The following is a 137,971-nucleotide window of genomic DNA, read 5'->3' as shown; positions in this document are numbered from 1 at the left end:
CTAAATACTGTGCTAGAGAAGGGCTGTCAGCCTGGACCGTGTGGTGGGTGAAGGTGGGACTGTCCCATCCCAAAGGACACGCGTCAGCATCCATTGGCTCCTGCAGGAACAAGAGATGATGCAAACACTCACCTGGCAGTGCCACACACCTGCGGGCAGGGCCGGGCAGCCGAGAGCCACCCAGCTCCCAGTGCTCTGCACCTTCCCGCAGTGGCATGTGCAGGGATGGGAAGGGATGTGCAGGGATAGGAAGGGATGTGCAGGGGTGGGAAGGGATGTGCAGGGGTGGGAAGGGATGTGCAGGGGAGTGTAAGAGAGTGTAGGGGAGCGTAGGGATGCTGCCGCTGCTGCCCTGCGGCTCTGCCCGGCCCGCCCAGCTCCTCCAGCACATCCCAGCCTTGCTTCCACGTGCCTTTGTGTTGATCAGAGCGGCGTTTTCCCCCAGCGCGGGGCTGGCAGCGCATTCCTGCCTCGCTCCGCCACGCGTGAACCGGCGCTCACCCACTTGGGCTCCGTGAATAATTAATATCTGTGTCACCGTGCTTCCTCCCCCCGCGGCGCTGCCGATCGCTCCTCGGGGAGCGGGCGGTCCGGCCAAGGTCACAGCCGCGGGCGGCCCCGGCAGCCCGGGGGGCCCAGGTGTCATTGTCCCTGCGGCTGCTCCCGCCGGGTGGGGAGGCTCCGTCCCGGCAGGGCGGCACAAAGGGAGCGGCACCGCGGCGGGCCCGGCGCCGGGCGAGGCGGGCAGGGGACGCGGATGCAGGTGGCTGCCGGGGGGGCCGGTGACACCGCCCCACCTGCCCGGGCCCTCCGGAGCCCTGCGGCGGCACGCAAGGAGCAGCGCTCCTTCCTCAGAGCCGCTTTGTGTCCCGGTGCCATTCACCGGCGCCTTCCTCGTTGTTTCCCCACACTGAGGCCGGGGAGCATGGGGGAAAATTCGATTTTTTAAATAAAAATTCTAAACAGAACAAAAAGTTAAAACCCTTAAAACCCTGTGCTCTTACAAATCGCGCGCACATCCCCCTAGGAAAGGCGGCCGGGCACTCGCCCGCCGCCTCTGCCGGGGGCACGGCAGCTCCGGCCCGGCGCCCCTCACGCCCGCACAATGCCGCCCCCTCCCCGCCGCGCGCCGCCCCTCGGCCCGCCCCCGCCCGGCGCCGATTGGCTGCGCCGCGCCGTCAGGTAGGGCGGGCGCGGCGCCCATTGGGCGCGGCGGCGCGGGGCGGGGCGGGCGCGGCGCTGTCAGCCGGGGCGCGGCGCGGCGGGAGCCGCCGGAGGGGCGCAGGGCGCGGGCGCGGCATGGCTGGCTGAGGGCGGCGGGAGGAGCCGCCGCCGCCCGGCGCCGCTCCCGGCCGCGCTCGGTGCGTGTGCGAGCGCCCGCGTCAATGAGCGAGTGCATGGCGGAGCCCCGCGCCGCACCATGAGGCGCCGGCCGAGCACCGCGCTCGCCCTGCTGTGCCTCGCCGCCCTCCTGGCCGCCGCCACCGCCGCGCTGCCCGCCAGCGCCGCGCCGCCCGCCGAGCCCGGCAGCGGCAGCGGCGGCCCCGCTGAGAGCAGCCTGGGCACGGTGCCGCCCGCACGGCCCCGCGGCACCGCCGCGCCCGCACGGGGCAGCCCGGCGCCGCCGCCGCCGCCGGAGGAGGAGGAGGCGGTGGCGGAGGAGGAGGAAGAGGAGCAGCAGGAGGAGGAGGAGGCGGCTGCGGACAGCGGCCCCGCAGGTGAGCGGCCCGGCGGGTCCGCGGCGAGGCGGTGTCAGCGGGGCCACCGGCGGGGAGCGGGACGGGGCTGCGCCCCCTCCTCCGCTGGGCGGACAAAGGCGCGGCCGGGGACGGGCGGCGGCTGCCCGGGCCCCTCCGGCTGCGGCGACCCCCGTGCGGGGCGGGCCGAGGGAGCTCCGCGCTGCGGGACCCCCGAGCATCGCCCGGCCCGGCCTCCCCGCGGCTGTGCCGGCCCCGGGATGCGGTCCGGACGGGCAGCCGTGCCTAGCCGTGCCCTGCCGGGGCTGTTAGCGCTGCTTTTGGGCAGCAGCGGGGCAGGTGCTGGTCCAGGATACCCGGAGCGCCCTTCAGGCGGTGCTCCCTGGCGTGCACTGTGCTCCCGCTGGAGGAGACGCTGACAGGTCCTTCCCATCACCTGCATCCATACAGGGTCCAGCAGGGTGGATGCTGGACTCGGACATCCTCGATGGGACTTTGTAGGTCGTGTTGCTCCACAACCATCAAGCGTCCCTGGTGTCCTACCTCGACGTGCTAGCAGCAGAGAGAGAGCAGGGTTGGTGATGACTTGGGGTCACCAGAGCCCATGTTCTTAGCAGTGTCAGGAGGTGTATTTGCAGCTCAGTGGGTGCTGGGGTGCTCACATAGCATCTGATGGGTGTGCAAGGGCAGAAACGAGCCCAGCTTCATCTGTGCTGGAATGATGTGTCTCAGTACAGCCTGTGCGAGGCCTCATCCTGCCCCTGTGGGGGTCGGGGCTTGTACACAGCTGAGGAAGGTGCTATGGCAACAGGAATACATGGAATTATCAATGTAGGGTGTAAGGAGGAGAGAGGTGAAGGGTGGGTGGGTGGGCTGTGCTCTCAGTGAAGCTCCTTCTGGGTGTTAGCACACACTGACAGCACTGGTCAGTTGCTGGGAGGTGACACACTGATGCTCTTCAAAAGCTGAGACTTCAGTTTACCTATAGATTAAATAGGCAAAGCTGTGCTGGAGTCCAAGGATGAAGCTTTGTCCACTTATTTTACTGGAGAACTTGGCTTCACTCTGCAGCTCCAAAGCTTTATCTTCAGACACATGCAAATACTATAGCACTGATTCTTTCCTTTTTTATATTTATTTTCTCTCTTTGCCTGGAAGATGTTTAGCTTAAGTATGTTGAGCTTCCTCTGATGTGAAAGGGATGCAGTGTGTTCTGGTAGTGTTAGCTGTCTGAACAAGGGGATTAATCAACTTTTTTCATTTGGTTAGAAATAAAATCGACTGAAGATCTGGAGTCCCTTGTTTTTCAGACTTTAATTTGCTTTTTTCTGTTGAGGTTTCTCTCTTTGCTTTTTCTGGAAGAAACAGAATGGCTTAAGATTGGGAATTGCTGATAAAGGTAGGATGAGTTGAGTGTTCTAAAAGCAAAAGCAATTTCTTCTCTTGTGCCTGATCAGACAGAATGGACTGAGCAGCTCAGTGCAGCACGGCGTGACCCTCTGGATGCCAACCAGGGGATCCACATACACATCCCAAGCTTCCTCCAGCACATTTCCCTCTCTGACCCCTGTGTTGTGTTTGTTTCCATTGGTATCCACTAGTATCCATTGATTCTGGGTCTCCAACCCTGAGCTCCAATGGCTTCATCAAGAGCCTCCTGCTCCTGCAGGCAGAGGGACAAGTACATGAGGTTGGTTTAGCAGTGGCTTTGGGATGCTCCCAGGTTCCATGGAGGATGCTTACATAACACCCTCTATGTCTTCTGCCATTGGAGCTGTCAGGGGTGTGGAAGTCTGGGGAATTTTGTGTGTAATCCCTGTGCTCCCACGGGCTGCCCTCCCCCCTGTGCCTCAGTTCTCACTTGGGAAAAGGGAGCATCGAGGATGGGCACTCCCCACCACCACCCTGGGTGTGCTGAGTCTGTACTGTGGAGGCCAGCATCACCCTTTGAAGTTTCAACGTGCTAATTATTAATGGCTACAGCCACTTAATCACAGAATTGCTCTCTGGTGCCTTTTCACTGTGATGGTGATGGCCAGGGCAGGAGCACATGGGCAGACTGTCTTCTCCAAGAGGCCAGGCTGTCAGTCCTCAGCGTGACAGGTTGAGATGAGCCCTGGCTGAGGGGGAATTGCTGGTGTGCTCCGGAGCTGGGTGGGTTTTAGGGCACCTGAGGGTGGGTGAGACAGCATCAGGAGGAGATGCTGGGCTTGGCAGCATCCCCTGTGTGATGGGGGAGCCTGGGCTGGTGTTCGGGGTGGATGGTACAGCCGTGCTCTGTGTGGGAGCTGCTCTCCATGGGTTTTGTGGGGTTTTCTGTGCTGCCCCATCTGCTGTGAGTTGTGCAGAGGTTTGCTCTCAGAGGCTGTTAAGCACCAAAGCCCCAGCAAAGCCAGTGGACATAATGGGCTTAGCTGAAACCCTCCGCTTGCTTTAACTCAAGCATGTTTTCAACATCACTTTTCCAACTCAGTAGGTAATTAATGCATTATGTGCTCTGTTGCATTAAACAAATGGGCCTTTTCTCATGCACATTATTAGAAAGGCTTCCCTTAATGTTCATAGCATTATCACTGATAAGAGGTTGGTGTGAGAGGCCTCAGGGCCAGTGGTGTTCAGAGCTATCAATATTTCAATTCTGACTTTGGTGCATTTCTCATTTTGATTTAGGAAGCACTTCAGTTTTCCTCGAGCTGCCTGCTTGCTCTGTTCTTGTCCTCCTCCTTTTCCCAGTTTCATGATGTTTATTTTTCTTTCCGAGCCTGTGATCATGTTAAAATCCTGGATTTTGTTTCTAAGGGAAGTAAATTGCTAATCCTTATGTTTGTGGAGACAAGCTTAACGTATCCCCCGCCTTATCACCAGAGCCTTCAGCACCCACCATAGAGACTCTGCCTCTTCCTTTTATCCCCAGCAGTCCCATTTTAAGCAGGAGCTGGAGCTTTGCTGGGGAATCTGGCTTGGGAATGGCTGCTGCTGGGGTGGATGCTTGTGTTGGAGCATCCTGGTTGGACTTTCCCTGCCTAGGAAACAAAAAATCCTCAATTCCACACGGTTCTTAGGGCAGCGTTGAGTAACGTGGGTCTCTTTGAAGGACATTTTGTTGTGACTCTCTTCCAGCCCCATGCACAGCAGGTGGGTGGGCTGAAAAACCCAAATGTCCTTTCACAGCCTTGCTGTGCTGGGTCAGCAGGAGAGCAAGCACCCAAAGCCTGGGTATGGTGTCTTTACTTCTCTCCTCCCTGCTGTTTTGTCATGCCTCACCTGCCTACCTGGGTCACCAGCTCCCAGAGGTGACTTTGGGTCTGGCTCCTCACCTCTGCACCACGTAGGAGGGGACAATGAACGATTTCTGCTGCAGCCACAGGGCCGGAAATGCAGGTGGCTCGGAGCATTAACCACAGGAGGGTGTCACACAGAAATGTGTGAAAGCTGAGTCAGTGACTGATGGGTCCCCAGCTGCCACCTCGGGCTGGGGTGCTGCTGCTCGGATGGAGGAGGTGCAGCCAGAGCCCCTCAATGGGGGGTGGCTGCAGCTTTGTGTGGGATTAGCTGATGGGTTTAGCTTGTGAAGAGGAGCCTGGCAAATCCCTGGGGGCGTTGGGATGACCTGGGTAATTGGCTGGGCACAGGGGAGGTGGCAGGTTGAGGAGGGGACTGGTGAGCGCTGGCTTCAGCCAGCTGGAGAGGTGGAGGGTTTTGTTTTCGTGCAGGGCATGTGGAGAATGGGCTGCACAGACCTTTCTGGCAGGAGGTGTGGTGAGGGCAGGGTTGGGGGGTCCCCACAGCACTCACAGTGTTGTTGTAGAGGAAAGACTGGTCCAGGCCATGGAGCCATCAGCAGCCAGACCCTGCCACACTGGGGCTGTGCCCCTCGAGGGGTTGGGAGCTCTCAAATCCTGCTAGGACACAAACAGCCAAGCTGCTGAAGGTAGTTTCAGGATCTTGTGCCATCATCCCTTTTGCAGCTCTGGGTGATTCCTCCTCTTCTCTCATCCAGCCTTTAGATCCTTTGGAAGAAGTCTTCCCACCTGTGTATGGGTCCACCTGCCTGAGTGCCCCTGCTCTGCCTCTGGCCCTGTGGGGGACAAGCAGGAGGAGCCAGGGAGGGTGAGCTGGAGCTTTCCTCCTGCTCATTACTCGGGAAGGCAGCTTAAGCCTTCCTTGTTTGAGGGCTCAGGATTGGGTTCCATGTGGTTACAGAGATAACTTGTGTTCAAGGTGCTAGCAGGATTTAAATTTATTTAAAGAAATGGAAATGAAGGCATGGATGTGAAAGCTGAGGATAAGGAGGATGGTCTTGTTCCTCAGGATCAGCATGGGAGCAGCCAGGGCAGAGAGTGCCTTTTTTTCAATCAAATAATAAGTTTGTGTCTTTGAGCTTTAAATAAAGACACGTTGCCCAGAGCAGAAAATGTCACTCCCTTGCCTTCCTGCCTGCCTCCACGCTCCCATCTGAATCATTCTTGAATCAGATGCATCCAACTGTCCTCACTCAAGACTGAGATTCTGGGACTTAGCAATGCTCATGAAAATCAGGATATTTCTGGGAGGATCTGTAGAGCATTTGAGGGTCTTGTTTGATCGCTTCTGTCTGCTGGGATTTTGCTCTTTGTTTTTATTTTAAATGGTAGCTGAGATTCAGACATATCATCTCTGAGGTGCCACTTGGAAAATGGCACCACCTCTGTGAGGTGATGTTATTTACCTGGCTGCTGTTGGTCATAGCCAAACACCAGCCTGTGGGGAGGCTAAAGTACTGGAGCACTGAAGAAAGTAGTTTGAGGCTGCGTGGTGGCAGATGTCCCAGTCCCTTTGCTCCAGCCCCGCGAGGGTGGCTGGGACAGGTGGGACAGTGCTGGAGTGCCACCAGAAAAACTCTTGTGACACAGACTGGGGTTTGCACAGGGTGCAAAGGTTGTGCCTGTCCAGACAGCTGGGAAACGTGTGGGATGGGCTTCCTGGACAGTGCCTGGTTCTGCCCTTGGAGCACTGTCCTGGTGCTGCCTCTTCCCCCCGAGGTACCCTGACCTTGCCTGGCTGTGCCACAGGGGACAGGACTGCTGTGGTCAAGGAGTGATGGTGTCATGGGCTACACCGAGGTGTGACCCCATCCCTGAGGGGACTGTGGTCCTTGTGCCACTCCAGTGTGTCCCTGCAGGTGGCTGGGATCCTGGGATCTGCCCACCTGAGTGGCAGTGATGGTGGGCATCGAGCCTGTGGCAGTGATGGTGAGCAGAGTGAGGACAGGGGCATCCAGGACATGCCATGCCCCACGGCTGTGGGCACAGGAGCACAGAACAAGCTGTTCCTGAGGAGCTGAGGTCCTGGATGCAAAGTTCTGCTGAAGTCAGGGGAAAGACTCCGGAGGGTTCTGACAAGAGCCGTGTCAATACCCAGGGCTGAGGCTCTGCGAGCTGGTGACATTTGTGGAGCTAACACAGCTGACTGTCAGGGAGCTGCTGCCAATCTGAGGTGCTCGCTGGTGCTTCCAAGAAGCAGCCAAGCTCTTCGTGGTGGTGTGATGCATCTGCCAGCTTGGGGAATAAACCTGTGCCAAGGCCGGGTGCTGAAGGCTGGGATCCTTTTGCAGCCGTCTGCCTGGAAGGGAAGGCTCCTCCTGCTTTACCTCTGACAAGCACTTAAAAAAATCAAACAAAGAAATGATGAGGGGCTGGATTTTTGTACAGCACCTTGACTGCACCTGAGACTTCACTGAGCTCTTGGATGAGGATGGAGCAAGGGCTGGGACTTGCTGTAAAAGTCCTGGAAAGCTACAGGCTGTGCTGCCCTGGCAGGTGCTGCATGTCTGAGCTCAACAGACATGGGCTGCCTTGTGCAGCGAGGCATCGCTGGGTGGGAGTGGGCCCGGAGGGGCAGAGTCTGGCACCTTGTAATTGGTTGGGGATATTAATATATTTTATGAGCTAAAGGCTAGATTGCAATCCAGCCATCTGCCCTGCCTTGGGGAGTCGTGTGTCTCCAGCACCCCAGGAGAACAGAACCACTCGCAATTCAGTCTCATTAAACTGGCTAAAACCCAGATTTCTGCTTCACAGGAAATTATTTGCTTTTTAAAAAATTTATTTTGACTTTTGGGTTGTATCAGACTGAAATGGAATGGTTGTTCTTGCTTTGCATCTGCTCAAGGTTCCAGCGAGCTCAGTGAGCGTCCTGTGCCTTGAGGCTGCCCTGTGAGATTGTTGTGCCTGGGGCTAAATCCATCCCCAGTGAGGGGTTGGGGGCTGCTGGGTCCCTGCCAGGGGGAAACGCTCCCAAAATCACAGCAGGGCTTGTCTGGAAGGGTCTTTTATTGGATTAAAGCTTGTCAGTCTGGAAGCATTTCCAACAAGACATTCTAGACTTGGGAATAATTGAACCTCATTTGTCTGGCAGAACATTTCCCCCCCTATTCAATAGGAAACTTCCCGGTGGTGCTGGTGCTGGCTCGCTGCCGCTCCCGGAGCAGCAGGGCAGGCTGTCCCCTGTCCTGCCAGGGTCACTCACTGCCCCGCGGCTCCCATCCCTGCCTGGAGGGATGCGGGGAGAGCGGTCCAGCTCCTGCATCCCAGCTGCCTGCTGTCCTGGCAGCAGCTCGCCTGTCTCCTCTTGTTTTCTCCGGCGGTTTAATAAAGGCAGGGAGCAGGGAGGGGGCTGCTCGATCCGCCTGGTTTCCCGGGATTTCGCCTAGCTGCCTGTGAAGAATAGACCCTCCAAACACTGCCGGGGCTGGAGCTGCCTGCGGACCGATGGAGCCGCCCAAAGCGGCTCTTTTGTTGGAGGCTGAATTCCTCCTCTGCCCGGTGCTCATCTGGATCTTCCCATGCAAAATTCCCGTCGCCCTCTGTCACCCGAGGTGCAGCAGGGTCGGGATGCCAGCCCCCGGCTTTGGCAGCAGCTCTGCTCCAGCCCTTCAGGGCTTTTCCCCCCCGCCCCGACTCTGGAGGAGATTTTGGAGGTCTCTGCTCCTCATTCACACACACGGCTCCTATTTCAGTGAATGAGGAGCTTCCCCGGAGCTGCATGAACTAATGCAAAGCCTTAGTTTGGTCTTGTGCTGCTTAAAGCAGGATTTTTCTTTTTTTTTTTTCTTTTTTTTTTTATATTTCTGAACACCTGCTGTATGAATTAAATTTGCCTTGTAAATGTAACCGATTCAGAGTCTGAGCATGAGCGATGGGCGTTTGCTTTTTGCCTGGAAAAAGAAAAAAGCAAAAAAAACCTTGAAGGTTTTTTTTTTCTTCTGGCAACTTGGCTTTAAAGCAGAGAAGCCAAGGCACGTCTTTTTAAACCATTTTTAATTCAGTTGCCCCCTGTTCTTATAAATAAGCCCCCAGAAACATGACGAGGCAAGCATCCCTGCTATTTATAGCTCTGCTCCACATGCCTGTTTTAAAAATCGGGCAGCTAAATGGCTCTGCAGCCTTTCAGCAAAAGGCCTAATGACACAGGCATTTTCTATGCATGGATGGGTGGGTGTTTAAAGGCTGTTGGTGCTGAGCCTTCACCCTGCACAGGCAGGATGGTTTCTGCAGCAGGGAGTTTTTTCCTGGGCAAAGGGGAGCCCCTTGGCACTGCCCGAACCCTGGAGAAGGGGCTCTGGTGGGCTGCACCCTATTGCTCACCCCTTCTCCAGCCACTGGGGATGCTCCCAGCAGTGTCAGTCCTCCCACCCGTCCCCAATACCTTGGCCCTTCTTGGAGTTACCTGTAGACAAGATATATTGATATTTCCCGAGTGTTTGGGTATTTTTAAAATAATTTGTTGAGCCTGCATTAACCTTTCATTCTTTTTTTTTTTCTCCTCCTTTGTGGCATCACCTCGCTCTAATGACGAGGCTGCTGGTAACCTTTACCCGTTTAACTGGTCATGCCACTTCTCAGATGAATCTGCTTTATTCCTGGCAAATTACACAGCCACAGTTTTCAGGCAGCTTTACTCTATTTTGACTGACTGGCTGACTGTATTAACTGATAGTGCTGCTTGGGCTGCTTTGATCCTGTATTATTTATGGAAATGATGGCACATAACTCTGTGTAACTGATTAATGCTGCGTGTATTTTTAATATGCTAGTTCTCCTGTTTGATCTGTGCTAAATGATTATTCTCTGATGTGTTCCTGGGTTCATTTTGGCTCTTTATGAGAAGGAGATTGAAATGGACTGTTTGTTTTGTTGCCTTTTTTTTTTTTTTTTTTCTCCCAGTGGTCTCATCGTGGGCTGCTTTTTCAGCTTTCACAGGTCGTTTTCCCCAGCAGGGCTCTGCCTGCCACATGGAGCACTTACACTTTATTGCTATTAATTTGAGCACTTTGTTGGTGACATTACTCTAAATTCATCCCTGTGAATTTCCCTGAAAATTTCCCAGTTGTGGGAAATTTTGAGAAGTTACAAGGTGGAAAAACAACCTTTTAGGTGATGCTCAATCCTTCTGTGCAGTTGCTGAGTGAGACTGTGACTGTCACCAAATGGGACTCGGGTCCAGCAACACCTGAATGAGAAGAAAACCAGTCTAAAATGGCAGAGATGGAATTAATATTTCCTGTGCCCTGTCACAGGATGGCTGGGGCTGGTTGATATTAAGAAGATGACTTTAATTGCCAGGGATGTGTGTGCTCAACCCACAGCTTCCTCTCCTGCGGTGTGAGATGTGGTCATGGCTGGGGAGGGATCTGTGGGCGAAGCTGATGTTCCATCCCAGGAAATACCCACTGCACCCCACGGCATGTGCAGTGCTGCTGGTGCTGACGTGCTGGAGGGAGGCTGATGTCCTTCGTGCCTCCTCCAAAATCCACCCCCAGCACTAGATGTGGCTGACAGGGTGGCAACCAGGAGCTTGTTCCAGGAGAACCATCTGTGAGCTGGAGGATCAGCATTTCCCCTTCCCGGGGGCCTGGTGGAAGGGAAGGAAGTTGATGATTTTTTTTAATACATATTTTTTTTCTCCTGCCTTTTGTAATAACTGCTCCTTTTCATGGCACAGGCAAGGCTTGTCTCCAAAGCCCTGCCCTCACCCTGCACGTGGTCAGATCTACCTTCTCCCTGGGCACGCTGTGTTCCAGCAATAACAGGTTTGTGAGGATGCTTTCATGAGCACTGCTGTAAAGGTGCAAAAGCAATGCTCAAAACCTTCAAACGAAAGCTTTTCTTCCCCTCCTCTGAACAGTCCTTTTTGTCAAAATCAGCAAAATATACATCTTTCTGCAAAAGATCCCTTTTCCTTTAATGGGCTTTTCCATTGAAAACAGTTTAAACTTGACGTTCTGTTCCTTCCCTCCAAATTTTTCAAAGCTCCTTGGGCTATGAAAACTTCAATGATTCCATTTTCGTTCCCTCTATTAAAAAAAAAAAAAAAAAAAAAAAGTATAGGTATATGTATATATTACTTTTTTTTTTCTGCTAGCTAAAGGTCTTGCCTTTTATCCCTAAGCAAACATGATAGACTGGGTTTTGGGGTGTTCTTTCTCTGCCCCAAAATAGACATGCTCACTTGAGCAGTTATTTGGGGGAACAAAACCAGGATGACTGCACCATGTTGGGCTCTGGGGGAGCAGGCAGGATTTTGGGATAAGGCCCCTGCAAACCCAGCTGCCTCCCTAAAACACATCTCAGTGGCAGACGGGTGACTAATGGGGCAGAGGCACCCACACCTTCACCATTCCACAGGTTTGGAGCGTTCCTGGCTGGGGAAGGGACAGGGAGCTTGCACAATGCCCCAGCTGGCAGTGCCTGGGGGGCAGGAGGAGGTGTTGCCATGCACCCCTTCTCACCCCAAACTGCAGCCTGGCCTGTGGAGAGCTCGGCTGGCTGCAATAGGAACCCCAGGAGAGCCCAAGGAGGATGTGCTCCAGTGGTTTGTCCAAGCTGGAAGGTGGTTGGAGTTGAAATGGAGCACACTGACCTGTTGGCTCCTGCCTGGGCTGGCTGTTTGCTCACTTGCTGCCAACACAGGTGAAACCTTTGCTGGAGCCTCCCCAGCTTTGTGCTCTGCCCTTCCCTGCCATGGCCAGTGGGTTTTTTCCCAGTCCCAATACTTGAGGAAGGATCTGGGGGGGAATTTGCCATGTTTTCCAGCTCCTCATCTCACTTGGACGTGGGTGCTCCCATCAGTCCCCTCCCTGTGAACATCCATGCCACGTTGAGATCTGCCCTGTGGGGTTTTCTAGCAATGCCCCCCTGTTCCCAGGCAGGGCTGGGGGTTCCCCAGTTTGGGTCTGGGGAGCTGTTGGGGTGCCCCAGTTTGGGGCTGGGGAGCTGTCGTGGCATCGCCGTGGCTGGCTCAGCGTCCCCTGGGCCACAGGGCCAGCTGGCACAGGGAGCAGATGGGGAGGTGGAGCTGGGTGCTCAGCCAGGTTTCAGGCTATGATAAAGCAAAGTGACGTAAAAAACTAAATACCTGTTATTGGAGAAAGGCAAACAGAGCCTTCACCTGCCTCCAGCCTTGCTGCCTTCGAGGGCAGGCTGCACACCTGCCATGGAGCTCCCTGGAAAAGATGTTGTCTTATTAATGTGCTTGCTTTGTCTTGGCTGTGTTGTTGAGAAATCCAAGTTTGACTCCAGATAATGAATGATAAACATTTATCTGGTCTTAACTGTTTTATTCTGAGCATTTTCTTCCTCCTGGAAGTTTACAGTGAGTTGCTGACAGCGTGCCCTTTGACGTGGATTAGTGCTGACACCTGGCAGTTGGATCTTCCCATCCTTTTCACATCTTGGTTGTTGCTATTCAAGAGAGGCTTTTGTACGTGTCTAATCCATTTAAAATGAAAGGTAAACAACAAATGGACCAGTCTCTGAAGGGACAGTCAGTTACAGGGGTAACTGTGGAAGGCAGCGAGCTCTCTTTGGGATGGATGGAATGACAGGAGAGAGCCTTCTCCCCAGCACCTCAGTTTGGTGTCAAGGGATGTCTGGAGCAGTGGCTCTCCCTGATTTTTGGTTTACAGACCCCTTAAAAGCTTTCTAGGAGGTGTGTGCATGGTGAGTTCAAGTTCAGGGACTGGAGAATTAATGCTCTCCTCTCTGCTTCACCACCCATGGGTTTGTGGTCCCTCTGAGAGGATCCCCTGTGTCCACTCTCAGGATGTACATGAGCTTTGTACATGAACTTTGCCTCAGAGCTGGCATCTCTCCCGCCTGTATATCTGTAATTCTCGGTGATACATTTATATTTTCAGTAGGTGCAGTAAAAGTAGAGTCTCAGGGCTGTGTCAGGTACTGGCAGCTCCCTGGTTCAGTAGGATTTTGGAAGCCTCTTTGCAGGTGAGACTCAGATCCTCCTTTCACCTTGTTTCTTTCTGACAGCAGAGCTGGTGGAAGAGGAGGCACTGCTCCTCCTCCTGCAATGCCAAAACAGTCATTATGAAGGCCTCAAAAATGAGGAAATGGTCAAGATAGAAATGTCAACAAGCCTCTCCTAGCTGACCCATTGGCTGCAGAGGAAGCTCTGTGGTTTTCAGCATTTCTTTGGCTTGGGATCAGGCTTGGTTTTGCCAGCCCCAGAGTGAGTGTGCTGCTGTTGCCGAGGGTAATTCCCCTTGGCGATGCTGGAGGGCTCAGCTCTGGCTCTGCAAATCACTACTTTGCTTTCAGCATCTTGGCTCAGATTTGGTCTCAGCTCTGTGCCTGAACTCTGGGTGAGATGGGGAGTGCTGCACAGGGAGCCTGAAACCCTTTTGTCTCCCCCATCACACTTTTAAGGCTTTTGCCTATTTACAGAGGATTGGGGTGTTCTGTGGGACAGAGCTGTTGTCTGTTGTACTTCCCTGAATGACCTGGTATTTGTTGTGGAGGTTTCAGAGAATTGGCTTAGGCTTTAAGTTGCTGTTTGTTTGTGGTTGCTGGACTTGTGCTGTTTAATGGAAACATTTTCCTTTGCTAGGGGAGCTATTGCTGGAAATAAATACAGGTAATAAATACCTCGTGGCTGAGGCAGGAGCTGGGACTGCATGGAGCTGCAGTGTCCATGACAGTGACTAAGGAGAGGGGAATGGAAAGCTGAAAAGCTGATGTTCTGCCCTGACTGGAGTCATCCATGTGCTGCAGGGCTTGGGGCTCCGAGCAGAGGTGAGGGGGAGGCAGGGGCTGGCAGCTGCCCTCAAAGCCCCTCAGGTGGGCTCTGCTCCTGCTGCCTGTGCAGGGGGGGTTTTATGCTCTTTAAATTCATGCCATGGCTGCAGTTGCTGGAGGAAATTTTGGAGTACAGCTGAACTGCACCATGCTGCCTGCTCCCCTCAGCAGGTCCTCAGCAGATGATACTGGATCTGCTGCAGTCCCCTGTTTCCAGTGATAACTGATGACTTTCTCCATCCAGGTGTCTTTTTCCATGACGTGTCCTGACCCATATCAGTTCCCTCTTTCAAAGCTTGGCTTCTCCTCCATGGTTTTGCCAGCAAATTTTGTCTGGCTGCGTTATCTACGACCCAGTTTGGCAGGTGCTGGGTGAGAACAAAGGTGTGAAACAAGTTCTGAATGTGGGAATTTAAGTCACTCGCTGTGACCTGGAGGTAAAAGCATCACTGTGCAAAGTATAGCAGGGCAAGTGCAAGGCTGCATTATAAAATAAGGGAATAAAAAGTAAGGACCAGGAAACTTCTCTTCCCAGCTCAGATGACATTTTCCTTGCTCTGTCCCAGCAGCTCTCCCTGCTTGCAGCACGTTGTAACTTACAACTCCTTGTCTGGCAGGAGTTATGGTAACTCCAAACCAGCCCATAGCACTATGTCATCATAACCTTGAAACAGGACCCAAATGGCAAAACCTGCCCCAAACCAGTTGTGATTACTCATGCTCTGTGCTATCCCTTTCCCCCGCTGGGCTTTCTGCTATGGTAATTCCACTTATTAAGCAAGGAGACAAAACACCTTTATTAAACTTGGAACCAAGCTCGGGAGCAATGAGAGGAGCAGGACTCACTGTCAAAGCGTTTTCTTCTCTTGTCTCCCTTCCTCTGCATGGCCTCTAAAGTGAGGGAGTGAGGAACAAAGATACTTTGCTGTTTGTGATGAATAAAAGTCTGCATTTAAATATGTTTGTTTAGAGTAGAGAAGAATTAGGGATGTGTATTGGGAATGAATCCTGGGATTCGTTGGGGCTTTGCTTCATCTCCAAGCTTGAAAATGCAAAGAGCTGAGACGAACTGGGGTCGTAGCTCAGGCTCTGGAAAGCTTCTTTTTATTAACACTTTCAGTTAGTGTTTATTAACACTGTGGATAAAAGGTCCTTTGTTAACGGGCCTGTCCCTTTGCTGCTCGGCTGGAGGAGCTGAATCTTGAAAGGAGCTGCCCTGGGCACCTGCTGGAGTTACTGATGAAAGTTTTCATTCCAGATTTTCACTACAGGCTTAGACATAAAATAGCCTCAAACCCTCCAAAGCAAGTCTTCCTTCTCTTTCTCATAAAAAAAAAGGTAAAAAAAAGTTGTAAAAATGCCTCTTGCTGTCTGTGTGCCAAGCCATGAACGATGTGCTCCTTCCCTGCGTGGAGAGCATCTCACAGCAGTGTGACCCCCTCCTTGGTCCATCTTCTACCTCTTGTGGGTGTCCAGAGTCTCCCTCTGAGTGCATCTCTCGGCCTGGGGAATGATTTGAGCAGTTCCAAAATCACTCCTGCATGCTTGGAGAGAAACCTGGGCCCGATGCTTGTGCTGCCCCTAAAGGTGAAGAGCATCCCCAGAGGCTGTGAGTGCCCCAGGGCAGGGTGGGGGCCTGTGGCAGCCGTCCAGGAGCAGCTCCCGCTTCCAGGAGATGCAGAGCAGTCCTCTGCTGGGGGAGGATGCACTTCCAAGCGTTTTTATATTGAATTATGGGTTATGCTGCTGCTGTTGGCATCTCCTTGCTTTTGTTCTGTCTTCCCTCCCGGTGTAAGAGTGCTGTAAATGAGGGAGAAAGGAAGGATAACTTCTTACCACGTTCATCCCAGGTTGGGCTGAGCTTTGGTAGCTCTGCCCAAGGTCAGAGAGGCAAAGCTGCAGCTCCCTCCATACACCAGTGAGGACCTGCTTACACCGTGCCTACACCTGGTGTAAAGAAACAGAGTTACGACTTCACAACAAAAAAAGTGCTGTGTTTTGCAGTGAGATCAGCCATGTGTGTGTTTGCCACCTCCCTGGGAAACCTCCCAAGAGACCCCAGCCCTGCAGCTGGTGCATGATGTACCTGCATGGGGGAGGGAGGCTGGCACTGTCCTCACCACTCCCCCCCTTCAGCAGCTGATGTGTTACCACCTACTCTGTGATTCCTGTACTCAGCAAAAAATGGCTTTCCAGCTGCCTGGACTTGGCCATTCCCTTTTCTTCTCCCAGGCAGTGTGAGCCATGGCTGGGGATGACCAACCCTGCTCAGCAGCACCCACGGAGCTCTCGGGGTGGGTATTCCATGGGTGCTCAGCCCCAGGAGGAGCCTGGAGGTCACATCCATTCCTGCCAAAGCTGAAGCTGACACTGGGAGCATGAGCAGTTGATTGCAGTGGCTTGGGAGAGGAGGATCTGTTGTGTCTGCAGGCAAGGTGTGGAGGGGAGAAGGCTCTGGAAGGCTGCATGCCTTGCAGCAGTGGATTTTGGTTTGAAGTGGCTTTATGGTGTCAGGTAAATGTGCAGCTGCTGTCTCTGGGCAGATCCCTTCCTTGCAGGCTGGACAAAGTCCCTGCTCTGCTGCATCCCTGCGAGTGTGGGGTGGCTGGGGAGGCTGGGCTGTGCTGCTGCACCTGCTCCTGCCTGGGTTCTGCCGGCAGCAGCAGGAACAGAAAGTTTTGCTTCTCAGCAGTGAGCATGAGCAGCAAACCCAGCTGTTACTCAGACAAAAGCTTTGACCCTGCTGTCCCTGGTCTTGCCCAGAGGAGTCTCTGGGAGCCCTGCTGGGAAGGGTAGGATGTGATGAAGGGGTGTTACCCGAGCTCATCCCCCAGCTCGTCTCTGTTGTCCTGCTGGTTATTCACGCAGCACAGCTTTGCAGCCCAAACACAAACAGTTGGAAGGACGGTTCCTGCCCAGGGTTTTCTCCGAAGAGCCTTAAATCTCCCATAAATTAACGTGTTCATTCATTAGTTGCAACTCCCCAAAGCACCGAGCAAAGTTTGTGAGTTTAATTACTTTTTGCAGGAATCAGAGCACGCAGAGCCTTCAGCAGATGATTATAGTTCATATTATTCATGCAGCTCTTCATAATCCCTTTCTCTGCTGGGCCATGGTCGATAGAGACTAAAATTGGAATCTGCTCATAAATTCCCAGCCCCATCCCGCGTGAGGTGTCTTGATCTTCCAGTGAAAGCATTTTGCTGACAAAACAATTCGGTTTCCTGAGAGGTGCCACGCAAGTGTATCTGTCAGGAGGGTATGAGCTGCCAGGGTTCTGTGTGCTGCTGGGGAGGTGTTTGCCAAAGTTAGTTTTCACCCTGTTTATCTCTAAATCTGGCATTGGGCTGGCTGTGTCACACTCTGGGTGGTAAAAAATACAGAGATTTTCAAACAGAAACATAGAATATTTATATGGTTGCAGACGTTTGTGGAAATATTAGCGGGGAAAATTTAATCAACTAAAGTAGAACGCCAACAAAACTATTTTTAAATTAATTAAAAGGCTTGGATTCTTTTTTTTTTTTTAACTGTGGGGGTTTTAATCCTCAAGTATGTATTTGGTCTGTTTGAAGTTACTGTAGTTTCTTGTATCATAAACATTTTAGGGCCACATTCCTCTTTGTGCACAGTCTGCTTCGTAAGAGACCCTGGAGGGTTTGTCTGCCTGTGGAAAGTTATTGTTATATAGGAATGAATAATTCCTCAGCTGCAGCTGTGGAATCCCCCCTGCACAGCTTTTCTGCCCTATTACCTGGATCTCAATGATGCCAGGACCCCTCCTGCTTCTCCTGACATCTCCTTGTCCCATCCATGGGAGCTCCTCAGGTGTTGTGCTCCAGCAGAGCTGTGGGCTGGGGATCTCCCAGTGCAGGAGGAATACTGAGTTCATCAGAATCCATATTTTTCTTTTTTTTTTTCCCCTGATGTTTACAGGGCTTTATCCTTTGGTCTCCCAAGACAGCTTTACACCTGTGAGTCTGACTTTTGATGCAGGCTTACTGGGGAATGAGCAGGTTCAAAGCTCTCTGCGCAGGTTTCTGACTTGTTTAGCATCAAAAAGGAGGAAAAAGCAACAAAATTGCTCTGTGTGGAGGAGCTTTCAGGAACTCCTCAGAACCACATGCCTGCAGGTTGCATTGCAGGTGCAGGGAAGGAACAGAAATAAGCAGTCCCAGGGAGAGAGCAGCCTCTGCCTTTGGGGAGGGTCTCAGGGTCATGGCTTGCTCATAGCTGGGAGGCAGGAGGGCTGTGAGCTCTGGTGGGGAGTGATCTCCATCCTTTTGGAAAGGCAGGAGGCTGACACAGTTGAGGCTGAGCTGGAGTTTGGCTGAAGCCCCAGTGCTGTCTGCTTCAGGCTGATAAAAAGTGCTTGTGCAGCTGCTGGTGACCCCAGAGCTGGGACCTTGGCTTAGCGCTGCTTTCTAAGTGATAAGCGAGAGATTTAATCTGATACAATATTCCTCAACAGATGTGTTTCATCTTCTAATGACATTACAAATGATGTATATGAATTGTTGTCTTTTCCCCCTTGTTGACCTGTAAAAGCCTTTTATGGAACAACACAAGTGACTCTAACACTCTTAGCAGCATTAATGTGAACGAAGTTCTCCTCACCATCAGCACCTGACTCTGCAGAGCCTGGAGCTCGATGGAGGCTGTGAGTGCCCAGAATGTGGTGCACTCAGTAATAAAGTGAATGCAAAATAACAGAAGGCACTCCTATGTGTTTATAAATTTTTTGGGGGATAGGCAGAGATACTCTTCCTACCACTTTGGCTTTGCATTGTATCCTGAAGTGAGAGTAAATTACAGGTCTGAGCACTTCAGTGCACTTTCGTGATGCAAGAGTTGACTCTTATTTTGTGCCGAGTGCTGTCTGGATGGGAATGAGTCTTGAGACTTGGCAGAACTTCTCTCTTTGGGAAGCTACAGTGCAGCAGCTCCTCTCTGGTCTGTTCTTGCAGGAGCTCTTAGCCCATGGCAGATGTTCCCCAGCTCCCTGGGGGAGAGCTCAGCCAGGCTGTGCCCTCTCAGATCTGCTGCAGCTGTGGGGAAAGGCTGGAGGCCAAAGCATCCTTGCCCTGGGATAGCAGCTCCTGCACTCAGAGCATCAGTAGAGGTGATGGAGCTGAACCCAAATTCCAGTCCAGGGCTAGACTGGCCCACTTTGAGATGGTGCATCAGAGATGTGGAAGAGATGGGCTGGAGCTCAGGGAATTGCTTGACAAGGGCTGGGTCGGTTGGGACCTTCCCTTTGAGCAGCTGGCTCATGCCTGCTGTCACTAGCCCATGCTGGAACAGCACTGTCCTGAGCCTCATCCCATTGTGGGGGAGGTTTGGCACGTCAGTGCATTGTACTCAGGGGATGAAATGCCTTCCCACGGGGAAGGGAAAGAGCCTCTGGAGAGGCAAGGGGAAAGGCAGAGCAATGGTGTGCCTTTGGCTGTAATGAGGAGAAATTCCCAGTGCAAAGAGCAGTGTCTGACTCTTTAAGGGGGATTGGTGTGTTTGGGGGAGGAACTGGAGCTGCTGCCATCCCTGAGCAGGGCAAACAAGGAGAAAATAGAACTGCCAGGCTGGCTCAGGGCAAAACTTCAGCCACCCAAGAAAGGCCAGAAGAAGATGCCAAGAGGACAGGGCATGATCCTGACTTTTCTGGACAGAGTTTCAGGGCCTTTCCCATCAGGATGCTTCCTCCAGATCCCTGTGTTTAACAGCCACCATGGACCTGTCCTCTGTGAGCTTTTCCAGTCCTGCTTTGAAGCCATAGGTATTTCTGGCAGCCAGAACATCCCCTGACAATGAGTTCCACAATTTAATTACAAGGGGAAAGGAAATGACTTTGGATAGATTTTTAAACCTGCTGCCTGATCCCTTTATTCCTGTCTTGTCAGGAGTGGTGCCTGCAGAGGGATTGAGAAGGGGAAATGGAAGAGAAGGTAGGGCTTGAATTTGGAAATGAAGTCTGGGGAAGAGGGAACACTGCTGAATTAATATGAAAACAAAGCCTTTCCAGGGATGGGATGCTGTTCTGTGCAGTGGTTTAAATCCTTTGGGATATCTGGGGAGTATTTGGGAGGTGAGGTTCTTACTGGGCTGTGTTGGCTTCAGAGCTGCAGATGCCAACCTGGAGCTGCACCTCTGGCTCCCAAAAACCCAACAGTCCCTCCAGGTCAGAAATTACTTTGTTTTTTTTTTCCCTTCATCTAGTCTGGAGAGCAGAAAATGTCTGTCTCCTTGGGGATGCTTTTGCAGCAGGACAATAAATAGCATCTGTGGGCCTCCTCCGCTTGCTCTTACAGCTGCATGTTCTTATAATCAAAAATGTGCACCTTGGATTTTCCAGGCTGGCTCCCAGGGAGTAGGTGAGTTCATTCAGGATCTGCACTGGTTCAGGATGTCCCCAGCTAATGTGGTTTCACAGAGACCTTCGTGCCTTTCACAGTGTTGGCTTCTTTACCCTTTGTAAATATTTCACCTGCTTTCTAAATTATTCATTCATTAAGTGGCTTGGAAAGGAGGAGGAATCATGCTTATAAAACGTGTGAAAACTTAAAACACTGCAAAGCTGAAAGGATGTGAAAAAATAATTTGAGGAAGGATTTTTTTCATCAGAACAAGCCCTGTGTAAATACTGGGGGCGGATGGGAAATGAAGGGATGTGGGGTTTTGATGGATCTGGCACAGGCTGGGATGTTGCTGGGATTTGCAGAGTTGGGGTTTGCATTGGGATGGGATTTGGAGGCTGAGATCTTTATTAGGGGTGGACAGAGGAGCTGGCACAGAGTTTGAGGTGGCCACACTGAGGGGTCACAGGGCACCCTCAGACCTGGAGGTTCTTGGTTGTGTCAGTGCTATTTACAGCCATGGTGTGGCTCCAGTACAACATAAAACACCTCTTCTCCAGTTTATTGGGAACTTATGGCTTTTGCATACTAAAAATAAATTGATTTTAGGTTGGGGCTAACTGAAATTGGATGTTAAATCTGTCTCCACACAGCAGCATGCCCCTTGCTTCCCAAATGAGGAACCTTTCCTTCCTCTCCACCTTCCTCTAAGCAACAACCAGTGAAGGTGAAATATTGTTCCTGAACGGAGAGGTGTTTGGTTTTTATGGTGCCTCAATTCTTGGACCTCAAAACATCCTTATGCTGTTAATTAATTAAAGCCTGTCAGTCCCTTCCCGAGCAAAGGTGGCGGGTTTTGTCTGTGATAACCATGTGCTTTGAGCTGTAGTGTGGTGCTTTGTGGGGAACGAAGGGAACCTTGATGGTTTAGCAATGGGGAACAGGCAGAGACGAGCAGGGCTTGGAGGCCCTGGGGGGCAGGGGAACACCCTGAGATGGGGAAACTGAGGCAGAGCAAGGATGAGTCAGGACAGCAAACTGAGAAGAGTCAGAGCTTGGACCAGTGCCTCATCCCTGAGAGGTCTTTGCCCTTGGCTCCCTTGCTGATGGTGTTATCCCAGCCTCAACACAACCCTCCAAGCATGACTGTGCAGTCTGGAATGGGACATCCTGGGGTTCATCCACCCTCTTCATTCCTTTGCCTTCACAAAAGCTCTCAGTGAGGTGTTTTTGAAGGTTATCTTCAAAAGCAAAACATCAGCCTGAGAAAACTGAATAAAGGCTCCTAAAACCCAGGCTCTGGCCAGAAGCCAGGACAGTGTTCCCTCATTTTCCTCTGTAGTGCTCATCCTCTTTGCTGTGTTCCTGGAGCCCAGGGCAGATGTTTGTGATCAGTTCCTGTTCTGGCTCAGGACCGTTCGTGCCTTCTGCCACCCGGCTGCTGTGGGGACAACAAAATGTCCTTTAAATTAGCCCTCAGGTTTTCACAGCCTGGTGCATCCTTGTGTAGCCCTTGACCCTGATGGAGTTCAGATTTCAGTGCTGCTGTCTGAGTCTCCTCCGCTGCCCATCCCACACAGCTCCAGGGTGTTTTGGGGCTGCATCCACGTGTGGGCAGGGCTGGATGCGTTTGGGGTGGGCAGGGACCATGTGGGATGCTGTTCCCCTACCTGGGACCACCATCCCTTCCCAAAGATCTCTAGGGGCATGGGGGAGGTAGGGTCTTCAAGGAATCGACCCTTTTGGGAAACAACTTCTGGATCTGTTGAGTTGTGATTTCACAGCAGACAGGCTCAGCTCCTGTCCCCATCACTAGCAGAACCAGGCTCCACCAGCCTCCCAAGCAAAAAGTGTTTTGCCAGTGTTATTTTGGATTATTGCAGCATTTCTCTCTCTCCTGGGGCACTGGCATTGCAGTGGTGTCTGTGTTGCTGTTGAATTTGGCAGCTAAGGCAGAGCCTGACCTGAACTGGGGCAATTTTGTTGGGCAGGAGCGTTGGATGGAAAGCAGAGGGTGCTACAAAGTCAGGTTCAAGTTCAAGGTGCTGCCATCCTGCTGGAGCATAAGTGATGGGGCAGAGCTCCATCGTGCTGATGGGGACCATCCTGCAGCACTGCCCCACTCCTGCCCTCTCCCTCCAGCCATCCAACTGCAGTGTCAGGATGGTGGCTCTGGCTTTGATGCTCCTGGAGCACAGGGGTGGTCTCCACATGGAGCAGCTCATCCCCCTGTGTGGGACCTGCCCTGTCAGTGCCTCCCATGCCATTAGAATGGACACAATGCTTGTTTTCTTTCCTTGATGGAGTCTGGCAGGTCCAATGGTACAGCATGTTGAGTTCTGAAAGGGAAGTTTGTTTTGATGCACGTTTGACAAACTCCAGAGCGCTTTTGCTCAACACGTTTTTGTGGTTTCTGCTCTGGTGGCAGGGAGAAGCCCAAGTGCCCAAATCAATATGGTTCTGCTTGGGTAATTGAGCTGGGAATTTAGTTCATTATGTGACGTGGCCGTTGAAGTGGATAATTGTGGATCTTGAGGTGTTTGTCCTATCTGATAGTTTGGATTGAAGAAAATTTAGGTGCAATTTCACAGGTGTATAGGGACAACAGGGCTTCTCTGGGGATCCTGTGGTGGAGTAATAACTAAAGCTAAAAAAAAGCTAAGCTAAACAACTCAGATTTCTTTGTGTGTTAAAAGGACATGGATGACAAGTAAAAGAGCTTTAAGTCAAATTTTCTTGGGATGGGGATCTGGCCTCTTCCCTCTCCCTGAAGTGCCCTGAATACTGGCTCTTCTCAGGCAATAGCAAACACCAGCAGTTGTGTAAAGCCCCTGATGCTTTATGCACTATTTCTGCAAATAATCCTTGTTTATAATTCAGTCTTGGCAGAAGAAGACTTTAAATTATTAAGGCACTAAATATTTTGCAATGAAAGAACAGAGATAAAGCTCTTGGCAGTAACAAATTGCCAGGGAGAAGTTGTTCTCTTCAGTGCATTTGGGGCTTTAAAGTATTACAAGAAATAACGTGTGGGGGGACTGGGAATTCATCACTTGATCAAAAGATTTGCTTCTCTCCTAAAAAAGCAGCTGTTCAGTGCATGCTTTCCAGCACCCCTGGAAATACAGTGTCCCCAGAGACAACGTTTGGGTCCCCAGAGCCATCCCCTCTCCCCACAGCACTGAGGGTGGTCTGTTTTAGGTGGTGGAGGTCTCTGTCCTGCCTCCACCTCTAGCACAGCTTTTGAAGTACAGTTTCCATGCACTTGGTGCTTCCCTGAGGGCAGATTTTCAGGGGATTCTTCCCTTCTTCAGGAGTGGGAGATGCTGCTTCCAGTTTGTCCTGTCAGTGGATGTTCTGTGGTATCAGAGCTGTTCCAGTGGTGGGGAATGGAGGCTCTTAGAATTAATGACTTTGCAACCTGTTGCTGATTTTATCCTGATGTTACACACTTAGTGCTCGTCAGCTCCTGGAGTCAGAGGGTGGCTGGGTGTGTGTGTGTACATAAAGACACTGTGTACAGCTACGTATAGATGTATATCAGGTAGTTATGCCCATAATCTTGTAGCTCTTCGTTGGAGAGATTTCAAGCATGAGCTGTGGTGTTTCAAACCCCAGGCTGCTCCCAATGTGGTTTTTGTCCATCATCTCAACGTTTTAAAGCAAAAATCATCCTTAAAGTGATGATGGGGGTATGCAAGGGAATGGTGAGGGGCTGGCACAGGGTGCCCAGGGAAGCTGTGGTTGCTGCATCCCTGGAAGTGTCCAGGGCCAGGTTGGACAGAGCTTGGAGCAGCCTGGAAGCTGTCCCAGCCCACAGCAGGGCGTTCGGAATGAGATGGGCTTTAAGGCCCCTTCCAACCCAAGCCATTCTGCAGTTTCGTGACTCCGTGCCTCTGTTTCTCTTCCCTTGCAGGGGACCTGTGCAACTGCAGCTCGGTGGGCAGCGCCGGATGCAACCGCACGACGGGGCAGTGCCACTGCCTGCCTGGCTACGCGGGGCCACGCTGCCACAGCTGTGCCCACGGCTTCTTCCCCCAGCAGGGTGGCCAGCAGTGCCAGCCCTGCAGCTGCAGCCCTGCTGGAGCCACCAGTGAGCAGTGTGACCAGTGAGTAACGCCACGGGTTCTGCACGCCAGGGGTTTGGTGTGGTTTGGGTTTTGGGCAAGAGCGGGTCTTGTTGTCTGTGCTGGTGTTTAAAAGGGAAAAAAATAAGCAGCAGGAGGGAGGGAAGCTGGTCTTATAAAAATTCATGAAGATTATTCTTCCTCTTTCAAGAGCTGAATTATGAAAATATCTGTGGTTGTGGCAAAAGCCCTGGCAGCTCCCAAGGGAGCTGGCTTGTGTTTCGGAGTCGCATGGAAGCAGAACCTCTCCTAATGCCTCGTGCATCTCTTAGTCCCTGTTGGGCAGGGCTGCCCTCACTCCTGAGCTGGGAGGGGAGCAGAGGCTGGGGTGGAGCACGGGGGCTTTGGAGGGGTTTATTGTCCAAAGGGATGGGTTTTATGCCAGAGGCAGGCAAAGCTTTGTGCTCTGCCCTCGCTGAGCATTGGGGTGGAAGCGGCGGCCCGACAGCAGAGTCAGCTCCTGCCTTGCCTGGTGTTTACAGTCACCAGAGCTGATGCTTGGAGCTCTTGTATAATGAATGTGTTCCTCTTCATTTCACCTCACCCACCCTCACATCTTGCCTTGTAAAAGCTGGCACGCAATGATTTTCCAAGCAGTGATCTGTCAGCCATTAGAGACGGTGGCTGAGCTGAGGAGATCTCTGCAAGATCAGACCCAGCAGCAGCCTGACCCACTGGCTCTCCACCTGGTGCTCATGGGGACAGCAAGTTTCAAAGTCTCTTCTTGGAGGAGACCTCAACAACCACCCTGCAGCAACTTCCAGCCTTCCCAGGCTCCTGCTGCCTTATTGTCTTCTAGGGCTGGGGCTGGGCTCGGCGTGTGTTGAACACCTGCAGTTCCCTGCCAGGACAGGGGCTGAGTCAGAGTGAAAGTGCTCTGCAGGGACATGCTGCCTGTAATTATTTTATACATTATCTTCTCCCAAACGACCAAACCCTCTGTTGATGTCCTTCCTTTTTGTTTCAATGCTGCATTTTTCTGCTTGCATAAGCTCTGACAATTCGGAACTTAAAAGTAGCTCTCCAGTTGAGGAAAGTGACCTTCTTACTAAAAGAGGTGATTCTTGAGGGTGGAAAGTAGGAAGTTTTATCACTTTTTTTTGTTTTTAGTGGCTGTTTTAGGTATGGGAAGATGTGCCTGGAAGCATCAGGGCTTGCCACAGGATTGAAAGTGGGATTGTGGTCAGATCTATTGGAAAGGTGAATAGGGCAGAAAGGCAGATGGGGCAAATCTTATCCTTGGGAACTGGGAGAGGAGGGAAAGTGCTGCTGGAGCAACTGGGTTAACTGTGAGAGAGCATTCTTGCCCCAGCTCTGAGTTACTGGGCAGTGGTGAAGCATGGACATGTCTGGTGTCTCCCCATGTCTCACTGCATGGGGCGAGCCAAGGAACGCCCTTGGGAGCTTCAGGTGAGATGCTCTGAGTTGTGAAGGAGAATGAGGTGGACTTGGTGCCATCTGTGTGGAGCCAGAAACTGCAGGGACCTCCCCAGCCTCTCCTCAGCACCATTTCACAGCCTGGAGGGATGGGGGAGATGCTCATTCCCAGCCATTCAGAAGAGACAGCACAGGGCAAGATGTGGAGGGAGATTTGGGGAGGGGGGATGTTGCTAACAGAGATCACTCTGTTTCCCTTCCCAGCTCAGGGGGGTTTGCTGCAGACAGACATGACCTCTGGGTGTTCAAAAAGAGAAAAATAGGTCAGTTGTCTGTGTTACAGGGCTGGGGGCATCAGAAGGGCTGGCTAGTGATGTGTGTGGGAAACTGGAGTGGGACACAAAGGCCAGCAGGGCAGGTGCTCCCCTTGCTCACCCCTTGTTGTGTCAGCGTGGGCACAGGCTGGGCACAGCTCCTGCCTGTCTGCAGCTGGCATGGCTGGGGGCAGGCACCAGGGCCGGGGGCATCCCTGCAGTGGGATCTGGCCCGGTGGGGGGGAGAGCCCATTGCAGGGAAGTGGCTGTGTGAATCCTGGAAGGGATTTTTGGCTCTCGTGCTGGGTGGCTGCTGAGCAGTCCCTGCAGGAGCAGTAGCGTCCCTCGGGCAATCTCTGCTCAGGGATGAGGCACGAAGGCATTGCCCAATACCAGCAACCAGCTCCTGTTTTGTTGACATGGAAAATCCTGTAAGTTGTACAATTTATTTATTTAATAAAGCACCAGCCCAGCTCGACTTGCACGAGCGAATTCCTGTGTGAGGCTTCAGAGGAGAGCTGTGGCTGTTCCGGTGGGGCTCTGGGTGAAACAGCAGCAGAGATTTTGGACTCTGACCCTTTTTAAGGGTGGCTGATTGGAGGGGCACAGTGCCCAAAGGCTGAGCCCTCAGGGCACACAAAGATCCCTCTTAGGTTTCAGTCAGCTCGCCCAGGCTTTTGTAAAAGTGCCTTTTAAAGCACCACCATATGATGATTATTAGTATTATTTCTCAGCACGCTCTTGGGCTGGCCAGATGGCAACCCAAGTCCCCTGTTTGTTAACTAGACCTCAAATGCAGACCATCAAACAAAAATGAAAAAAAATCCCTTTCCTGAGGCACAGAGTTGATTTTGGGAGTGAACATTGACCTGACATGCTGTCGCTATGAATGGGCTCCATGGCTGCTAATCAAAGGTCTGTTTTGGTGGTGGTTTAAATTTGATTATCTAGGAAGATCCACACAGATCCCCCTGTGGGATGGCGGAACATTTCTGTGCTCTGGTTTGGGTGGCTTTTATTTAGATGAAAAGCTGTGTGTGGCTCAGGCTGGAGTGAGGGGCTGATGGAGTCTTGGGCTGCTCAGAGGGGGCTGACACATCTTGGGGAGGGGAGGGAATTGTCCCTGCTGTGGTTAACGCCTAGAAACCTCAGAAAAAAATCACATTTCTTTGGGCTGGATGCAGTGCAGATGCTTGCTAAAGATAGCTGTGGCCTGGAAGTGTTCACAGTCCATGGAGGAAGGGTGGAGAAAGAAGCTGAAGTTTCAAGGGCCATGGTCAAGGTCAGAGTGGTGGAGAATGAGGACGGTGACTCATGTGGAGCACGGGCTGGGCTGGAAGGGCTGTGTTCCTGCTCTGGGGACAGTGACAAGTGGGGAGGGTGCCTGGCAGTGGCTTCAGCCCATGGGGATGTAGCCCCAGCCAAGAGCTGCCCCCACCAGCTGCGTCTCTCACCATCTTTTGGACCCCTCGGGTTGAAGGCTGTGCTGTGTGTCCTCTGAGGAAACCAGAACCTCCCAGCCTGGTGGGGGAGTGAAAGTGATCCGTGCTGCTGGAGAAGGTCCCCGTGCCCAGGCTGGCCAGCCCACATCTCCCCTGTACAATTCTCTTCCCTTTTTTCCTTCCTGTGAGCAGCAGTCCTGTGCCTGAGCTCTCATCTCTGGCTCCCTGAGGCCAGGCAGGGAGCGCAGGCAGAGGCAGCGGGCGTGGGCTGGGGCTGGTGGTCTCCAGTGCCAGTAGCCAGGGCAGCACTGGCTGCACTGGGGCTCCTCACGGTGTTTCTGGCCCTCTGCACCCTTTGGCACCCAAAGTGCCACCCGTGTCCCCAACTGAGCCAGGGCAGTGTGAGCCAGCACACAGAGCTGGGATGAGCAGGGAGAGGGAAGGAGGTTTGTGTGAGGGAGCCTTTAGCTCTGCAGCCCTCGTGCCCTGGCGTGAGGAGCTGTGCAGGCTCAGCTCTTTAAACACACACTGAGATATTCTCCATGTGAACCTGGCCTCTGGCTGTGGGGTGTGAAGGACCAGGACTGCAGGCAGCACTAGCCTGGATGAGGCAGCATCCCCCTCCTGGGGAGAGGAGGTGGCAGATGATTCTGCAGTTTTTTGTTTGTTTATTTTTACCTTGCTGGCAGCACTGCCCATCCCCACGTGGCACTGCAGACACTGGCCCAGGGCAGCCCAGTGTGACCCAGCTCGGCTGCAGGAGGGCTGACCTGGACTTACCTCCTTTGAGGTGTTTATCCCAACTTTTCCTAGCCCAGCACTTGGGTGTGTGTGGCTGTTCCTTTCCTGAAGCTGTGGGGGCAGCATGTTTAGCCCACGAGCAGCTGGCCCTGCGTGGGTGCTCCTGTGGGTTTGGGATGTGAACAGGAGCTGGAGCTGTGAAGCAGAGATGCTGCTATGAGATGCTGCTGCCTGGCAGAAGGGTTCAGCCCTCAAGTCCCTGTTTCCCTGGCAGGTTTTGTTTTTTAAACTTGTCCTGGTTCTAGGGAAGAAAAGTGATGCAGCAGTACCTGTGCCAGGGGACAAGGGGAGAGCTGTGGCTGCTGTAGGTGTGAGGGATCACAGAATATTCTGAGCTGGAAGGATCAGGATCCTGAAGGATCCCACAAGGATCATCCAGTCCAACTGCTGACCCTGCACAGACACCCCAATGATTCCACCCTGTGCCTGAGACTGCTGCCCAAACATTCCTGGAGCTCTGGGAGCCTTGGGGCTGGGACCATTCCCTGGGGAGCCTTTTCCAGTGCTCAGCACCCTCTGGGGGAGGGACCTTTTCCTGGTATCCAGCCTAAACCTCCCCTGACATGGCTTTGCCACATGGTTTACCTAAGCCAGGTTAGCCATCTAAACTGGGTTAGATTTTCCAGTTCCCTTAGAAAGCTCTAAACCAATCATGCACATATGCTGCCATTGTCCCTAGAGCAAACAGATGCCTGTTAAACTGGGGTCTGTGGATCAATCTAAGTTGCTCCCTCTGCCTGTGCCTCAGTTTCCCCTCAAGTAGAAGGGCAGTGGGAAGCAGAAGCTCCAGCAGACAGCTTGAAGGTGATGTCTGGTCTCCTTTGGTTGCTGTGGGCTGAAACCTCATGCCCAAGGGTGCAGTGCTCTGCTTCTTTGCTGACCCAGCAGCCTTTCCTTATTGCTGCTGCAGAGACAGCCCTGTGATCCTAATTCCTGCATGGCTTGTGCTGCAGGCTTGGCATAAGTCATGTGAGAGAGAGCTCCTGTCGCTCATTTCCAGTGGGAAAAAAAAAGGGGGAAAAATGATAAACACATATAAATGCCCAAGTGTTAATTCAGAGATGCTTTGCCTCCTCAAGGGGACCTCAGGCTTTGTGTTGATGTTAAAGGGAGTGAAGGCAGAGTGCCCCTGGAGCAGGGAGGGCAGTGGCCATCCCTGTGTGCTGCCTTTGTGGTGGGATTGTGTGTGGAGAGGCTGATCTTGTGACCCCAGCTCGTGGGCATTTGCAAGAGCCTGGCTGCTGAGGGTAAGGTCAGCATGGACAAAGTGCTTTGTTGAGGCCTTTGAAGAAGGGCTGGGGGTTCTGAGGGACCTTGGGAAGCTGGGCAGGGAGGGCCACACACTGGGATTGTGGAGCTGGTGGGATGTGGGAAGGTGCAGAGAGACTGTGGGGGGCAGCCTGGTGTGGCACAGTCCGGACACACCTTGAACCTCATGTGAGGCATGATTTGGTGGTTTTTTTTCAATGGTCAGGAAATGCAGGTCCATTGAAATTCAAGGTTTTTGTGGAGCTTCACCAGCCTGCAGGGCTGCTGGCCATCCCAGACCCCGGAGGTTATTTGGGGGAAGTGATGGAGTTGTTGTTTTGCGTAGATAAAGTCTTCATTTTCTGTCTGCAGAGTGTCATCACACCTCTGAAATGTCTCTCTTTTGCGTGGGATCTCTTTCCGTTCTGCTGTATTTTAGCAGTCCAGTAAACCACATCAGGCACTGCTCCCCTTTGGAGATGTGACCTTGAGAGCTGGAATCCTCAAGGACTTGTGCTTTAAAGCCCCCCCAAAACCAGACAAACCCCCTTTTTCTCTTTAAAAAGCCTGCTCTCCCTTTTATAGATCGGATGAGCACAACTGGTGGCTCATTATCTCCCAGTAATGCCTTGTCAGCATCACTCTGCAGAGAACAGATCTTGTTTTGTAGCGGAAATTATTACATGTGGTCGTCAGAAAAGCAGAAGAATACCCTGTTAAAGCCTATTTTTCTGCATGGTTTAATTATCTAAATCTCTCCCCTATTCCAGCCTCTCACATCCTTTACATCTGATTAGCTCTCCTCCTCCTCTCTGCCCCCACAGGAAGGTAAAGGCACCTGAACCCATTTTTATTCAGCTGCAGGCAGGAATGGGAAATGAATGAGTGACTGGACACAGCAGCAGGGAAAGGTGGATTGTTATCATCTCCCCTATGGTAATTATGGCTTCTCAGAAATCCTGTTATTTTGTGGATTTTCGAGCAGGCTTTGCTGTTCCTGTGTTGTCTGTTGCAAACTTTGCTGCTCTGGCAAGCACTGACTGCCCTCAAAAAGAAATATGGGCTCAACTGTTTAAGCTTTTGTGGCTAAATTCTGGTTGGGAGGTGGTGCCCTGTACTTCAGGCACGGCTTGTACCCTGAGTCTTCTTCTGCTGTCTGAGCAGAGGCACCAGCAGAGGTCTGGGGGATAGAGGGACCCTTTTGGGCACAGTGTTCAGTGGAGAGCAGCCCCATCTCCCTGGCACCCCCTTTGATGTGTCCTCCTCTGCACTGAGGGTGCCTGGCCCATCCCTGCACATGATCCCCAGAGGCTACTCTGGGAAACCAGCACCCACCAGCTGAGGCTGAGCCTTTGCTGTGAGGGAGGAACTCACTCGTGGAACTGTGCAGGATCCCATCCAGCCTCCTTCTCCAGGGTCAGTGTGGACTTTCCATTGCCTCCCTCCCCTCCTTCAAGGGCACCTCACCTGGAGGGGACAGCCCAGCCTGGAGACTCCCGGCTTTGCAGAGCCCAGCCTGGAGACTCCCGGCTTTGCAGAGCCCAGCCTGGAGAATCCCGGCTTTGCGGAGCCCAGCCTGGAGATTCCCGGCTTTGCAGAGCCCAGCCTGGAGAATCCCGGCTTTGCAGAGCCCAGCCTGGAGAATCCTGGCTTTCCCTGGCTCCTGGGGGAGCTGGGGCTGCGGAGGCGGCGGTGGCCAGACAAGGTGGCCCTTTGACATTTACAGAGTGGCCTTTCAGAGCTGTGAAGTGTCCCTGCTCCTGCCCTACAGAACAGCTGCCATGCCCCGGCACGGAGTGAGGAATGTGGCACACAATGGGCCAGTGTTGGCCCCCATAAAGCTCTGCTTCTTGTGCCCTCCACAAAGGGGCTCAGAGCGAGTGGCTGCTGCAGGGCTTGGCCCTGGCCCCACTGACTCTCCCACAGAGCCACCTCGGCCACCAGCAGCCGAGGGTTGAGCTGAGGGAGTGGGGAGGAGAAACCCAGAGTGGGGCTTTTTCCTGCTCTCCCCTTCCCCACGTGCTGGTGTTCCTGTAACTGACAGAAAAGTCAGCACGTGGGTTGTGAGGGTGCTTGGTGTCCTCAGGGTGAGAGGATGTGGCCTCAAGCAGCACCAGGTTGGACAGGAAGAATTTTTTTCATGGAAAGGGTCGTGAAGCATTGGAAGGGGCTGCCCAGGGAGTCCCCATCCCTGAAGGTGTTCAGCAGGCTGGACATGGCACTCAGTGCCCTGGTGATGATCACTCAAAGTGATTGTGGAGGCCTTTTCCACCTGAATGATTCTGTGATTCTGAGTGTTAACAGCATTGCTTTCCCACCAAAGTGTCTTGGAGCATTTGGCTTTCAAATGTGAACTTTTCCACATTGCCCAGGAAGGTGTAAGAGAGGTTTATGCCCTGGCTGCTGTCAGACACCACAGAAAAGCAGCACTAAAGGAGCCTGGCTCGCTGGAGGAATGCACCATTTTTGGAGACATCTCTTCTGAATCCTCCTAATCTTGCACAGAATCCTTTTGTCTTATCCCATCAAAGTGTGACAAAGCCTTTTCATGGGGTTTGTTTTAAAGATGCTCGTGGTTCAACATGATTTCCCTCATTGCTGTGAATTGTGTCTGTGAACTGTGTCTGCTCCAGGGACACCCCGTGCCCTGCTGCGACAGCTGATGGGCATTGCTGTCACTGGGGCTTCCCAAGGGGACAGGTGAAGGTGGAGATGGCACCTGGAGGTGTCCAGGTAGGGGCTGGTGTATCCCTCACTTCCCTCTTTCTTAGGGCAGTGTGCCCCTGCCCAGCCCTCCTGGGGCTGCTCAGGGAGATGCTGAGCTGGGCAGGGTGTGGGCATGTGCTCTGTGCTTCAAGGGCAAAACAAGAAATGGATTTGGAAAAGCTCTTGTTGTAGTTTTTGCATGGCATACCCTGGTTTGAGACCCATGGAAGCTCCCTCCTTCTCTGTCTCCGCCCCAAAATCTTACCAGTCTCATGTTTTGAAAATAAAGGCACAAGAGCTTGATGCTGTGCTGTTTTGGCTGGGTCTGACACGGCCAAGGAGTCCCTGGGCTCTGACTGGGGCATCCAGGCTTTTCTGGTGTCTGGGAATATATTCAAAATTAATTTCTCCATTCCTCCTCCTTGGGGGAAAAAAAGAAAAGGAAGAAGAGGAATGATTGGAGCTTGCTGAGGGTTTTCTGTTAGACCATTAACTGTGCACAGCTCATCTCCCAACAGCCCCTAAGGCCATGGTCCTTCATCCTCCCATCCATCTTGTGCCTGTCATATCCCTGCTAAAATCAAGATGTTTCTGTGGAGGAGGAGTGGAGACCCCTCGCAGATGCGGCTGCACATTGTGGTCTGTCTCAGATCACAGACACTTTAATGATTTTTTTCCCCTTGTGCTGGGGCCTTGAGTTCCTGTGCAGTCTGTGCAAAGTGAGGGCAGTGCCCGAGCTCCCAAGCCCAGCCCCTCACCGTGTCCTCCCTCAGCACCAGAGCTGGCAGGAAATCATCTGCAGGATGCTCTGGGGCTTCAGCGGCTGTTCCTGTTCGCTGTGCCCTGCTCCTGAGACACTTCCAGGTGGGATCAAAACTGGCTGCAGTCCTCCTCTTTACCAGTACCCAGGGGAGGGCCAGGGTGTCTCTGGTGTGTCCCCTTGACTTCTGTACCTGTAAAGCTGCAGTCCTGTGTAAAATCCCACCTCAGGGAACATTTGGTTGCCACCAGTGGCACAAATCACTTGGCAAGTGATGGGATCCTGTGGCTCTTTCCCCTTGAGAGGAGTGGAAGGGAGCTGTGCGGACTGGAAAAGAAACCAGGCTGGCTTTTGCTGACATAATTTGGGATGTAGGCTGTCCCCTGCCCCAGTATTTTATTTACAGTGCCCTGCCCCATGGCTGTGGGAATGCTGCTGCGTGGGGTGGCCGTGTCCTGTTCCAGCCCCAGGCTGTCTCCTGAGGCAGAACAGGGACCCTGAGGGATGAGGGTGCTCAGGTGAACCAGCTCCTGCCTTGGGGAGGTCCCAGACCTGGCATGTGGCCCTCATCCCCAAGGGTCACATCATTCCCTCTGGATGTGGCTGTGCCCTGACCAGCAATCACTGCCTGCTCCTTTGGCCAGTGCCTCATGTGCTGGTGATGGTTTTAATCAGTAGGAAACATCAGTAAAGTTGATGGATGATGTGATGGTGATACACACCACCTACACGGTCTCCAGAGTGAGTGTATTCATAAAAATCTGGTAGAAACCAATGCTGGCAGGAGACTTTGATTACTGGAAGTCTGGTTTTATCCCAACACATATTTGTATCAATTCTTTGTGAGAGCTGAACGTTGGCTGGCTTCAGAGGGGTTAATCATCATCTGAAGTGGAGTTGAGTAATTGATGTTGCTGCATCAAAACGTTTCCCTCTTCCCATCCCCCTCTTTCTCCCCACTTCCCCCCAAAAAGAAATTCTTGGCTGATACTCAAAATCCAGTTCATTTCTCACTGTGCAAGTATTAAACTGTGGGTCTTTTCTTTCAAAGTTCTGGATTTTTATGGGCACAATTGGTCTGTTAACAGGATTTTTTTTCTTTTTGTGGTTTCAATGCATTTATATCATTGACCTTTGCTTTAAAAAGTGTCTGACAGACTTTGCTGGGCTGGAGCTATAAAAAGGAGTGTTGTAAGGGGGCTTTATTCTGTGGAAGCAATGACCACAGGCAAAGCTTTATATTTGCTGAGTGATTTAATTCTTGCACATGCAGGACTTGGCTCTGTGCCATGTGTAACATGTTGAGAAAAGGTCTGTTCAAGAGGTATTCAAACCAAACTTTCCAAACAGTCTTTTTTTTTTCCTTCTTTTTAAGCCTTCTTTCCTGTTATTTCTAAGCTAACGAGTAAAAAAAAAAAAAAAAAAGGGACTGTGCCCCAAAATGCTGAATTGAGCTCCAGCAGGGTGATTGGGGAAATAAACCTCCTTGAAAGAAATGAACTGGGGGTCTGTGTGGAAGCAGGGAGGAAGAGGAGGGTGTCATTGAGAAAAAGGGGCACGAGGGAGTCAGACAGAGCTCTCTGAACTCCAGGAGGAAGCCAGGGAGGGTGAAGATGATGCAGCTCAAATGCTTGATCCTACAAAACCCTGCTCATATGCTGCATCCCCAAAAGATGTGTTTTCGGGCTAAACATCAGATTTTCCTCCCCACAGCACATGCTTTTCCCTGCCTGTCCCTGCCCTCTTACAGGAATAGCAGTAGCAGTCAGGAGCAAATAACAAAAAGCTGCTTTTTGTTTGTGCTTATTTTAAACACTGTGACAACGTTTGGATTAATGTTGGGTCTTGTGAAAAGCTCTTTAAAAGTCAAACATTCTGAGCTGCTTACCAGCCAAACATACTGAGCTGCTTACCAGCATGCCTTTGAATTTTGCATCTGCCTGCTGCACTTCCAGATAATGGCCTGGAGAGCAAGGAAACATCATATTTCTTTCTTCTTCTTGTAATCAAGCCATTAAATATGCTTGAGATTTCAGATTCTGCAGGTATTTAATTGTGTAGCCCCTTGGGCTGAGGTCCATATTTTGGTGAGTAGTTCCTTTTCCTTTGGCAAACAAACAAACAAACAACAGAAATACTGAATTATGCTAATTTCTAACAGAAGCAATGTCTTGCCCAAAACACTGCAATCTACTGCATTTTAGTTAAAAACAACACATCAACAGTGCATCAAACATCTATTAGTTTTAATCAGCAGATTTTTCTGGAGGCTTTTAGGAGCAAATTGTGCCTTGCTCAGTCTTTCCAGGAGGAGATGGGGAACAATGGATGAGCTTTGTGCAGGCACAGTGAGCCCTGGAATGCTGACTTTGAAATACCTTTTAAAGGTGTTTGAGAGGTGTTTGAACAGGGTGGAGGTTCCACGGGGGAGAGCTCAGAGGGTGATGCAGCATGGAAGGGCTGTCTGTGGGTCTGTCTGTATCGCCCCCTCTGCAGATAAATCCATCGCCTGGAGGGGACCCGTGCTGCTGATTTGGGTTGCTGTCGTGGTTCCCTGCAGCAGGCAGGGCTGGGGTTCCTGCAGGTGCCCCCAGGGCTGTTGGGGATGTGCAGAGGCACTGGGTGCTCTCTGTCCCTTGGCTTGGCTGTTCCCAGTGTGCCCAGGTGGGATGAGCCACCTCCAGCAGTGGCTGTGCCCAGGGCTGGATGGGAAGGAGCGTTTATCCATTCCTGTGATTCCTCTGAGAGCTGAGCTAAATGCTGCCAGTGTATGAAGTCTGTTATGAAAGCAAAGCGTTGGAAGCCTCTGTGTGGAGAGAGTAGCACAGAAAACCAAAGGAATGAGGGTAACCTTTGCTTTTTATAGCTCCTGGTATTTGTTTGCTCATGGCAGCCACCAGCAATGCCCTCTGTGTTCACAGTGCAGAGCTCCACCCTCCCTGCAGTCACTCTGTGCCCAAGTAAACAGCTCCTGTCTAGGTCAGCTGGAGTGGAAGCCTCTGCTGGGGAGGGGAGAAACCTTTCTTGTCTCTCCCTGGCTTTACTGGGTAGAATGCAGCTGGAGGGAGGGGCCTTGCCCAAATGTCCATGGAGATGGGGAAGGGATAAACGGGATCATGGAGGAGAAGAGGAGGGAGTGCAGGTGGCTGACACCTGCCCTGGCTGGAGCCAAGCAGGACACATGAGCTGCTGCCCTGGCTCCCAGGGGAGCCAGCAGAGCAGGTGGTGAGCAGAGAATTGTCTGCTTACACGAAAATCTGGGAGGTGCTGCTCAGCACTGATGCGGAGGGGAGAGGATGACCCCCATGGGTGCTCTGGGATGGTTCAGGCACAGTGACCAGGGGTGTGCCTGTGTCCTGCAGGACCCAGGGCTGGTGCAGGTGGAGCAGGGACTCCAGAGGGGCTGTGGGAGCATCTGCTGGGGCTGATGCAAGGGAATGGCTCTGGGCCAAGGCTTTCTGGAATAAGCAATAACTTTTGGTGCCCAGCTGGAAATTGCTGTCAGGGCAGCTGGCTTGGCAGACACTCGTCCTTTCTTGAAGTCCCCATCACTTTTTGGAAATGGGTGCCCCTGGGTTTCACGTCCTGCTTCTGGCAGAAAGGATGAAAGGGAGTCCAAAACCCTGCCTGCAGGTTTGTTCCTTGGATGCCTCCCAGCACAGCCAGATCTCACTGTTTGTTTTTCCCTCTGCAGCTCTGGGAAGTGCCAGTGCAAAGTTGGTGTCACAGGCCTGAAGTGTGACCAGTGCAGTGAGGGCTACTACAGCTTCAACGAGAGCACGTGTGAGCCCTGCCAGTGCCACAACCTCTCCCACACCTGCGACAGCTCCACGGGTGAGGATGTCCTCTTGTCACCATGCGGGTGCAGCCTTCACCTGTGCCCTCTGTCTCTGCTTTTCTGTTCTCATCCAGCACACTCTGCTTGTATCCCCTTCATCTACATCTTTTTGTCTTGCACACCCAAAATCTTTACCTTAAAGCTGAAATGGAAATGCAAGGCTGGGGTTGGTCTGCTTTGAAGGAAGGCAGTGAAGGCTGTGTGCTTTAGCCCAGGCTGCAGTGCAGAGCCCTAACTCAGCAGCCTGTATCAAAATCTGGGGCTCTATTGTTCTCTGCACTTACACAAACACACAACATGGGCTTTTAAAGACCTTTTGTTTAGCTGCTGTTTACCTGGAAACATACCCTGTGCTGGCACTGACGTAAGGGGACTTGCTGCCACAGATAACAGGATTAGAGCTGCTAAAAACTGCCAGCATCTAATTAATACTGCCCACTTTTTATAAATTGGCTTTGTTCATTTTCCCTGATTATTTCTTTGACTGTCTCTCACTCAGATGTTGACGGAGTGCAAATGTCGAGGCACCTGTGCTTGAACAGCTTTTGGGAGGGCAGGGGGAGCCTAATTGCTTTGCCATCTCTCCTGGGAGGAGGGATCCTGGAGGAGCACTGTTCTGGGACTGCCTGCACAACCCCCACTTCAGCCACAGCACTCACTTCAAATTCCAAATTCTCCTCAAACCCTCCTCAAAACTTCCAGGCTGGAAGGCAGTTCTGTGATATTTATCCAGGAGCTTAGAAAGGGATAATAATTAAAAGTAATGTTGGGGAGTTTACTGGCAGAGAGGCAGAGCTCATGAAATCAGCTATTTCTGGGCAATTTGTGCCCATGTGCTCCCTCATGGGCTGTGTGTTTGCAGCAGAGGAATGCCCTGGTCCGTGGGCACTGGGTCTGCGTTCCCTGGGGGTGAATTCCTGCCTTCCCTTGAGGATGAATTACTGCATTCACTCCTATACTGAACTCTGTGTGCTTATGTCCTACCAGTGCTGAGGGATACAAGGCTGTCACTAAAGCTGTGCACTCATCAGCTGTCTGACTGATTTGGAGCTGGCTGTGTGGGTTTTGTGAAGGAGGAGGATAATCTGCTCTTCCTTTTTTTTCCCCTCAGTGTTCCTCCTGCTGTTGATTTATCAAAGAAAACCCAGCACAGACCTTGCTCCTGGGATGGGGCTGCTCTTTCTCTTGGGATGCCCAGTGCTGCCCACAGCATTGCAATGAAAACCCCTCATTTTCTTGCAATGAAAACCCCTCATGAAGACCTATTGTTGATTTGACAGAAACTTTCTGCTGCTGTGGCTGAGGGAACCAAACAAAACCAGAACAGTGAACAAAGTTGATTAAAAATTAGATGGGACGCCTGCTCTAGAGACTGCACTCTGTGTGACCTCCAAAGCTTTACATCAATTCTGTTTAGCCTTTGTCCAATTTTCACAGTTTTTTCCCATTAATGCTATACTTTGGGCTCCCTCTGCTGGCTCTGCAGCCGGCTCCTGCTTGGCATCACTCTGGTCAGGAGGAATATTTAAAATTACTGAGCATAAATAAATACCTTGGGCAGCAGGAGCTCCCCAGCTGACAGCACTTCCTCTGCCACAACCCTTGTACTCCGTGGTGTGTCTGTGCACTGAGGTGGGCTGGTGCTTCCCAGTTGGGGTCCTGTGAGGTCTGATCCTTCCTGAGGGCATTATCAGGATGAGAAGTGCTATTAATTATTAAGGCTCTCCACAGTGATACCTGATTGCATGCCTGTGCGTGCTCTGCCTGGCTGAGCAACCTGCTGACTCAGGCAAACACAGCCATTTGCAGGGCTGGTGGAGATGGATGTGGGTGATTTCTGCTGATGGGAAAGACATTGGTCCTGAAGTGACCAAGGCAACACAGGTGTGATTCCAGATTTATGCCCCTATTAGTACCTGGTGTGAGCAGGCAGATGAACTTCCCTGTCCAAGACATCCATCCCACTGAAACAGCTGATCCAGGTTTGCAGCTGGAGAAGCCAAGCATAGCAGATAATTTTCCCTTCTAAACCTGACATCTCTCCCACAAAAACCACTGGCTCGTGCCTGACAGGCTGCTGAGGGAAGAGCAAACAGTGTGTGGGAGGTGACGCTGAGCAAGGGGTGCTGGCAGGGCCCTGCTGGGTGGGTGAATCAGCCACTTCCTGGGTTTGCTTCCTGCCCTTGGCATCAGGGCTGGCTGCAAGGACATGCCAGGCTGCCTGGGGATGCTTGGCTGTGGAGTCATCACTGTGGGAATTGAGGAGCAGCAGCCGTGTCGGGCTTGTGAGGGAGCCAAACTGTTCTGATATTAATAAGAAAATCTGCTGTGGTCTTTCTAACAGTCAGCACAAACCTCAATCAGGATTTTTTCCTGTGGTTGATGTTGATATGAGACTTCCCCATCTCCCAGCAGCACTGGTGGGTCAGCTCAGTGGATCTGGCTGTGCTCTCCCACTGCTCTGGGCCACCCCAGTTTACAGAAAGGGTCTTTGCAGAGTCTGGTACATGGGATTGAATCCAACCTTCCCTCAGCTCCCTGCCACCTCACCGAGGAGCCAGCTGAATTACAGCATGTTCCTGGTGATGGATGGGCTTTATATAGAGGCTGTGCTTTTGTAACTAAGGAGATTTTTCTTCTGGGTCACAGCAGTATCAAAATGCAATTTGGAGGCCATTAGGAGACGGCGTCTGTGAGGACACGGCACGTCGAGTTTCTGATTCAGGGGCTTCCCCAGGAAGGGCAGGTGGCTCACGTGAGCCCCCACTTCTCTGCTTCTCTGGGAAGGTCAGTGGCTGCTGCTGCCTTGTCCTGGGCTGGAGGAGCTGGAGCCACACTGCTAGGATGGAGCTGCCTGCCCCCAAAGCAGCACAGTGGCATGTCCTCACCCCTGACCACCAGCCCAGGTGTACAGGAAGAGGCTGCACACAAAGAACTAAAGGCATAAACCTCAGGGACCCCTCATGAGAGTGGGGGACTTTCAGCATCAGTGCTCCATCTCACTGGTACAAATGCAAACTGAAACTTCTTTCCTTGAGGAGAATTTTAACACTGATAACTCGTGTTTACCTGCAGTGACCTTTTAGTGCTGAGCTGTGGGGCCTCTGCTGGAGCCACCTGCTTTTTCACATTATCTGTGTATGGGTGGAATGAGGGGATGAGCATCAGAAGGTCATAAGAGGCCAGGATCATGTTTTGGCCAGAGGGCATCCAAAACCACCTGTGAGCTCTGATAATTGAGTTATTCCACGTGGATTCTTGCTCCAAATGTTCTGCTCCAGTTCCTGCTGCTGAATGTTTGCTTGTTCTCCTCTCTGTTCCTCAGGCACCTGCCTGGACTGCCAGGAGAACACGGAGGGGAAGCACTGTGAGCTCTGCAAGGAGGGTTTCTATCGGAGCACCCAAACTGCCCACGGCTGCCAGCACTGCCCCTGCTCCACTGTGGCATCCACTGGCACCTGCCACTTAGGTGAGGCTCTTGTTTTGGTCTAATTCCTCATGATAAAGGCTGCTCTCCTCAGTTACATTGCCCCTCAGAGTGTGTCAGCCCAGCAAGGTGTTTTATAGCCTGTTTGTGGGCACTGGAAGCAGCACCTGCTGTGATGGGTCCCTGGTGCTTGTGTTGCCTCTTGTGAGAGCAGCTGTGCAGGGGAGGGATCAGAATCACAAAATGGTTTGGCTTGGAAGGGATCTTAAAGCCTGGTTCCAGCTCCCAGGGTGTTGCTGCAGTCTGCTCTGAAGAACCTGCAAAGTTTTGCAGAGAAGCTGCTGAGCTCGTGGGGGGCAGGAGATGCTCAGCAGTGCCATGTAGCCCTCCACACTTCTGAGTCTGCTTCTGAACATCTCCATGGGACCCCATGCAGGGACTCCCCAATGTAACTGAGACAAGTCAGAGCTGTAACAGTCATATCTAAGACTTTTTTTGATATTTCCCTAATCAGTTTTGCAAGCAAGCTGCTTCTGGCTTTGTATAGGCCCAAAAGTTCCTTTGGATTGCAAGCATCCCCGATATAGTTCCAGCTGTTCTCTGAAATTGCCTGTTTGAGATGGAAATATTCAGGAATAATAATCTATTTCCTTAGCAACGTGCTGAGATTGCTCTGTGCAGTTGGTACAAGGCATTAGGACTCCCCAAAGCTGTTTTTTCCCCTACTAACAGAGAAATTGCTGCAGTTCAAAAGTTGTATTTTCAGCTCAGAATTTGAGGTTGCTCAATACTTGTGGCTGCTGATTTTTGTCAGGGTGCCTTGTGATCAGGTCCCACAGAACAAACCCCCCAGCACGGGTGTCTCTGCAAGGGGCTGATGGCAGGATGTGGCACATCCCTGCTTTGCTTTCTGTGTTCTCCAGAGCCTGGCGAGAGCGTCCCGAGGTGTGACAAGTGCAAACCAGGGTACACTGGCCTCAACTGCAACCAGTGTGACAAGGGCTACTACAACTCAGACAGCATCTGCATGAGGTGTGAGTGCAACGGGAACGTGGACCCCGCGCTGTCCCCCAGCGTGTGCCGGCCGGACAGCGGCGAGTGCATCGGCTGCCTGTACCACACCACGGGCTTCCACTGTGAGCTCTGTCAGGAGGGCTACAGCAGGGACTCCGAGGGCACCAACTGCACCAGGAAAGGTACAAAATGCTGCTCAAGTCAGTGTCAAGGCTCGCTGTGCTGCTGGCCAAAGGTTGGAGAGGGAATGCTGGTAATTGTTCAGGTTAGTTTAGACTCATTTGGCCTCTGGAGCAGAAGGAAAACCAGATCTTTGTAACAGAACTGAAGAATGAACTGGGTTGGAAAAGACCTTTAAGATCATCTAGTCCAACCTAAGACCTAACACCTCCTCATCAATTAAACCATGGCACTGAGTGCCACATCCAGGCTTTTTTTAAACACATCCAGGGATGGTGACCCCCCCACCTCCAATTCCAGCGTGCAATTGGTGCCTACTGGCCTGGAAGGGTGGTTTAGAGTTAGCTCTGTAACCACCCTGATTCCAGACCCTGGCAGGCACTGCTAGTGAACAAGCTGGAAAAAACCCAATCCATTTGTAGTGTCTTTAATGTACAATGAGAGAAAATGGTTCTGGAGTTGCTCCTTTAGTGGTTATCTGGAGGTTGGTTTTCAAGGTGGATGTCCAACACCATGCTTGGAAGCATTACCAGTGTGATGTATTAGCTGAAAGAATCCAGAGTTCAGGGAAGTATTTGGGCACAAATTTGTCCTTGTCATGACAGAGATTCAATTCAGATCTTCCATCAGGAGCTAATGTGGTTTTCACTCCTGTGCTGCTCGCTGGGTGTGTAATCACAGAGTCCTTCCCTGCTCAGGGAGATGATCAGTACAACCAAGTTGGATGCTTATTAGCTGTAACAGGGCTGGAAATGGCACTTTTACATCAGCTCATCCATTACCTCCCCCTGCACAGCTCTGGCTTTGTGCAAGGATCCACATGACCTTGCTCCATTACAATCTGTAAATCTATATGTATGGCTTTGCTTGGGTACTTGCAGTTTTCACCATTCAGTTTTATTTTAATGGCATTGTTGTAGCCAGTTCCTGATGTGGGGAAAGCCTGTTCCCTTTCAGGGGGGCTGGGACATGCTCCTTGAGCTTTCCTCTCTCCCTAACACTCATGTTTTCCCTTTTTTATTAAGCAATTAAAAAGATGTCCAACTTCTTTCCAGTTCCTTAAACGAAAATTGCCTAAAAACTGACATGCTGAGGTTACTGAGCATTGACTTGTTTTAGTTAAGATTTTCGTAAATCACCAGTGCATTTGAGTGGCTTCTGGAGTGAAATGATCACCCAGGCTCTGTTTCAGTGGTCCCAGGTGAAATGAGCCAGCGGGTTCTGCACAGCCTGGGCAAAGCTCGTGTATCCACAGGGGCCATCCAGAGTCTAAGCCTGACCAGGACTCCGGTGCTTTCAAGGCAGATAGAGAGGATATTCAAAGGACCAAAGCAAGTGTTTTCAGCCCCAGAGCAGGTGGTGCTCCTGCTGCCATGGGGTGGCACAGCAGGGACTCACCCTGGTGCAGTGTGGCTCTGTGCCACCCGGCCAAGCACCGCAGCTTCCCCGGGACCTGTGGCCTCCTGCCAGAGCTGCTCCACTGCAGGAGGCAGCAGCAGCTCTGCAGAGCCGGCGCTTCAATCAAGCAGCTGGATCTGAGGCTCCCGTCAAAGCTGCCAAAGCAGCCCATTGAGCGAGCAGCTGCTGCTCTCAAGGAGCTGCTCTGGGACATCTGGAGAGCTGGCAGGGCCCCGGGAGCGGAACAGGCAGCGCCGTGTCACGGCCCGGAAGCGGCGCCGGGGCCAGAGCCCGGCACTTCACCGTGACGTTCCTGGGAGAGCCAGGAAATGTCTTCACCCCAGGCCTCCCTGCCAGCCCTGAGCTGATGCTGACTCACACATAAAGCCCAGAAAAGTGCTGTTTCCTTGCTGGTGAATCAGCCATTGTCTTGGTTCTGTTTTTTCCCTACTTACAGCTTTGCCAGAGATTGAGTGTTGGTGAAGGAATTTGGAAAGAATGACTGAATTCCTTATGCCCTTTTCCCCAAGCCAGAGGTTTTCCAGGAACTTCTTGCTCCTGTCATGTTGCTTCCTATTGCAAAATTTTGCCTGTCATGCCATAGAGAAATGCCTTCTGGCATTCAGCATCCTGAGTGTCCTTATCAGCCTGAGGCAGGAGCTGCTGCAGGGAGGGGACTCTGAGCAGAACCTCAGTCAGGTGTGTGATGCCACTTCCAGAGGAATTTCTTCTCCGTTGCCTGAACTGGGAATGTGACAGCCCAAAGTGAACTTGTGGGAGTTCCCCTGAGGGCCCGTGGCAGGACATGTGCTGAATATTTCCAGCTCCTGTTGCCATTGGAGATGCAACTTAGTGCAAAATTAGTCCTTCGGAAGTGACTCTCCTCCTCAGTCATAATTAGTGGATGTTCAGGAGAGCTGGAAGCTGGATCTATACAGCATGGCACCATCAGCTGTAATTGCTGCAGCTGTACATGGATTTAAAATGAAGTTGCTTTTCTCTTGGCAGGAAGAGAGTGGGAAAGAGGATGCAGAGAGTCCTGTGGAGCAATAGGTGCAGAGAACATTCTGGCTGATTGAGGCTTCAGCTTGTGGAGTGTTCCTGTTGCCTGAACTTGAGAATCTAAAATAGATCAGGTTATTCATGTGAGGAAATGCTTTATTAGCTACATTTGTGAGTTTAATACTACAGATTTGTGGTGTTCTCTGAGGCCTGTAGCTCAGCAGGTTTGATGCAGGCTTAATGAATTCACATCCCACTTTTGAAATCTCAAGGTTAACCTGACTCCTGAACTGAGAAGGGAGTTTATCCCATGGCTGCTGGAAGCAAGGCAGGTTCTTGGCTATTTAGGAAAAGACAGAGCACAGTCTGGTGGTCCCCATGTTCTGATCCTTCCTGTGGGCACCTATGCCAGCAGCTGAAAACAAACCAGGATCCCAACTGGCCTCTGCTGGGTTCAAAAGCTTCTGAAGGACATCCACAATCTTTTTTTGCTGTGATTTGGTGACCTCCTGCTTCTGGCTGTGTAGACTGGGGATCTCCATGTGGCTTGTGTATGACTTCATTCAAAAGCAGAACTGAGGTTGTTTTGCCCTTTTACCTAAAGTGGTGCAAACAACTGAACCCACTGCAAAATGCTGGGATGGCTGAGTACTTGTGGTTAATTTCTTCAGTTTTGATCTTCTTGTTTGTACAAGTAGAAATAATAATACTGAGAACAAAGTCCTGCATCTGGTGCACCGGTTGTGAAGGGTTTCAGCTCCTGGAGTTCTGTGTCTGGTGTGCAGCCCACACAGACACCAAGGGACACGTTGGTTCAGAGTCTGACTTGCTGAGCTTGGTAAAGCCCCATTTTCCTGGTCTGAACAGGAGCTGGACAGGGCCTTGCTGTCATCATGAGCTCCTGTATTGAACCCTGAATCGTGACTGCCGCAGCAGTCCTGTAGTCCATGGGCACTTAGCACACATTAAAAACCCCACACACAACCCTGGGCAGGCATTTTCTAAACTGCTCTGAAAAAATACCAGTTTAGCAGTGTAGCCTTAATTGCCATAATAACTGTGATATAAATGTCAAATCTCTTACGTTTGTGTTTGATTTTCAGCTCAGCAGATTTTTTTATTGATCATTTTTAAATTTGTTTTGTAGAAGCCACTCTTGGCCCAGAACCAAGGGAGTTTACAACTTCTGCTCCAGATACCACCAAGGCCACATCCTTTTCCACGGCAGTGCTAAACAGTACTTTGTCACCAACAACTCTACAGACAATATTTCCTATAAGCTCCTCTGACAACAGCACCTCTGCTTTCGCAGATGTTTCGTGGACTCAGTTTAACATCATCATTTTGACAGTGATCATCATTGTTGTGGTCCTACTAATGGGCTTTGTGGGTGCTGTCTACATGTACCGTGAGTATCAGAACCGAAAACTTAATGCTCCTTTTTGGACCATTGAACTCAAAGAGGACAACATCAGTTTCAGCAGCTACCACGACAGCATTCCCAACGCTGACGTGTCGGGGCTGCTGGAAGATGATGGCAATGAGGTGGCCCCGAATGGACAGCTCACGCTGACGACTCCCATGCATAATTATAAAGCTTAGAAGTCATCCAGCTATTCCAAAGTTTGCTTCTCAAAAAAGTTACAGGGCTTGTGGAAGGGGTGTCAGGATCCGTGCCAAGGCTCCACGCAGAGGAATTTCTCTTCAGATACTCTCTGGCGCAAGGCGTGCTGTAGCTTGCAGGTGAACAGGAGACAGTGTAGAGCACCTGAATTTCAGGTAGTGTGGTGAGATGCATTCAGTGTTCTCCATAAAGATCCATAGAATTCACTGTTGTTGTAAACTGGATTATGCTGAATTGAAACTTTTTTAAGAAGAGGTGGTGGGGTGGAGAGAGCAGAACCCGATGAGGAGTCAGAAGCTACTTGGTTTCCAGCCAACCCAACACTTGTGTCTTCATCCTTTAGTTTGATAAGTAGCTCATGAATTAACAGTGGAATTTCAGGAAACAGATCTTTGGAAAGGCATCATCTTCATTCCTGACAGAAACTTATTTGAAAAGGAGAACAAAAAAAAAAAGGGAAGTAATTGTTCACTGTACTACCAAAAGGCAAGTAGGAGGAGTGAGTTGCACACTGAAAAAGTCACCATTATCTGTTCCCACTAAACGGGAAATGGGAAAAAAATCCTAAGAACATTTGAGTTAGGGAAGAGACTAAGCTTTTCCCTTTCTGAGTATTTATACAGGGTGATGATGCTATTAAGACATAGCAATCCATTTTTTTCTAGAAGGAGTTAATGAACTTGTATAGTTTCTTTGCAAGGGAAGACGACAAGACATCTCAGGGTTGCCATGTAAAAATAAAAGCCAGGCTTAATACCCTACCCTGATAGAAATGGTGTGTTCTGTATATAAAATGTAATATATCTTCTTGGAATTGTATTTGTAATTATTTGTAAAAAAGACAAGCAACCGACTGACCAACCAAAAAATCCCCAACAACAAAACCATGAGCCCCTCCCCAACCTCCCCCACTCCCCAGGTCATGTTTTATCCTCTAGGTTTTAATTGTACAGCGGTTAGTGACGTTGTTTAAAAAAGAAAAAATCATGAGGATTGTTTAAAATACTGTAAATGAGATGGCAATATTGTTGGAGCTGGGCCTCTAGCAAACACCAACTGCTTAAAGCTTTTCTTCCACTATCATTGAATAACTTCTTTTTTTAGAGAAAATGTGAGTGCTCCCTACTTGTATCTGTCAAATTTTGCCATTCCTTCAAATACAGAGTCAATACCTGTGTTGCCATGACTAGGGCTGAGTAGGTGTTCAAAAATTCGATGCACCAATGTGTTCCTTGCTTTTAAGTCTCTCTACAAAATGCAAATACACTGTCACAAACACTCTGAGAGCCTGGGCTCACTGGCTGAGGTTCTCCCAGGTGGGTGCTCCTCGTGTGGAGGGATCCCACTGCCATCCCTGCTGAGCTGACACGGCAGCAGGGTCGTGCTGGAGGGCTGAGCTCAGCTCCCTGGCCTCCTGAGGGCCAAAAGCAAAGGTCTCCTGGATTTGGGTGGAAACAGCTTTGGGATGAAGAGCTCACAGGACTCGATGTGCGCTTCGAGGCTCAGAAGGTAAAAGGGCACAGATGCTTTCAGAATTTAAAGTAGCACAAGGTGGTGGTGGTGGGGAATCAGCTGTTAGAAAAACACTGCAGGGAGCAGGTTTTACAGATTCCCCTGGTTTTGGTGGGAGGCTGGTGGGCTGTTAGCAGAGAGAACAACTCACAGGCAGCACTGCACAGGGAGGTCACCCCTGGAGCTCCTGGGTTGGTACCTGCAGTGTGTGTGCCTCAGGGCAGGGGCTGTGCCATCTCTCCCACGCCTGGAAATTAAACTACTGCATGGAAACAGGGCAAGAAACAAACATTTCCTCTCACTCTTGCCCAGCCTCAGAGCTCCAGCTGTGTTGCCGTGTGTGGTGGGGCAATGGTGATACAGAAGCTGGTGGATGTGTCCTCTGAACTAGGAAAAAGGGAATATTTCTCCAGATGAGAAATGGTAGAAAGAAAATGTTGGTTATTTATTTGTTTTTTGGTGCTGTGAGGAGGTTTCTCTTATCTCTGGAAACTCGGCAGGGGGTAAGTAGGTGATTCAAACACATGCTCAAAGATGCCATTTCTTCCTCAAAAACTTGCTGCCTGATTTAAACTTGAGGCATGGCGAGTGAGAATGCAAATTGTTGAGGATGACCAAGGGAAATGGTGAGGGCAGAATCTAGAATTGCATATAGCCCCAAGCTGATGGAAAAAAGCTGATGGAAAAGCTCCCATTGCCTGCAGTGGGCCAGGGTGAGGTCCCAGACTTCAGGTAATAAATCTGGCTCGTGTCATTCAGAGCTGTGTTACTTTTAGCTATAAAATGGGGGAGGACTGGAGGAGAGAATCTGGATATTGCTAATCCTTGAGTTACTCATCAAACTTTTAAAGAGCAGGGTGGTGACAAAACAGAAAATTTCCTGGAAGTTGTAATTATTTAGAGGTGCTGATTTAGTGATACACTTGCACTTGGTCACTTCATGGGGTGAGGAAAAGCAATTTAGGAAGTGTTGGCTTCTGGGACTGATGCTAGCAAGCAAATCGAAGGACAGGCTGTTCACTTTATTATTTCTAAAATACTTCAGCAGATTTTTTAATCTCTGCCACAAAACACCTCTTCCCTAAATTTTGCTGTGACTGTGGGCTGCTTTGTAACAGGAACAGGCTTGGATTTTGTCTCACTGTAGAACTAGGGACCATCTGCTCCAGCAGAGCGTGGGCTCAGGTGCTGAGCCCTCCTAGTCCCTGCCTGCCACAGCACAGGAGGTGTTGGCACCTGGGCTGCTTCTGACCTCCAAAGTAATCCAGAGGCTTTGTGTTTGGGAAGAGGAGGAGTCAGGATGCCCTGCAGGGTGGGACAGCTGCTGCCTGTGGATTGCACAGCTGGATGAAGGGATGGAGACAGCCTGGAAACATGATGGGAAGCTTGGTTGGGTGGGGTGACCTGGCTGCCCAGATTTGGATGGCACAGGATCTTCCTGAACAGGGAGCACAGTGAGGATGTGGCACTGGCACCGTGCTTGTCAAATGGCAGAATGACACAGCAGCCACCTCCTGCCAGCCAGGCCCTGGCACACAGGAGCAACAGTAATAAAAGGAGATCAATGCCTCAGCAGGGAAAGAATAAACAGCTTCATGTTTGCCTTTGGTGATGTGAGATCAGATGATCCGTGCTCTTATCAGTTCCCCACCAGGCACCACAGGCGGGGAGGAAGCTGAGCTGGTCTCCAGTCCCCTTGGGTTGGATGGTACCTGGAGGGGTGGCAGAGCTCAAACACTTGTGCCAGGGTGCTGAGGCCACCAGCACCATGCTGTGTGTCATCGCTTGTCCTGAGGCTCCCCAGGGGCTGAGTTGGTCCTGAGGGTGGGGTAAGGGCAGGAAAACCAGAAGTGGACTCTCAGGGCTGTTTTGAGGCCCAGCTGAGCAGCCAGCGAGGCCAGGGGAGGGCATCTTGGTGACTTGTGGGGCTGAGGTGACAATCCAGGTACACGTGGTGTTCCTGGTAGCGCCTTGTGCCTGGGAACGCTGCCCAGCTGCAGAGCTGGGCTGTCACAGAGAGGGGCACTCGGGGCATGGGACAGCAGCTGCAGAGCAGAGAGGAGGTGTGACAGGGCAGGGGCTGGTGGATGTGGGAAAGCAGCTCCAGGCACCATCCCTGGCAGGGTGAGGGTCTGGCTGGGGCGAGTCCAGCCCGGCAGTAAAGGCAAAGGGACAGAAGGAGCAGATGAAGGGCACAGAGCTGGGGTGGGGCAGGGCTCAGGGCAGCCTGCAGAGCTCTCAGCTTGGGGGGGCACTTGGAGTGCAACAGGCATGCAGAAAAGTGGTTGAGCTAATGAGGAGAGATGATCTCCAACCTCGTGGACCACTGTAGCTGGAAATAGCTATGAGGAGCACTAGCCCTGGGGAGCTGTCAGGAGATGTCAGCCACTGGAATGATAATTCCCTTGGACCAGACTGAGCAAACTTAGCAGGCATTTAGGAAAGAGGAGGGGATATATCCAGCATCCTTCAGGTATCCTGGGCTAGTTAACCACTGCTGTGCAGCATCATCCTCTTCAGTGTTACAGGCAATGTAAATGCGGCAGAAAGTTTGCACAGTCTCCTTTAAATAAAGGATATAAAAATAGTTTTCTCTTTAAAGTGAAGTTTTAGAGTGAGCTCCCACAGGACTCTGCTCTTTATGTGTCAGAGGAATGGATTAAAATAAGAAAAATGTGGGCCTTAAAAGTTGTACTTGCTCCCATCTGAAACCCATCAGTCTCACTCTGCATCCAAATACGGTGTCTCCCAAGCATATGCTATGCTTACAAATGCATTTCTAAAAAGAAAAAAAAAAGTGTATGATTTGAATATATGTCAGAATTTATACAGAAGAATGTTATTTAAAATGAATAAAAATAAATGTATATAATTTGTATCTATGCCACTTGGATTTTTGCATTTGTGTTTTTGTTCATTGAATTTCAGCAAGAGTCTTCCCAGTGACAGAAAGGATTGAATCCAATCTCATCCCAGTAATAACATTTGTTCCAAGAGAATTATTCCTTCATTATGCCCCTGTATGCAAGATGAGAACCAAGGCACAAAAATGTTTTCTATCACAGATATTCATAAGCACAGCTGACATTCTGTGTTGGAAAATCCAGCTAAAAAATGAGCCCTCTGATCTCTTGTGCCTGCTATGAACCGTCCCAGTCCTCAGCTGCGTTTAGGAGCTCCACAGGCAATGACTGTTTTCCCACTGTTTTCTGTATCATTCACGTGGACACATTTTGTCAGAGATGTGAATCACTAACACGGAAAACCTCAGAGCAAAGCTGGAAATGGGATGAGGATATTGTATCAGATTTTTCTTCATGACCACAGATGTCTTTCAAAGGCCATTTTTGTTACAGATACTCTGAAAGCCACATCTGTGGCATCAGTTCTGGAAGTGTTTGCAGAGGGGCCTGTGGAAACTTGCATTTCCTTCTCACTTGGCAGAGTTAGGAAATTGATTATGTTTGGCAAACACAACTGCTAAAGGCTCTTTTTTGGGGAAAGTTGTGTCTGACTCTCAGCCCTTATTAAGCAAAGAACTTGGAGAGGTAAGGCTTCATACACTGAGCGAGCACGTGGTTTTAAATGTTCATTCAGATGTTTGACTGAGCCAGAGCTGTGTAAGGAAGGGCCACACCGGTGAAATTCAAGGGAGTTTATTGAGACCTGATTTGCATTAGCAGAACAGTTGGATTGTGCATGACTTAACTTAGGAAGAATCTCGCTGTGAACTGTATGAGGAGGAGGCAGAACTGAGTCTGAACCAGGTCCACAGAGCAGGGACTGAGAACAGGAGGGTGAGAGGGACTTGTGTTCAGCTGGTGGTGACATCAGCCCTCCTTGTGCCAGCACAGCACAGCACAGCGAGCAGCTGGCTCCCGTCCTGCTCAGCTCAGCCCTACCACTGCACTCCCCAGAAGTCCTTTCCCAGACTCCCTTTAGGACTCTGCCTGAGGTGGGAAGGATCTCAGGCTGCCTTGAGAAGGAGGAAAGTTCCAACACGGCTTCCTGGCATGAGGGTTTAGTGTAATCTCCCCAAATGTGCTACTAATGAATTTAAGGTTAAACAACATTAAGCAGATTATCCGAAGGCAAGTTGTTAACTGCTTCTAAACAACACATTTCCCAGTCCTTTCTGCCCCTTGCAGCTTCCTGGTGCTACTGCAGGTTGTAAAAGATGGGGCAGTGCAGTAAATTTCCCAAGGAAATGTTCCATCCTGGCTCTGTGTATACATAGGACCACAGAATGGTTTGGGTTGGAAAAAACCTAAAAGATCATCTCATTCCCCCTCCTGCCATGGGCAGGGACACCTTCCACTAGACCAAGTTGCTCCAAGCCAGCTTGGCCCTGAACACTTCCAGGGAAGATAGACAGGGATGTATGTCTCTATATCCATATCTTTGTTCATCAGACAGCATTTTGTTCATATCTTTGTTCATCATTCATGCAGTAATGAACTTCACAAGGAGGGCCCTGCTGATTTCCTTTTGACTACAGTGTGTGTTGGGCATGGGCTGTGACTCTGCAGACTCACGTGCTGTGTGTGCAGAGTGATTTACTCTGCACTTGTGGCTGATGGATGCTGATTTAAAGACCTACATCAAATATGTAAAACCTTGCAGAAACCTTAAACAAGATTAAACAAATTGGTATTATCATTTCGAGTGAGAGGACTTGGTAATTTTATGAAGATCTGCTCTGTAAAGGAGGAAAACTCACATTTCAGCCTGGATGATCAGATCCCGGTGCCATATGGCAGACCTGATTTTGTGAACTTAATTTCAGCTTGGCAGAGGCCACTGCAAAAGGGTTTCAGTCACATGAGGTGACCAGTGTCTCTTGAGGTCTCTCAGGGGGGAATTGAAGGGACTAAACATCCCTTGGGGTCATCAGACCCCAAATGCGAAGCATGAGGCATGACCAGTTGGACAGGGGACGGGCTTAAGAGCTTTATTTGTGCTACGTAGTGCCTGGCACTTCGGGCAGTTTGGGACTGCTGCAGCTCCATCATGCACTTGTACCCATAAAACTGAAAGAATTAAGCAGGGATGGGAAGCCCACCACGACCGTACACATCCAGAGCTGCAGTGGCTGCTCCCACCACTCTGGGGCATTTGACAGGTGAGTGTCAATCTAAACAGTGCAGGTACATGGAGGAAATGGAGTTCACAGGGCATCAGGCCAACTGAGAATTATAAACTCACAGAATTCATGGCCTGTGGCTAGCCCTTCTCCGTGGCCTAATTCCTGGCTGGGTAAGAGTGCCCTTGAGACAGCCTTGAGGAAAGTGAGTGAAACCTGACCTGAGTTGATACCAAAGAGGAAACCAAATCCAAGAGAGGAAACCAAATCTAATGCATGGGGTCACTCCTGTGCTTCCTTGTGTTACAGAGAATGGTAAGAGCAAGTCCCAGCATGAGGCACCACCTGATGCTCGATGCACTCTGGGGGCAGAGTGGCTGGAAGGCAGTGGAAAATGGGAGTGCTGGTGCTGAATATGTGCCCAGGTGGGCAAGAAGGCCAATGGCTCCTGGCTTGTACCAGCAACAGTGTGGCCACAGGAGCAGGGCACTGATTGTCCCCTGTGCTGAGCACACCTGAGGCTTCTCGAGTGCTGTGTCCAGTTCTGGGCCCCTTGTGACAATAAGGACCTTGAGGGGCTGGAGTGTGTCCAGGGAAGGGAACGGAGCTGGGGAAGGGGCTGGAGCCCCAGGAGAGGCTGAGGGAGCTGAAAAGGGGCTCAGCCTGGAGAAAAGGAGGCTCAGGGGGACCTTGTGGCTCTGCACAACTCCTTGACAGCGGAGGGGACAGCTGGGGGCGTCGGGCTCTGCTCCTAGGGAACAATAGGGACAACAGGGAACGGCTTCAAGCTGTAGGAGCGAGGTTCAGGCTGGACATCAGGAGAAATTTCTTCACAAAATGGGTGATTAGACATTTGGAAGGGGCTGCCTAGAGAGGTGATAGAGTCAATGTCCTTGGGGGTGTCCAAGGGATGACTGGCCATGGCACTCAGTGCTCTCGGCTGGCTGACAAAGCAGGGATTAATCAAAGGTTGGGCTCCATATCTCAGAGGTCTTTTCCAGCCTAAATCTGTGAATCTGTGGTGATGTAAATAAATATTGCAGGGAGGTATTTCAATCCTGCACACGGGTTCTAAATGAACTAAAGGAAGGCAAGGATGCACAGCGAGGAGGGCTCCGGAGCTCCACCTGTGCCCGGCGCTGCTCCCCTGGCCCTGCTCCGTGAAGGAGGGGCCACAACAGCAGCATTTAATCCAGTTCAGCATTTCGCGCTGTCCAAGTTCAGAAATGTTCAATGCAGTTGCATTTTCTCCCACAAAAAGTTGGAGAGCCGACACGCTCACAACTTCGCTGTATAAAAAAAACCCTCCCAGATCATTCAAAATCCGCCTGCGCGGATGATGCCAGCAGCTGCCAGCGCCCGTGCCCGTTGCGATGAGCGGTGACCAGCGTGTGGAACTAACGCGTGTTTATTTCTTCCGCCGAGCCCAATGACGGCTTTGCCCAGCGGGGAACACGGCAAACATCAGCGCCAGCGGCTCTGCCAGGCTCGGCCGGGGCCAGGGCCCGGTGTCTCCTTTTGGACTTTTGGAGCAGGGCACAGGCAGCGGCGGGGATCACCCCATCTCCTCTCGCATCACCTCAGGCTGTCAGCCCGGGCTCCTTCCCTCACTCGAGATGGCGCCCGGCCGCTCTCCCCCCTGCCCGCCCCGCTCTGCCCTCAGCCGACATGGCCGCCGCCCGCCCGGCTCGGCCCGCTGCCCTCATCAAACATGGCGGCCCCCATTCTCTTCCCATTGTGCCCGCCCTCCGCGCGCTCCGCGGCGGCTTCGGCGGCTTCAGCGCGCCCCACGCAAAGATGGCGGAAGCGATTGCGGGCGTTTGAATTCCAGGGAAGCCGCCAAATCCGCGCACAAAGGCGGCGGGAGCCGCGGCGGCCGCGCGGCCGATCCATGGATTCGCTGCCGGGGGAGGACCCGACGCTGCCGCTGGCGTTCGGGGGCAGGTACGGGGGAGCTGCGGGCGGGGATGCGCGGGGCAGCGCGGGTGCGTGTGGCGGGGCCGGGCCCGCCGGCCGCGGACGGGGGCAGGGGGACGAGCCCGCGGGCGTTGTGCTCTCAGCGCTCTCCTCCTTCTTCCCCAGCGTCCTCCAGCTGCCGGACATCTCCCGCGGGGACCCCCAGCCCGGCCCGCCCGCCGGACAAGGTAAGGCTGCGTCGCGGCTGGAGCCCGCACATCCCTGCCCCGGCTCGCTGCTTCGCGCTGGTCCCCAAAGCTGCGGGAAAAAACCCTCAAACTCACGGCAAAAACAAACAAACGAACAAAAAAAACCTTTTATGTGATGCGCTTTTTTACGTAATTTAAGAGTTTTTAAGACCACGGAACGCCAGCAGCTGCTGCCGTCACTGCTGTGTGCTCGCTGCCTGTGGTCATTAGGGCTTTCAGCCTTATATAAGATGATCAGCGGTTTTGTGCGGCGTGTACTTAAAATACTTGGAACATCCAGCGAAGCCGTGCTGCCTGGTCACATTCTGCTCAGGGTTAGGGAAGTTGCACGCTGTGCATCATCCAGATCTTGCTCTAAGGATTTATTCTTGACAGTGCACCTCACATAGCCTGATTCCAGTGTACATCGTAATTTAAGTGGGTGATGGAATTTGGGAGTTTAAGTGATAGATAGCTTAGCGTGATCAGAAAGGAATGTAGATACTGACATGTAATGTAAACAGGGGGCCAAGCAGTGCCTCTCTCACTTCCCTAAAGCTTTTGTTATGTTTAGATTAGTGTAGACCTTTGCCAAATTGAAACCCTACTTAGAGAGATTCTGCTGTCTGAACTGGTTCTGTCTTCTTTAATGTCTAGTGGTACCAGATGTGGCAGAAGACACAGTCTCACCAGCTCGAGCTCGGACCATGAAGGACTATGAAAATGTAAGCAGAACTTTTAATGCAAGACTCAGTGACAGATTTATGGCCAAGATATTTCCAGCGTGCTGGCTGAAGTGTTGACTCTTAGTTTGTTTCAGCTGATAGACATCTTTTGGAGGTGTGACCAGGTGAATGTCCCTGTCCATGCTTTGAACCTCATTTCTTAAGTGTTGCTTTCAAAAACGGAGGCAGGAATTTGTTGTTCAGAGCAGCCAACTGCTGTGCTGAAGTTGTGAAACAAAATTGGCACTCTCTGCTCAGAAGTTCCTGCAGCTCACCAGAAACATCAGAACTTGGTTTGCACATCTGTTGCTGATTTATTTCAGCGAAGCATCAGGTTTATTTTCATTTAGGTTAGTGTGGGATTTGGCTTTTTGATTCATTGACTACAGTATAATGCCTTTTAACTTCGTAGCATGAGTGTGCTTGGAATGCTTGTGTTATGGAAGTCTAGTATCATTGTGAAAATTCTGTAGATAAAAGTATTTTGGCACTTACTAGAATATAAAGGAAAACATTAGATTTTCAAAATATGTTAACTGTGCTGGCTTTTTAAATTGAATAAGACAGTTGTTTATGTCTGCTGAATGCTGATTGGATTGGGCTGTGTTGCAGGACAACTTCCCCGTTAAGGACTAGAGTGAAAAACTTTTGAAGTTTTTATTGTTGTGTGAAGAAGCTGTAGAGGGGAAGGCAATCTAAAATCTCTGAGATGATTGCTGCAGATAAAGGCTGTGGCTGCTGCCTTTGGGCTATGCCAAGAGTCTGCAGTTTCAGTGTGCTGCTGCTGCTACCTTTTGTGGCAATGCTGCGTTTGAAATGAGTGGTTCTTACAAACTCTTTCAGTTTCTTGTGGCCTTACATCCTCCCTGCTCTTTGCTCAGAATTTAAAGCTTGTTTTGGAAAGCCTTGGGTGAAGGATGTTTTTTGCAGTCTGTATCTATTTCCCTTTCTCTCTTTTCTGTGTGTTGGCTGGGGTAGACAAACACTGCCTTGGCATTGGTATGTGCTTAAAACCTCTTACTGTGATGTGTGCCAAAGAGCTCAGTCCAGGATATACATGTTGCTCGTGGTTTACTGTCTGCAGGGTTCCTGGGCACAGGGAAAAAAGTTGCAGAAAGAAGGAAAAATCTGTTGCTGTTTGTCCTGTGTGATGTAGAGCAGGGGCCTCCCCACAGGTCTGGCATCCTGCTGTGCTCAGACCCCTCATGTTAAACTGAGCTGTAAAACCTCCCACGGGATGAGAACTTTTATGGGTGCCAGCAGTGTAATGAAGCTCAAAGATCCATTGCCATGAAGGAAGAAGAATATACATTAAATGCCAGTAAACTTATTTCTAGAACTCTGTTATTCATACAGGCTGCAAGAAGGGTGTAATGAAAAGAATGAGCTCTGGCCTCGTAGCTCAGGGAGGACAGGATGGATGTAATGACCCTTAAGTGGGCTGAAAGGTGGATCCATGTAGGAAAGGTCCTTTAATGTTTATACCTGGAGAAGGTGCTGAGCTGGAGAATGTTGGAGGTGCAGGTTTTTGAATTATTTATGGAGCCTGGCTTTGTTGCAATATGGAGGTAACCATTCTATTATAGAAAACATGATTACATGGGCCAAGTGAAAAGCACCTCTGAGGAGGACCTTGTTATGGGTAATGAGGTGTTCATGAGCAGAAAGGGTGATGGGTGTCAAATAAGGGAGCTGGGTAATAATATTTGTGGGATTCTTTCTTGTCTCTCCAAATCCTCTTAGAGTTTTGCTGTAAATCTGAAACAGCCTTTATAGTTGGAAACTTGTGCTGTGAAACCACAGCCACTGCTGACAAATCCCTTTTGAACAAAACTGGCTCCATGCAGACTTGGAAAGGAGCTAATCTGAGGTAGGATTTGCTGCCATGCTGCTCATGCTGTGGAATATCCTGTGCAGTATGTATATAATTGTCTTGTTTTCATTCCTCTTGTTTAAATACAAGAATCAAAATGCATAAAGGAATTAAGACTGAGTCTTCAAATGCATAAGTTCAGAGGGTTGCCTTTAAAATCTTTTTGCAGTGTGAGCTTTCTCACATTTTATATGTTTTCCTTCATTAAGCAATAAGTTATAAATTGTCTGCCTGCTCTAACATTCATCCAAGAAACTGAACATCAGAGATGACATTTGTTTCACTCAATGCTTTATGATTGCATAGTCTGTTTCATGTGCCTTTTGAAAATATTACCCTTAAGCACTTTGGTTTATCTCTTGCCACTGAAATATGTGTAAAAAGAGTTGTGAAATGCTGAATTCTTTTGAAATTATTTTTTCCTTTTGACTCAGAAATTTGTTGAATGTAGGGAAACTAATTAGAAGTTCAGCTGGTACAACTTCAGAGTGTTTTTGTCACTTGGACTTTTTCTGAATGAGCAGGGACTGCTGGGAATGATTTACTGACAGGTTCTTCAGGGTGTGGGAGTGAGCCACAAAGTTTATGTAGGATTTTCAATTGCTCAGATGATTTTCACTTTTTGTGAATAATGACAAGGCAGCTTTCTGGACAGGGATTATTAAACTGAACAGTTGTTTGCAGATGCAGGTTCTGAGTGCAGTTACAGAAAGTAATCTTGGGTTTCACGAGCCAAATATTTTGGAAATTGTATTGCTAATAATTTTTACAAATAGCACTGTAGTGTTCTGGAAAAGCCTACATAAATATTTTATTAGTGGTTCTGTAACATATTAGATTTCCATTTGCTGAAAGCATCTGGCAGGGAACATAAGTCTTATTTGAATGAATGTTTTATGCTTCATCTCTTAAAAAAATTTAGAGGGAGACTCCTTTCTTTAATGAAACCATCAACTAAGTTACTGCTTCTACAAGGAAGGTTAAAAGTGATAAGCAATTTTTCCCCAAAGAATTGCACTATGAATTATGGGATGGGATAAAGGTTTTATTGGTGCTCGATTGGGCTCACTTGTGTGCTTGTGGCTTTTCTTGCTATGAATAAAGTTACCTGGGTCCTGTTAATGAAGCTGCCTTCCCAGGCTTTTGCTTAGAAAATATTTCTGTTTCAGCATGAAAACTGTGTTGCGTCTTGTATTTGTTCAATTTCCATCATTTAGAAGAATTACTGAATGTTGTTAGATTCAGAAGTCTCTCCTGAATTCTTACTGTCTCAGACAGTATTTTGATACTTTAGGGAATAGTTCAAAGGGCACAAGGCTATTACATATTTAATTAACACCTTCACAATTGCACATGTATGTCACCCACATGTATGTATGACTTTAACTATGTCAAGGAGGTGGAATTCTGGTCTTGCACTGGTGAAAGCAAAACTGTTGGAGGTTAGGATTGTTTTCCTTTTTGTTCCCTTTTTCTCATTATCTTTCTTTCACAGCAAATCACTGATCTGAAAAAAGAAAACTTCAACCTGAAACTTCGTATTTATTTTCTGGAGGAGCGAATGCAGCAGAAGTTTGATGGTCCCACTGAAGAAATCTACAAAATCGTAGGCATTTAGAATGATTTCCTGGAATTGTGTCTCTTTTTGAGGAGTTTGTTTTGTTTGTTTTTGCCTATTACACTTGACTTTTAAGTCTTTTTTTGTTATTGGAAATTTTAGTGTGATTGTTTTATTCTGACCTTATCCTTTTCAGCAATAACTTAAATTAAAGTGACCTAAACAGGTGCTTTCCTCGGGTCTCTCTTCCATAATGGGATGGAAACTTGAGTCTCTCTTGATGCTTATTTCAGTAGTTAAGAACATGAATTGATGTTTGGGTAGATCACAGCTGCAGCTGAGTATTGCTGCCTGGTTTTCTCCACTGGTGATTTTTTTGGAATTGCCGATATGTTGAAATGGTGTTTGTCATCTTCCTTGCCAAGGAGTTCATTGTGCAGTTACATCATGAGAGGTTTCCTCAAGCTATAAAAAAAAAAAAAAAATTCTAAAATTACCAAAAACCTCTGTAGTTGATAAAATCGGGTTTTGAAAAGAAAATAATATATCTTGTAGCTTAAAGAAAAAATATGCTTGGAAACCCTAGAAATTCCCCAGCTGAAGTGCAGTACTTCCTCTTAGAGCAGTTAAATGTGTGTGCAGGGGATTTGCATCGCTTGAGTGTGATGGTCCTTAATGCTCTTGATATTTCTGGAAGGCTGAACCTTGCAAAATATACCTTTTAACAGCTAAATGTCTCTTCTTATCCCAGTGATACTTCATATTTGCTGGTCCTAGCAAAAAGTAACCTACACACTGCCACTAACTTTTGGGATGGGTGATCTTCCAGTTCTTTCCAGACATTTTCATTCTTTTGTCACAGAACATTGAGCTGAAGGTTGAGCTAGAAAGTCTGAAGCGTGAACTGCAGGAGAGGGAGAAGCTGCTCATCAAGGCCTAGTAAGCACCAGTTTATTTCTTGATGTCCATTACTTAGGATTTGTTTCTTTGTGTTTTTTCCCTCGTGCTTTAGGAATGGGAGGATCTAAAGGGCACTTATTTAGAAATGTTTGGTTCAAAACTAATCCAGGCTGGCAGCTGTTGATTGCCCCACGGGCCTCAGTTGCAGTGGGATTTTCTTTGTTTTCCTGAGGAGCAGGTGAATTTTGTTTGATCTCTCCAGGTTGCTTGAAGGGTATTGCTGTGCTTTGAAGGGAACCTTGCACAAGGTCATGCTAGAAAGCAAAGTTTAGGTGGCAGTCATGAACAAGTGTTTATCTGGTGTTGAGTAAGGAGACACTACCTGTTCTTTTCTCACAAGGTGTTAACAAATACTGGAAAGGCAAATGGAGAGATCTCAGCAGCTCCATGTCTTCAGTTTATTCCAGTGCTGCTTCCTGTAGAAAACACAGCTCTGCTGAAGGCCTTATAGTGTATTTGGAAGCTTTAGAAATATAAATGAAATATTTCACTTTTTCATCATACATCTAAAAATACTTCTTCATCCAGTGTGCCAAGGCTTTTATGTGGAGCTAACAGATAGCACCCACATTGCAGTATAGTCTGTAGATGTTTGTATTGAACCTTAAAGTGATAAGCAAGTACAGAGAAGGTGGAAGATGCTGGAGCATAATCCATCAGCTGCTAGCATGTGAAATGTTTTCCACGTTGATGTGCACTGGGATTTATGTCTGTGTTCTTGTCTTTCAGTAAGGCAGTTGAAAGCTTGGCCCAGGGTGGTGATGCTGAAGTGCAGCATGGGAAGGAGGCACAGAAGAAGCTGCAAGAGATGGAGGAAATGCTGACTGGTAGAATAAACCTTCTGGAAGAGGTGAGTGACCACAGCTGAAGGAATAATAAGGAGTCACTGTTGTCTTTGTACAATAATCTGAGATACTGTGGTCAACCTATATTTTCATAATGTCTTTTTTCATTCCTCACTACCATCTGTGCTTGAGACAGTTTATTCCTGTGTTTATTGTTGAGTTCTGGTTACTTTACAGAGGAATTGTAGTGTAAAGGGAAGGGGCCACAAGGATGATTGAAGTCCATTTAAAGTGGGTTCCTTCAAGGAGCAGGAAAGAGGAATTTGCATGACCTCTTGTTCATTTTAGTGGAAGTGGGATTTCTGAAACATTCCTTGTGCTTGAATTGGTAGAGAAGTTCAGTCCTTGTTGAATTGGTAGAGAAGTTCAGTCCTTGTTGAATTGGTAGAGAAGTTCAGTCCTTGTTGAATTGGTAGAGAAGTTCTTAAATTGCTTCCTCTGTCCCAAATCAGGCAGTCAGGCTGGTGTTTTCCAGATCTGATAGGTTGAAGAGCAGATTTTGTGATCTCATGGAGATGGGATATTTTCTGTAGCCCAAAGATAGTGTTGGCCTCTGACATTAATCATATTCTGCTTATGCATTCAAACACTGCAGTGTGGTTTTAGTCACAGGTTTACACAGCACCATGTAATTATACAGATCTAGGGAGTGCTAACAAAGATTAATTTCCTTCAGAGTTCTTGAATGACAGGTGAATGTTGGCCAAACAGCTTTTCAGGAGAGGGGTTGAGTGGGGAAGTTCAGTGGTGAAGGAGCTTTTCCTCTCCCTCCCCCAAAAAGATGCTTTTTAGTTCACATGTGAAGGCAAGAGGGGGAATGGCTTGTTAGGCTACAAGGAGGCTTTTATTTCATAGGAAACTAAATTGGGTGAGCACAGCAGGGAAACTTGCAATGTGAAAATGAAGATCTGAGTCAAATTTGATGTAGTATATGGCAAGTTGTTTTGTGTATCTTTTTTTTTGGTGTTCTCTATCTCTGTGAGTTGGGGCACCCAGAGGAAGTTGACTTCCAGAAATCTCTGGCTGTTATCTCCATTTCTTTTACTGTTCAAGAGAAAAATGTCTGGCTCATACTTTATCAATTCCTGCACAATATTATAAATGATGTTGGAGAGAGTTCCAATTAGCTACAGTGAGCTTGGGAATATTAATTTGATTGAACAAAAAACCCTTCTTTAACCTCTTTTATTTAAGTGTAACTATTTATTATGATAGTGGGAGGACAGGGGGACAAAACCATTTTATAATTGCTAAATCTGAAACCATAGCATAGGGGCACTTTTGTTTCTAGTTCTGCTATCAGTTAGGGTATTTTTTATTTCTTTGAAACAAATTTCCCTTCTTTCTGTACTACAGAAAGTGGATTAATCTTGAAAATGCAGACACAGAGTTCAGAAGCATTTACAAAGAACTTGAAATACTTGGTAAAAGTTCCTAAATTAAACCTCCTGACATATGTTGGGTAGAAGAAACTTCAGTATGTGAAAAAATTCATGAGCATTTAGTTCTTAGAGGCATCAGGATTGTGTGTTTTAATTTCAGACTCTTAAAGCTGCCCAAGAAGAGGTGGAAAAAGCCCTTGCAGTGACAGAGAAGGAGAGAGCTCTGAGAATTGCTGCTGAGCAGAAACTTGCTTCAATTATCAATGCCCCTGCCAAGGATGTGGACAAGGTTACAGAAGCTGAGAAAGACAGGTCAGAAGTGTTGCCAGTAATGTTTCTGACTGCTGGAATTCTTTATTGTTAAAGTGTGAAGAGTCAGCACAGCTTTGGGTTTGATTAGTTTGGTCCTGCCCTTGGGCACAGGAGAGTTACTGGCCACCCATGGAGTGAATGGCAACACAGCCAGCAGTTTAGTGCTTTGTGGAGCAAAGTCATCTTTAAAAGTTCCCTGCAAGCCTGAAAGGGTCAGGATGTGTGAAACATTAGCTCATAGGTCAGGCTGGTAAATTTAATGGGAAGAGAAACACTGTTAGGAATACAATCCAGGATACAAAACATGAGGAATCAGTGATGGCATCTTATGCTACAAAGTTTTCATGTGTAGCACTCAGGTCAGCCAGAAAACATCATTATTGTTCTTGGAATCCTGGGAGTGTGAAGATGTGTATTGACAGAAGACAACAGCACTGACCTGACCTGGTTTTAGCATGGGTTTTTGGTTTTTTTTTTGTTTATGTGAAATGAGAACTACTTAGATACAAATTTAGAGATACTTGCTGAAGGCACATGAGGATGTGGTGTGTGGGCTAAGAAAGGAAATAGATTAATAAGGTTTCTGTGTGTGCTGTAAAGGACAATGTAAGTAAAATATTGTATCTTAACTGTTGATATTTGAAGTGGTATTGGAGGAAAACAAGAATGAGCACTTTGCAGATAGCTCAACCCTGTTTGCTTATGTTGAAGTTGCAGCCCATTTTCAGGTTTTCCAGGGTTATAAAAGTCCTTCCTTAAGTTCTACAATTCCTGAGTCTTCACTTAGGAGAGTTGTCTGCAAGATTCACTGCAATGACTGGAGAATTGGTGCTAGATGATACAAGATTAATACTTAAAATCTTGTAATTTTAGACTTATAGAGCAACTGAATCTGTCACTGAAAAGTAAAGAAGCTCTAATTCAACACCTCGAGAAGGAAAAGTCTCAGAGTGGATCTTCTCACGGGAACTTGCCAGCAGAAAAAATCAGAGAACTTACCATTGCCTTGAGGCTTGAAAAGGATAGTGAGATAGAGGTGAGGAAACTGCCTGATCAATTATGTGCTATAAATCTCATGGGAGGGGGTAGGATTTTAAAGGTTTGGTTTTATGCATGATACTACATGAGTGACATCAGCCAATTAAAAAAAATATCATTTCCTCCTCCATTTTCCAGTTCCTTACCATTCATGGGTTATGCTGTGGCTTGGTGGGCACTATTCATCCTCATTTATCCATTCCCTCACTGAGGGGTTGTGTTGCCTGTGGAATAGATAGAGTGCAGTTGCTTTACAGAGGTATATATTAGGGAAATCCTAGATGTTAACAGATCCCTCACTGCGTGACATAACTGCTGTAAAACTTAAGAATGTGACCTGGGAATTTGTTCAGAATTTGTTCTTGGGAAGTGTCTCTGCTGTTATGAGCTGAAAAAAAAAGCTGTGGTAAGGGAGGTAGGCATAAAAACATCAAATAAAGTGCAAGTTACCCTTTAGCTTACAAAAGGTACAAGAATCAGTCTTCTGTTTCACTTGGCTCCTAAGTAGGAAGACAGAGATCCTGAACGCTCGAATGTAGAAACAGGTCCTGAGGCTTGTTGTCTTTTTTTTTTTCCCCTATAGGTTATTCAAAGACAAAATTAAAGCTGGCAGAATTAAGAAAGTTAATTATGGAGGCTGTCAGGCATCTGAGAATTTTTCTTCCCTTTTGTTTAGGAACTTAATATTGCTCAGCTCGGTACATACACACTTTTTTGTCTGTGTCCAGGATCTTTTATGATTGGATTGATTAGAGGTAGTAAAAGTTTTCAGTTTTGGGTGGTCTTGCAATTAACTCTGTCTGTGCCAGGAAGAAAAACCCTGCTTTCACAGGAGTATTTGTGTGTCAAGGTGAAAACAGCATCATCTTTAATCATTTCACAGGAGGTGGACAAAGTGCACACGATCATTTGGGGGCAGTATTGGAGAAAAAAATCTGGTGAATACCTTTGCACAACTCTGGTTTTATGTATGATTACTTTTTTAAAACAAATAATTCTGTCATCTCCCCAGGGAAAAGTGTTAATTAAAATCTCTCTTGATAAAAGCACGTTGCTGACAAAGATAAATGTCACATAAAAATGCACCTCTATTAACTCAGCAAGTGCAGTTGTTCTGTCTCATGCATGGAAGAACATGATGTTTTGAGGGTTTTTGTTCTATTTTATTTATTTTTCTTCTTAGTTTTGACTGGCTTATTTTATGCCCAGGGTTTTTAAGCTCATTTTGCTTCACTTTAATGCTTAATGAGTGTATTTATGTTGAGAATGAATGAAAGTGGCCATAACAACTGTTTTGTTCTTATAGGCTCTTAGAATGGAGTTTAAAAATGAGAGAAATTCGTTTGAAAAAAAAATTCAGGTAAGTTCCAGTTTTGCTCCCGTTTCCTTAACATCTTACAGTGTTGGACTCCCTCTGTTATCCTTTCAGAGGCACAGGAAGCCCTGACTCCAGGGAAAGCAGAGCAGGTCCTCTGTTAAAATCTCTTTTATATGGGATGACAGGAAGACCCCTCCTGTTTTTGAAGCAATTTTCAGTAAAGCTCATAGACACACTCATCAAATATTGAAGCTGATGCTTGTGGCCTGCCCCCTTCTTATACAATATTCCAGGCACTTCTGTAAGATGCTGCCTCTCATTTTGGGGACTGTATTTTATGTTGGTAATCTGAGTAATAAGCTCCAGGACCTCTGAGGGAAGTGTACTTATTAATGTGCAGTTACAGAATCTCTTAGTGGGAAGTTAATGCAACTTTCACATAATCTAATTTAGTCACTGCAAGAAGAGCTGCAAGAGAGAGAAAATGAGCTTGCTGTTGAAAAGAAGAATGGTTTGAAAAGGGATAAAACTATCCAAGGACTAACTGTTGCCTTAAAAGCAAAGGAAAAAGAGGTGAGGATCATTGTGATCTTGCTGGTTTGTTGAAGTACCACGGAGGGGGGGTGCTGTGTGTGTGGCAGGGTCTGATCTGACTGTAACCATGAGGAGGCTTTGAGTGGGTCCCTGTCACTGCTGCTGCCTCTCCAAGCAGTTCTGCTTGTCTGCAGTTTGGGCTCTTGGACTGAAGGAGGGAGGAGAAAGTATCCGTTAAGTATCTTCCTCCCTTAAGAGCTTGAAAGAAAAATGTTTTCAGCTGCATACTGATTTTTATCAGCTCTGAGCACCACTTAGAAGATACGAGGGGTATTTTATGTTGTTGAGTAAGTGGAGCTGTCAAAGGCAGCTAAAATGAGAGAGGTCAACATCAGCTGAAATTCAGATTGTGTGGGAGAGTGGGAAATACTTCACTTGAGTGATAGGCAGTCTAGTGAGTGTATAAGAGCAGGAATTTCTTTATATGAGATTTACTATGATGTATTTGGTGTTCTTGTAAGTGTTTTGTGTAGTTGGATGAATGTTTAATGAGATGGGGTTGAAATTACTGCATTGCCATCCCTTGGAAATAACTTTTCCTACATAGTATTCATTTCACTTTATTTAAAGAATGAGGAGCTGGCTTCTGAAATTGAAGAGTTAAATGCTTCATTGGCTAAGGCAAGAGAGGCAACTCACAAGGCACATGTCCAAAAATTCAAGGTAGGAACAAGCAATTTGTTGTGATTTCCCCCATTCGTGCTCCTCCCTTCTCTGTAATTCCACACAGCAGGCAGTGCTTGCTGTCTTTGAAATCAGAGGAATGGAAATCAGTTTAAAATCTTGTTTTAAAATTCTTAATTTTTATTACTTTGAAAAAAAAATCCTAAATAAAATTACTTGAACAATAGAAGTTGAAATAACTTACCTTGTTTCTCCTTCTAGTGTTTGGGGTTTTTTTTGAATCTAAACCAACTGAGAATCTTTAAGGGAGAAACATGTAATATCAGAATAAGTTAAAAATAAAGACACAACTATCTGGGGAGCTGAGGTCATCTTGAGGTTCATTTTTCCCAAAAGTATGTGCCAGCACAGGCTTCCTATTAGCAGAGTTGAGCTGGGTGTGAGACACCTGCTTGGATTTATTTATACAATAAATGTGAAACCACTATTTATAAAATACTGGAACGTTATTTGTGAAAATGTGATTTAGTAATGCTTTTTGTGTGTGTGTGAAGGAGAAAAGGGACTTGATGATTTTTTAGAAAGTTCTGGGTGTAAAATGTGCGTGATGGATCCCTGCTGCCCACAGAGCCCACGCTGCAGAGCGAGTCCTGCTCCTCAGCACTCTGCTCCTTAGCTCCAGCCCTGGGCTGAAGGCAGCTCTGTGTGAGTAAAAGGTGCTGCAGAGCCCTCTGCTCCTGTCACCTCTGCTCTGACTCCAGGGGGTTGCAGCAGTGTGGTGGAACACAAAATAGGCCTGTGCCAAGGGGAAGGGTGGAGTCACCATCCCAAAAATGTGCGGCTGTGGCTCTTGGGGACGTGGGTTGGTGGTGAACACGGTGCTGGTGCTGGGTTGGCAGCTGGACTCCATCCTCAAGGTCTTTTCCAGCCTTAATTCTGTGATTCCATGAAAGACTCAGTAACTTCCTGCCCTAGTCCAGATTGAAATCGGACTCTACTCCAGAAATAGTTTGATGTAATTAAAGCTCTGTGAATCAGTAATACTGCCATGACCTTGTTTGCACTGTGACTCCTTTGCATGTCGACCTTTGTCTCATTCTTTGTCACCTCAGACTTCCTCAGCCTGCGCTGGATGTCATGGAAAGTTTTGTTACATCACTAGAGGAAGTTTTTAGCGTTACACTTTCCTTGTTTGTCATTTCACTGTTTCTTTGCACCCCAATTCTGATACACTGGGAGGAGGGGCAGGTTGTGGGATGCAATGGCAGTAAAGACTCCACAAAAGCCCCTTCTGGAGCCTGAATGCTGTTGTGTGTTCCAGGGTGCTGCGGATTACCAGGCTCTGCTGATGGAGAAGGAGACCCTGCTGGCAGAGCTGCGCTCGGAGAACCTCACGAAGGACGCTGAGAACCGCAGGCTGCAGAGGATAATTAAAGTCACTGGCCAAGAGCTGAGTGATCTGAACTTGGAAAGAGAGAAAATGGAGAAGGAGCTGGATGAAGCACAACTGCAGAAGAGCAGAAGTGACAAAACCATTAATGTTATTATCACGTTTTTGCTTTTTTCCTAAAGTGTAGAAATCATTCAGTGCTTTAGCGGGTCCTTTTCTAGCTAAATTAGGTTTTTAATTTAAATAACTTTTGGGAAGGAAATGCCTGACACTGCCTAATGCTGTGTGTGAAGACTGAGGAAAATTCTGGCACATGATCTGCACAGAATAATATTTTAAATATAATTTTGATAGTTAGGTCCTAGAAAAAAACCATTAACCTTTAAAAGTGGTAAATGCTTACTGTTGATCCAGTTTTTCTCATGGGAGAATGTGAACATCAGGATGATGTATGTTTACATTTCCACCATATTTTTCTTGTTGCATGTCTATAGATTATCTTGAATTTCACTACTTAAACTTTCTTCTAATTGTGACCTGGAGCCAAACCTCAGCCTGCTCTCTGCTCTGCTAGCAGGGTCCCTGTAAAGGCTGTATATTAAATAACTTCGGCTTATAAAAGACCCAAAGCACAGGATTAATTGATCACAGTTTACCATAAAAAGGAGGTGCTGTTCATTAATTCTGCTGCTTCATATTCTCTTGAGGGTTTTTTACCTTGCTGTGGGCATTCAGATGAGCTCTCCTGCTCCCAGCACTCACAGCTGATGCAACAAAGTGAATGACCAAGTTTCTCCTTTTCTTCATTTGAAAAAAGGGTGCACCTTCTGCTGAGGCTTTGACACAAAACACTTCTCACCTGGATGCTTTGTCATGTGGATTTTGTTAAAGCCTTCTCACAGTTGCTTCCACCAGGGCAGCATTTGCATAATGAGCAGAGTCCTGCTTGCATCCAGAGTCTGATCCTCCTCAGTTAGGGATTAGTCTCCTGCTATATTAAATTACATGAAAGACTTAATGAGCCTGTCTTTATTCACTAGATGTTTTGGTTCCATTATTAAATAAGGACCTTAATAAAGCAGGGAGACGTGGAAATTGCTGCTCCTGCACTATTCCTTAAAACCAGCAGAGGGGTCTCTTTACCTACAAATAAATGAAGTTCCTCTCCCCCTCCTACTCCCAATTTAACGCATTTTTGTTTGATTGTCAACTGTGGTTTGGCTGCCATCACAAAATCTCTATCTTTGGTGTGCTTTGAGATTTCTTTGGGGCGTTGAGGTTAAGGAGAGCGAGAACAGATCGCTGCTGTCAGTAAAACAGCCACAAAGAACATTTATTGATTTGAAGTATTTTATATTTAACTGTCTTCTCTATTCAGATTTTTTTTTTCATCTTTCAGGGCAGCTAGAATATAACTGTACAGGAAAGACAGGAAAAATAGGACTGAGGAGGGAGTTGCTAGGGGATTTGAAGTTAGCTGGATTACAGAAGCCCTGTTTGACTCCATTATGTCCAAGTTTTTTGTGTAAATGATGAGCTCCTTGGGGAAAAGCATTCCTGCCAGAAGATGAGCAGTCTTATAAAAATTATATCCCTAACCTATTTCCTACTCCTTGCAGAACAGCTGCTTCAATTTCAGAGCTGCAAGTACATTGGATAGAACCACATTGCCTGTGAAGTGTTGCCCATTAAGTAGTAGATATGTGGGAGTTGAACAATATGCTGTGAGATTTTGCTCTTTGACAAATAGGAGACTGCTTCGGTGATCTGCTGCAAACTTTTTATGAGACAGCCTTAAAAACTCAGTTCTATTTATGCTCCAAGATGCCTATTCATCAGTGTTTCTATTTTGTTGGAATAAAGTTAGCAAAAATGTATAAACTGTAGAAAAGGCCCTCAATCTCTGTAATGAACTGCTGCCCTAGCTCTTCACTCATTCACAGGGAAATTGGCAGTGACTTTCTATGTACTGTAACTGGGGTGATGCTAAATTTTTGCATTTTTTTATTAAACAACCCCAAACACCCCAACAAACAAGCCCCCTAAAATGTATTTCATGGCCTGCTGTAAACCCAGTTTGTCTGGACATGAATTGGGCATTACTGTCCTGGAAGGGAAGAAGGGGAAACTACATCAAATAAGACTGTTACATGTGAGCTGATCATCCAGATCATACACTTGGTCCAATTTTAGGAATTTCCTGCATTAATGGGTTTAGGTGTTCTTGAGCCATGTTCCTGCCTTAGGGTGGGCAACTTTAAAAAGTATCTGAAAGAGCTTTTAAAGCTCTTTATGCTCTGTGCTTTCCAAAAGCTGTTGTTAAGCATCACTTTCAAGATGCTGTTAAACATCACTTAAAGCTCTTTGGAACAAGAAACTTTGGACTTTTATTTTCACACACTGTTGGTGAGGAATAAACATCTCATCCCTTAGATGTTCATGGCTGTCATGGTACTGTGCCTGTAACAGGGTTGGAATGCTTCTTCTCTGAGAAGTTTGTTCAAATTTACATGACTAAACACTTCACATATCCATTCTCTCTCCAGGCCTAAATGTAGACAGTTAAAGTGTATTTACTGGATATTCATATTTGATCAGTTGGTTGGGGAAATGCATAATAACTCATTAGGCAGAATTTATTATTTAGTCTTCCTAGCTGTAGTTTAGCCTGAGAGGAAGGTTTTGGAGCTTCACAACTTAATTATTCACCAAACTGGTTTTCATCTGACAAGGAGGGGGAGGCATCTGCTCCAGTCTTCTATATTAGAGTGTTTCACATTCATTTTTCTTAGTTCAGCTATCATTAATCATAGGAAAGTCTCTTGGGGAAAAGGTTGGCAGAGAGAATTGCAAAGTTTGTGCTCTGAGAGCTGTAGGTACTATATTACCCTTGCAAGTCAATGTATAGAAACCAATAGATATTCTCCCAGACAATTGGAGTGGTCAATGAGTTCAAGCAACCTGCTACAGTGATGGATAGTTTGGTGTGTTACAGAATTCCAGCTCATGCAAAGAAGGTAATTTTCAGTCTCACCTTTAGCTTGCCTTGGGAAGGATTCAGGGAGTTCTGGGGGCAGAAATAGGAGAGGCAAAGTTATGTGCAAATTGCAAATCTCACACAGGCTCTTCTACTTTTTCCATGATTACATCCCTTGTCAGTCCAGCTCTTCCTGGCCATTATAAAACCTGGCCATTACAGAGTTCTGCTGTTTTAAGGCAGAAACCTGGTTCCTGCACCTGGCAGCTGCTGTGCACCATGAGGACTGAGATAACAAGTGGAATACACTTGTTGCAGCAGCATCTTTCTAACTCTGCATGTCTGTCATCTTCAAGCTGCTCACGGTTTTCACTAAGAGTCACAGTGTTGGTCCCTTGAAGTTGCAGGCTAGATGAAAAGTCCCCTGAAGTTTAATTACAGGTAATGTGTCAGTTCAAGCCACTCAGTAACGTGACAGTATAAAAATAACATTAAAAAAAGCCAAGGAGTGACCTTTGCAGCACAGGAATGTGATAACACTGCTGTTGATCCTTTGCTTCCAATTCCAGTGCTGTGTGGGAATAGGCTTTTAATGTGACCCACTTGAAGAGCTCCACAACTTGGAGCCAAAAGCCTTTGCAATTATCAGAGCTTGCACTGCTTCCCACTGCAGTTTGTATTTATAGGCAGCAGTTAGGGAAAAACAGGAACATATTGGAGAGTTTGGGTATCTAGACAAAACTTGGACCTGATTCTGCTGCTCTTCAGTTTTCTTAGTCAAGCAAGTGGCTCTTTTGCTCCTAAAAAAAATCACTTTGTAGAACTGAGGGTCAGGGTGTAATCATTCTTTGAATAACACTTGAGGGGGTTTTGGGAGCTGTTAGGTGTTTCTTAGCTGAATCCTGGAGATGAAGCTAAAATGAAGAAAGTAAACCAAAAGGCTTTGTAAATGACATTTTGCCTTTAATGTGCAAAATAAACAGAAATAAAACACTGAAGTAATAAAGTGATGTTAAGGATTTGATGTGAACCTGCATGAAGCAAGGTAATTAAGTCAAGAGCAGGACGTAAAACAGTTTGTAAAGAGACTACAATTAAAATGTCACTAGTGCTATTTCTTTGGACTTAGAATAAGAAACAACGATTAAATTTTAAATCCCAGTGGAGGTAAAAATAAAGTTTATAAGTGACTACCATATGTGCAAACTATTTCAAGGGCTCATGCTACTTCACAAATGGGCCCTTTTGGGGAATAAATAGCAAACATTTATTTGAAGATGTAGGCTCTGTTACCTGGTTCTTTGGGTCTGAACAGAAGTTTAGATACTCTAAAGTCTCCTGCAAGTTTTAATTGTTTAATTTTAGATAACAGCTCTTGTGTTACAAGTTTCCACCTGTATTTCTTCTACACAATCTCTGCAGTAGAGGCAGAGGAAAAGTTTATAAAATGAGGCTGGTGTCTCTGCAAGCTTTGCCTCCTTCAGCTGACAGTGTTGAAACTCCCCAACCAACCAGCAAAAATGTTGGAAGTGACACAAAACAGTGGTGGTGAGAGAGAGGGTGGAAGGACAGAGAAGCCATGTTGGAAATTTTTCTACTACCCTGTGCTCTTAAATATTTTCCACTCTATCTGTGAGCTGACTATAAATTCCATGCTGATAATCTCATATATTCACATAAATGTAGTGATTGTCCTGGTGCCTAGCAGAATGTAAGGAATGGGAATTGTTTGAAGTTACTTCTTGGGACCCAAGGCTTGGTCAGGTGGCCAGACTTTGAAACCCCATGGAGAGCTGGGGATTTTCAGCTGGAGTGGGACAGATGTGTGGGGCTGCAGAGGAGAGCTGGGATTGTGGTTGGTGCAGCCCAGGAGCTGCTGATCTTCCATTGCAGCATTCCCTGTTGGTCCTAACAGATCCCGGACTCCTTGGGACTTGCTGCTGTGTAGAAGGTGTTAAAAGAGATTGTTCCTGTGGTTTAGGAGCAGAACGCCCACATTTCTCTGCTGGGAAGCTAAGATGTGGAGGTAATACAGCTAATCTTGGAGCTGCAGGAAGTAATTAACAGAGCCAGAGTTAAGATCAAGTTCTGTTCATCCCATCTGATCATGAGCTTGACCTGGTTGGTCATTTGAAGTTTGTGTTCTTGTCAAAAGAAAAAAGTTTTAACATTTCTGACCTTTTGTTTGATGGCAGAGTAACCAGTGTGCAACAATTTTCATGGTGTGATGAGAAAAAAGGCAAATGACAAACTGAATCACCTGTAAGCAATTTTCTCCTATTTCTAGCCAGGGAGTAAATTGACTCAGAAGTGAATGTTCATTCTGACAACATCTATGTGCATAATATTCCCAACAGCCTTGGAGACCAGCCATTCTGTATGAAAAGCATTTAAACAACAACCTAGATTTATGGAAGAAAATACTGACATCTTATCTGAAAGCTGTTCTTTCTTTAATTGTATTCATTGATGCCAAGAGAAAGTGGCTTCAGTACATCCTTCAGTTGATAGTGTGGGTTGTTAGTCTTAAACTTTCTTTAAAGTTGATTTGCTGCATATTCAGTTTCTTCTTTTTTTTTTTTTTTTTTTTTGGTAGGACCTTAGAAATCAACTGGAGAAATTACATGGTGAAATGACTGAGAAAGAAAAAGCAGTTGAACACCATTACAATAATCTTTTGAGTGAAAGCAATCAGAAGCTGCAGAGCCAAGAACTTGTTATAAGGCAGCTGACAGACAGCGTCAATCACAAGGATCTGCTGCTTGAGGTAGGTAGACTTACTCTGAAATGAAAAATGGAAAGTTATCATTTGATTTTGTATGGGAATTATTACAAAATCATGTTTGTGGTTGGAGTTATTGTTGATTTTGAAGATAATCCTTCACTTCTCATAATCCCGTGTTTGCAGAACAGACCTGTAATTACAGAGTGTGTGGAATTCACCAGGATTTCTTGTTGGGGTTTTGTGAAGCGTGTGGACAGAGGGGGAAGAAAGCTTTACTAATACTTATGTAGGATTGGCACTGTTGTAAAAGCTCTGAAGTGCTCATGATTTTCAGTTTATTCTGCACAAAGTGGAAATTGATGAATAGATCCTGAAATATTTGATCTTCTTTTCTGGGGGCCCCAGATGTCCTATATGAGAAGGTTCCTGCCTGAATGGTAACGGGCCCCTGCTCAGTTTTCACAGAGTAAAAAAAGTAGTGATGGTATTCAGCCAGCAATGCAGAGAGGAGTTGAGGTTCTTCTGTACCTGGAGACAAAGGTGCATTGCATACCTTGACTGCATTTTTTAATACTAAGAGGGTTGCAGAGGTGGGGAAAGCTTCTGTATATCTTTTGGTTTTGCTTGTGGTGTCTCAAATTGAGCTCTTTTTGCAGGGTGTGTAAATAACATGTTCCACGTCATCCTTGGATGTTCTTCTGAATTTTGCTAGGTTTTGTATTTTGCAGTTTCAAATTAGGGTAAAACTGCCTGTTTTCTTTTGTTAGAGACTTGATGGAACAGTTAAAGAAAAGGATGCAGAGCTGCAGGAGCTCCAGAATAAGTGCAAGAACCTTCTAAGAGCTAATGAAGAACTTGAACTGAAAAATGAGGGTTTAGTAGAGGAGAAATGTGCTGCACAGACTCAACAGTCAATTATCAAGATAGTCAGAGAGCTGGAGGTGAGTTTTGCATTACTAATCATTTGCAGGTAAGTACCTTGACTTCAAATTGAATAGAATTTTGACTTTGGCTTCAAAGCTGTGGATTGGTATATGTTGTAATTCACCATATTTTCTGCTCTGATGAATTTATATGGCATCACTAAATTCCCTGCTTTCAGATGTTTTGCCTGCCATAAAGAGATAGGGGTTTTTTGGTGGTTAGGGCAGACATAATTCACTGAGAGAGAGGATATCTGTATTTCTGGGGAGGGGTGCAGAGAGGAGTTTGTGTACTTTGGATAGATAAGGGGAAAGATTGCACAGAGCTGGTGACCACAGGAGATAAATGGAATGTGAGGATAAATACAGGTAGGTGTGAAAACATGTCCAGGGCAAGAAGAAAACTTCTTTAAAGCAAAGAAGAACTTGTACAGAAATATATATGTTAAAAAAGGATAAGCAATATATTCCCATTACTTTATTTGATGCCATGAATTGAAAAGACTTGTACCTGAAGTGAGAGGTCAAAATTCAAAATTTTAGTTTTGGAAGTACTTCCTTCTCTCTTTACCCTCCATTCTGTTCTAGCAGAAGAAGTCAGGTACTGTTAAATTTTTGAATCACTGCCTGACTCCATCAGTGCATCATGGTGGACAGAGCATTGAACAAATGAGCTGCTTTTGAAGGTATATTTCTTGTCTCTTTTTGTGTTGTTTGCAGCCTGTTGTGTCGAGGTTTCTAAAAGCATCAGGCAAAGTTAAAGTAATTAGACTGGTACACAGTAATGGTGGAGAAAGCTTTTTCATTTCTGTAATAATATGTCAATCATTAACGAGACTTTCTCAAGGAAGTTCAAAATAAAGGGAGCCAATGGCAAAGGAAATGTTAGTTCAGTGTTTGGGGTCACATTCTGAGCAGTCTGGTGGTGAGATGATGAATGTGATGGGCACTATAATTAACCATGGGAGAGACAAGAGCGTGTGGAGTCCTGGTTGTGTGACCAGCTGAGAGAAAAGGAGCCTGAGCCCTGTTTGCCTGGGCAGCAGTGAGGCTTTATCCCAGTATATGTGAATGTGCAGACACAGAAAATGGGCTGGGCAAGGCTGGGGGGAAATTCCACTTCTGCACAACAAACTGCAGTGCATGCACCTAACTTCTGTCACAAAGGGACCTAGGATGGAAAATCACAGGGAATTAATGGAAATCAAACAGTGACTTGCCTGTGTACCCCTCACTCGGCTCAGGTGGATAACCAGGGCAGGAGCAGTGGCAGGCATGCAGGTAATCACCCAGACCCACCTTCTAATCACAGCCCATTCTCTGCTGCTGTGCACTCAGTGACTGAACAATAGCTCATCACAGCCCATTGTCCTCTCAGCTCAACCTCTGTGTCACCTATCTCCTGTAAGGACCCACTTGGGTACATTAATCACCAGTTTTTGGACACAGATTAGCCAGAGCTCTGCTCTCATTGGCTGCCTGGCACTCTTGGATGGCTTTGCTGTGCTGCACTGACTCAACAAACCCATAGCTGGATCCTCCCCACCAGAGGGGACAGAAACCAGGCTCTGCAGCCTCCCTGATCTTTTGAAGTTGTAAAAATTGATTGGAGAGATACAGAACTTTTCTCTCTTTCAGCATGTCTTTGTACTTTATTTTAATGTAATGATAAATTTTAAAGCAACCAACACCCAAAGCTCTGCTGGGTGCCTTGGCCAGGCCAGGAGAGATAAATTACAGGTTCTAATTTTGGAGTTTGGATTTTTGAGCCACTGTCATGGTCTAAAGAGAGTGAGTGAGGGCATTGATAATTAGGGGAGTCTGGCAACTTCTGACTCGAGGATCTCTGAAGTCTGAGTCAAATGTGTTTTACAGACAAGGAATTTAGAAATTAGAAGAAATGACCAAATTCTAGTGATGGATGAATGGATGGATCAGTGAGGAGGTATAGCTAATATCCTTCTCTCAGTCATTTATCCTTTAACCTTCAGAGATTTTGAAATGATCCTGAGGGTTGTTGGAAGCACGAGAACATTCAGCGAGGCAACCGGATATTCTTGTGACATTGCCAATAAGTTATTTATTGTGGGGTTATAAACCTTTTACTTTCATTGCTTGCAATCTAAGGAACCTTTAATGAAAATAAGTTATGTTTTCCACCACTGCTGCTTAGGAATAGTATTTCAGACTTAAATATAGACTTTAACATATTAGATTGCCTCCTTTCACGGGAATATAAATCCTTCACTGCAATATGGTCCTGGATGTCTTGCAGCTATCTCCTCTAACACATTTTCCCTCACACCATGTGTCAAGAGGTTTAATGTTTCATTAACTCCCACAGCATTACAGTCTATTTAAGTTACAGAGCTGCCTTATGTTTTGTGTACCGTCGGGGAGTTGATTGAAATAATTCACTCCCACGCGTTATTTAGAAATGACAGTAATAATGTACAAAAAAAAGGGATGTGCATGCTGCATCTCCTCATCCTTATTATTCGTGAAAGATTCTGAAAAATCAGGAACACTTCCTCGTGATTTTGCTAACCTTTACCTAGGTAGTTGAATTTAGAATTTAATAATTTGCGTGTAGCCTGTGACATTTGGAATTAAGAAACAGCTCATGTTAGGCAGAAAGAGTTGGGAGGATTTCATGAGGTTACTGAGATTTTGGTACAAATGGAGAACCCAACATGTGAATCCTAAAAGGAACAGGGTTTGTGTGTGGCACTGCTTTGTTCATGCAGCAGCCATTCCTTCCCTCATTTGTGCTCCCTAACTCTGCACAATGACAGCGCTCTGCCGGGGCTTCAGAAAGAGCTTAATTAGGATAGAGTCTGTAGTGTCTTCAGTAATAATTGCAAGGTTTGGATCAGACATATGGAAGAGTTCGCTAGGACTTTTAACAGACTGTGAAACAGCTAAATTCAGTGAAAAGAATAAGTTTTCCCTGTTGCTTTCTACGTCATTGGTCAGTGTTTGTGATCAAACTTTTCCAACTTAAATTACAACCCATGGATTTCTTGCTTAATGGCTGTTCTTGAAAGGCTGAGATTCCAGCACATTGATAAGACTCCTTAATTTAGGCTGCAAGTTGTACTTTTAATTTTTTTTTTTCATGAGATTATTTTATTACTGGCCTCTGGATCACCCACCTCCATCTGTTTTTGTGTTTCTCCGTGCGCAGTCAGCAGCTTTGCTGGGAGCTCTTCCTCTGCTCGTCCAGATAATGAATTCGATGTGAAGCTCAGGATTTTGCACTTTGATACAGAATAGTATTTAATGTCTAAATTGCACTAGAACCTGGCAATGTCTCTAGATGCAGCCTTTAGGTACTGTTAAATTTTTGAATCACTGCCTGGCTCCATCAGTGCATCATGGTGGACAGAGCACTGAACAAATGAGCTGCTTTTGAAGGTACATTTCTTGTCTCTTTTTGTGTTGTTTGCAGCCTGTTGTGTCGAGGTTTCTAAAAGCATCAGGCAAAGTTAAGATAATTAGACTGGTACACAGTAATGGTGGAGAAAGCTTTTTCATTTCTTTAATAATGACACTTTCTCAAGGAAGCTGATGGCAGCTGAACATGGAGCACCTGTCCAAAGGCAAGGTCACTTCTTCAAAGACTCTGGAGCATCAGTGGTAGAAGCTGCAGCAGGACCTGCCAGGCAGGTTACCTTAACAGGAGTCACCTGATCACAGCTTGATTACACTTGCAAAATATTATTTAACATATTTGCTGGCATATTGTGAAGTAAGAGTGTAAATAATTAAAAGTAAACACCGGTTGTCCTTGCTTTTGTGCTGTTTACTTTGCAGAGCACTGAATTGTTCAAATTAGCAGTCTTTGCATCTTTAGTGTGAATTAACGAGATTCTATTGTAGCTGAATTTTTTTTGGATGCATTTTCCTCCTTAGGAATTGCAGTTGGAATAATAACAGCTGCTTAAAACTCCTGGGTGTAGGTTTCTTCCTTGTTAATGATCTGTTCACTAATGATTTAGTATCTCTTAAGAGTTCCCTCAGCTGAAATTCCCCCTTAACTGTGGCACCTTTTTTGTTCCTCCTTTCAGTTTTCAGTCAAAATAAAAAACTGAGAGAACCAAAAATTCTTTAACAGAGGCAGAATTTGTGCCTGATATTAATACATCTAAATTTGCTGTAATATCCCAGTTATTTTCTCTTTGGAAATGATTGATATCTTAGATACTTTTACATAGTAAATGCAAGAAAATACTCCATTAAATAGCTGCATTTTTTACTTCCTGCTGCAAAAGTGACTGTCTGGTTGTTTTGGAATGAAAAAAGTCTGAGGAAATTAGTGGATCCTTACTGAGAGTGTACCATAAGAGTTTATGTTTATTCTTATAATAATAATATCATCCTTTCTGTGAGCAAGACTGCAGATAAACCATTTTCTTTTCTTCACACGAGTGAAGCAGCAGCTTGTAGTGTGCAGAAAACTGAATTATGCAGTGTCTGATATGTTTATCCTTTATTTGGAGCTCGATATAATCCTTGTTCAGAGTTGGAACAGAATTTGCTGGATCTCCTCACCCCCAAAAACCAATTTTATCCAGAACACAAAGAGGACTTGTTCTAAAATGTGTGCTTGGAGCTTTGGCTTGTTTGCTCCCCTTCCCCTCCTCTGTGATAGCTGCCTGCCAGGTTGTTCCTGCTGTGGGAACTTTGGGAGTGAGGATGCTTTTGTTGGGGATGGGGGAAACTTCTGAGGCTGTGAGAAAGATGCTGGAGCACTGTTGAGGTGTGTGATTCCCTCATGGTGGGTACCCAGTGAAACAGTCTTTGCCTCCTTCAGTAGCAGCTGCGTTTAAGGACAGTGGATGGTTCTCAGATGCACGTTGGTGATCCTGTTCAGAAAACTGGCATTTCAGCTTCTTTCACAAGAGCTTCAGGACGCAAGCACACACATGGGCACAGACATGAAAATCATGTTGTAATCACAGGATGTTCTTCTTTTCCATTAGGAAAATAAAGAAGCTGAGTATGAGAAGCTGCTCCTTGCTTTAAGGAAAGAACAGAACATTTATTCTACACTAGTGAAGACCTTCAAGGAGTCAGATAGGTAAGTGCTTCTGCTTTGGGGGATAATCTGAACTCAAAGGGCAAAGTTGTGAAAAGTGCAGCTTTACTGGGGATTAGTTTGTTCTGGCCAGTTGTTTATAAGCTCTCTGTAGTAGTCTCTAAAGAGAAATATTTATGTAAGCGAGTTTCTATTATCTAAATTACTTCAAATGTTTCTGTAAATGTTTCTTTTTAGATTGGACTCTCAAATGAGCCCTCTTTCCATTTAGGTACCAAAGTGAGCTGCTGGATTTTTCCATACTTAGGTCTTGTGTTTTGGCATCTTGCAAAAACAACTTGCAGTGAACTTTTGGGCCTTGGACAATTTGCCATTTTTTACTCCTAAAATACAGATAATGCTTATCTTAAAAGTGACACTGTGGGAATGTTGATGAGAATATAAATATGCAAGATTTGGGAGAAGGTTAAACAAAACAGAGTAATTGAAGTTTGCATAGTACTCGTTCAGTGCAAAGCATTGAAAAGGGTGGCATAAGCAAGTGGTTTTTAACCTTTTAAAATCAAAGAACCCAACAATTCAGAAAGAAATCTGCAGCCTACTCTGTATCCTGTTATTGCTTGGCAATTGAGGAGGAGGCATTATGATAAAGAACGTTCTTAGTCTGTAGACAAATGAAATTTAAATGTTTTATAAAAAGTTACTGCTATAATTGCAAATTTCTTAATGAAGTTTTGAGAGCCAGCTTCTGAAAGCAGTGGTTTATACCTGCCAGCTCTGGGGGAAGGTTTATTTGTATTTTGCAGTTGTTTTATAGACCACTATAGTTTGGAAACCATAAAGTAGCACTAGACTAGATGAGATTTGTGTGTGAGTTAAGCACTTAGCAGCAATGCCAGCTTGTGCTTGGCCACAGCTCAGGACCTGCTTTAGATGCTAGACAAAATACTGATGAAAAATAATGCTAGCAGTCAGCTGATGGAGATTATCTCTGATTTCATGTGAAGAGTGGGACCTGGCAGTGACTCCTGCTCTGTGGGCACGGAGAGGCTCCACATTCTGTACAGCAATGACAGCAAACAGTGTGGCTCTGAACCTGGCTGTTCTAGAAGGCCTTTCAAATAAGCAAACCCAGAACTCCAGGTGTCATCACTGGGCTTTTGCAAGGAGCTTCTGTAGGATCAGGATCATTAGTCCTGATCCCTGATATAGGATTTTGAGTACTGTGTCCAGTTCTGGGCCCCCCAGTTTAGGAAAGACATTGAGATGCTTGAGCACATCTGGAGGAGGCAACGAGGCTGGAGAGGGGCTTGGAACACAAACCCTGTGAGGAATGACTGAGGGAGCTGGGGATGTTCAGCCTGGAGAAAAGAAGACTCAGAGGTGACCTTATCACTCTCTACAACTTCCTGAAGGGTAGTTGTAGTCAGGTGGGGTTGGGCTCTTTCTCCAGGCAGCACTGACAGAACCAGAGGACACAGCCTCAAGCTGCACCAAGGGAAATTTAGGTTGGATATTAGGAAAAAATTTTTCACAGAAAGGGTGATAAAGTTCTGGGATGGCTGCCTGGGGAGGTGGTGGAGTCACCATCCCTGGGTGTGTTTAAAAAAAGCCTGGATGTGGCACTGGGTGCCAGGGTTTAGTTGAGGTTTCAGGGAACAGGTTGGACTCCATGATCTTGAAGGTCTCTTCCAACCCTGTGGTTCTGGGATTTTGGGATGCATGGAGCAGTCAGTGCAGAGGATGCACAGTGAGCTGGGGCTTGGAGCTGCTCTTATTCCTCCATCTCCCATCTTTGGGGGCTGGAACGTGCAGGAAACTTCATCAAGGCTTGAATCCCAAATTTTTGGGGAATGGGTAAACAAGCCCTGCAGATACACAGATGAGGAAGCTGGGTTTAATTGCCATCAGCAGCAACATGGATTTTGGGCAAACATCTGTTTTCTTGCTGACATCTTCTTTTAGGCATTAGTTATTTTAAGCAACCCGGGTGGTTATTTTTCAAAATGAGCTACTGGATGTCAGGACCAAGACATTCCTTCTCTCTCCAAGAGGGGAATCAGTGCTTGTTCTTATAAAACCTTTAACTCATGAAAAGGAGAAAATGTGCTTACCTGGCTTCTAGTCATGTGTTGGTTTGGTTTTACTCTTAATCTGTTTTTGCTGAGCATTTAAGAGAGCTCTCACTTCAAAGAAGCTCTTGTATGAGGAAGAATTGTTTAAAGCAGTAGTTTCTTGTGCAGGAACCCCTGACAACAGCACACTTGTCAGGAGATAGACTGAGAGGCTTTTCATACATGTAGCCTTTTAATTAACGTGCATCTGCAATACTCCGTTATTCTCATGCAAGTGTGATGTGCTCTGTGTTCCTGTACAGTCTCCCATCAGGTGGATTGATATTTTTTTAAAGATCCCCGAGTTCTCTATCATTTAGTGCAGTGGCTTGGAAATTCTGCAGCAGCTTAATTTATTTTAAAACACTAAGTGAAGTAAATGCAAAAATAAATACTACAAAGAGTTCAGTAACAGCCTCTTATTTATTTTTTATTAAAGCAAATTTATTTCATTTTATTACAGTTTCAGGTTGGTTTATTTTCAGCACTTAAATATTTTTACAGATTGATCAGAACTGCCTTGTTGGTGTGGTTGAAGGGTGTGGGAAGATGTAGCAAGGGCAGCTGGCTCTGGGGCCTGAGGGGCAGCTGATGCTGAAGAGCTTCAGTAGTAAAGTTGCTTTAAAAATTAATTCACCTTGACAAATTAAAAATTCTAAGTTTGGACATTTATGCCCCATGGTGGTAACTGAGACAATTGAGACCATTTAGAACTCAAGGGATCTTTTTACAGGCTGTGGATAAATGAAGAAATAAAACAGTTAGTTGTGTCTGGGTCCTATTTTCAGTGGAACAGGATCTTTTGATATTTTTCCTAAGTGCAGGATTAGATTATCTGGTGGAGCTCTGTGGCAAGGGAACAAAGTTTCCATGGTCACCACATAATGGAATACACAAAGCCATCAGCATTATGTGATAATGATATTTTTCTGGCACAGTTTTTAGAAGATAGTAATTTAGATTTTCCTTAAAAAGAACTGCTCAGAAAGAGGCTGGGAGAAGAGCTCTGTCATGGGGAAGCTGATTTAGGCAGCAGAGCCCAAAAGAGCAGGAAAATGCTGTGTATGTAAACATTTAATCTCCTCTTTCTATGTAGGGATTTGTTTGTGCTTATGCATCAGAATGATGGAAGTGTGGGATGAAACCCAGCCATGGGGAATGGGAAATGGCTGCGAGCCTGAGTGGAGAAAAAACCAGTGCACACCAAAATGTTTTCAACTGAATCTCAGACATTTATTTGTCTCTTTTTTTTTTCCAGTATAAATAGCTTGCAAGTGGAGCTGAACAACATTTTCATGTTGAGAAAACAACTGGAAGAAGATGTTTTAGGTAATAGGAATCTCCAGAAGATTTTACAAGATCAGATTAAGGACATGAAAAACCACAAAGGTTTGTATCCATGCCCAGCCCAACCCTCTAGCACGAAAGAAAAGTGGTTTTATTTCAGTCAGTTTGCTGGCATGGAGAAAACATATTTGAGAGTAAAAAAGGTGTGAAAATATTTCTTTTTGAAAGGTGCAAAAAGATTTCTTTTTGACTTTTTATACAGATGATTTGGTGGATTTGTAACAGAATGTCCTGGAGCAACCAGGGCACATACAGAGGGACAGTTTCTCTCTTTCCATGCAGCAAATGTTAGAAATTCCATGGCAATTCTACTGCAGAGATCATTTCATGCTGCCTGCAGCTTTGTACCCACAGAATTCACTGTTTTCCACAAAAGTCAGAGATTCCTGCCTTGGAATCACTTGGTGGCCATGGGATATTTTCTGACCATGGGGTGTAATTACTTCCCAAAGAGCTTGTGGCTTAGGCACTGGTAACCTCCTCCTAGCAGAAGTATTTCCAGAGAAAGAAAGAAATACCTAGAAGTTTTGTTACTTAGTAATTCAGAAAAAGTAGAGCTTTTAAATATAGCTCAGCTTCTGGCTTTTTTGCTGTGTGTCTTGGGAGGTGTTTTTAGTATATTCTTAGATATAGAAAAAGAATAATATAAGTGGGTATCATTAAATAGTTTACTGCATATGTACAAGATGTTTCTGTTTTATCCCATAGGGGATATATAAATAACAGTAAAGCCTGTTCACTTCCCCTTTCAACTTAGATTTTCAATTTTAGCATCACTTGACAGCTCTGATAAGTGACAAAAGGTAAACTTCAGCTGTTTCAGAGTTTCCAACCTCAAAAGCCCAGAGATAATCAACAACCAGAGTGGGCCAAAGGGTCTTGTGGATACTCCAGGGTTCTCAGGAACTGCTGTGCTGAGGGTGAGGCTGGTGGGAATAAAGGCTGAAAAATTAGTCATGAGTTGTGTCTTTTGGGTCCTTGCAGCAGCCACGGGATCAGTGTCAGAACTGGGAGTAGGATTTGCATGTCTCTTCTTTGTCCTAATTTAGTTATGCTTTCTCCCTATCTAATGAAATTTATTTATAGAATTGACTGTCATTTATATTGTAGATAAACAGGTGTTTATTGAAACATAAATAATTCCTGCAGTTACAGAGGCAGTGAATAAGTAACTATTTTCAATCCAATTACTGCATTCTTTTGACCCAAAAGCAAAATAAGTTCATTAACTTTGTCTAACCTGGCATTTTTCCTTGAGACCTTGAGTTCGTGCTCATGAAACTATAGTTAAAATAGAATAACTATTCATGCCTAACTTATCCTTCCTAAAAATTATTTCTAATTGTAATGCTAAATATGTAAATTATAATTCAGAATTACATTCACAACTCGTGCTGATAACCGCAGAAAATACAGCCACAGAAAATGCAGCAAGTCTGTGTGACAGAAGCACAAAGAAATAGGAGGACAAATTTTTTTCAATTAAACAGAAAGCTTATTTTGGGAATGAAACATTCTAACTGGCCTCCCACAGACTTACTGGAAGGTTCTTATTGGAAATGTCCTGTTCATTCTGAGCTGTGTTTTCCTGCAAATGGAGTTTCTGAAATAATGTCTGTCCTTGGCTATTTTGGCAGATGAAACTCTATCTTTCTGTGGAGATCAAACATCCTATATGAGTATCTGTTTGGGAGAACAAGACCATTTAAGCCTTCAGATAGACCATCTGTCTCTGGAAGAACTTAAAAAAAAGGTATTGATCTTTTTTCATTATTTACTGTTCCTAATGGCTTAATTCTGCTTTGTTTCTAGTTTCTGTGTCTCTCACAGAAACATTTATTTAGGTGCAGTTGGGTAGATGTGAAAGGATTTGAAGCTCCCATCTCTGTGGTTTGTGACCCACCTTTTATGAACTAATTAGACTTTATTACACCCATGGGCTTCAGAGTCAGCTGAAAGCTGAGTGATTTGCAGCCAGGCTTTTGTGGTCTTGGACACCTGGACTCAAGGTTTTGACTCAGTACAAGTTTCAACTTCATCTACATCAACTCCAAAGAAAGGTTTTGCCTTGAGCACCCCACAGTGTGTATTTATGTGCCTTCATCAGGCATGGAGGTGGTGGTGTCTATACTGTGTTCTGTAGAGCACACTCCATCCCAGGATTTGCAAATCCTTTGGTAAATAGGGCATGCTATAAAATAACCCTGAGGGGCGTCTCTATTGTCTGTAAGGAGAACTGAAGTTCAGAGAGATGAAAGTGCTGACCAAATAATAAATCAGTATTGGAGTTCAGAAACCTCTTCTCTTTCTCCTGATCCTGCACAGTGACATCTGATCCATGCACCAGTTCATGACAAGGAATAATTTTGGATATGATTGGTTGGGAGTGAGCATAAGTGAAGTTTTCTATTTCTCAGGGACAGCTGAATTGTAGGCAGGTGCTCATGCTCTGGAGGTGGTGGGTAGCCTGAAGGAAGGAAGTTTGTCTTACTTGGAACAGGTGTCCCTAAAAAAACCCCAGATTGTGTCCCAGTGCCATTCTGGGGTTTTACTGCTTTTATCTCTGAGCATGTTCCCTTCAGAAGGCTCAGGGACACTCATTAGCAAAAGCTATTTATAAGTAATTTCATACTGGAAAACGGGTGTGACTGAAAGCTGACCTGGTTTTCCAAAGATATTAATTGGTCTGATAAAAAGATTTCACTTTTTTTCTTCAAACATTGCCTTCTTGATACACTTCATGGCTTTGTGGCCATGAGAGTTTTGAACCCAGCTGCCCAGTCAGATTCTGTGTCTGTGAAACTGCTCAGAATGAGAGTGGCTTTTAAAGAGGGTTGGAGAAAGAAGAACATCTTGTTCCTGAATGCTGCTGCTTTTCAGTAATACTGTTTTTTCTTGCATTAAATGTTTCTTCTCAGATCAGCTGTTTGTGTGAGTGCCCTCAGGTTTGTTCTTGCTACTGAGTTATGAAACTTGTTACCTAAACTTTATAACTGACTGTGAACTACAGTGTTCCAAATGAAGGTCCCTTGAACACTAATTCACAAATACAGAAGCATGTTTCTGTACCTAGGGAGATTAACACAGGAGCAGATACACAAACCCAGTGCAGCTTGCATTTAGCTGGAGATTTATCTGCCATCATTTGTTTTCCCACTTTGTTTGCATGTTACGAGTTCTGCTTGTTCTTCCTTTGGTTATTTAGGTTGCTGACCTGCTCCTGATGGTCAAAGAGCTGCAGTCAATTAATCAAGAACTTAAGGCAAGACAGTCTGGCTGTTGTGCAAAGGAGTCTCAAGGAAAGGAAGCACTGGAAATACTAAACCACAGAGAGGTAGGTTTTCTGGTTTAAAGTAGTGAGTCTGACTCTCACATCTCATCTGCCTTGTGGAGTCGTTTACATCTGTGCAGGAGTGTAAAGCCCTTGGGGCTGAGGTTGCTAATTCCTTATAATAACTTTTTAAATTAATGATGTAAACAACTTTAACATGTTAGCACGACAGAGAAGCAGCTCAATGCAAGTGTTCAGTGATGTGTCAAGTTGATTTTAGGGAAGCAACATACTCATTTAAATATTAATTGGGTTTGTGATCTATTTGTTTTGTCAATTGAAAGGGAGGGAAATAGTTAATTTTACAAAGAAAGCAATATCTTAAAAACCATTTTAGTTATTCCTGAAGGTCTGTTTGCTATTGCATAGTCATTCTCAGGCTGTGTCTAATTATTTAAGAGTTTCCTTCAGATCTCTTCAAAATAGGAGGGTTCAGTGTAGCCAAAACCCAAAGAACAGAACTTCAGCTCACCTAAACATGTGGCTATTTCTTCATATAGAATAGAGAAGTACCTAAAGAAGGGCCAGCACTGTAGTGGGTTGCTGAGAGGTGCAAGGAAATAATCCCTGCTGGGTGTTTCATTCATTTCCCCAGAGCTGGGACTGTTCTCAGCTGTGGGGGAGGAGAGGCCTTGGCAAAATCCTTGCACTGGGAGCATTTTGGGTGCTGGGTCCCCACGTGTGTGTGAGTGGTGAAGGTTGTCCAGGAGGTTCTGGGTGACCCTTCCAGCTTGGAAAGTATTACTTGAAATGTGGCTGGTAGTGTTTGTCTTTATGTTCCTTTGTGGCTTTTGCTTTCAGTTCCATCGTTGTGTAGAATGTAATGAAGGGGAAGGAAAAAATACAAAAGGAATTATGATAGTGCTGGTATTTTGTGTCTCGAATTCTTGAATTAAACTCAAAAGAGCAAGATTAGAAATAGTTTGAATCAGTTCTATGCAGGACTGGCTGATTCAATTCCACTGGGACTGTGGAATTAATGTTTTTTTTTCTGCAGAACTCAGGGAAAAAGCTCCTGTCTTTTCCTGGATGTGCTGCAGGTATATTGGGACAGTCACAAAACATTTTTGCTTCTTCCTTTTTAAGACACAGTCATGCTGTCTTTAATTGAGGTATATTTTAAATTAGAAACAGACCTTTAGGTGTGCCATGGTTTTATTGAAACAGTGAGTTTATGTGTCACTGAGAGGTTTGGGAGAAGAGCTGGTGGGCCATCCCTCTCCGGGTGCCTGCACTCTCCATAATTAACATTTTTAGCAATTTGTCTCGTCATCCTGCAGAGGGCTCTGCATCCCCGTGGATGCCACAGTGAATTCCAAAGGAATTCCTGTCCTGTGCCAGGATTATCGGGACAGGATGCTGTGTGCTCCTGTTCCTCTCGGCATGACAGGTACATACAGGGCTGCTCACTGAAGAAACTGCAGAATCAGGTGTAAAATGACACAGAGTGAAGCTTGTAAAATATAAATAGACCTTAATGTTCTGGGAAAGGAAATAAGAAAGTTAAATATGGATTTTAATCAGCGCCAGAATGACTGTAGTACTATGGAGCTCAAAAATGAAAGGATCTTTAGTTAAAAGTTTTTAGTTCAAAAGCTATCTTTTTATTAGGTGTGGCAATAAACGACAACCTGGATATTGGGCTGTGGCTGTCCCAACAGTGTATTTTGCATATTAACAACCACTCTCAAAAACCCCTTACATTTTTTTGCTGTTTTTTCAGCTAGAATTTGTTGGCAGGTAGTGCTGGCGTGACACTGACATCTGTGTTACATGAGGAGTTTGGATACGGGATCTTCCTCAGGGTCTTAAAATGCTCCCATCCTGCTTTTCCTTCCCAAAGGCAGAGCAGAAATCAGGAGTGTGCTCGGTGGTGCCTCTGCAGGCTCTGACAGCCCCTTGTCCTCTGCTCCTTGGCTTCCTGCTCGTGCTGGGAGGGAGAAGGAGGAGAGGAAAAAGTTGCTTTTGTGCTGTCCTCTGAACATCTGCCTTCTCAGAGAGGAGCAGCCTCAGTGATCTCAGCCTTCAGGGCTCTGGGGAGCTTTGCAAACCACACACACCAGTGCTTCACTTAGGAGAAACATTCTCCTGGTTTTCAGTCTCCACGGAAGTACTTGCAAACAGGCAGCTTATTTTTGGTAGACTTATCTTTCTGGCCTTGAGACACTTACTTTCTTTTAATATTTTGTTGCATATGAGGTCATATTCCTTGGAGTACAGGACCTGTCAGCCTCTCAGACACAGGACCATAGGATCAGGCTCAGCCTGCAGTGATTTATTGTCACAGTGTATTTACAACCTGTTGGTCTTATGCAGTAATTTCATTAACGAATCCTCACTTACTAAACCAAATACTAGCCTGGGAAAAGCAGATACTAAATAATGTTGACCCATAAAAGGTAGTTGCATTGCATGGATAAGTTACATGTGCAAATAAGTTTATTTTCTATACACAAATGTAGGGTTTTTCCTGAATTTCCTGAACAAGCAAGATTCAACCTAAATAGTTTTTTTTTTTTTTAAATAATAGTTAAAATTATTGGATTTTTGGCATCCCATGATTACAACAAAAATTTTTTTTTGTAATGCATGCCCTTGTTATATACCCTAAACCTCTCTGTGTCTTTCACCAGCTTTCAAATTGTCTTTACTCTGTGTTATCCTACAACAAGTCTGAGTGAAAATACCAAGATAACCCAAGCATGACTTGGAAGTCAGTTTTCCATATAGAATTCTAACTGTAAAAGGCAAATGTATTAATACTCTGCACCATCCAGTTTCTGCCTTTTAAAATTCATACCTAAAACCATTAGACTTGCTTGTACTGCAAGAGGTTCAGAGATAAAAGGGGTTTTCCCATTAATTTAGTATATATATATATGTATATTTTTTATATATGTATTTATGTATGCATACATTCAATGCATACTCAATTAAAAAATCAAAATCAAACCACACACATCCATTCAACTCCCAGTGCTCTGAGGAAGCAGAACTAACTCTGTCCCACACAGCTTGGGATCCTCTGTGTCAGGGCTGTGTCCTACCCATGGATTGGGCATAACTGGAGTTTCCAGAGGAGCCACAGAGATGCTCCAAGGGCTGGAGCCCCTCTGGAGCCAGGCTGGGACACCTGGGGGTGCTCACCTGGAGAGGAGAAGGCTCCTAGGAGAGCTCAGAGCCCCTGCCAGGGCTTAAAGGTGCTCCAGGAGAGCTGGAGAGGGACTGGGGGCAAGGGATGGAGGGACAGGACACAGGGAATGGCCTGAAGATGAAGGAGTGCAGGTTTAGGTGGGATATTAATAAGAAATTCTTCTCTGGGAGGGTGGGCAGGCTCTGGCACAGGGTGCCCTGAGAAGCCTCTGGATCCCTGGAAGTGCTCAACAGCATCCAGCAAAGCAAAGGGGTTCTGTTCCTGCTCTCAGTGATGCTGATGTCAGGGACCTGGGTGCTGCTCCTGAAAAAGCTGAGTCCTCCTCCTCCTCTTTGCTCAGGCAATGAGATGGGTTGGGTTCTGTGGGAAACAGGGAGTAAAAGATGATTTGGCACCATTTGCTGCAAATGGGCAAATTTAGGCATAGACACAGCAGATTGTAACCTTCAGTGGCACAGTAAATCTTTCTAGTGTACAGCAAGCCACATGTGCTTCGTTTTAAAAGCATCTATTTCCTGAATGCTGGAGAAGAGCCTAAATTGTGTAGCAAATAAAAATAAATTCTGGAAATTGGAAAATAAAATAGGCAGAATGGGGACACAACTGAGGATACAGAGCTCCTTTGTCACGAGAGGTTAAATGGTTTTTATATGTTCTACAAATTCTGAGGAGGAAGGGTTAAATAAAAATGAAGGAATGCATAAGATAAAGTTTCATTTTATTTGATATGAGTAATTCCTGGGGTTTATATTAATTTTCTTTGATCTTGTTGAAGGAATCTAATTCAGTGTTTGTTACTTTGTATTACAGGCTTTTTTATTTTTCTTTTAAGACATATCACTGACTTATTTATGCACGTTTCATATCACAGTATTTTTTTTTGTGCTACATTTTCACATCATTCCATACTTTGTGTAGTGTCTTGAAACAACAGAGAAGCCTGTGATGCAGCCTGAAGATGGTGACAATGACAGGAAGGTGCAGAACAGTCAGTTTTGTGAGAGGGTCAGTCAGGTAGGAGCATTATGGGACAGTGCTCCCTTCCCTGCATGCCTTTAAAATGTCTTCATTCTCTTAGAGCATAAAGTATTTTGCAAACAAAACATACTTTTCTTGGTTTCTGATTTTGCTTTCAACTAATTGTTGTCTTCTGGAAGCTTTTTCCTGTATTTCTGGGCTGGTTTTGCATTCAAGATTGCTTTCATTGTCTTGTGTTTGAGTACTCATAGTCACCCTGAGTGGGGATGACAGAGTCCCTTGAAATGGTGTTTTCTGCATCCACACAGGTTGAGCTCCTGCCTCCATTGCAGTCAGGCCTGGAGTACAAACTGTGTGAGATTCACTTGCTGTGATTGAGGAACAAGCCCTGTAGATCCTTCTTTAGGGTTGAAATGCTTGATAGCTTGGTAAATGGTAAACTGTGTTTTCATACAAACAGGAATCTGCTGGCCTCTCAATCTAATCAATGGGAGATAAAGCATCATGGAATCATAAAATAACTCAGCTTGCAAACTGGTTTGTCATGTTGAAGAAGGATGATATTTTGCTCTATGAAATCTGTAATTTCTGTGTTTCTCTGTTTACCAGGTATGCCTTCAAGTGTCTTTGGATTTTCCTTGTGAGGTGGATAAACAGGTAAGTGATGTATTGTAAAAACTCTTTTGGCTCTTGTTGCTGATGGGAATTGTACCCAGATGGGCCCAGATTGAATTCTCATGTCATTGCTGCAGATTTTGATTGTTTAATTGGGGTTTGAATGACTGTGGAGATCCCAGGTAGAAATTCCCTTGGACACATCCATAATGTTTTATAAGAAAGTTGGCAGCTTGTAAATGCTTCCAGGTTTTGTCCTGTCCCAGCCATCAGGGCTTGAATCTGGAGATCCCAGGACAGAATCTGTACTGTAAATACAAATGATTCAAAGCTGAGCTAATAAAATTGTTAGCTGCAGTCTGCAGGCAACATTCCAGAAGTTTCATACCTCTTGTTAGATAAAGACCTTCAGGGAAATCTTCTTACTCCTTACTAAACAACTGATCCCTATGAATTAATCATATGAAATAGATGTTAATTAGCTTTTCTATTAATAAATAGTCAGCAAAATGTCTGTGGGTGCTTCTTAATGTAGATAAAGAGCATCAGGAATTACAGAACCTGATTACAGAAAGATTACAGCCCTGAATTTAATAGAACATTGCATACCTGTGTAATAAGACAATGTTTGCAATTTTTTAACAGATAACTCCATCAGGCTATTCAGAGAGTTTCTGCAAAGACAGACATTATAGGAGTCCAATTAAGCCTCAATTTGAGCATGATACAACTGACAAACACTTGAGAACAGGAATGAGTGAACATGAAACAGAAGAGAACTTGCTCACATCTCTTCTAAGAGAAAATAGAACATCTGTGCTGGAATCTACGTGAGTATGAGGGATGTGCACTGCTTTTGACAGTATTTCTATTTGAGAAGAGAATAAGGTAATTTTGCTAAAGTGAATTTAGATAATGGCACTGTCTAATTTACCTGAGAGATTGGCAAGGCACCTTCAGAGCCATTTTAGTCTATCATGCAATTAAGTAATTAGGAAACATACTATCAGTAGAAATCCTTAAAAAAACCCCGTTGCAAGAAAGAAACTCTGCAAAGTTTCTGAGCCAGGGAGCTTTACTGCAGAGACTGATTGTTTCCAGGATGGGGTCTAACAGAGTCAAAGGGCTTAGTTGACAGTAGCTGGTATTTTTCTTGAAAAAATCAAAATATCTGAGAGCACAGGCCAGTGAAAATTGGTGTGGTAGAAGAGACAACACTTTACTGCTGTAAAAAGAGCATGTAAAAGGATCTGCAGATGGAGGAATTGGAGTTACAGTGACTTTTTACAGGGATAATTTTGAATGGATGGTGCTGCACACTGAGTGCCCTTTGCCACTTCACCTGGGCTGCCTGGACAGGGCTTTGCTGCTCTCAGGTTAGGGAGTTGGGGCCCTGTCCTCACTTGACTGATGGGTTCTTCCAGTGCCACCACCTGTAGGACTGGCTGAGCTATGTTCTCAGCTCTTGGGTCACTTTTCATGTAGGAGAAAACACTTGTGGATCTAAATCTATACAAGCCCTACTGGCACCAGTGGAATTCAAGTGTGTGTGTGTGTGTGTTACACTGGGGTTTGATCAATTCCCAGCTGAAATGCTCATTCCCATAGGAACTGGACAATGCCAAGCAAGGCAAACCACTCACCCTGACTGATTCAGCCCAGTTTCATGCTCACACCGCTTAAATCTCCTGGTTGAGCACTGAGTTATAGTTTGCTGTAGATCATTCTCATGTTCCTTTCCTTGTCCTGTAGCTCCTTTTCCTTCTCTAGTTGCTTTCCTGGTCTCTGGCCTGACTATGTGCAGAATTCTGTGACTTTTCCAGTGCCTGTCAGTGCTGGGAGCAGAATCTCCAGTGGAGTTACACAAGTCAAACCTTGGTTTCTGTGTTCACCATGCTGCACTTGGCTTCACTCAGGCATTTCTGTATTTTCACATTACTATTTAAAACTCTCCCAACAGGCATAAATTGTCTTAGTTGTCACAGGAGTAGTTAGTGGTGAATGAGGAGATGCTACTCCCTTAGAAATGAAGAGAAAACATTGTTTATTTGTTATCTTTACTTAAAAGTTGGCTAATGAGTAATTCTAGCACCGTCATCTTTACCACTCTAGTGTGTAATTTTTCCTGTGTTCAAGTATAAATGACCAGGCTGATGGGTGATGAGCCTGTGCTTTGCATAGCTGAATTCTCACTAATGCCATTAGATGCCAGAGGAAGCCATAAAAAGCCTAGTTAGCTTCTACCATTTCAAATGCTAAATGATACAAATGCAGTTGTTTAAAACTCTGGTTTCTATGTTTAATGGCACAAACAGCTCTCTATTGGACACATGAAATTGTCTCTAGAATTTCAGAGCTTGCTTGTGCTTTAAATGCCTCTTATTTGGCTTCAGTTTCTCTTAAAACACTGCTGTCCATGAGCTGCTGGTTATCCACGGGGCAGTTTGGTGTCTGTAATGAGCTGGTTTTGTAGGCTTTTTGGCTGATTTCTCACTTTTCATCTTCCCTGTTCCATTAGAAATTCATGGAGGAGTAGATTTGCACAAAAAGTCAACATCAGGGCCAGGAGTTGCACTCTGATGGTCTTTGTGGGTTCTTTCCAACTTGGGCTAATCTATGATTATATGGCCTAGAGTCTGGTGTGGTGTTGGTATAAATTAACTTTTAAGGTAGAGAGTAAACTTTTTTGAGAATCCATTCATATTTCTTATATTGCTGTGTTAAATAGGAGAAAAGCCACGATGAGGCAATTCATGATACAATTCATGTTGTGAAAAGGTTCCAGAAACTCTGTTAGTGAGTAATTCATTAGTGAGTGAAAACAGAACCTCCTGGGAATTTCAGATATGTCACAACACAGCAGAAGGGTTTCTTGGAAGGTATTTTTGTTTGCTTAAATAAAAATCTAAATTCATGTCTTTTCTCTCCTCTTTCCTGAGTGCAGCAGACAAGAACAAATGAAAATTGTAAATGAACTGTTAGATCATCTGAACACGACAGAGGAAGAATGTTCAAGTGAAGATATAGAGAAAAAGGATGAAAAAGATCTTAGGCAAATGATTATTCAACTAAGAGCTCAACTCAAACATTTCAAGCAGGTCACTAAATTCTTAAAGCAGCGAGTAGAATTGAAATCAGCTTTTGATGGGGAGGAGAAGCTTTATCCAGATGCAGTGCCACAGATTAATAAGGCGAGTCAGTTGTTGAAAGTGGAATTGAAAGATGCAGCTATGCAAACAATGACTTTAGAGAGTAATGTCATGAGATTCAAACATGAAGGCAAAAAAGGAGCCTCAGAAGAAAAGTCAGAATATTCAAGATTAAATGCAGAAGCAGAACATCAGCAAGAAAATGTGTATAAGAAGGGTGAACAGCATGAAAGACTTTCTTTTACTAGAACAAATGAAGTAAGTTTATTCTCTTTTTTGTACTCAGGGAATAGATGTATAAAAGGGAAAAAATATGTTTCATTTCTAATATTAAATCTTGCTTTTGTATGATTTTTAATATTAGGAAAAGAGATGTAAGCCAAATATATTTTAGATAATTATTCTTAATGTTCAGAGCTTTTCATCTCCTACTTCAGCGTGCTTTAGAACATTAATTAATTGAATTTCAATCCTCCCTGGGACCACATACTCGTAAATATTTCAGCTTTTGGAAAAAGAGAGTCTGTGTTTCTTCATAATGTACACAACTAGAGCATTTGGAACTGATGAAGTCTAAATGGCAAAAGTGTTCTAGAAAATTCCAGATTTGCATCACATCTGGGAGCAAGCTCTGGAGGGGTCAGTGGGACACTTCCACAAACTCAAATCTTAATTTTAGGCTTTTTTTACCATCCTGTCATTGTGTCTTGCTTCCTGAGAAGTGTGGCCAGGAGTGCCCTGTGGCACGGGGCACTTTGTTGTGTTTGTCTGGGACCTGAGCGCACAGAGCCTGTTCTGGGAGCGCTCGGGCCAGGTGAGTTTTGAAGCTTCTGTCTGCAGGCAGTGTGTGATCCCAAACAAAGAGGTGGGAAAACAGTGTCTGCTAAAGACTTCTGTGTATTGTTTCAGCAGCAGTGATGGAAGTGAAGTTGAAAACTCTTTGAAGATCTTGGCTCCTGCGGAGCAGACAAAGGGGAGCGTTGCTTTTGATTTTGTGCACTGCTAACAGGGAATGTTGTAGCACCTTCTGCAAAGAGTGGCTTCCATGACTTTAGTGATCAAGAGATTTCTGAGAGGCAGCAATTAGGAGTGGTTCATTTTTATCCTGGCTTGTTCCTCTTGGGTTCATTTTTCTGAAGGAAGGGGCGTGTAAATGAAGGGATGTTGATAAGGCTTTGTCCCGGCCGTGAAGTGGCAGGACAAGGGGGAATGGCCTGAAGATGAAGGAGGGCAAGATACTGAGATGTTGAAGATGGGATATTAGGAAAAATTCTTCCCTGTGAGGGGGGTGAGTCCCTGGCACAGGTGGCTGCCCCTGGATCCCTGGCAGTGCCCAAGGCCAGGTTGGACATTGGGGCTTGGAACACCTTGGGACAGTGGAAGCATGGCAGGGGTGGAATGAGAGGAGTTTTAAGGTCCCTTCCAACCCAAACCATTCCACAATTTTTTCATTCTTCCTGCAATTTTCTTTTCTTTTTCAAGTTCCTGTTTTCCCTGAGTTTCAGTTTGCTGTTCTTATTCACCATTTTCCAGATTCCTCCCTGGTTTAATCAGTGGCACCCTCAATGCAGCCCTTGAATGAGTTGCTTTAAAAGCTTTCTTGTTTGGACTAATGCACTGTATCTTTGGCTTTGGAATGGCTTTTATAAATAATTTGATGTAGCCAGCTGAAGTGGCCTTTGGGTAATCTGGGTGACAAATGTGTCTGTGCCACAGCCCTGAGACAGCTGGAAATGGTTTGGTGTTATTAAAGCAGTTTAGTTAGCTGGAAGTTCTGGATTTATTTTGCAGCCTGTGAAGGATACTGTTCTCATATATGTACAAAAGGAATTGAGGATGGCATTTGGAAAATGGAACTTGCTTTTTATGATTTTAAATTGTGTAAAGACTGTAATTGCTGAGAAGTGAATGCGGAAAGGTATTTCAGAATACATTGGGTGGTGAAAGAAATTAGGGGACTTAACAGCACTGGTGGAGCAAATGAACAGCAAAATTATAAACTAAATCTATCTGAACATGCCATTATTGGTTTTTATTATTATTATTACACACAATTCCATAACTCTCATCAACACATGGCATGCTTTTATCTTTCTGGAGGCAGCACTGGTTTATGCTGTGGGGTTTAAACAGGGAACATTTATTTTATGCAGAGTCTTCCAAAGGTGAGAGGATAAAATGTAGTGACTTAAGAAATGCAGCTTCCCCCAGCTCCAGTGAGGGAATGTCTTTTACAGCAGGAAATGGGAATCCTTTAGAAGCAGCTTAGAGAGTGGATGGGTGGAGAGACTGGTTTTGTTCATAAAGGACTTCTCTGTGGCAGAATAATTGTCCTCTGTGGCTGATGCAAAGTTATGCTGATTTTCTCAAAGCTGTGCAAGTAGGACATGTTGAGTGGAGACTAAAGGAAGAAAGGAAAATAAGCTTAGGAGTTGTTGAAAAATGAGGAGGATCCTCAAATTTAAAAAAAAAAAGGTTTTAAGGGAAAAGTTGCTGGGCTGGCAGACATTTATGATACAAATGATATAAAGTAGCAGTTAGAGAGGTCAGTTTGGGTGAGAAGAAGCTGTTTTCCTAAGGCAGCCACAAATCCAGAGCTAATTAATACACCTGGTGGTTAAAAGCCTTTGGTAGGCACTGCTGGATTTGCTGTCCTGCTTCAGGAGCTGGAAGGTTATAGATGCATGAACAGCTGGGACTTAGAGAAATTTGTACCAGTGGAATGGGTGTTTTGCCTCTCTGAATGTTTACTTCTCATGTAGCCAAGGGTATTGCAATTTTATTTTCCAAACTAACGTGACAGCTGCCTGATTTTACAGGAGAATTTTTATTTTTCCTGGACTGTTTGTTTATACTTCCTACATTTGACTGTTGCACACGAGTCACTAACAGCCCATTTTTTCCATGCCTTTTTCAGGCTGGCTCAGCTTCCCTGCCCAAGAAGTCACGGCTGCCTGTGCTTGTAAGATCCTGCAGAGCATTAGGAAATGTCCCTTTGAACTCCTGGCTGCAGAAATCAGCTCCAGAAGCACAGCATCCTTCCAGGCCACCTCCTGAAGGTCTGAGAGCCTGTGAAATACAAACCAAACCATTTCAGGCACAGCCTAATGGAGAGGTACTGCGTGAGTCTGGAGCTGAAAACCTTCCAGAGGAGCCAGCACAGGGAAACCCATCAGGGAGAGGTAAATAAAGAACAAATCTGGTGACTCGTGGTCCTGCCTGGAGTAGTGGCAGCTTCTCTTGCAGCAGAAAGTAAATGCAGATCATCTTTGCAGACTACAATACTGCTTAATCTTGCAAGTTTCTTAAGCAGACAGATATGTGTAGACCTTGAAAAAAAAACCCTTTTTTTTCTGTTTGCCACTAAGATGTAAAGCAGCTTTTAGTGGGACAGCAAGTGCTGTGTACCTGTGTAAGGTCTGTAATAAATGGTCACAGGGTGCTGCGTGTGCACACATACAGCAATGTTTGGGTAAATAAAAAATTTCCTTAATAAGATGCCAAATTTAATGAAAACTGCCTGTAATGAAGACAAGAGAGTATAAAAAATCCTGATTTTGTTTATGCTGGATAATTAAAGTTTTCCAATATTCCACTGATCAGTCAAGTCAGCTGTGTCTGTTCCCACTGTGGCTGGGTTAATTTAAACTCAGTTGTTGACAAAGTAGTGGGATCAGCAAAGTATGACAAATTGTAAGACAGAGCAATGGGTATTAGATAAAGATTTGGGGTGGTAAAAAACCAAAAATGCACTTAGCAGTTCGATTAAAAACTGAGTAGGGGTGTGAAGGATAGGTAAGGGAGAGTAAATGTAAAAATAAGACTCAGACAAGTGGTGGGTCAGCCACTGTCAGACCCAGAGGCTGCAGGGAGTGTTGTTAAAAATAACATTGTTGTGGTAAGGCACACATATGGTACAATTTGTTATAAATACTTTGGGTGATGGGACTGGAGCAATTAATTCTGGTAGGTGCAAAAGCCATGGAGAATCCTGAAGGGCAGGGTTTTGAATTAGATCCTGAAAGGACTCAGGAGCTGCAGTCTGTGATTTCCTTTCCACTCAGTTTTTTTCCCCTCGGGTAACAGCTGTGCTGCACACTTGCTGATTCTGAGACTTGCTGCAGTGATTGCAGCAGATTGGTTTGTGATCAATGCTCACATTGGAGAAACTTCTGAGCCTTTTCTCTAAGCTGAACATAAAACATTTAAAAATGCACTAGAGATTGATTTGCTGTTCCATTACAAAGGGGACCTGCAAATGTTTATCTTCATTTGTTAGTAGGAGCCTTTGCAATGAATTCTGAGTGGTTACCCTTATAATTAGTTCAAGTATTTAAAGATACTCATATTATCAGTAAAGATTTTCCTGTTCCAAACTGTCAGAGAGCCAGGTTTGTGTTTATGAGGTGTGGCTGGTTTTTTTTACTTTTTTGATTTTATTTATTGATTTGGTTGGTTGGTTTTGATTTGGTTTTTTTAAACTGTCCCCACTTAAATTTTTTTCAGTCTCTTACTGATTTCTCTTTTACCTTTCCTCACTATTCTCCAGTTGTCTCATTGCTCAAACTGGATAATACTGAGACCCAGGTGGAGTTCCAAGATGTTGATCCAGGTACAGAGGACAAGAATGAAAATGTGAAGGACAAAAATCAGCAAAACTATCAAGGTAGAGCATTTATATGGTACAGAATTAAAAAAAAAGGAAATTTAAAAGCTTCAGTTTCTTCTGAGTTGTACAAAATTGTAAATTGCTTCAGGTAATCATCTCCCTTGCTGTTATTTGTGGGTTTTAAATCTGGTTTTCTTAGCTGCTATGGATTAATTGCTCCAAGAATCCAAGTTGGTCTTTCAGGGTTGTGCTTTCAGAAGGGCCACAGGGATTTATGAGTCTGGTTTCCAGTAAAAATAATGAGTTGTATGCCTGACTCTGATCTCTGTTGCTAATGACCTCACTTCTGAACTCCTCTCTGAATTAAATGTTTGTTACTGCTTCTCCATCTAGTTCTGAACTATTGGAATGAAGCAACTGAATGATAGAATTTTGCTTATCTGAATTATTTGAAGGCATTCGAGTAGGCTGAAACCTAATGGAATCATTTAATGAAAATGTAAATAGGCTTAGTGCTGTGTGTTCCATGTTTGTGCATCATCCATTAGTGTTTTTTGGGAGTGCTTGAGTAACCTGGAGAGCACTGGAGAGTGCAGAGGATGTGGCCAATTCTGTAATCCTTGGGTGTGCAGGCTCCTGTGGGGGTGTGCACACGTGTGCACAGGGAGCTCATTAGTTCTCCTTTTTAATTAAAGGGCACTCTTGCATTAAAAACCACAGCCAGTGCTCTGATCTGGAATATCTTTGTTAGGATCTGGTTTTATTTTCTCTGTCTGTTATCTGGAAGGATGCATGGAATCAGGGTTTCAGAGCTGCATTTCACCTGGTGTTGGGGTTTCTTGCTGTCTGTGTTACTGCAGCAGAAGTTAATGAATGCAGTGTTGCATTCCCTTCTTGTGTCCTCCAGAATTCATACCCAGGCACTTTCCTGGGAGCACTTCCTTCCTTTGGAGTGCCACACAGAATGAGTGCAGAGAGAGCATCCTCTGGTCTTGATGTCAAATCAGAAAATGGTTTGGGTTGGGAGGGACCTTAAAGCTCATCCCATTCCACCCCTGCCACGGGCAGGGACCCTCCCAGCAGCCCAGGCTGCTCCAAGCCCAGCCTGGCCTTGAACATTCCAGGGATGAGGCAGCCACAGCTTCTCCGAGCAGTGTTGATATCCCAGAATCACAGCTTCATTTTATTCCAGCTCTTAGGTAATATTTATTTTTTATTCTCATGGTCTTGGTCTTGGTCTTTCATACAGAGCTGCTCCCCCTGAGTTTTTGTTTTGATTTACAGCTGGAACCTGGACATTCAAATTCTCCATGGAAACCAATCTGAAACTATTGCAACCTGTCTGAAAGATCAATGAATTGGCTCCCAAAAGGGAAGTTGTAATTCAAAGTGATCTTTTGCAGAACTAATAGAAGGGGAAAATTTAATTTACTGGTAACTAGAAAATAATCATTTTGCTGGCTACTTACACCTACAGCCCTCACCATGCAGAGAACTCTAAACATGGATCATCTGGAGGAATATATGGCTTTTATTGGGCTGAATCTGAGGTGATTGCATTACTTAGGGATGGCAAAGTCACCTGAGGGATGTGATGTTCACATCAAATGTAAAACCTTTAATACCAAACACTTAAAGTGGGGTTTGTTTAGAACACCTTTTAAAAAGAAGTTATTATAGCCTCCTTTTCAAATCTGACTATTTTGTTGGTAGTCTTTTTAAAAATCCACTGACTTTATGCTGCAATTGATTTTGTATAGATTTTTGAAGTGGGGAGGAGAAGAATATTTAATTAGAAGCTTTAGGAGGAACCGTGTGAAGTCAGTCTTCTTTGCCTCTTGTTTGAGGTTTTCATTTTTGTGGCTGGAAAGGTCTGGGCTTCATCAGTGCCTGATTCAGGAGAGCACATGGCAAAAGGAATTTTCAAGCATTTGGGAAGAGAAAGTTGGTTGTATTTTGAGTATTGTTTATTTGAAAGGTAATAAAGGGTTTGAAATATTGATGTGCAAATTGAATTAATGGCAAATCATGGAGAGAGGTCAAAAGTCCCAAAGTAATAAAGTATAGCTTGTAATTACCTACATTTGATTCTGCTATCATAGAATTGAAATAATTCATTCTAGTGCTTTTAAGAACAGACTGTCAGATAAAGAAATACTAATACTCACACACAAGCCTCCTGTTTTTCAGAAATGCAAAATCATCATAGCATTAGCAATGGGAATATCCAGAGTTCATTAAAAGAGGTGGATGAAGAGCTCTATCCCATGGGACACGAGGACATTGACTCAGCCCCTGCACCTTCAGGCTCCAAGTGCCTGCATCCTCACCAAGGGAGTGGAGCAAGAGCAGATGCACTCCATGGCTGTGGAGCCACAGAGGATATAGAAGAATTGAAACAAAGAGTTAAGAATATGCAGTCTGAGCTTGAAAAGTACAAAATGTTCCTGCTGCAGCTGCAGGGCTCTGACCAGCTCTTGTTCAGTGGTGTTTCCCATGGAGTTGGGAGGGATGCAGCCCTGCCTGTGGAAGGGTTTGTCACACAAGTGCAAGGTACAGCCGTGGAAGGAGCCCAGCCATCCTCTGGTGTCCCTCAGCTGGATTATGAGATCCACACCAACACCAGGGATTCTGAGTCTGTGCAAGCACCTGACACGTGGGCAGCACAAAGCCTTAAGGAGCTGCTGTTGGCCAATGAGGCAGAAGTTGACAAAGAGCAAGTTGTGAATATGCATCTTGATGAAATGTATCCTCTTCAGAGCAGTCTGAGAGCAACATCACCATCCAAGTGAGTAAAACTGCTGCTCTTTGTGGTTCCCTTTTGTAAACAGCAATACCAAAAGCATAGCAAGGTGAGATGAGGGTAATTTATTCGCAATGTTGTTACAGTAAAGGCTAAATTTCACTAACATTAGCATAAAGGAACTGAAGTGTTTTGTTAAAAGACCCCCTAAGTACAAAACTGATAAATTTGTGCCATCATCTGTGCCAGACACATCTGTCTCTCCCACACCTCAGGCCCACAACTCTCTTTGCTGTGAGCTATCCTCTCTGGAGCCAGCTCAGATCTCAGGTTACCTGTGAGACAGGCTCACCCATGTCATCAAAGCACCACAGTCTGCACCACTCAGGATATTTTCAGGTGCCAAGTGTAGGAAAATGGAACAGCCCATTTAAGGCAGAAGTGGTTTTGTGGGCAATGGGCTGGCAGATTGGTGCTGGCCCTTCTGTCTGAGTGCCCAGACTTGATGTGTAAACATAAGATGTTCACGCTCTAGTTCCAGTTTATTTTGCAGTTGAGGGCTGTAATGCCTTCCTGTGAAGGATGTGAGAGGAGATAAATATAGAACTAATGAATGAAATTTTATAGCATAAGCTCATAAGCTGGAAAATCATTTATGGGAGACTGAAAAGTATCAGTCTTGGATTTTGTATGAGACTTGGGGCAGTATTTTGGCTGCATATGTACAAATTGCAAACATACAATGGGGGATCATAAGAGTGAGCTTTTTTTAACATCCACCCTCCTTTTCTCCCTTTTAAAATATTGTTATTGTGCTGAGGGCCTGTGGAATACCAGAAATTGTAACAAGGAAAGGCATTCAGCCTCATGCCTTTCTTCCAAATGCTTGAGTGGAAATATTTGGAGACAGTGAAGAACCACCAGCATGGACTATTGTGTGTGTCTGAGGCTCACTCCTGTGAAATACAGTGGTGTTACAGAGTCCATAGGAATTGACATCCCTTGAAAATATACCTCACCCATTTTACAAAGAAAGATCTAGCTGTGAATTAAGGAATGAGACCCTGTGGATCACTCTGAGGTTTTTATGGCCACTGTCTAGGACAGTGTCATGAGTCACAAATGACAGCCCCCAAAATGAGTTATGCATCTCTTCCTATACAAATGACAGTAAAAATGCTGTAACAATCCACATCACTGTAGATTTTGTTTGATTCCCTGCATCTTTTAACATCTCCTTTTTTCCCTGCTAATGGATGATTCTGGAGAAAGAATTCTGCCTGTGGTACAGACAGTGGCAGTACCAAGGGGATGCCTCCATTTGCAAGTGTAAATTCAATAAATAAATTCAGTTGATCCGAGTTGAGATTTATATCCTGGCTTGTGGGGTACAGGAGTTTGGGCACCACAGTGGGTGTCATTGTTTCTTGCAATACACATGCAGAGATGTGGAGAATTTTCAGACTGGATGAAACCATCAGTTCAGAAAGTCCAATAACTGTTTTGGCAGGAAATAAAGTTTCAGAGAAGGGACAGTTGTCTGCTCCCATAGGGAGTCAAGAAAACCACAGAAGACCAAACAAAAAAAAATCCCCAACCAGTCAGGAAAAATATGTGTGTTCTTGAAAACAATTTACACTCTTTATTTAGTTTAATTTGGCACCTCTGCTGTCATCCATGTTCTTTCCAAGCAGGCCATCAAGTCATCCCATTAGTTTTGGCCCATTTTATAAATGATGCAGTTAAGTGAAGGAGAATAATCTCTAAACACCAAACTCAACAGGCAGAGACAATACATCTCTCATTGTGGCTGTTAAAAGCATTTTAAAAGCAAATCGAGCCACGTAAAATTATAGTTTGGGAATATAAGTTTAATTCCCATTTTATTTATATTTAAATGTCATTTATGGCCAGCAGGCTTTACAGCTAATTTCATTTTCTCAGGTATGATTCGTTGGTTCACTCACAAGTTCGGGAGCTGTCCTTCCAGTGCCAGCAAATCAAGGAGATCCGCCGTGGCTGTGCCACCTACCACGAGCACCTCACCAGCCTGGTGAAGGCCTTTGAGGAGCTGCTCCAGGCCAGTGATGTTGATTATGATGTTGCTGAAGGCTTCCGTGAGCAGCTGAACCAAAGTGTGCTGCTGTTTGAGAAGCTGGAAATGAAATTCCTCTACGGTGAGCAGCAGTGGTTTGTGCTTCTTGTCAGACAGATGAACACCCTGGAAATGGGAAGGATTTTATGTGGCTGTTGGTGAAAGGAAGCCTTCCTTGCTGTTGGTTGCTTTGGGATGGTTTATGGGGAGGAATGTCATGGATAGTAAGATTTTTATGATCCACAAGGAATCACAGAATTGGAAGGGACCTCTGGAGATCATCCAGGGTCACCTGCAGCCGATGCCACAGGAACTTGCCCAGGTGGGTGTGGAATATCTGCAGAGAAGGAGACTCCACACCATCCCTGGGCACCTGTTCCACCCTCAATGTAAAGAATTTTTCCCTTACGTTGAGGTGGAACTTTTTGTGTTTTGCTTTGTGGCCATTGCTCCTTGACTGGGTTTCACTTGTGTAGCTGTTCTCTTTATTGACACCTGCTATCTGGGGTCATCCCAACACAAACATATCTTAACTGTGAAAAAAACAGTGGTTATATAAAAGTTTTGTCACACATAGCTTCAGGGTTTCTTGTTTCAGGGAACAGCCCAGCTGACTGTTGAAGACACCTGGGAACACGAGTTAGTGCTGGGCCTGGCACTGCTGGGGTAACAGATGAACTCAATGTTCTAAAGTGTCTTCTCCAACCTAAATTATTCCATGATTTTCCTAAGGGACCTGCATCTTGCTGCCTGCTAGTCTGTCTGGTGGAAAAATGTATGCTGCCTTTCATAAGAGAGCTAAAATACAGCCATGTTTTGGAAAATGAGCATCACGATTGACATTTGGCACTAGAAGGAAGAGTATAACCTGCATACTGCCTTCAGTCTGTAGTTTGAAGAAAGTTAGCAGGAAAGTGATGGAAAAGGGATGCTGTTGTGAGGAACAGCAAACAAGACCTTTTCCTGGTGTCACGAGTGCTGCTCTTGCTGACCCAAAGAACCAGCAATCCTTCACAGATATCAGCTGCAGGAGCAGAACACTTGAGGTGCCTGAGATGGGGCCCTGACCCTCCCATCCTCCTGGAGCTGGCTCTGGGGCTGCCTTTGCTCAGCCCCATTTGGGGCCCAGCCACGGCACGATCTGTGGTCTGCCTTTCACTGCAGCTCGTGGCAGGATGCTGCAGTTTTGATTGCTCATATAAAGCAGCTGTGTGTGAGAAAAAGGTATTACAGCCTTGTGTCAGAGCAGGGTAATAAAAGGTTGAGTGTATTCAACGATTTCGGTGGCTACAGAGATTCCTTGCATTGCAAATGAGAAGACTGTAGTGAATAAACATTAAATGCCTTTAAACCAACAGATGGTATCCTATATACTATGAAAAGTCACTGACAACTGAGACAATTCAATATATCTAACACAATGGTGCTGCATTGAATCACACATTAAAGTAAAATGATGTTTGTAAGGCTGTAAAGAACATCCAGTGTACTAAGAATTGACTGTAAAGAAGAAGCATGAGCAGCTGTCTGTCTCTGCATTTCCATCCTGACCTTCAGTTCATTCCCCTGAAATTTCAGCTGTGCAACTCTTCCCTGCCACTTTTGCTTAATTGCACAAAAATTTTAAAATAGGGGGAGCCAAGGTGACGCCACCAAGCTCTTATTTCTTTATTCAAATTGGAGTCTGAGTCCAGATCTCTTGCACTGAATTGTGTCTGTGCTCACACACAATTCCACAGAGAATGTGGCAGGCAAAATCCTGTGTGTGCTCCTTCATTAAGGATGACTGGTTAGCCTGACTCCACAACCAGCACAAAAAATCCAAGTGCAATGGAATTTCTTTTATATAAATGTTGTTGAAGAAGTAACAACATGTGCCTGTAATCCTTTTGCATAGAAACACAATTATTTCAAATAGGTATGCTAATTAAAACACCAAGGTTGTAAAATCTGGCACCTGTGGTCCCTGATATTTTTTTTTTTGTGAGTTCCAGAGCAAAGCTATTGCTTGGTTGCTGGGCTATAAATGGTTTTGCTCATGTACAGAATTTGACTCTAATACAAAGTGTGCTAGTGTCTGTTGACTCCTCTAATTTCTCATCAATTTACTACTCTGTATTTAAACAGAGTGAGATGGAGGGGGGGAAATTGTAATTCTCAGTATGTGTTTTTAATCAGCTGTTTCTGCTTTGCAGGAGAATCCATAGGTACAGAAGTCACTATACTTTATGAATTAGCTCAAAGGTAAGAGTGCAACTGAACGTTTAGCAAAAATATATTGTTTCATCAACTGATAAGGATACTCCACGTTTTGTAGCATGTTTAGCTGTTGGGAAGGGCTTGCTTATTGATATCTATTTTGTTAATAAAACATCCATTGAAAACAGTTTAAGGCTTTTTTCCCCACTTCTCACCAAGCTGGTGAGATACTGAAAGGGAAACACTGGGCCATCAGGGTTGTTCTTTTCATGAACAAAAACAACCATGTCCACAATCCACTGTGGTGCATGCTGAGACATGATCCTGGTGCAGGTGCCAGGGGGGACAGTCCCTCCTTGTGTGTCCCCATGCCCTTGGAGCTGGCTCAGGGTCACTCCAGTGCAGCACTGCTGAAGTTCATTATTGTCACAGCACCTTGATGCTGAAGGTGAAGAGAGCAGGTGTTGTTGTGCTGTGTTTGTTGGTTTTCTGCCAGCCTGGGATTCTTCTGTGCTACAGAAATGCTCAGCTCCCTGTTCAAGGCAGCTTGAGGTCCCCTGAACACAAAGGTGACTGCCTGGTGCTAGAAAATACAAAGTAGGCTGGAGGGCCAGTGATTGTTCCTGCTGACTTCAGTGAGCTCTGAATTTCAGTCTTGATACAACCTCTGGTGTACAGTGGTTTTTCATGCTCTGTCACATTAGTTTACCTGTAAATCAGTGTAAATTTGGCATCCTTTGTTCACTTTCCAAAGTCGTAGAATAACTTTTATATTTTAAACCATTTTGTTTGGCACAAAAGGAATAATGAGAAGAATGCCACCATGTACCAGCATCTGCAGGGTGAGTCTCCTGTGCCATCTGCTCTTCACAGCTCGTCTGACTTTGATGTGTCAGAGAAGTCTCCTCTTGGCTCACCTGAGCACAGGCATGACCTGGAAGGCCAGCACAGCACACTGCCACTTCTGCCAAGCAAGTTTCCTCCAGGTAATGTTTTTCCCATGGAAGATTTGCTGGATGTTGGGAAAAGCTGATAAATAACACACAAGGGAACTAATTAAGAAATAATGAAGAATGTTTGTCTGCCTCAGCTTTCCAGTTCCTTGCATAATCATTGCAGTTTCAGTGATGAGGCACACAGAGATGGCAACCATCTGAATTACCCTGTTTGAGGCAGTTAGTTTGTGTCCTTGTTGTTTTAAGCTACCAGCTTTTACATTGCTCCAGACACTCTTTAAATAGACAAGTTATAAAGTGAAAATAGACAATTGTCAAGATATTATTATGTAGAAAAGGAGAGATTTTCCAATTTTATAGGAGCCAGTGTTGTGTTTCCTTGAGAATTGTTAAGTGCTGCATAATTAATAAGTGGTGTCATGTTTGACCTGGATAGTTCCACTAAACACAAGTGATGCTTGCAGAACTTTATCGGCAGCAATGAAAATTTAATAGCTGAGCTGGCACATCCTGTTCAGGGAGAAATATTGCAGAGTAAACCAGGAGTGTGTGACATGGATAAACTGACACATCACACACTGACAGGTAGAACAGATCAGCTCCTGAGGAAGGATGAAACTCGCAGCCAGTGGAAGAAAAATTGTAGAGTAGCAAAGCAAGAAGGAAAAGGTACAGTAATGAAACTTGATACAGCAGATTTCTTTACTGTGGAGTGCATTGTGTTAGTCAAAGTCAAATTTCTCTCTGAGTTACTGTGGGAGCTTCCTATTGTTGTAATAAAAAGTGTGTGCTGGTGGTGTGTCGAGCCAGAATGTGGAGCTGCATTGCAGACCTTTGGATTCTTTCCTCAGTACAGGGAATGTTTAAGTAGATGAAATTGTTATCTGTTCCACTTTTGTAGAAAGAAGAAATCTGAAGAGCCTTAAAGTTAAAAAAAAAAAGAAAAAAAGTTAAAAAGTTAAAGCCTTAAAGTCTGTAAGTAAGAATGTAGAGTAGGAGTTGTCACTGAATGCATGGTTTGAGCACTGTACAGGAAAAGAGTGTTGTGGAGTCAGATATTCAATATCTGCCATTTTTAACAGCTCTGTGTCATCTTCCAGAATTAACACCCATTAAATTTGACAAGGGTACATAGTGTAAAAGAATGCAATCATCTGCTCTAAATAAGAAGTGGTCTCTTGCTTTATTTAGAGTTATTAATGGAGCATCTGCAAGAAATTAGAATCCTGAGACAGCGTTTAGAATACTCCATAAAAACTAATGAGAGACTGAGGAAGCAGCTGGAGAGACAAGTAACAGACAAGGAACTAGATCAAGGTAAGAATTCATTAATGAGAAACTGAATCCATCTTTCCTGCTGAGAGCCTGAGGGATCAAATGCCAGTGGAAAGGTTTGGAGACACTGTTCTCTGTTCTGGTGTTCAGCATCTCTGAAAGCCAAGCTCTAAAGTGGATTTAAAACTTTTCACAAGCAGCCAGCTTTCACTAAAGATGCTTTTGGAACACCTTTTGAAGCACCCCATCCCTTTATTTTTCTACACTTTTCTTCACTCTCCTTCCAACCTTTTGCCCCATAGGAAAGTTGATTAATATGCAATATTACTCTGACTGGAAGCAGGTAATAAATACAGAGATACTTTCCTTTTCCCCAGTTCCACTGGTATTGACATTAGATTCATTACGTTTTACATCATCCCCATGATCCATTTCTGTTGTTGTTTAAATGGAGGCAACCTGCACATGGCAGTTTGCTTTCAGGGATAATTTACAGTGATGGAAAGGTGGATAAAAAGCATCCATTTCATTCCTGAAGTATTTACACTGCTGGAAAGGCATTCTGTGCTCGTGAAATAACCACACTGAAACACTTCCAACTCTTTTACAGCTTCATAAAGATTCTGGCAAGGGCATCCATTAATGCAGTGAAAGTATATTTTCTTTATAAACTGTCTTAAGCCTTCCATCTGTCTTCTTGTTGCTTTAGCACATCTACCAATGTGTGCAGGAGAAATTTGGAAAAGTAAAGGAAAAAAGCAGCTACCTGTTAGAACAGCTCCTTTTTGTCACTGTGTTCTTTCAGTTCCTGTTTCTCTCTGTATCAAAGATCTCTTTCATGCTATCAGATATGCACATGCTCTCTTCCTAGCGAGGCTCCTTTTTCCTGATAGATGAGCTTTCTTTGACTTTTGGTGTAAATAGAAACCCTGAAGTGAAGCTGAGAGGATTCCCAAGGGCAAGTGGCAATGGTCTTAAGCTGAAGGAGAGCAGGTTAAGGTGGGATATTGGGAAGCAATTGTTCCCTGGGAGGGTGGGCAGGCCCTGGCACAGGGTGCCCAGAGCAGCTGTGGCTGCCCCTGGATCCCTGGCAGTGCCCAAGGCCAGGCTGGAGCTCCCTGGGACAGTGGAGGGTGTCCCTACCATGGCAGGGGGTTGGAACTAATTGAACCTTAAGGTGCCTTCCACCCCAAACCATTCTGTGACTTGCATTCAACAGTTTTGCTTTTAACTAAATGTCCTTAGTTTGTTTTCCTTTAAAACACACAGGCCAAGTTGTAACATATGTAAATGTTTATGGCAACCTGCTAAATTCATGATATTGAATTGTTTGTTCAACAGAAGCTATTGCATAGATTTATTCTTGTCTGATAAATATTGTATGGCTGTATATACACACATCTGCCCATTGTTCTTGCCATGTTATTTTTAATATTTAGATTATTTAAGTATTTAAATGCCTCTGGGCTTCCAGTATCCTATAAATGACTCAAATGCTGGTAATGACTACATCATTCCTGTGGAGCTGAGGCTTGCAGTGCAAGTAGAACTAAAATAATTGCTTCAATAGTTTCAAATGTTAGGATTCAAAACAAAATCAAAGGTTTAATTTTGAGTGTCCTAGGTTTCAAATATTCTTAACAGCAGTTAACATTAAAAGGGGGTTTATTTGCTTTTTTTAACCCACAAACAGCTGATGTTTCTACTCAGACTTCTTTTCAGCATTTGAATGCCTTTATTTTGCTTTCCCTGGGAGTGAATATCTCCTTCTCCATTGCTGTGATTTTCAATAGTGCCTTTCTTTCAGTCAGTGTTTCCTTTGAAACCTTCAAGGTATGCTTCCTTAGCACTCACTTTTTCAGCACAAAACAGAATGAAAACTCAAGTGTATTGCAATTGTGGGCCCTGATGCTCCACTTTCCTCTGCTTAGATGGACCTTTGCCTCTGTGGAGAGAGTAATTGATGTCAGCAGGGCTCTGCACACAAGCAGCAGTCTCAATAGTGGGTCAAATTGTGGGATTGTGGCCCTATTACCACTGGCTCTACATTATCCTTTATTATGTAAGATAACCAATAGTTATATTCTAAAGCCTTTCAGTAGAACTGCAATAGCATAACTTTTCAAATAGCATAAAGCTGGTAGATGGGCAATAAATTAAATTAGAATCAAGATGAGACCATCAAGCCTTGCCACTTCAACTTGGATTGCTTTGTTACAGACTGAAAGGAGAAAGCCTTTTGAGTTCACATAGCTGCCTCAACTCTTTAACATATAGATAGTAAAATGCCATTAGTGCCAGGCTTCCAGAGCCTTTGAGTCTTTCAGCAGCGACAAGAGGTTCATATCATGGCACACTACATCCCAGTTAGGTAGTGGGTAAAAGCTTCAATTGGGATTACAATAAAATGAGATTACTCAGAGGAAGTGCAGCACATCAAATTGAATTGAACTGCCAGAGCTGAAAGGCATCCTCCTCATACATTCAGCTAATTTTTTTTGCCAGCTGGTTATTTCTCTATTAACCAAATAGTTGACACTCATGTACTTATCTCGGGCTTTAAAGTGTGGGAGATACTGGGGTAACCAATCAGCTGAAGAATGCTTTCACTCTGGTGGGTCCTGAAGGGTTTTAGTGACCATGAGAAGGTTACAAAGGGCAGTTACAATGACTTGACTTGCACTTCAGAGGCAGCACCTTGAGAGTGGGACGTGGCACTTTGCAGGCTGTGCTGCACCAGTGCACATCACTGGGAGTGACTAGCACCACTGCAGTGCACTGAGGATTGCCTGGGCTGGGGTTTAACTGGCTGGACACAGGATTTGACACTTAAGAGTCACTTGCCTAGTGCACTAAGGTCCTCAGAGCAGGATTCATCACCCTTACGTTTGTCAAAGTCAGACATTTCATTCCTGCCAGTTACCCAGAGCTTCTTGTGGAGGCTCTGGAGGGAAATCCAGCCCTTGGAGGACAGGGGATCTCATCCTCAGAGGTGTGAGAAGAGGAGACACAGGGTGAGTTGAGCTCTGGAGGGGCCTGTTCCTCTCCATGGCTGCTGATGGGTGATCAGGACTGGCTTATTTATCTAAATGTTAGAAACACGGATTTAAGAGGGATAAATCTTCATCCCTGTGATCATAAATGGGCTCTGAGTTTGTAATCTGAGGCCAGGACAGTGACTCCAGCCTTGTGCTCTTGCTGTGTGGTAAGAGATCTCTCACCAGACTGTTTACAAGCCTCTCTGCATTAACCCCTGTGGATTAGCTGGTAGAATCCCATTGTTCTCTCACTAAAAGTATGAGCAGAGCAAGACTAAAATACATGGTAAACCCTCCTTCAGTTTTCTTTCCAAATCATAGCAATGTCACAAAATACTCCTGCGTTTTGTCCTGTTGGGATTTGAGCTGATAGGTAAAGACTGCCAGGGATAATTCTGCAATTTTAGTAATGGTTGCCCAGCAATGAGAGGCACTTGTGCTGCACAGGGCTTTGGATTACTTGGCATTAACCTGAGCTGCCTTTTAGCCTGTAGTGATAACCTTCAAAATATATAGGGGAGAAATAGCTTTTATAGCATGTTTTTCTGCAATTTTTTAAATTGTTCTTGTCTGGAAAGTTTAATCTTTAATGACCTAGAGATGACTCATAAATCATCTTTTATGTATATATTTATAGGTTCTGCAAACATTTTTATCCATGGCTCAGAGCAGCATAATTCCCTGACTTCTGAAATACATTTCCTGAGGAAGCAAAATCAAGTCCTGAATGCAATGCTAGCAAAAGGATCTAGAGGTAAAAATGTAAACTGTTCTTTACAGGAGTAGCCTGCACTCATCCCAGATCAGAAAACAATAAAATATTCACAGCCCCCTCATTAAATTGAATTAACCATTCTTTACACCCCTGAAATTCCATGTTCAACCATAAGCATTCAAGCTGGGATTAGCAGTGATGGAGTAGCAGCTGGATCGTCTCTGAAAAAGCTGATTAAGTTAAAAATCATAGCCTTAGTGCATTGTGGGCATTGCAGATACCTTGTGTTTCTTCTTGTTTCAGATAAACAGAAGGAAAATGAAAAGTTAAGAGAATCTCTTTCTAAGAAGAACGCAGTCATTGAGCATCTTCACGAGGACCATGAATGCATGAAGAAAGAAAACGAAAAGTTGCAAAAACAGATTTGCCAAAAGGAAGATGAGATCAGATACCTGACGTGTCAAATTTACAGCAGCCGCAATGAACTGAACAGGTATTGATTCTGTCCACATTTCAACATCCATTTAGAGAAGAAGCTGTCAGTGTGACAGGCGTGTGTTTAGCCATAGCCATTAATATTAATGAGGGGCATGGATGTATTCAAAAGGCAAGGGAAGAATTATGGAGAGAAAGAGGAATGGATATTAGATTTTGAAAAAACAAATCAGAGTTTAACTCAGCTGTTTATTGGGACTTAACAGGTTGCAAACAGAAATTAATGTAAAGCAGCATCAGATCTCTGAGAATGAGAAGTTGCTGCAGTCGCTGCGGACTGAGATCAAGGTGTATGAGAAGCTGGAAGAAGCAAGAAGGAAGGGGACAGGTACAAATGCACACTTGGCTCTGTGCCCTTTGCCTTTGCATCTCTTCCCTCTGAACATGCTCTTGTCAAAGGCCAGGAGGGCTGGGTCACTGTTCCTTTGCTCCTGCTTGTGTCTGCTCTGCAGAGAGAGCTGACAGCCTGCTGCTCAGGTGCTTTCTCCTTGGCGTGACTGCAAGACTGAGGTGTGTCAGATGTTGTCTAGACACCCCCAAGTTTCCTTTATCTTTTTAGCTAAGCTAAAAACCAGAATTGAAGACTTAGTGGCTCAGGCTGGATGAGTTTCCTGGGGATCTTAGATATTTTCTTTTCTTCTGAAATCTTGCTGCTGCATCCTTGCAGGTCCTGCTTTCCCAGGTAGCTTCTGCTTTCTCTTGGGTGCACGGGTTGGGGGAGGGGGGTAGGTTTCTCCCTGGGGCTGGCAGAAGTGTTGGCACTGCTTTCTGAATTAGATGTTTAATAATTTCTTGTCCACTTCGTTGTTATTAAAAGTGAGAGGAGGACTATAGCTCACTATAGAGTTCTTCTTCCCCCTTAGAAAGAAGTTGTGCCACCACATAGCTCTTGGTGTGCTGAGGTAAAGAGTGGGATGCTTTCATTGCTGAAAAGCTCTTACCATATCCAGCAAATTTCCACTGGAAGTTCTTAAAAGTTGATTTTTTCTCCCTGCTCCTCCATGTTATGCCCTGCTGCCACTGGTTTTGCTGCCTGGCTGCAGCAGAAGAGCCCTGTAGGGACGAGGCTTTGAGGCAGAGCTGGCTCGGGGTGGAAGGGATTCTCCTTGCAGGGCTCCTGATGTCATTAGAGAGTGGCAGCACCCTCCTCATGCAGCTGAGCCCCTTCCCACTGTCTGGAGAACACCCTGAACAGCTGGATTTCAGCAGGAAAGAATGCATGGAGCTGTTTGTGTACTGATCTCTTTCTGTGAGAAAGCAAACACAGCCCTTGCTTTTCTCAGGTTCAGATTTGTTCCTCTGGTTGCCAGGTGATCACTGTTTTCTTTTTCCTTTGGTGTATAAAATTAAACTCCCAGTTCTACTCCATCCCTCCTCCACACTCTGATGTTCCCCATTCCTTTTCCTTTCCCCAGACTGCACTACTGCACTTCACATTTTGTAAATCCTCTTCATTCTCCTTTTATCTAAATTTTAGCTTTTGGCATGAGACATAGTAGCTTTTATGGATGAGGTAAAAAAAAATTTCAGTCCTTTAAATCTTTCAAGAGCAGAAGCAATTAAGACATGCTCTTTTTTTGTCAAACCTTTATCTTAATGCTGTTAGTAGTTAATTCTTAATATTGAGGATAGCACTGGCTATAACTTATGTGCTGAGTGTTCTGGTGGGTAATATTATTTTAATTGTTAGAGATGTTTGTGTTTCTTTTGAAATTGTCTCAGATCCCAGATGTGATGCCTCAGAAGAATTCCAGAAAGATCAGAAAAATCCACTTGATTTACACGAACTGCTGGCTGAAATCCAGAGCCTGCGAGTGCAGCTGGAGAGGAGCATAGACACCAACAAGTCTTTGCATGAAAAATTAGAAGAGCAGCTTTCCAAAGGGAAGAGAGAGGAAGTGGGCCCAGTGTCAGCTGTTAATATCAACTGTGTGTTGAAGGCAGGCTCTCAGCCCTGTGCAGGACTGGATGGTACTGTGCTCTGTGTGCTTTTGGCTACTGCAGAACCTGTGCCTCTTACAGCCTTAAACATCAGCAGCTCTCCTCAAATCCCTCTGCTGTTGGAGCAGGGGGTGAAGCGCACGCTGCACTGTCCTAGAGCAGCTGGTGCTTCCTTTGCATCCAAGCAAAGCAGAGTCTCTGGCTGGGAGGATGCCTGCAGTAAATTGCCATAAATTCTGCTTACCTGGGGGGTTCTTTTTTCACTGCTGAACTCTGTAGTGTTTGCTAAGGGTGAGTGTGTATCACTCAGGAATGATCAATAAGTGCACTAAATGGGCTCTGGATAAATCAGTTGTTCCCTCTTTGCCCTTGAGGAATATTTTACCTTTATTTCAATCACTGTTAAGTGATGCTGTTCTAGCAAATAAAGGGAAGTGTAATGTTTACACCCAGGGTTAGGTTATTGTTCCAGTATTGATGTACATGGGATACAGAGGGCACTAGGATCTTCCTCCTTAAAGTGCTCTGCACAGTAACAGCTTTCCATGTGTCCAGATAAAACCACATGGACCAGAAGGATTCCTTGCAATGTCAGCAGCTGAGTTTTTTAGATGTGCTTTTCTCCTAGGTGCTTAGGGAATGTGGAAGTTCTGAAGGAGGAATATATTGACAATCTTTAGTCTGGTACAGCTGAGAAAAGTGTCCTACTGCTTGTGGAGTTAATGGGAAGCTTATATTTGTTAATAAAATATGTTCATCAGGATGTATTTTAGATTTTTTAACTATGGCTTGATTTTGGGAGATACCTGGAATCTGGATAGGTGCTCAGGTATAAAAGTGGGTAAATACTGAAAAATCAGCTGGTATTCCCTGCTTCCAGGGGCCAAGTGTAGCATCAGCAATAAAAGAGCTGAAGAGCTGGGAGGGGTTTTAAAATCTAATAATACAGCTTTCCTTCTCCCTTTTTATATGTAGAAAATCTCTGCAACTGCCCTGCTGCCAGGAGGAACCGTGGTGAGCTGCAGAAGCAGCAGAACAGACACTGCATTTCAGCAGAGAACCCAGGTACACCCAGCCCTGTTTTGTGACTGTGTTCAAGGGGTCCCAGGACGAGGTGAGAGAGGAGAATCTTGACTCCATGCTTCAGAAGGCTGATTTATTATATTATGATATATATTATATTAAAAATGCTATATTAAAAGAATAGAGAGAAAGGATTCATCAGAAGGCTGGAAAGGAATAGAAAGGAATGATAACAAGAGCTCGTGACTGCTCAGAGCCTGGACACAGCTGGACCAATGCTTGGCTGTTAAGTAAAAACAATCCACATGAGACCAATCAAAGATGCACCTGTTGGTAAACCACCTCCAGACCACATTCCACAGCCATCAGATACTTATTGTTTACATTTCTTTCCTGAGGCTTCTCAGCTTCTCAGGAGAAAATCCTAGTGGCAGGATTTTCATCAAATATCACAGTGACACTGTTTAACAGCAGTCAAGGGCAAATCAGTTTTGTTTTTTTTTTCGTATGAGGATAAAAAACGACCTGATTTTTCTGTCCCAGGTACTCAGGCAGCCCCTCAGGGTGAGGTGGACAGTGCCTCCCTGTGCAGCAGCACCTCGGGCTCCAGCAGGACGTGCACCCCTCGCCTGGTGCCCGGCCATCGGATGTGGGCGGACAGGAGCGGCCGGCACGTGCTGGGCCTCATCGAGGACTACGACGCCCTGAGGAAACACATCTCAGAGGGGCAGCAGGTGCTGGCAGACATGGAGATGGCTCTCAGAGAGGTCACTGGCACCAAGCTGCAGGAGCCTGGAGTAAAGGTGAGTATTGGTTTCTCTGGGTCTGGATTGGAGGCGCTTGAGGCAGTAGTTCATGTTTGGACTCAGGTGTTTATTGTTTCTTATCAGTGAAACAGTCTCACTTCTGTGAGTTCAGCAGCTTTTCATAGAAGGCACAAAATGGCTAACAATCTCATGTTACAAAGTCTTTTAAGACTAAACTATCTAATTAAGAACTGACACCTAGATTATTTTCCCTTTTAACCCAATAACTGATCCCAAAGTGCCCCAATGTGGACTTTTCTGCCCAATTACAAAATGCCACCCAAACCCATGAAGAAGAAAGAAGAAGCATGAAGAAGAAACCCAGGACAACACCCTGTGCCCTCCATCTTGCTTCCATCCACAGCATACTAAAAATCCCAAAACCTAAATTTCTCACCAAGTGATTCACCTACACTACTCTCTGTAATCTATTTCACACTTTTTAGATTCTAGTCTATCCTGAAGTCTAAGAAACTTTCTCCATGAATGAGGGTCAAAGTCAGTGCTCCCCTGGGGGTCAGGGCACCCCAGAGCAGACAGAGAAATATTCCTGGTGCTCTGAGTTTCCACAGGTGAGCACTGAAATCCTCTAAAGGAGGGTGGATTTTACCCAGAGGCACAAAATGGTGCGAAGGGAAGAACTGACTGAATAACTCAGGATGCCTCAAGGTTGGCACAGTCATTGTCTAGATTGACTCAGTGGGATTCTGAGGTAGTTAATTCTAGGCCTTTAAGCAATCTCACTTTCAGTTTTGGCTTTAAATGAGGTAAAACTGCTTGATTTTGCTATGGAAGTCGGTGTTTGTTGTGCTGGAAATGATAGAAAAGCCAAACAAAAGCAGCAGCAGAAAACCCCAGGTAAAAATCTAAAATGCTGTAGAGGGGGTTTAAACTAGGGGTATGTAAAAGTAACCTAAGAATAAAAAGAATTAGGATTTTCATATAATGAAGACTTGAGATAAAGCCAGGAAATATGAGACAATTAAAAGAAATGTGATACAGAGCTGCTAAAGTTCTCCCCTTAGTCGAATTCAGCCTTTTAGTAACACCAGGTTATAACTGTACATTAAAGATGAATGTATGCTGATGAGGCTTGTTTCATATTACATTCATATTTCAGGGAAGATTTTTTAATATTTTTCCACTTCCAGGTTATCAGTTGAACATTTAACAATATCATAAGCTAGTCCAAAAACTTGAATATTTCATTAATGGTCAAATACGGTCTTCTAGGACTCAGTGTATCATCCTTTCTTCATTCTCTGACAGTGTTAGCACTCATGGTGCTCCTGCTGCAGTCTTAAGGATGCTTAACTAATAAAATGTTTATTTTGTCTTGAATAACCTCAGTCCTTTTTGTCTAGAATAGCAGAACTAGTTAGTGTTTACTTCTGCTAATTTTCTCTTACGTAATACTAATTTTTGGACACAGTTAATGATGGCATATTTGGGGGGTTTGAAAAGACACATTTGCCTACAAGCTTCAATTAAAGGGAAGGAACAATCTGTGCACATCTGTGGCATCTAACAAGGAACTAAAAACTTAAACCCCCAGCAGGAAGGGCCTGGATCAGGCATGGAAAACAGCAGCCAGTGGTAAAAATAATGAACCACTGGCATGGAGGGTGCTCAGAGACTCTGACTGGAGGCAATTTTGAGGATAGATTATGCCAATGTTTAAAAAATCCCATGTAGTGCTTTCCTGCCTTGGAGAGGGAAAGGAAACTAAGTGTCTAATGAAGGTCCTTTTCACCCCTATGATTTTATGATAATATAAATGCTGTAAAAAGCATGCTTACTGCTCTTCAGAAAACAGAAGGTCTTAACTGCAGGGATAAATTCGTGCTACTTATTTTTGCAGTTGTAATTAGTGAAGCTGTTGAAGGTGCAGTCTGCAACAATTCTGAAATTCTTTCTGTGATATCACATGTGTGCTCACTCAGTCAAATGATGCCTGAATGACACTTAAGACTCTCTGAAGTATCATATATTTCCCAATGACCTAGTTAACATACTGATAATGACTGAAAAAGTGATCTCTCTAAGTTTTTAACTTGTTTTGTTGGTGTAAAGATAAAAGCAGTAAGTTTCACAATTTGCAGTTTCCTATCAAGCCTTACATCACTGAAGTTTCAGACTACTTAGCAAATGGGATATTTTATGTGACAGGAGGCTTCTGGTTTGATAACAATGCTAAATAAATATTCAGATTGTATCCTGCATGGGGCAGGAACTGCAAATGCTTTTTTTTCATTACCCTTCCCCCTTCTGTAGCACCATTGCTTTGGTAATTCATTTGATCCCCTCACATTCTTTCCCTCCTTTATTTCACATTTATGCAATTTCCTCCATTTGGTTTCTCATCTGTCAGCAGAGGAAAACATTTTATGTGTACCCTGATAGTTATTTTAGCATTAAATGGAAGAGTTTAAAGGGTCTGCTAAGGAAGAAACATCTATATTGCTTAAATTGATGTCTGTAATCATTGACTTTCAAATAACATGACACAAAATGCAAATGAAGAAAGAAGAGAGTTGCCAAGTGTTACCATGTGGCATAGCAAATCTAGTAAATATAATCTATTGTTAATCATGGTTATTGATTAGGATAAATCCCCTCCCTCACTGAAATTCTCAGATAATACATAATTCAGCAGCCTTTGTTAACTAACTGATTAGTTTTTATGGCACACAATGGCTGTGTACATTATCTTAAATATGGAATCACACCAGCTGCATTAAACCCATTAATTAAGATTACATTTTCATAGTGGTTTAAGTATAAAATATAAAAAAGTCTCTAATGCTGTGCTACAGGTACCAGAGCAGGCATCCCTGCTTGGCTTTTCCACGAACACTCACACGGTGCAGCAGATTTTGGAAGAGGCTGCACGTTCCCTGAAGCTTCTCTGGAGGGTTTCTCTTCCCCTGAAAGCTGCTCATGGTACTGCTCAGGGCCTTCAGGTACTGCTGGGCTTCAGCTGGGCTGGGCTGGAGTTTTGGGGTGGTTTTTGGGACTTTGGGAATGTCTCCAGGAAGATGCAGCAGTTAGAGATGTGTCATTTTGGAGAATCATGCCCCCAGTCTCCAGCCACATGGATTGAGTGTAAGGCTGAATATGTCCTGGTGATGTTGCATGGCCAGCTTCATTTACAGCATACTTTGTAATAAAAATGGAATATCTAATCGTGTTACATGACATCCAGGAAATCCAGGGAGGTGGCAAATGCTCCATCTCAACAAGAAAAGGTTTGGGCTCCCTGTTACTTGAACCAAATTCAATTTGATTCTGTGTCAATTGGTAAGAAGAGAAACATCAGCAACTTTGATGTAATCTCAGCTACATTTTCTTTTATGTTCTTGATGCCAAAGTGGTAAAAGAAGAAGCTTTTGTAAAAGTGTGACAAAACCCCAAGACATGTTTTATAACACTTTAACAAAAAAGGATTGCACTATGCAAATGCATAAAAGTAAACTAAATGAGGAATGAAATATCTCTGCTGTCAGAATACCACCACTCAGCATTGAAACTGTTTCAAACCCTGGCTTTAAAATAAATCTAAAGTGATTTCACTGAGTTTTTGTAGGTGTTGATTAAGGGAAGCAGGATGTTTCTGAAAAAACACTCAAACTTTGGAAAAACAAACATTTTCTATATAATTTCATAACAGTTTTGGGGATATTTTTTAGCATCCTTAAGTATATAACATCACAAAAGCAGTGGGAGTGAAGTTTGCTGTCTGATACATTCACTGATGTTTCAGCTCCAGATTTGGGATGCCTTGGCAAGAGTGTGTACTTCCATTTTTATCCTCATGTGTGTAATCCATGCAGACAGCTCCCTGCTGGCCTGGATTGCAGGGATTGAACATCCCTCAGCCACACAGGGCTTCCAGGATGGGGGGAAGCATCTCCTGCTTTCCTGTCACTGATCTGAACCTTGATTTGGATCAGCCACTTCTGCAAGGCTGATTTTAATGTGTGTGGGAGTCTGAATTCCCAGGATGATCCTAATTAGAGCCAAACAGATTTTTTTCTGGAGTTTCTTATCCAACACCCCCTGATCTTATGGATGTTAGATTGCTCCTGATGTCTTAAATGCAGAATATGCAAGAATCTCTCTCTCTCTTGAAGTTTGGGTTCTAAAATACTCTGAGTATTCAGTGCCTTCTCTGCAGCCCCACAGGAGTTGGGAGTAATCAATTCTTCAGCAGAGATAAATAGTGGGGGCAAATTCCAGAAGTTTTATTACTTGACAAGTGGCACAACAAGAAAAAAAGTTCCAAGCTTAAATCTGCACAAGGACCCAAATCAGTGACACTGGCAGATGTGCCAGGGCTTCTCACAGTCCTGTTTTGCAAGTCACTGACCAGAACTTTGTTGGCATTGGTGGTGAAAACTGAACCTTAATAACAATACTGTCAAATAATTTTGCAGTTAAACTGTCCCAGTGCCTTGTAGCCCTGGGATAAAGCAGCATCAGCCATTAACAGAACACAGGGAGGAGGCTGGAATTCTGAACCTGGCACACAGGGCACTGATCCCTTGGCACATCCCTTCCTTATCTTTTCTAGTTAAAAGCAAAAATAGGCACCTCTCTAATAGACTTCCCTCAGTCTAACAGAAAAATTACTTGCTCTAAATTCCAGCTAAGATTTGGAGTTGTATCACAGAATCTGGTGTCACGGGGGATGTGAAGGAGGAAGGACAGGACTCAGTGGTGCTCCTTCCTCCTTTGAGTTGTTGTTCTCCAAGGAAGCTTGAGGGTGCTTGCACAAAAGTGTTGAGCAATTCCCAATGTAGAAAGTACTTTTAGCCAGTAGTTTAATATCTTACTTTCTTCTCTCCATTTAGGATGAAGGAATGAAAGCAGAAATATTTAGGTTACGTAAGAAACTGTCTGAGCAAGAGAAGAAGTTGCACAGCACAGTGAAACGCCTGCACTCCACAAACCAGCTGAAGGAGAACATGGAGAAGGTCATCATTGACCAGTGTGAGTGTGTGCTTCAATAATGATTCTGATTTTATTTCTGTAGGCTGTGGCTGCCTTTAAAATTGGTGCTCCCTTGTGTGGCCCAGACAGGCTCAGGCTGTGCTGAGCTGGTGGAGCCTCATTCCAGTGGGTAGAAGTTGCCCAAAGTACAAAAGGCTGTCGAGGATATCATGGGAAGCTGTTCATGGTTTTACACAAACCACTGACAATGTGTCAATCCATGCAGCTGCCACTAATTCCTCTTGGGTTATTCCATTTTGGATACTCCTGTTTCCATTTTACAACAGCTCTGGACAGAGGCAAAGTTTCTGTTTGCTGTAAACCTTTTCAGCCAAAGTTTTTGACATTGTCAAAATTGTGATTTTGCCTCAGTCTTAATAAATGTGGAATTAGGCTTTTACATTTTCTGAGGTACTGCCCTGCAAGGAGCTCTGTCAATGCTCTGCACCAGACTGAGAAGTGCAGGAGAACAAGCTCAGAATAAGGCAAACAAAAGCTTGCTATGAGCAATTTTTTAAAGAAAAATTAGGGCATGCTGTGGAATTATATTTTTACCCTTAGTTGCCCATGTCTAGAAAATGATCTGGAAGCATGAAACAAGTGGGATGTAGGGAGTATTGTAGCTGTGTTAAGCCAGGTGTCTGTCTGAAGAGATCCATCTCTGCTGCTGCAGACTTTAATCACTCACCAGAGATCTGAATGGAACTCTCCTCTGCCTTCCAGCCACAGCAGTGTGTCTGTTGTGGGAGGAGCAGTTCATTTTCTTCTATTAAAAAAAAAGAAAAATTTTAAAAATCCATTCTTGCCTCCTCTGAAGTGGTGGGACTGAATGGCTCATTCACCCTTGCTGGAGTGGCACTTGTGTTATCAGTAATTAATCCAGACTGGAAAATTTTCCACACCATACAAAGTGATAGAAATATCTGTAATATTATATGTTACTCAAGTCAGTTAAATGGAATGTCGAGTGATAAATGTTATTTTGCTCCATAGCCTGTAATTTTTATACCTAAGGCCCATATATCTTCTGCCTGCAGATTTTTGTTGTTTCAAGCATTTATGGGCTGCTGTTTGGTCACTTCTTTCAAAATTGCTATATTATATGTGTACAAATTACTTGTATTAAATCATAAATTATGTTTTGTTCAGGTTGTAGAGCCAAATAGCTCAGTTTGGGGTTGTCATGTAAAAATCCAAGCTATTCTATTATGTCTTTCCAAATAATTTACCTGGGGTGGATTCACTGGTCTGGTTTGTCCAGTTCCAGTGTCATGTCAGTCATTTCGGAGCTAGGCTGGGTATAAATCAACAGATTTTACCCTTATAGCAAAAATGTTATCCCTGAGCCACCCACACTTCCCTAAAGCAGACAGTGCCTGTTGCCCTGAATTTGCTCACTTTTTTTTCAGGGCATTCAGCCTCCTCTGAGTGAGGTGCTGGGAAACTGAAACCTGCATTTTCTGAAATCTCTGTAATGCAAATCTCTGCTTGGGAGAGCAGTAGCTGTGCCAGCAGTGGCACAGCTTCCAAATTCTCATCAGTGCCTGAATTTAAGAGTTTTGATTTAGAAAAATCTAGTTTGCCAGGTGAAATGAGTTTACTAGGAGAGCTCTTCTGAGCAGTGAGCACTCTGCCACACAAAGAAACCTGGATGTGATTTTCTCCAAGTTCCATTGATTATGGGAATTATGGATGTTGAGTTGCCTTTGTCTTAAAAGAGCAATTTCAGAAATGTCTCTCATTTGCATCTGTACACAAATTCCTGGCCAAGCCTACAGCAAAACCGAGGGACCACCTGAAGCTGCTGGATTTTATTAGGTTGCTTCCTTCAGTTTTGAGATTTCTTCCCTTCTCCTTTTGCTAGCAAGAAGGAAAAAGCACTGCAGTGGGTGACCTTCATTCTGCACACATCCTGTTACCTGCCTGCTCCAGTGAGGATATTCAGGTTCCCTCTGTTATGTAGCTGAACATTCCTAAATATATTTAAAGGCAGAGACTGGAACATTCTTGTGGCTCAGAGTCTTCTGTGTGCTCTCTCTGGTGAGAGCTCATTGCTTACAAACCTCATCTGAACCTCTGAGCATGGAACAATGCAGTGCCAAATTGCAGTAATCTGCCAGGGGTGTAATTATCTTGTGACAGCTCTACCCTTGGAGTTGTTGGCTTCTTATTGTTGTAATGAAAAATCTTTATTATGGTTAAATTGTTTGTTTTTGAGACTGGAATATCAAATTGATGATTGTGAGTGGTGCATTTCAGCAGTTACAGGACTGACACAGATTAGAGACTCGCATATTTAACCTGACATTTCTAAATACCACTTGTGTTTGGAAACACCCCCTCCTCCATTCACAGGTCTCCTGCTGGCCCCACAGAGACAGACTGGGCTGGATGAATGGAGAAAACCTGGAACCCTTCAGGGCAGGCCACTGCTTTTTGATTTCCCCATGGCACAGAGAGGTTGCTTTGTCCTTGAACTGACTCCTTTTGCCATCTGTCCTCTTCTCCCCCTCCTAACTGCCCTCCCCAGCCCAAGCAGGATACTTTAAAGGATCAAACTGGAGTTAAACCATGCACCATTTCCTCTTGAAAGGAACAGAAAATCTTCCTGTTTGACTTGGATGGAGGGATGAGCAGGGGCTGTGCAGGTCTGGGGGGTCCATGCAGTGCTGAGCTTTGCCTGTTTCACGTGGCAGAAAAACTTCAAAACCACTTGCAGGATGCTTAGGTTTGAAAAGCAGATTGTGGAACACAGGCCAGCAGGAAGAAATGACATTCCAGGGGTGGCTCAGCTCTGGAGCTGCAGTCCTGAGGGAATCCTCTGCTCAGACATCGTTTCATGTTTGGTCATAAGACAAATACAGGGAATTTAGAAAGACTTGCAGTATTCTTTTTAATCTTTTTAATCTCCTCTTTCTTTCCAGTGGTTTTAACACATGATGTCTTGAAGAAGGCTAGAGGAAACCTGGAAGTAAGTACAATTTTTGCTTGTATTGAATTCCTTGGTCTCTGCTAGTCAGAAACACACAGTGCTGTGTCAGGAGTATTTTGCAGAATTAGTCTGATTTGCTTTAGGTTTGCTGCCTAATCAAGCCTGGGTGACAGCAGTTTAGTGTGATAAATAGCCTGCTGTGTTTGATGGCTGAATTAAGAGTTTTATGAGTGACCACATAAACACCTAAACCCTCTCCTTCCTGATGCTTTCCCTAGATTAATATTCATGCCTGCCTTCATCTCCCAGCAGTTCATTTCCAGGAGAGCACAGCCTGATGGCCTGCCTGCTGCACGAGACACCCTTGGTAGAAGCTGGAGCCTGTGTTAGCCCCTGGTGGTGCTTTTGTTTTTTAACCACACACCCAACAGGGGCAGCTTTTGTCAGCAGCTCTGCTGGTGCAGGGAGCTCAATCCCTGGGAGTGTTTCAGGAATCCCTGCTCTGATTTGATTTCTCTTTTTCAGACTTTACTCCCTGAAGGATGCAATGCATTCCTGGACTCTGAAATCCCACCCTTCCCCTCTCACCCCTCCACTCTGAATAACTGGACAATTCCCAGCCCCTCCTCACATTTTCCTCTAACCTTTTGCATGCATCCCTTCTCCCTCCTCCCCATCAGCAGCAGCATCTCCCTCTGCAGCTGCTGTGCTGTTCTCAGCCCTACCTGAGCTACAAAGTGATGACATAAAACAAATCTTTCTGCTCACAGAAGTCTTAACCACTTTAATTTGAAGATCTGATGAACACAGGAGCTGCTCTTGGCACATCCTTGTGCAGCAGGATGGGGTTGGGACAAACTGTGGGCATTGAAGTACTGTACAATAATTATAATTACTGCTTTTCTGACCAGGTTCCACCAGCTGAGAATCAAAAATCACCTTCCTACACCAGCAAAAAAAGGATTCTCTGAAGGAGAAAGTTCTGCTAACAGAGACTGGTTTTGTGAGTGTTGTTTGCTTTGTGCTGCCTTAATATTTATTGATGTAAAAAAGGTTTGTTCAGCTATTTTAATGGAATCAGCCTTTGACCAAAAAAAAAAAAAAGGACAAAAAATGACACCTTTTGGTAAATAACTTATTTAACATTTTCTGTAATGTAAAGATGGTTTTTAATATTTATTACAGAAGCAAGGTACTGCAGGTGTGGAGGAAAAATCCAGATTTTTTTAAAGTTGGCACATTTGAAATTTTATATTTGTACTTGCCATGTTGTAAAACTATTTGTTGTTGTAGTCAAACAGGTCCTGAAAGAATCAAGAATGTGATCCTGTTTCTCTCCTGCTAAAAGAATGTAGGTTAAAAAAAATACTCTGCCAGTTGTCATTGTTTTGTAGCAATGTGAAAAAATGTTAAATATTTTAAAGCATTTTAACCATCTCTGGAAGGTTCTTCTGGAATCTGTCTGATGCTGGGCTTTGTGTTAGGTACTTAGATTGATGGTGTGTCTGAAATTGTTACTTAGAATCAGACAATTAAAATGAAAAATAATCACAAATGTGTTTGTGTTATTTTGTTTAAAACCTCAGACTCGGGCATTCCTGACCAAAGCAGCCACATCACATCATTTATTTCCTGAGTGGCACAAAGTGGGCTGGGAAAATAGTTCAGTTTAACATTCACAGCGCCATAATTTGCAGTGATTTTTGGTCACAAAAGCAGAGTTTGTGGTGCAAGCATGACTTTATTGAACTGATTTTGCACAACGCACTGTTTTTTCCCCCTCAAGCTGATGGCATCCCCATTGCACAAGGAAATTTGCCCTTGGCATCCAAGCACTGGGACTGGGAGATCCCAATACAGGCTTGGGGTTATACTGGCCCTTGGATTTTGCCCTTTTGTAATGGGCTGCCACAAAACTCTTGAGTTTGTGTTCTGAGGGTGGGGAGAGCTGGAACTTCACCCACCCCTGAGCTGGGGCTGTTCCCTGCACAGGACATGGGGGGAAAGGACCTGGAATCCCATCCCATCCCATCCCATCCCATCCCATCCCATCCCATCCCATCCCATCCCATCCCATCCCATCCCATCCCATCCCATCCCATCCCATCCCATCCCATCCCATCCCATCCCATCCCACCCCTGCCATGGCAGGGACCCCTTCCTCTGCTCCAGGGCGCTCCCAGCCCTGTCCAGCCTGGCCTGGGACCCTTCCACAGCTTCCAGGGCCTCCCCACCCTCATGGGGAAGAAAAGTTTCCTAATATCCAGTGTAAACCTCCTGTCTCTCAGTTTAAGGCATTCCCCTTGTGCTGTCACTTGAGGGCCTTGTAAAGAGTCTCAGTCCCATCTTTGCTGTTTGCTCCCCTCTGGTCCTAAAGAGGCCACGACTGGATCACCCCAGAACCTTCTCTTGTCCAGGCTGAGCAGCTCCCAGCCCTTCCTCGCAGGAGATGTCACGGGTTATCTGCACGGGGGGTGCTCTCTCCCATCCCTTCCTTCCCCACAGCCCCTGTGCACGTGGGGTTTTTTTGGAGAGAGCCACCCTAATGCCTTGCACTTCCAGGGTGCCTCTTCCCCTGCTCCCTGCTGGCTCCCTGCGTTTAATTTCCCAGCCCAGGCCTTTTCTGAGACACACAAATGGATTTGTGGGGGTCCCACAGCCTTCTGCAGTGTCATCTTCTGGGAGGTGCTCTGTGCCCTGCAGACCCTGTGTCCCTGAGTTTTCCTGGAATTAATTCCTGGTGTCTGGAAGGTTCTCTGTGCCCAGCAGAACCCCTGTCCCTGAGTTTTTGGGAATGAATTCCCGGTGTCTGGGAGGTGCTCTGTGCCCTAGAGAACCCCTGTCCCTGAGTTTTCCTGGAATTAATTCTTGATGTCTGAGAGATGCTCTGTGCCCTGCAGAGCCCATGTCCCCGAGTTTTCGGGAATGAATTCCTGGTATCTGGGAGGTGCTCTGTGCCTGCAGAGCCTGTGTCCCTGAGTTTTTGGGAATGAATTCCTGGTATCTGGGAGGTGCTCTGTGCCATGCAGACCCTGTGTCCCTGAGTTTTCCTGGAATTAATTCCTGATGTCTGGGAGGTGCTCTGTGCCTTAGAGAACCCCTGTCCCTGAGTTTTTGGGAATGAATTCCTGATGTCTGAGAGGAGCTCTGTGCCCTGCAGACCCTGTGTCCCTGAGTTTTTGGGAATGAATTCCTGGTATCTGGGAGGTGCTCTGTGCCATGCAGACTCTGTGTCCCTGAGTTTTCCTGGAATTAATTCCCAGTGTCTGGGAAGTGCTCTGTGCCCTGCAGAGCCCATGTCCCTGAATTTTCCTGGAATTAATTCCTGGTGTCTGGAAGGTTCTCGGTGCCCAGCAGAACCCCTGTCCCTGAGTTTTCCTGGAATTAATTCCCGGTGTCTGGGAGGTGCTCTGTGCCATGCAGAGCCCATGTCCCTGAATTTTCCTGGAATTAATTTCTGATGTCTGAGAGGTGCTCTGTGCCCTGCAGACCCTGTGTCCCTGAGTTTTTGGGAATGAATTCCTGGTGTCTGGGAAGTGCTCCGTGCCTGCAGAGCCCATGTCTCTGAGTATTTGGGAATGAATTCCTGGTATCTGGGAGGTGCTCTGTGCCTGCAGAGCCTGTGTCCCTGAGTTTTTGGGAATGAATTCCTGGTGTCTGGGAGGTGCTCTGTGCCATGCAGACTCTGTGTCCCTGAGTTTTCCTGGAATTAATTCCCAGTGTCTGGGAAGTGCTCTGTGCCCTGCAGAGCCCATGTCTCTGAATTTTCCTGGAATTAATTCCTGATGTCTGGAAGGTTCTCTGTGCCCAGCAGAACCCCTGTCCCTGAGTTTTCCTGGAATTAATTCCCGGTGTCTGGGAGGTGCTCTGTGCCATGCAGAGCCCATGTCCCTGAATTTTCCTGGAATTAATTCCTGGTGTCTGGAAGGTTCTCTGTGCCCTGCAGAGCCTGTGTCCCCGACTTTTTGGGAATGAATTCCCGGTGTCTGGGAGGCGCTCTGTGCCCTGGAGAACCCCTGTCCCCGAGTTTTTGGGAATGAATTCCCGGTGTCCGGGAGGTGCTCTGTGCCTGCAGCCCGTGTCCCCGAGTTTTTGGGAATGACTGATTCCCGGGTCACATCCCGGCAGAGGCTGAGCCCGGGGCCAGCAGGGGGAGCCAGCCCCATTCCTCTGGATTCGGGGAAAACGGGAAAAGTTAAAAATAAACGCCGCGAATTGGGGAAAACGGGGGGAGGTAAGGGAAGAGCGTGCAGTCAAACTTGTTCTTCAGTCTCTTCACACATTGTTGTCCTCACAGCTCACTAAAAACGTCAAGTTAATTTTACTAAGTAGCTAAATTATAGACACTCAGATGTAATCAGAATCCGCTATACATTTCAACTTTCAGAATTAATCATCCTGCGTTTCTGAGTTATCACACCTGAAGGAAACAGCTGTACAGCTATATATAGCATTCCCCTGACTCTTGGTCTTCTCGCAGCCTTTTATTCCCCCCACACCATCTGCACTTCAAAATAAATAAATAACCAGGTTAAATGTTTCCCTTTCCTGAGATGATTTGCCACGTACTTCTTAATGGTCCCTGTTGTGCCCTCTCAGAGACCTTCTCCTGACCCCTTTTTTCTTCTGATAGGCTCTAATTGCTGCACCCAGTTCACACCTGGGCAGGTCTCACCACTGAGATTGGTTAAAAAAAAAAAGATGCAGGATATCATTACCTCTTTAAAAAACAGATGATCCTACAAGATCAAAGTATTTCATCTTAATGAGAAGTGCCTCTTAACCACACACAATTTACTGGGCTGGTTGAAAAATAATTAGAAAAAAAAATCCAGGAAAAAAGCTCACCAGATGGTGGCTGTGGAAGACAAAGCTTACCAAGTGTTAAACTTTGTACCCATTAAACAAAATTAAATTTTCCTTTAAAAATAATTATGCAGGAGAAAAATAAGCAGCATAAGCAAATGGAATTACAGGAGGGGCTCATTTGCTTAGTGAGTTGCTTTCATTCTGTGGGCAAGGTGAATGGAAACATTGCTGAGAGAGTGGTTCAGGGAGGAGCACTCAGGGGGAGAGGGGAGGCTGCTGTCACTGCCTGTGACCTTGAGCCTCCTGCTCGTTCCCCAGGCTCGCAGGAGTGGGCAGCCTGAGGTCTTTCTCAGAGAGGATGCTGAGGGCCAGCTGAGATTAAGGAAAAAAAGAAAGGGGGGAAAAAAGGTTAATAAACAAAGACGGGATGTCCCAGCTCTCTAGGCCCCCTGCAATATGTGCAGCTGTGCAGCAGCACTGAGAAGAGGCAATATTTACTGCCCTGGGGCAGAGCAGGGCCTGTGCCCAGCACTGAACACCCACCTCTGCCAAAGGGAGCGAACACAAATAACACCCAAAAGCTCACAGGTCGCTGCTGTATTAAAAATAAATCAATGCAAATGCATTCAGGTGTTTTTAAAAACAAAACCACAGCAGATCTTGTGGTATTTTAATCTCCACCAAAGCTGCCCATTCATTGGGAGGCTTTGCAGGGTGCTGTCTGCTGGGGTTGGGGCTTCCTGGGGCTGCTGTGGGATCATAGGGAGATTTGGGGAGAGGGCAGAGCCCTCCCCACCCTCCATATGGAACCACGGAGCAATTTGGGTGAACTTTTCCCCTTCCAGCCTGGCCCAAAGAGCCAAACATGCAGCCTGGACATTTTGGGTTTATTTTAAACACTCCTGAACTAACAAAAAGCAAATCCTGTCATCACTCCCAAGTTAAATGACAATGTGGGAAGAGAAATATAAAAAAGGAAGTGGCAACACTCTGCAGTTCTATTGGTACCAAATTCCCGAGGTGCAAAGAGCCCAAACCTGACCCTGGTCCCTTGTGGTCCCTCCTTGGAGCCCAGAGGCTCCCAGCACAGGCAGGCAGGGACTGGGGCAGAGCAGGAGCCTGCAGGGAGGCCAGGTCTGTGCTGTGGGTGACATCCAACCACTCCAGTGCCAGGGAGCCCAAGCTGCTCCTGGTGCTAAACCCCAAGAGCCACTCTCCGTGCAGTGCAGGGGCATTTGCACCTCCAGCCCTGGCTTCTGCTGCTGCCCGAGCGTTTTTGGCCTCTGGATGCTGCGAGCAGCCAGGCACAGCCGTGTCACACTGAGAATGCCACATTGCAGGGCATCCCACGGCTGTAACAACCTGGGAAAAACTACTTGAATAGCACAGACCCCCTCCATACATCACTCCCTTACCCCCTTCCCTCCTGAGCTGGCCCTTGGCTCCTGGAGCGGGGCTCAGCCTTGCCGGCGGTTGTGCCACTAGATGGCAAGAGCAGGACGTGCTGGCCCGAGTGGGTTGGGCTAGCCCCAGCAGGATGTGCTGGCCCCGAGCAGGATGTGCTGGCCCCGAGGAGGATGTGCTGGCCCCGAGCAGTTTGTGCTAGCCCCAGCAGGATGTGCTAGCCCCGAGCAGGATGTGCTGGCCCTGAGCAGTCTGTGCTAGCCGCGAGCAGGATGTGCTGGCCCTGAGCAGGTTGTGCTAGCCCCAAGCAGGATGTGCTGGCCCCGAGCAGTTTGTGCTAGCCCCGAGCAGGATGTGCTAGCCAGAGCAGTTTGTGCTGGCCCCGAGCAGTCTGTGCTAGCCCCAAGCAGGGTGTGCTGGCCCAGAGCAGTTTGTGCTAGCCCCGAGCAGGATGTGCTGGGCCTGAGCAGTTTGTGCTAGCCCCGAGTAGGTTGTGCTAGCCCTGAGCAGTTTGTGCTGGCCCTGAGCCGTTTGTGCTGGCCCTGAACAGGATGTGCTAGCCCCGAGCAGTTTGTGCTGGCCCTGAGCCGTTTGTGCTAGCCCCGAGCAGGTTGTGCTAGCCCTGAGCAGTTTGTGCTAGCCCTGAGCAGTTTGTGCTGGCCCTGAGCCGTTTGTGCTGGCCCTGAACAGGATGTGCTAGCCCTGAGCAGTTTGTGCTAGCCCCGAGCAGGATGTGCTGGCCCAGAGCAGGATGTGCTGGCCCCGAGCAGTCTGTGCTAGCCCCAAGCAGGATGTGCTAGCCCTGAGCAGTTTGTGCTGGCCCTGAGCCGTTTGTGCTGGCCCAGCTGTGCCCGCAGCTCCGGGGGTGCTGCAGGACCTGGCAGAGCCGAGCCCAGCTGGGCTTGAGCTCCTGCCCAGCTCCTGCCTGCAGGGAGCTGAAATAAGCCCAAACATCCCTGCTGGATCGGGCTGGGCTCATTAGTGTGAGTGACACGAATAAGATGAGATTTGGAGCCTGAGTTATTACTGAAATTAGGGAAAAAATCCCCAAGCAAGCCCGGCCTCAAGTTGTGCCCTGCATGGATCACAGTGATCCAGGAGCCCTGGGCATTATTGTTGGTAGGAAATGACGAACAAGTTTAGTGCTTGCTGAAGTTTTGGGACTGCCTCTCCACATCCCTGGAGGCAAATTCCTTCCTCTGATCCTTTTCAACATGTTTGGCCTCCAGCCTGAACGGTTTGGCTTGCAGAGGAGAGTGCCCCATCCAGCAAACCCCTCTGTGCTGCCTGCACAGCCCGTGGGGATGGAGCCCTCACCCTCCAGGGGCAAGGAAAAGCAAACCAACCCATCTGCTCCTAAAATACCATTTTCCTCCACCTCAAAGTTAACCCTGGACCCACAGCTCAGCTGCCAGGGCTCACCACAGTGCTGGCTCCTGAGCGATGGGGCAGTGGATGCTCCCTGACCTGCAGGGGATGATCCAGCCTTGGCAGGGGCACAGGGAAGGAATGTGGTCCCTTACTTTGGCACCTTTTGCAGAAAACTCCTCTTGCAGGGAGCAGAGGCCTCATCCTTGCAAAGCAGCCGTGGGGGAAGCCAAGGCTGCTCCCGGGCTGGTGACACCAGAGAAACAAGAAAGGTTTTGGTGACCTGTTCCCATCTTTCCGTCCCCCTCCTCACCGTCCTCCACACCTAAAATGACCTCCCACACACAAAATCTGTATTTTTATGGCTTCTGTTTCCAGAGAAGTGGCACAAAGTCCAGTGTCACACAGCAGCACAGAGCTGCAACACATCCCTGCAAACCCAGCACACCGAAAGTGATAAATAAACCAAATAATCTCTTTTCCTGCCTCTCTCCATGGGAAGTCACTCCTCTAATAAGTTCCCAACACCAAATCAAGCCCTCAGAGACCTTCACAGGTACCTTTGGGCTCCCCCCTGTTCTCCAGGAGCTCCAGGACCTGCAGCTGCCCCTGCCCCATCCCCAACCTGCTGCTCCACTCTCTCCAGCCCCATCATCCTTATCTTTAATTTCTGAATTGACCCCCTGGAGAAAAATCTCTGCATGCCTATTTTTTATGTGTTTATCTTGTCATTTCTTTAGAAAGATACTTGTTACAAATATATTTTTCCCCTCCTTCCCCCCAGCCCTGTTGGAGGAATCTACTTGGGTAATTTGTTGAGCGGGTTGCTGGGCCATGCATTATGCATGAGATGCAATCTTGATTTTTGCACTCCACTGTGTGCATTCAGAAACAGGAACGGCATCGTGCCCACACGCAAAATGAACATTAACAGCTCAAAAAAAAAAAAAAAAACCTCCAAAAAAAACAAAACAAACCAAAAAAACCGAACCCAAAAAACAGAAAGTGCCCATTTATTTAGAGGGAAATGAAAAAAACACTTTTCCAAGCTGTTCTCGCTGGGTTTGCTCAGAGCAGTCAAGTTGTTCCCATGTAAGCTCTGCTGGGAGTGACTGGGCCCAGAGTTGCTGGGTGGGACAGCAGTGATGGTGCTGCAGCATCCAGGGATGGGGCTTGGGATCCTGGCTAGTGGAAGGTGTCCCTGCCATGGCAGGAGGTGGAACAGGATGGGCTTTAAGATCCCTTCCACCCCAAATCATTCTGGGATTGTGTGTGAGCCCAAAGGCATCGCCACCTCCCTGCAGCAGTGGAGCATCTCTGTTCCCTCAGGAGGAACATCTCTGCCCTGTCCCTCCCTCCTGCTGTCCCCACAGACACACACACACACTACACACACAAACATGGACACTTCCTGCTCCCAGAGACAAATAAATCCTGCTTCACCCACTCCTGTTCCAGTGTCTTGTGCTGCAACACCTTTTGGAGCACCATGGCGCCAAGCATTTTGGGTCAAACTCCAAAGGCCACCATTCACTGAAGCTTTTTGCCAGGTGTGCCCTTGTTAATCCACCACACCTCCACTGCCCCTCCACCTTCCCCTGGCTGGGCTGGGTGCCCAGCTCCTCGCTGGAAGCAGAGGATTTGGGACATGACTCCTTGGCTGGAAGCAAAGGATTTGGGACACGACTCCTCAGCTGGAAGCAGATGATTTGGGACATGACTCCTCAGCTGGAAGCAGAGGATTTGGGGACATGACTCCTCAGCTGGAAGCAGAGGATTTGGGACATGACTCCTCGGCTGGAAGCAGAGGATTTGGGACATGACTCCTCAGCTGGAAGCAGAGGATTTGGGACACGACTCCTCAGCTGGAAGCAGAGGATTTGGGGACACGACTCCTCAGCTGGAAGCAGAGGATTTGGGGACACGACTCCTCAGCTGGAAGCAGAGGATTTGGGACATGACTCCTCGGCTGGAAGCAGAGGATTTGGGACATGACTCCTCAGCTGGAAGCAGAGGATTTGGGGACACGGTGGGAGGTGGTGACACTGCAGGTGACAGAGTGAGGGTACAGGCTGCTAAGTGTGGTGTCAAACCCTTCAGGTTAAAGCCATAAAGCAGAACCACAGACACAAGAAAACAGATGCAGAAGATTCCCAGCCCATCCACGCCCCCAGCACTGTGCCCTGCAGTATTTCGTGCTTGGAGGCCATTGATTATTCCAGAGCAATCACACCCGTGGCTCATTCTGAAGTCTCTTGGAAATCCAGCTGTGACAGTGACGTCCTTACCAACCTCTGCTGGGGCACCTCTGTCACCTGCCTGGGCAGGGGCTCCTCCTGCAGCCCCCCATGGTGGGACACAGCCAGCACGGGCCACACTGCTCCCCTGGCCACAGCTTGGAACATCTGCAGGGGAAAACAGGACAAGAAACCACGTCTGATGGTGAGCAGTGGAAAAGAATCAGAAAGTGGCCCCTGAGCAGGAATTGAGAAGGAAAAAAATGTCAGAGAATGAGTAAGAGGGAGAGAGAGGACAGGTGGAAAGGAAAAAGGAGCAGGATAAAATGGGGACCAAGATATAAAGCCAATTATTTTTGATTCTTTGGCTTAGGGGCTAATTTATTACAGCAGTAAATCATGCTTAGGACAGGTAATACAGCAGCCAGAGCATGGACATTATTTAGACAGTGTGATCACGGTATTAGCGCTCAGAAAAGTGGAAAAATTTAAATTTTAACGGCCTTCAGGCCACATCTCACCCTTTACAGTCTCCTCTTGGCTCAGCATTAAGAAATATGGTATTTTCCCAGAGCCAGGGACTGCACGTGGAGCCAGAAAGGTTTAGTGGGAAAGCACAGGGCTGGGTTCCCTTCCCATCCCATCCCATCCCATCCCATCCCATCCCATCCCATCCCATCCCATCCCATCCCATCCCATCCCATCCCATCCCATCCCATCCCATCCCATCCCCATCCCCATCCCCATCCCCATCCCTGGGCTGGGCTCGGGCTGCAGCCCCACATCCTCCTCCTCTGCAGCCCGTGCTGGTGCCAGGGATGTGCCCACCCACCAGGGCAGAGCTAAAGGGGGGAAAGAACCCCAAAAGAGCTCTCAGCGAGCTGGAGGTGTCCCTCAGGCAGGGATGGGAGAGCTCAGCTGCGATTCCAGGGGGAATTTGGGCTGTGGGAATGCATGAGGCTGAGCCTCTCATCACACCTGCCAGTGTGGCTTGGCTGGCAAGAAAACACCTTTATGGTATCTAAAGGTGGTGCCTTTATAAAGAAACCTTCTAGGTGTGAAAAACGCCAATCACTTGTTTTTAAAATTTTAAAAGTTTAATAGTAATAAAATGGTTATAAAAATAGTAATATAATTAGAGTAATAAAAATTTGGACAATTAGGATTTAGGACAATACAAGACAATAAGAACAAAGAGTTACAGACAGTCCAGGTACCTCTTCCTGGGCAAAATAAGCCCGAAAAAGGACACACATTAACAGAGGATTAACCCTTAAAAGCAACAGCCTGTTGCATATTCATACACCTCATACATGATGCATAAATTCCATTCAAACCAAGGATTCTGTCTGGTCAGCGTCAGCTTCTTCCTCTGAATCCTCATGGCTCTTCAGGGCTGAGGAGGCGGGAAGAAGTTCATTTCTTCTGATAATGGAGCCATAAATTCTTTTTCTCTGAAAGATTGAGGTGTCTTGTGGCTGCTGTCTCAGTGCGAGTCCTCTCTTTAAAAGCCTCTTACACAGCATAGTTTCTATTTTAACATTATGTTATAACCTAAAACTATATTTAACACACTACTTGAGAAAACCAATACAGCATAACTTTCTAACACAACACATATAATATTCATTTTAATATTTGTGAAAAGCCAATCGTATAACACACATTTTTCACCCTAGGGGTTCGAGGAGGCGAGGTGGTTGTTCACAGAGCCTGTGAATTGCAGCCCCATCCCTGCCTTCCAAGAGAAGCACACTGGAGCAGCTCTTTGGGAAGGCTTTGCTCCCACACCTGGGGGTAGCAGGACTTACAGATCTCGCCCTGAGCCTGTGCCTGGCTCTCTGCACCACATTTTGGGGTGTTCACCCCGTGCCCTCTTGGCCCTGGTGTGAGCATCCCTGGCCGAGGCACAGGCAGGGACCCGAGGGCAGCGAGGGATGTTGGCAGCCTTGAAAAATGATGTCAAAGACAGAAAAACCTCAACCTGCCCCCCCTCCAGTCACCGCAGCAAATTGTGCATTCTGCAGCAAAATCAAGTAACTCCATTATTGTATTTGCTGGGAATGTCCCAAAGAAGGCAGGAATGATGAATCTGACTCCGTGTTCTCAGAAGGTTAATTTATTACTTTATGATACTATATTATATTAAAGAATACTATACTAACTATGCTAAAGAATACAGAAAGGATCCTTACTGAATGCTAAAAAGCTAATAATGAAAACTTGTTACTCCTTGCAGAGTCCTGACACAGCTTGGCCCTGATTGGCCCAAGAGTGAAAACAACTCCCAGCAGAATGCACTGAAACAATCACCTGTGGGTAACAATCCCCAAACACATTCCACATGAGCACAGCACAGGAGAAGCAAATGAGATAAGAATTGTTTTCCTTTTCTCTGAGGCTGCTCAGCTTCCCAGGAGAAAATCCTGGGCGAAGGGATTTTTCCAGAGAATGTGAATGCCACACTCCATTGTGCACAGACCTGGCTGTGAATGGGAGGGAAAGCTCTTTGCTTCCCCCGAGTGCAATCTGAGCCTGTTTGCTCTGATTTCACCTGCTGGGAATCCACAGCACGGTCCCAAGGCACTGCTTGGCAAACTGACAGCAGCACAGGCAGCTGCTCCCTGCTTTCTCCTGCTTTCCCCAGGCATGGAGCACGTGGAGACAGAGACTCACTGTCCTCCTGCACAGCCTGGTCCAGCCTGGGGCTCTGACAGTCCCCACCAATATTCTGCCTGCCTAAAGCCACGGCAGGATATTTTTCTTTTTGTAGATGGGAATATATTTAAGAACTGTGTTTACTTCTATCCTGTAAAAGCACAATAAACTTATCTCCAGCCATTGCATCAAAGAAACATCATGATTTTAAAAGCTACTTTGTTCAAAACCTCCTCCAGGCAGGAAAGATTAAAAAAACTAGCAAGGTAGTGGTGGCTAAGGAAAGCCAGAACCATGCTGTTGTAATTTCACTGTCCCTAACAGAGCAACACACACAGGGCACATGCGGGATGATAAGTTAAAATAACTTGGAGAAAGCTATTAATTTCTGACAATGGCAAACACGGACAGCAGAGGTGTTGTAAAGCACTGTTCAAGTTATTGAGCCCAGCAGATGCCACACAGGCACTTTGAAGCCTCAGGTGGTTGGAAATGCAGCACAGACTGTCTCGTGTTTGATCTCCCACCCCCGTCTCACTCCATCACCATCAGTAGATTTCAGGATAACTGGGGCCAGCATTGATGGGGGCCTGATTGGTTTGTGTTGGGCCCAAAACCTGACATTTCTACCTCTTCTGTGGGAAAAATGTGACTTTAAGCAGAAACAGGGCTGACTTCTACCCCAAAGCCAATCTGCCTGATGGAATTCAGGCTGCAGAGCAGGCAGGATGTTTGTATGTTCATCTGCCTGAGTGCAGGCGTGCACCCACCTGCTCCTTGATTGTTTTTAGTTACAGCTGATGATAATGCAGAGGGAAAGATCAATATGAAGTGTGTTGGCCTGCTGACCTCCTGAAACTGCAGAACTTGCACTGAGTTGTGACAGGAGGAGCTGAGAAACAGCAGGAACACTTTATGCAGCCAGAGGAACTCTCTGAGGATCTGCTCCCCATGGGCCCTGAGGTCTCTGTGCAGGGCTGGTTTTCCTGGCTGCTCAGGAGGGATTTTGCTGCTGCTGCTGGAGTTTGTCAGCTGTGACAAACTGCTGGGAGACCCAGAGCAGAGCCTGACCAGTCCCCTCCATGATCTCCTGCATGGATTGGAGCACCCTGGACCTTCTCTGGCCTCAGAGCAGTGCCCAAAGAAGCTGGGGCTGCCCCTGGATCCCTGGAAGTGTCCAAGGCCAGGCTGGACAGGGCTTGGAGCACCCTGGGATAGTGGGAGGTGTCTCTGCCCATGGAATGAGACAGGATTTAAGATCCAACCCAAACCATTCAAATATTGTATGGCCTAAATGCACCCTCTGCCTTTCAAAGCTCTGGGCCACCCCCCGCTGCAGCAGTGGCCACCCTTGGCATTGGCCACCACCTCGGGGACAGCACCACCCTTGCTGCAGCTCCTCCCCCAAAGATGCAACCTTCAAGCCCACTTGGCACGGTATTTCTAGAAAATAGAATTTTCCCAGAAATTGGGCTTTTTTCCTCAAAGCCAAGAGCAAAGAACCTCCATCTTGTGAGGGCAAGAGCACACATCCAAAAATGAACCAGCCCAAACCTAAAGCTTTGCAGCTGTACCGATTACAGGTGGGGGCCTGCTGAGCTCACCAAACCCCTGACCTTTGCAGGGACGTGGCTGGGGGAGCCTCTCGGAGGCCTGGCTTGGCTCCATCCCAGGGATCAGTCACCTGGCTGAGGGCACCAGGATTTGGCTCAGGGGACCGGAGTGATGTGGAATCCATTAAAGGTTTTATTAGCACGGGCTCGTGTGGCTCACCAGTGCCAATAAACCCCTCCTACCACACCACTCACTGCTCTGTAGATGCTCTTCTGTAAAATACTTCATGAAGCAGTTTCAATTTTTCCATTGTATTTTTTCCCCTTGGCCATAAAGCCAGGCTGTGTTTAACAGTCGAGAGCTCAGCTGAGCAGAGCTGGCTGGCATGGGGAAGCCATCCTCACCTTTTCACTTGTTCCATGGTGTTACAATTTTTTTCTTAGGTGGGAAAGCATGAAATGGAGTAAAAGAATGCAATGTGTAAAATACGGCATCCAAAGCAACCCTGCAATTTCTCCTGAGCCCCATGGTGAGCATCAAGACCCAGGGTTTGGGGCTGGTATTTTGGAAAGTTTTCATAGAAAAAGGCAGAGGGTGCTCTGGCAGACTTGGATTTTCAGTCTGTTTTAACTGAAGGACAGATTTGAACACAAGGACAGGTAGAAAGGAGGACTCATCTCCAGCAGTGACGGGAACTGTTTTCAAAACAGGGAATCACTCAAAGCAACCCCCAAAACCCAGCCCAGTGTAGGAGCACATGGTCCAGCTGACTGCTTCCCAGCTTTCCTCAGTGGGCATGTAAGTTTTGGAGAATCTGGGCATGAAGAACCCAAAACCCAGCATAAGGGCAGTTAGAGCACATCTGGTTTGTTCTTGAAGGACGAGGAATGAATTGACATTAGGACAAAATACAATCACCTCAGCTCAAACCTCAGCCAGGATGGTTCTCTGTTGATGTGGGAAAAGATTAACATTTGGTCACTCCTAAATCTTTAGGAAAGGGGAAGCTGCACAGGGCTGGCAGTGAAGATGAATCC

The 137,971-nt window shown here is 46.1% G+C and overlaps 2 protein-coding genes across 3 annotated transcripts; both read left to right on the top strand.

The window, feature by feature from the left end:
- The first annotated feature begins 1,246 nt into the window (after nt 1-1,246).
- On the top strand, nt 1,247-49,778 carry MEGF9 (multiple EGF like domains 9). The gene is made up of 6 exons (XM_038156322.1): nt 1,247-1,718; nt 24,032-24,224; nt 36,585-36,724; nt 40,054-40,197; nt 41,079-41,351; nt 44,897-49,778. The coding sequence occupies exons 1-6, from the start codon at nt 1,421-1,423 to the stop codon at nt 45,349-45,351; spliced, it is 1,503 nt and encodes a 500-aa protein (XP_038012250.1). The 5' UTR covers nt 1,247-1,420; the 3' UTR covers nt 45,352-49,778.
- Nucleotides 49,779-53,664: 3,886 nt separating this feature from the next.
- CDK5RAP2 (CDK5 regulatory subunit associated protein 2) lies at nt 53,665-124,452 on the top strand. Of its 2 annotated transcripts, XM_038156250.1 has the most exons (39): nt 53,665-53,912; nt 54,051-54,112; nt 54,770-54,837; nt 58,206-58,316; nt 59,131-59,207; nt 59,958-60,078; nt 61,616-61,767; nt 62,641-62,803; nt 64,112-64,165; nt 64,577-64,696; nt 65,288-65,380; nt 66,663-66,881; nt 72,305-72,475; nt 73,201-73,374; nt 78,342-78,439; nt 81,770-81,900; nt 83,496-83,611; nt 85,064-85,192; nt 89,262-89,357; nt 89,931-89,978; nt 90,582-90,766; nt 92,881-93,343; nt 96,003-96,267; nt 97,635-97,751; nt 99,885-100,482; nt 102,382-102,614; nt 104,728-104,776; nt 105,533-105,717; nt 106,879-107,004; nt 110,638-110,754; nt 111,019-111,208; nt 111,417-111,538; nt 112,933-113,181; nt 114,127-114,216; nt 114,718-114,977; nt 117,797-117,943; nt 119,834-119,972; nt 122,897-122,943; nt 123,816-124,452. In XM_038156250.1, the coding sequence occupies exons 1-39, from the start codon at nt 53,680-53,682 to the stop codon at nt 123,873-123,875; spliced, it is 6,078 nt and encodes a 2,025-aa protein (XP_038012178.1). In that variant the 5' UTR covers nt 53,665-53,679; the 3' UTR covers nt 123,876-124,452. The 2 variants fall into 2 exon arrangements, with proteins under 2 accessions (XP_038012178.1, XP_038012179.1); XM_038156251.1 differs by lacking the exon at nt 89,262-89,357.
- Nucleotides 124,453-137,971: the final 13,519 nt, after the last annotated feature.

The sequence above is a fragment of the Motacilla alba genome, chromosome 17 (assembly GCF_015832195.1).
Source record: "Motacilla alba alba isolate MOTALB_02 chromosome 17, Motacilla_alba_V1.0_pri, whole genome shotgun sequence".
NCBI lineage: Eukaryota > Metazoa > Chordata > Aves > Passeriformes > Motacillidae > Motacilla > Motacilla alba.
This window is presented reverse-complemented; position numbering and strand designations above follow the sequence as displayed.

Coding starts and splice junctions, on each gene's coding strand:
- MEGF9 (XM_038156322.1), top strand. CDS start 1,421: ATGAGGCGCCGGCCGAGCACCGCGCTCGCCCTGCTGTGCCTCGCCGCC. Junction 1,719..24,031: donor TGCGGACAGCGGCCCCGCAG/GTGAGCGGCCCG, acceptor CTTCCCTTGCAG/GGGACCTGTGCAACTGCAGC. Junction 41,352..44,896: donor CACCAACTGCACCAGGAAAG/GTACAAAATGCT, acceptor TTTGTTTTGTAG/AAGCCACTCTTGGCCCAGAA.
- CDK5RAP2 (XM_038156250.1), top strand. CDS start 53,680: ATGGCGGCCCCCATTCTCTTCCCATTGTGCCCGCCCTCCGCGCGCTCC. Junction 53,913..54,050: donor CCGCTGGCGTTCGGGGGCAG/GTACGGGGGAGC, acceptor CTTCTTCCCCAG/CGTCCTCCAGCTGCCGGACA. Junction 64,166..64,576: donor CGTTTGAAAAAAAAATTCAG/GTAAGTTCCAGT, acceptor AATCTAATTTAG/TCACTGCAAGAAGAGCTGCA.